The 144179-nt window shown below is 36.1% G+C and overlaps 5 protein-coding genes across 11 annotated transcripts in view; 1 reads left to right on the top strand and 4 right to left on the bottom strand.

Moving 5' to 3' along the window:
* LOC113110701 (CREB-regulated transcription coactivator 1-like) overlaps nucleotides 1-434 on the bottom strand; it is a 13881-nt gene extending 13447 nt beyond the window's left edge. Inside the window, exon 1 of the mRNA XM_026274844.1 lies at nucleotides 207-434. Coding sequence (XP_026130629.1) covers nucleotides 207-431 — 225 coding nt within the window. The 5' untranslated portion in view covers nucleotides 432-434. The remainder of the gene's footprint in view (nucleotides 1-206) is intronic.
* A 5712-nt stretch (nucleotides 435-6146) lies between these two features.
* LOC113110700 (kelch-like protein 26) lies at nucleotides 6147-15533 on the bottom strand. 2 transcript variants are annotated; one of them, XM_026274842.1, is made up of 4 exons: nucleotides 15457-15533; nucleotides 15132-15251; nucleotides 10725-10910; nucleotides 6147-9219 (listed from the first exon to the last, which is right to left on the bottom strand). In XM_026274842.1, exons 2-4 carry the CDS (start codon nucleotides 15179-15181, stop codon nucleotides 7638-7640), a joined length of 1818 nt encoding a protein of 605 aa, XP_026130627.1. In that variant the 5' UTR covers nucleotides 15182-15251; nucleotides 15457-15533; the 3' UTR covers nucleotides 6147-7637. The 2 variants fall into 2 exon arrangements, with proteins under 2 accessions (XP_026130627.1, XP_026130628.1); XM_026274843.1 differs by having other exon boundaries at nucleotides 15402-15479.
* Nucleotides 15534-19208: 3675 nt separating this feature from the next.
* LOC113110698 (U6 snRNA-associated Sm-like protein LSm4) lies at nucleotides 19209-23001 on the top strand. Of its 2 annotated transcripts, XM_026274841.1 has the most exons (6): nucleotides 19209-19371; nucleotides 20204-20245; nucleotides 20478-20576; nucleotides 20748-20949; nucleotides 22530-22610; nucleotides 22888-23001. In XM_026274841.1, the coding sequence occupies exons 1-6, from the start codon at nucleotides 19369-19371 to the stop codon at nucleotides 22890-22892; spliced, it is 432 nt and encodes a 143-aa protein (XP_026130626.1). In that variant the 5' UTR covers nucleotides 19209-19368; the 3' UTR covers nucleotides 22893-23001. The 2 variants fall into 2 exon arrangements, with proteins under 2 accessions (XP_026130626.1, XP_026130625.1); XM_026274840.1 differs by lacking the exon at nucleotides 22888-23001 and having other exon boundaries at nucleotides 22530-22879.
* Nucleotides 23002-23760: 759 nt separating this feature from the next.
* Nucleotides 23761-33570, bottom strand: LOC113110697 (ras-related protein Rab-3A-like). The gene is made up of 5 exons (XM_026274839.1): nucleotides 33493-33570; nucleotides 29077-29304; nucleotides 27472-27590; nucleotides 27127-27251; nucleotides 23761-26108 (listed from the first exon to the last, which is right to left on the bottom strand). The coding sequence occupies exons 2-5, from the start codon at nucleotides 29302-29304 to the stop codon at nucleotides 25918-25920; spliced, it is 663 nt and encodes a 220-aa protein (XP_026130624.1). The 5' UTR covers nucleotides 33493-33570; the 3' UTR covers nucleotides 23761-25917.
* Nucleotides 33571-34680: 1110 nt separating this feature from the next.
* Nucleotides 34681-87221, bottom strand: LOC113110696 (cAMP-specific 3',5'-cyclic phosphodiesterase 4C). Of its 5 annotated transcripts, XM_026274833.1 has the most exons (16): nucleotides 87199-87221; nucleotides 86807-87006; nucleotides 48044-48220; nucleotides 47611-47647; nucleotides 47013-47083; nucleotides 46850-46899; nucleotides 46589-46701; nucleotides 43074-43167; nucleotides 42728-42897; nucleotides 41190-41288; nucleotides 40779-40943; nucleotides 40569-40668; nucleotides 40018-40172; nucleotides 39102-39224; nucleotides 38793-38975; nucleotides 34681-37573 (listed from the first exon to the last, which is right to left on the bottom strand). In XM_026274833.1, the coding sequence occupies exons 1-16, from the start codon at nucleotides 87208-87210 to the stop codon at nucleotides 37169-37171; spliced, it is 2154 nt and encodes a 717-aa protein (XP_026130618.1). In that variant the 5' UTR covers nucleotides 87211-87221; the 3' UTR covers nucleotides 34681-37168. The 5 variants fall into 5 exon arrangements, with proteins under 5 accessions (XP_026130618.1, XP_026130619.1, XP_026130623.1 ...); XM_026274834.1 differs by lacking the exons at nucleotides 86807-87006; nucleotides 87199-87221 and adding an exon at nucleotides 83104-83617; XM_026274838.1 differs by lacking the exons at nucleotides 86807-87006; nucleotides 87199-87221 and adding an exon at nucleotides 65782-66360.
* Between the last annotated feature and the right edge of the window lie 56958 nt (nucleotides 87222-144179).

The raw sequence follows: 144179 nt of genomic DNA, 5'->3' as shown, positions 1-144179 counted from the left end.
CTCCGTGCAGATGTGCATGACGTGTGTCCTGCAGCAGCATCCTCAGCATCTCCCGTTACGCGTGACCACCGGGACATCATAACCGTCCTTCACCGATTTGTCACGGCTCTCAGGCGACAAGGGGAGCTCTTAAATCAAACACAGGCTACATCCTACATAGCAGCTGCGCTGTGTGCGCGTTTAACCGCTGTTTCTGACACACGTACCCGCGCTGCTCGCGTGATGCTCAGGTCTTTCATGACCTCCTCAAACGCCGCCGTCTCCTCCGCCTGCTTCTGGTTGTGCAGGGCGATTTTCTCGCTGAATTTTCGAGGATTGTTTGAGGTCGCCATCTTCCGTTCTTCTCCAAAACACAGAGCGTTGCGTGAGACGCGTTGTGCGCTGCGCGGCGTCATCACGGGAAGAGTTGTGGGCATTGGAGTCCACCTCATTGATAAAGCACACACACACACACACACACACACACACACACACACACACCAGCTGAATGAAATGTCTTCATGTGTCAAGAGAAGACACCTGCTATTCATGCTGCAAAATCTAGGCCTATGCCATTGGCAATTTTATTTCATATAGCATTATATACCACAACCAGAGTTGACCAATGTGCTTTACAACATAATAACTAAAAACATCAACAGCACAAAGAAAAATAAAAACAGTAAAAACCAAAAACAAGGCGAGAGAAAGAAAATAAAAACATCATAACATGCAGCAATATATATAATATATAGAACATGATAAAAAGACGTAGAGGAATAACGTAAAGACGGGTGTGTTCATACTAAAAATCGAATTCATTTTAAGATTTAATATTTTTTATTAAAATAAATATATGCACTTAGTCTTTTCTTTATCATAGGCTACTTCGCAATGCTTTTTTTTTTTTTTTTTTTTTTACGGAAAAGACAATAAATACATCTATAGAAAGCTTGAAATGTTTGCTATTAAACTAACCAATTCATATAAAAACTAATTTTATCTGATTATGTAGTCCGTATGAAAAGGTGCATTTCTTTATTGAAGGCACGTCCACAGGACTGAGAAAGCACTAGTTGTGTAATAAATATTTAAAATGTCTTATGTTTTCCTGACACATTCATAATCATTAGGCTACTTTTGCCTGAGCTTTATATGCACTGACTGACTGATAATAGCCTATGCCTTAATGCACATTAAAAGATGGTTTAGTAAGTTATTATATTAAGGAGGAGGTACAGCCATATGTTATAATCTAACATTTTATTGTACCTGATGTTTTTATAATATAATTTGTTTTGGTTTTCTTCACCCAGGGAAAGCATATTAAATTTAGCTCTGTAGCTAATTTTGGGACAGTTTTCTGACTGTCCACTGTCCCTGTGAAATAAAGAATTAAATAAAAACAATATTATAATATTAAAGGTGGTCATCGGATGCCCATTTTCCACAAGTTACATAATTCTTCAGGGTCTTAATGAAAAGTCTGTAACATAGTTTGATTACATTTTCTCAATGGTAGTGTATAAAACACTTTTTTTAACCTTTTTTAAACACTTTTTTCAGAGCAAGCAGTTTTGGAGCATTTTCCTTTAAATGTTAATGAGCTTTGCTGACCCCGCCCCTCTATTCTGAGCTGCTGTCGGATTGTTTACTTTAGCCGCATTTATCGTGAAACTTGCTAATTAGCAGATTATTAGGAAACGTGATTTGCAAATATTCATTACAAAAAAATTATACTCACTTCTTCAGGAGGTGAGGCTCACGAATGATTCCTACGAAGATGGACACATTTATGTAGATCGGGGGCACATTCCCTTCAGAAACAAATGTAATCCACTGTGTCTTCAGCAGCTCAGATGTAAGGAGTAAATGACGACTGCTATGTTCATTATTACATCCAACAACAGAACACCTCAATGCTTAGGAGTCATTCTTGTCTACATCTGCTCCAGTGTTGAAACAGTGATGGACTGATGACAGTCACTCAGGGCGGAGCTAAGGTAAGACGCCAGTCCAGTCTGTGCTGAAACGCTACTGTCAATCAAACTATCGTGGGAGGGGCCTGTCAGTGTGATGTCACACAGACAGGCATCTGAGCTCGGCTCAGTATGAAAAAATGGTGAAGATTTAAAGGGGGGGTGAAATGCTCGTTTTCACTCATTATCCTGTTAATCTTGAGTACCTATAGAGTAGTACTGCATCCTTCATAACTCCAAAAAGTCTTTAGTTTTATTATATTCATAAGAGAAAGATAGTCTGTACCGATTTTTCCCTGAAAAACACAACCGGCTGGGGGCGTGACGTGTGGGCGGAGCTAAAGAATCACGAGCGTCAGTCGGCTTTTGTGTTGAGAGCGTTTGGAAGCTGTGACATTACCGTGAGGACAAAACCAACCAAAACAAACCATGGCTAACAGTCAGATTCAGCGTATATTTATGATCCAGAGGCTAAAATTTAACAAGAGCAGCATCAGTTTGCTTAGCGGTTTTGGAAAATGACTAAGTTCAACTTTGTCGTCTTTTTTTTTTTTAAGCTGTACATGTGGAAAGTGCAGTTTGATGACAACAACTAAGGTTGTTTACTTGATGTGCTTACGCGCTGATAGCTAAGTTAACAACACAGAGATATTTGAAGCAGTTTTACTCACCGCCTGCGGTTCCAACACACGATCGAGACCCTTTTTCATTGGGACTGCATTATCCTTAAGAAATAAACGATGTGCAAATCTGGTGTCAAACTGGGCCTTGTTTGTAAAACAAGCATCTTCGAAATGCAGGGGAACAAACACAAACACTTACACAACTCCGTTGATGCTCTGTAAAAATAAACTCCATCCACTGGTCCCTTAATGCTGTTTCTCTTTTGGTAATCTGTGAAGGGTTGTCTTGACCTGGCAACCAAAAACACACTCCTTTTGTGACATCTCGCGTCGCTCTCGCTCCGATCAGTGAAGTCTGTTGTGCTCTCAGTGCTCTGCTATACGGGAGCGCGCGCTCTTCCGGCAGAAGTGCCTCAGGACCCATATAAGGAAATTCCGCTCCATCTGACGTCACACATAGCCATACTCGAAAAAAACTTTCCGAAACCGGAAGGGGGATTTTTGGAACAGAAATACTCCTTCAAACGTACAACTTAATTTTTGAAACTTTGTCCATGTTTAGCATGGAAATCCAACTCTTTAACAGTGTAAAAAACTCAGTATGCATGAAATAGCATTTCACCCCCCCCCCCCCTCTTAAGTAGATTAAGAAAAAAAAAAACACTGGGTGGATTTTTTCCATTATAGGGTGGTTGTGTACACACACTGCCAACACACATTTCAGTTCAAGCAACTTGTAAAAGTGCATGTAGCACCCCTATAATCAATTTAATATAAACGTGCGACTAGTAGATCCTATGCTTAGCTGGGGGCAGGCTTACTTGGAACTATGAACCGATCCATTTTTCAAATAAAAAGCTATGATATTATACAAAATGTGCGCCTGAAAATCATGTCACATTTTATTGAGTTCTGCATGTGTAACCAGGTGCGCCATAAGGGGCCGTACAATTAGGATGATTCTAAGGGCCCAACCCTAGACTGAATAAAAACTAGTGTCGGGACTTTAATGCGTTAATTGAGATTAATGAATTACACAAAAAATAAAGCGTTAATTAAGATTAATTAATTACAGAAAAAAAATTCCCGCATTTTTAATAACCTATTTTTGCACCGCGGAACGTTTCTCACTGGATGAGTTTCGGCGGGACCGATTATACTGAAGCACCATCTAGCGTTCGCATATCACCGCAGCACATCTCAAGTATCACCTCAACGCAAAACATATAGCAGCTAGCGTGGACTTTACACTTTATGTTGAACTATGTATTATTTTGTTGGTGCAACAGTTTATGTTGAACTCTTTATTGTTTTGGCCAAGGTTATTGAGAGTTGGACTTAGTATAATATGGCCTCTTAAGCAACAGAGAGATGTTTTCTAATAGTCATGGTTTCCAATGTTCTGAATGTAATTGACAGAATTGTGTTTTATTTAAACACTTTACAGAAGGTTCCAGCACCTATAAGCTTCCTGAATTTCTGAAATGTACTATTTCTAAATTGTTTCTAAATATGCTATTGCTACACTTAATGGCAAAAATTTAACTGGTCTGCTAGACTTGTTTGAACATAAATAAACAATATTTTGTTGCTTAAGCTTATGTATTCAGTCATTATTCAATGGTATACTATAAATCCATGTGAAAAAAAAATGTATTCTCACTGTTCTCAGGTCAAATATTTATATGCGATTAAAATGCGATTAATTTCGATTAATTAATTACAAAGCCTCTAATTAATAAGATTAATTTTTTTAATCGAGTCCCGGCCCTAATAAAAACATGGACGTAGTGTCTGTGATGACACTCGTAGGTTTCTGAAGAGTGTTTTTTTGAAGCGCAAAGTTGGCGGAGCCATGAAAGGCAAAATTAGCTATATAGACCAAAACCACTTTTTGCACCAGGCTGTAAATATGTTTTTTTTTCTTCTGTAAAATTGTGCATTTTAACATGGGGAGTCTTTAGGACCGACTCCCTTCTGCAGCCAGCCTCAAGTGGCCAGTCGATGAATTGCAGTTTTAGTCACTTCCGTGTAGGTTTCACAAGAGATTGGGAAGGTTGTCACTTGGGCTGATGATGGAGGGGTGTTCGCCTATGGGTTTTTTCAGGTTTTATAAAGTAAACTTAAGACTTTTAAAACCAAATTAAGCAACCGTGTTTATTATAATTTTTTTTTTAAACCAAGTAAAGAAAACATACATTTCAAACTTTTTGCTGTTACGTTCTAATAACACTGCAAATGAGCGACACTCTTCATCAGTATTTTTGCAACTGCAAAGGTTTCAAATTGACAATTTGTTTTAGAATTATGAAATATTGTTTTCTGAAAAACTGAACTTTATTTTATGATTAAAGAACAATTATATGCCAATGGGATATGAGACAGTTTATACATTTATATAGAAGAGAGGCTATTGTAAATGATTTGTACATCAATTAAAAAAAATGAGAATTATTATTATTTATTTATTTATTTAGACCACACTGTAACAGACACAAAATAGCAGATGGATAAAACAAGAATAAAAATGTAATTTAACACTTGGAAAACAAATATGTAAAAGGATAAATGCAAAAAATACTACCAATACAAATACATTCAGTGTTATTTAGTAATTACACCACACACTCGAAAGATTAACACGTAACTTTGTACATCATAATCATAATTCAAAAAAATTTACTGAATTTTTTTATTTTTTTATGTAACCACATGCTTCAGATGTCCATAAATGCACTTAAACAAAGCATTTACTTGAGATCGAAAATTGACAATTAAAAAAAAAATATATTGTAAAAGCTTGTTGAAATTCCAGACTTAAGGAAAAGGTTGTTTACACAGAACCAAACAGCACTTTGCTGTTCTGCGGGTGCTTTTATCAGGTTGATTAAGGCTGATCTGTGACTTGGGTACAAGATTGAAGGCCATTTGTTCATAAGACCCAGCTAAATTACTCAAAAGTCTTACCAGATATTGTCCATATTTATGTGTCCATTTTACATCAGCATGTAAATGAGTCCTGAGCTAAGGGTGACAGTCATTTACTGCTGTAATCATGGTAAATTACCTATCTATATACATACACAAAATCTAATTGTGTTGTTGGAAAGAACAGATGTTTCGGACAGCTTCATGGAATCTAAAAAAAGAAATTAAATAAATGTAAGAATAATCAAACAAATCATACTATTAAATGTTTATATTAAAAAAAAGATCTTTTTTTAGAATGTATTATTTTTTTACATATTCATACTCTAAAAACATGCCATCACAATTTCATTACAAAAAGTTTGTGCCATAGGTCCATTTACATGATCCAGTCCCTACTGTATAATACTGTATATACAGTGTAAATTACATGTTCAGAGAAAACAATGCCCCTCAGTTGTTCAGTATTCAAATCACTGATTTACCACGTTGAATATTAAAGTGCGTAATGAAATGTGCTTGTTCAGTTTGAGAGAGCAGAAAAAAAAAAAAAAAAAAAACCTTAGATAGGTAGGTACATTATCATCCAGTAAAAATATCTGAATGGAAAGTATAAAAAAAAAAGAAAAAAAAAATATCTTACAATGAGGTATAAATATTTTAAATGTCCCCTAAATTGTTAGGAAAAAAGAGACAAAACTTGATCATGACAAAAGAGTCATGAGAATTTTACCACTACTGCTGCTTAATGGTAGCAAAGTTTTCTGAAATAATTTGCCAGTTTTTAATACAAAACATTTAAAAAATGAAGATTATGATGAAAGAGAATTAATATCAGGAACTTGTCACAAACTAGGTTAATAAAGCATCACAAAATATATTAACACCTGACACTACATTTTGCTAGTGTTTTTTCTACAAATGATCACAAAACAAACATGAATTTGCCTGAAAAGTGCAACATATAGATCAGGTCTATGGTTTTGCATTAACTCTCAAGATCATGTCATTTAGAGGAATAAGGCCTATGCTGTGTTTGGGACCATCCGCATCCGAAGCTGTGATGTATAGAGATCTGATCTGTACCCAAGAGATTCACACACTGGTAAGCTACAAGAAGAACCAGAGCCAGCTTTACATCTTGAGAAGAGCAGGCTAAGGTTCAATATTTCATTAACTTCATTAAGTGCTGGCAAAGTGAAAAATTTTGTCAGAATTGTAGCTGGAGGACCAAATTCAAAATATCATACTGCAAGAATAAAGTTCTGCAAACTCTTTTCTCTCAGAGGCTAATATTGATTAAAATTGTTCAGATGTCAACCAATTCATTGAGCTATCCAAAAATTAAAAAAAAATGACAAATTGAACAAGTTTCGTTTATTTAGTCACACCATGAGAACAGGCCATAAATCCTTCACGAAGTCATGATGACATTGCTTTTGTGTTGCTGGCCCATTCAAGTCTGTCATCAATGCAAATCCCACAGGCACTTGTATGAAACCCTCATTAGTATGAAACGGGACAATCTACAAGACGGGCCAAAGACAACATTACTGCATGAGAAGTGTGCAGAAAGATGCTTTACATTCTCATAAATCAAATATAAAGACAATGTGCTTAGCGCTGGGAGGGTTGTTTGGGGAGGTACAATAAGTGTAACAAACTATTCCCACAATAGATTCTTAAAAAAAATGAAGATCTCTTTCCCACTCATCTGTCTCGCTGTTATAAACTTGCACTTACTTCTGGAAGTTTATGTTGTGTTGTGAATACATGTAGGATATTCACAAAGATAAAGATGTGATGACATTGCTTGAATGATGTGGGGCCATTCAAGTCTGCCGTCAGTGCAAATCCCATAGGAACTTGCAAAACCCTCAAATAACATTAAACGTGTCAATCTACAAGAAGGGCCTTAAATGAAAATACTGCTTGAGAAAGATGCTGCACATTCTCAAATAGTGTGTTTTATATCGTTGTGAAAAAACCTTCAATCATGCATGCTTCAACAACAAAGACATAACATTATAGCTTTTCAATAAGACAAAGCTTATTAAACCATTACTTTCACTTCAGTCCGGGTGGACTGGAACCGTAAGCCTAAACAAAATGCAAATGCAATATGTGCTTAGCGCTGGGTGGTTGTTTGAGGAAGTACAATAGGTGTACAAGCTATTCCCGCAAAAGATTCTGGAAAATGAAGATCTCTTTCCCATTCATCTGTTTCTGTATTATAAACTTGCACAATACTAGTGACGTTATTGAGGTGCCAGTTGTATCCTCCGACTATAAAGATCTTTTTATCTAGCAGACAGCACCCAGCCTCTGATTGACCAGCTCGCATTGGACTGACTGTTGTCCATTGATCGGTCTCTGGAATGTAATACTCTACAGCTAGCACATCGAAGCAGCGGTCAACATGGTCCATTCTGCCACCGAGTGCATAAATACGGTTATTCACACTGATCATAGCATGCAAGACTCTTGGCTCATTCATAGGACACTTAAAGTCCCACTGATCAGAAGTCGGATCATAGCAATGGAGAGTCTTCTTATCCTCCACAGACACACCGTAACCTCCTGAGACGTAGAGTTTCTCACCGCACGTCACTCCGGCGTGACCCCAGATCCGCCTCTTGAGGGAATCCACATGAGTCCACTCGTTTTTCCTCGGACAATAGCACTCTACAGAGGACAAGCTGCCAGACCTGTTGCGTCCTCCAGTAGCGTAAAGTTGTCCATGCAACACATTGAGCTGAAACTGAATACGGCTCTCCTGCATGGATTGGATTCGAAGCCACTGGTTCAGATGGGGATCGTAGCGGAAACAGACATCGACCGCGCCCTCTCCACTGCGATACTGCAAATGCTGCCCACCCACGACGTACACAAAATTGTCCAGGACCGACACACACGCATGGCTGCATCCCATCTCCATTTCAGTCAACTCTTTGAACTGTCGCACTGTGATGTCGGCTAGATAGTAGACTTTGCCGCTGACTGTCCGATCGTTGTCGGTGTAGGGCGTTCCACCGAACGTAATCAGCGAAGTGACGTCTGAGCGAATGGAAGTTCGCGATGATTGCATTTCGTGCTGTCGGAATGGAAGGATCTGATAATTGAAGGCCTCTAGGAGAAAGTGTCGACATTGCACATCCTCCACCATGATGTCGACAGTTTGGACGCTGTCCACAAGTTCAGACGAACGCATTAGCGGGAAGCGCACGTGACAGAGCACTTCGCTGGCCGCTGCTCGTCTGGACGCGTCGTGCTGCAGCCAGCGGATTGCCGCGTGGAACAAGTCAATCTCACTACAGTTCTTCAACTTGTTGCTCTGAAGGAAGAAAACCAGTCGTTCCTTTGGAATGTGAAGGAAGTCGTCCTCCTGAGCGATCTGCAGGAAGTGACGGAACGTGAACGCATCGACCGACTGTTTCAGGGACGAGAGGCTAAAAGTAGTGGCCATCTGGCCGATGTTTAGACAAGTCTCAACACTCATGGCTGATTTCAGGAACTCCTCACAAAGCTCCACCACAGGCACCATCTGCAGGAAGACGGCTGCACCAAGAACATCCTGAATGCAGTCCAAGTCCAGAGTGACCTCAGAACTGTAGGCAAAATCAATAATGTGCTTCAGTCCTCTGGCTGAAAGACCTTTTAGCTCGATGGTGTTCTGGTTTGACTCCTTCATTCCTCCAGTAAACATGGCTCTGAATGGATCAAGAAAAGATTTCACACTTTTATCAAATGTGCGGCAAAAAGAGGGGATCTCCATACTTTTAAGCTAAAGTGCAACAGTGACCCCTCCCTTTTTAGCACCCTTGGTTCTGGAATTATTTTTCTCCATTCATTTTCTACACAGGGATTTAAAAACAATCTTTAAAGCTGCAGTAGGTCACTTTTGTAAATATATATTTTTTACATATTTGTTAAACCTGTCATTATGTCCTGACAGTAGAATATGAGACAGATAATCTGTGAAAAAAATCAAGCTCCTCTGGCTCCTCCCAGTGTCCTATTGCCATTTGCAGAAATGCATCGCTCCCGTTAAGAAACAACCAATCAGAGCTGCGGTCCGTAACTTTGTTTTATGTTCAAAATTAAGAAAAATGTATATAATAAGCGAGTACACCATGAATCCATTTTCCAAACCGTGTTTTTAGCCTGTCCTGAATCACCAGGGTGCACCTATAATAAGTGTTTATATTAGGACTATTTTAGATTGCTTCGGGGGTACTGCGGCGGAGTAACCCAGTACCTTTGTGATTCTTCATAGACATAAACAGAGAGAAGTGGTTCCGGCTACAATGTTCTTCTGCAAGACGCAAGCAGTTCTGTTTATTAACCGCTAGAGCGTCAAAAGTTACCGACTGCAGCTTTAATAAAGAGTCTTGAACCAAAACAACATTACAAGCTTGACAAATGAGGGCACAGTTCACAGAAGATGCATTCGTCCATTTGTGTCTACAATCTCTGGTTGTTTAAGTGCTATTTGGGAGTAATGGGAGATACATCTTCTGAGTTATTAAGAAATAGGGACTTTAAGAAAGAGCTGCTGATGAACGGAAGTAAACTATTAATGGTTCTATCAAAGTAAAAAAAAAAAAAAAAAAAAAGCTAGAAGGTAGGATGCACTGAAATTGAACATTGAGAAACAATATTAGTGTTCATTCATTTTAATTGTAGAGGAATTAATTTAAATCTTGAGACTTTGTAAATAGTTAAAGAGGGAAAAACTGGTCATCATACACTAAACACTTGAGAATCACACACTACCAGACTTTCATTACTCTGAACACCACAAACTCATGAAGAAACTTGTGCATTGTTTCAAGGAGACACATCTAATCAAAACAAAGTGTTTTAAAATAAACAACTGGATGGATTCATAGTCTGAAGCTAAAAAAATTAAAATCGATGAGTCCATGACCATCATAAAACTGTGATATTCTATTAAATCACTCAACTCAAATCTACAGATTCTCGCTCTTTTTTTTTTTTTAACAGATATTGTGAAGAACAACCCAAATTCTTTATAATATCTTCTTTTAAGTTCAACAGAAATATTCATAAAGGTTTGTAACAACTTGAACTTACGACGAATTATCTGTACACACATTAGTCAAGTTAATTAGTCATTTAGACTTAGGGCTAGTCATTAACCTGCCATTTGCAGCTCAGTTGGCTGCTGCTAGCAAACAGTGCATTGTCTCACCTGAAGTAGTCACTGCAGGAGGCCAAAACCGCTTTGTGAACCTCAAATCGCTCGTTGTCAATGGCCAGAACCACATCCAACAACTGACCTTGATCGCGCAGAGCAGACAGTCCCCTCAGGAGAGTGTTGCTGTGGCTGGGGGCCGAGAAAGTACAACGGAGCGTGCTGTTCTTGTTGTTAGCCATGCTGGAAGAAAGAGAGAGAATCAGTTTACGAGGAACTGTATCTCTCGCCACTCCCTGATCATTGTCTCTGGCTTCAGAGTCAACAGAACTTCACAAGTGGCTTGATAAATCTGCTGTATCCTGACGCTTCACATGTCTAGGTTTCTATACTGGTGCATCAGCATGATCCCTGTAATGGCACCTACTTTTAAATTATTCAACAGAATGGATAAAGAGCCAGTTTGGATACAGAACACCTAAGCCTAAAAAATATCAAGCAACAAGTGACCTAAACAACTGCCAACGTCAAATAGCTCTTGTGATGACAGTGCATATATCAATTTTAATTGTCATTGCTCCTAACCCTCATGTTCTATTGAGACAGACACTGCATACTTCAATGTTTCATTTCCTATATGTTCCAATGCTATATATATATATATATATATATATATATATATATATATATATATATATAAAACATATTTAGCAAGTCATACTAGTGCGTGTGTGCCATTTCAGTTTTTCTCCAAAAATCAGCATGATTAAAATGTGATATTAAGTTACTACAAACAATAATTTAAATTACAAATACAAAATGTTGCAGAATAATATAATATATGAATGAATAATAGCCTAAAGAACCTTTGTGCCAAAGGGGTTCTTTCTTGTCATCATAGAACCTTTATAGAACTCCAATGAACCCTTTTTTCTAAGAGTGTGTTGTCATAACGTTCACCTTGGAGATTGAAAATGTTTCTTTTTTGAGATCCCAGGAGCCCAAATTCAGACCCAGAACAATAAAACCCACAGAAGAGGTGGGAGTTCAAATGAGGAATCTTTAATATTACCAAACTGCAGGGAGAGGAAGAGTAGATATAAGTCATGATCTGCAAATTAACCACAATCTTATGTGATCCGTCCACCTCAGAGAAAACCAATGTTGAGCTGCTGCAAGAGCTTTAGAAGCACAGCAGCTGTGGTCAAAGAGTTCTCGTGTGTTCTGATTGGTGGATTATGATCATGAGTGGATAAAGACTAGAGCAATCAAATAGTGAGAGAGTGATCTGCTCACCTGGTTATGTTCGTGGATGTTTCGACGTGGAAAGCAGTTCGGAATGGAAATATTGAAATTTTGTTAACAACATGCTTTTCATACCTTAAAATAATCACTAAATGCTATGAAATTAGAGAATCATTTGAGTCAGTTCGGGAGTACAGAGCGTGATTCATTTGAGTCAGTTCGGGAGTTCGTAGCGGGTTCGCGAATCATTTGAGTGAGTTTGGGAATCGCGAATCATTTGAGTCAGTTTGGGAATCACGAATCATTTGAGTCAGTTCGGGAGTTCGTAGTGGGTTCGCGAATCATTTGGGTGAGTTTGGGGATCGTGAATCATTTTAGTGAGCTTGGGGATCGAATAATTTGAATCAGTTCGGGAGTTCGTAGCGGGTTCGCGAATCATTTGAGTCCGTTTGGGGATCGCAAATCATTTGAATGAATCAGTTCGGGAGTTCGGAGCGGGATCGCGAATCATTTGAATGAATCAGTTCGGGAGTTCAAAGCGGGTTCGCGAATCAGTTGAGTCAGTTTCGGGATCGCAAATCATTTGAAATCATCAGTTCGGGAGTTCAAGTATATTCAAAAACTAAACAAATCGTGCCTAACAAGTGCACGCACCTAGGCTAATGTAAAGTTACATGATGAAGTCATACTAGTGCATTTTGAGTGCGTACTTTCACTGCATTATTCGGTGTATTCAAATGCATTTATGAATGCATGTGAATGATCACAAAATTCAAGATATGGTGGTTAGAAAATGTATATATTTATATCATTTTATGTAGTTAATCAATAATCACACGAAGAGTGCCATTTCAGTTTTTCTCCAAAAATCAGCATGATTCAAATGTGATATTAAGTTACTACAAACAATAATTTAATTACAAATACAAAATGTTGCAGAATAATGTAATATATGAATGAATAATAGCCTAAAGAACCTTTGTGCCAAAAGGGTTCTTTTTTGTTATTATAGAACCTTTTTAGCATAAATGGTTCTTTGGAGTTGAGTAAAGAACCCTATGGTTCTATATAGAACCTCAATGAACCCTTTTTTCTAAGAGTGTGTTGTCATAACATTCACCTTGGAGATTGAAAAGGTTTCTTTTTTGAGATCCCAGGAGCCCAAATTCAGACCCAGAACAATAAAACCCACAGAAGAGGTGGGAGTTCAAAGGAGGAATCTTTATATTACCAAACTTCAAGAAAATTATCTTAAATAAAGCAGATAATTTATTTGGCTATAAAAGTATCAGAATTTATACATTTATAAATCCTATATATATCTGCTTATATATCTGCTTTAATTTAGATAATTTTCAAAGCTTGTAATTACAAAGTAAGCATGTAATGTAACTAATCCTATATAGTAATTTCTATTTTCTGTTTTGGATCAATCTGGCCCCAGAAAACTGTATATTTGTAAAACAAAAAATATACAGTATAATCAAATGCTAACATGTAACAAATTACTGCATATATTCATGTTTCATATTTGGGACAGTTTTATTTAAAAACATTTAAACAATGTTGTCAAATTGAAATGAGAGCATCAGTTCTATTAAATCTAGGGTCATAAAAACCTTAAATGAATTCATAGAGGTTTTAAATTTGGGATAGAAGAACGGGATAAAGTCTAATGTGATTATTAAAATATAAAAGGCCATGATTTCAATAAATAAATGTGAGTGAGCAATGTCCAAATGCAGTGCTGTTGCGCATTCAATGGGCTCACAGTTTCAGAGCATTTATTCAAACAGATTGTCATAAATAATCATCAGTAGATCGTAAACAATGTTTACTTGATGGTGTTTATATTGTAATAGACTGAAGATGGTTGTAAGAGTGCTTATTTTTATCGCTTCTTTCCTTCTGAATGAACAGCTGCAATAGTAAAGCATACACATTTCACAAACAGTGTAATGTCACATTATTTCATCAATTCTCATTGCAACTCTAAAGTTTTGTTTATGCACTCCTTCATTTTTCAATATAGGAGAACATGTGCTCCTTGGAAATAAAGCAAGCATCAAGCCCTCATGTCGTTAAGTATGCTTTTGGGGCCCTGAATTCTACCAGATAGTATGTAAGGGTTAAAAGGTTCTTATTATAAACATTTTGAAAGGTGCACTCAGTATGTTTCTGTGTACATTTAGCTGACTCTTATACTAACTGCTGTATGTTCCTGCTCTGTGCTAGATTTATCTTCAACTTTTGAAACAAACATTTGTTGCATTGCTCCATGAGAGATTGCTTGTTTTAACATTTCATTTATTGATTTATTTTACCTCAAACATATTCTGTTTCGACTGTGTCAGCATTCACCATCACTGTAGACTATGCTACAGCTTATAGGTTATCATATAATGTCAAAAATAAAAAACAAAGTAATTAACGGTAAATTAGCATGAGACTACAATCCCATAAAAGCTGCGATGGGAGGGTAAAGTTCTCACTTCCATAAAGATCAACAAAATCTATAAAGAGAAGTGCAAATTTGCAACTATCCCTGCCATCTCAAGGACAAAATGGATTAAGACATGCTTTTTTATGGGTGCAATAACAGTGCAAATGCTAATAAACTGACTAACGTAAACCTTAGTAAATCTCATTTATTTAAATACTTTCCTCCCATAGGTTTTGTGTCTGAAATGGAAACACCAATTAAATGCATATGCAATAAGTACAGCTGCAAAAATAACAGGCTTTTTCCACTGTCCATGGCTTAATTTTTCCTAGTGTGTCTTTAGTAAATCAATAAACTTTTTGACCTCACAATATTATGCTGTACAGCATGAATAATAGATAGCCTACTACATTAAACAGTGTTAATAAATTATTAGTTTTTCAAAAATTCATTTTAAATGAGCATTAGAAGTTAATCTAAACGTAAATATAAGGCAAAGAAGTATGCACAACTACATATCCAACATTAACCATTCTCAGTAAATGCAAAAAATCTTTAATATGGTACAGCTAAAAGGGCATTGTTGCACAGCTGGCCATGATAGAAAGAAATGCTGTAGACAGCAAGACGGCAGAATAAAACAAATGTTTTTTTTATTTGTATTCTTTTTTTATTTTTAATCTCGTGTTGCATTATGGGACAAACCTATGCATGCATGCATGCATGCATCAAACGCATTGCATGCAAAATCTGATGCTACATACATGCATTCCTACCTGCTTTGAGCTCGACTCGCACAGAACTCCACACCATCTGACTCCGCCATGCTCAGCGAGGACGAGGATGAGGAAGGTCATCATGTGAAGAAGCCCAAATTTCCGCTAATCATGCTCAATCTTAATAAAATACGAAATGCAAGACGCGTCATTGACAAATAAACAAACAACCCACATCACACTTTACAGTTTCGAGTGTATAGACTGCTTTGAGACAGTGAGAGAGCATTAGTAAGGAAAGTAATGATTTCTAGCCCATAAATACTGTACGGCCTGTAGTCGAGGACAATCCAGGTGCTGCTGACAGAGTTCAGCTCGAGCTTACCTGCGCGCGCCTCTCACCCTATGCGCAACCCCGCGGTTGCTGCTGCGCGCTCACGAGCACACCAGTCTTCTTCTTTTCTGTTTTTCATTTGCAACCATCGTGAATTTGCGCATTACCGCCACCTTCTGAGTGTGGAACAGAGTTGAATATTCTTTTAGTGCTGTCCATGGCTCTGGTGCTGTTCACACGATTAATTGCGATTAATCATATCCAAAATAAAAGTTTTTACTTTATATAAATGTGTGTACTTTATTTATTATGTATATATAAATGCACACACATACAGCATAAATGTACATGCATATATCTATGTTCACATAATTTATATTTAGCTCCCAAACTCTGGAATAGCCTTCCTGATAATGTCCGGGGTTCAGACACACTCTCTCTGTTTAATCTAGATTAAAAACGCATCTCTTTCGCCAAGCACTCAAAATACTGCATCTCTTAAATTGTGACTGCAGCTGTATCTGATCAAATGCACATTCTTATTCTTTAGCTCGGGTTAAACTAATTCATTTTACTTTGTTGGAACAGCAGCTACGCTAATTATGTCTCCATTTGACTCTCTGTTTTGCCACAGGATTTACATCCTGTGGTAACTACACTCTTAGAAGAAAAGGTTCTATATAGAACCCTAAAAGGTTCTATCAGGCGCTAAGTATTTGGATCCCCTAAAAGGTTCTATATAGAACCCTTTTTAAGGGTTCAATCAAAAGAACCCTTTAGGGTTCATTGTAACCAGGAAAAAGGTTCTATATGGAACTTTTTAGGGGTTAATTCATGATTATTTATTTTGTCCTTTCCGGATTAAATATTTCATATAATTGACAAACATCAAGACCCTAAAATGTAAAAATGTAATTCACATAAAGAAGTCACCCATGAATACTGAAAAAAAGCACACCCAAAGTGCATAGAACTAGTCATTTAATTATAATAACAAAAATAATTACTATTACTGAAAGAATGCTACCGTAATTTCAAATATTCAGACAGTTTTTTTTTTTTTTGGCTTCTGGAGAGTTTAAACAGGTATTGCTCTACAAAATTCATCATGTGAGTGATGTGCTTGGGGTATTCCACACTGAATGTAAAATAAGTAGCAAAGAGGCACTCTATTGCCTCCATCACATCCATTTCTGCGCTCACAATGCTGGCACCCTCCATATTAATTCTGGCTCTTTTTGCATGGAGGGGGTTTGAAGCTTCATGAAAAACTATAGTCGGAGTTGGCTTTACTGATTCCTGCAAGTTGGAAAGAATAAATTATTTGTGAAATAACTTAGAATCTTGCATACTTTCTTCCAAACAATTAGGGATGTGACTTATAGTCCGAAAAATACTGTAAACTTGCAGCTTGATTATTGAAGAGACACTACACAAACATTATTCACACATGCAGTTTCTCACTTTCTCTCTGTTGTTAATTTAAATATAAATGCTATTCGTTCAAGCTACATCATTTCTGTATCTGATTTAAAGCATGCAAGTTCGGGAGTTCGGAGGGGGTTCGCGAATCATTTGAGTCAGTTCGGGAGTTCGGAGCGGGATCGCGAATCATTTGAGTCAGTTCGGGAGTTCGGAGCGGGATCACGAATCATTTGAGTCAGTTTGGGGATCGCGAATCATTTGAATCAGTTCGGGAGTCCGTAGCGGGTTCGCGAATCATTTGAGTCAGTTCGGGAGTTCAAAGCGGGTTCACGAATCATTTGAGTCAGTTTGGGGTTCGCGAATCATAGCTGCATGGATAGGCATTTTTAACTAATTTAGTAGCTAGTTCTAATTAAGTTTTCCAAGCGTGTTTAGGTGTGATATGTGAACTCGTATTTTTTGTTTTAATTATGTGCCTTTTAACATTATCAAGTATATTCAAAAGCTAAACAAATCATGCCTAAAAAGTGCACGCATCAAGACTAATGTAAAGTTACATGATGAAGTCATACTAGTGTGTGTGTGCCATTTCAGTTTTTCTCCAAAAATCAGCATGATTAAAATGTGATATTAAGTTACTACAAACAATTATTTAATTACAAATACAAAATGTTGCAGAATAATATAATATATGAATGAATAATGAGCCAAAAGGGTTCTTTCTTGTCATTATAGAACCTTTTTAGCATAAAATATGGTTCTATATGGTTCTATATAGACCTCCAATGAACCCTTTTTTCTAAGAGTGTTATGTTGTCATAACGTTCACCTTGTAGATTGAAAATGTTTCTTTTTTTAGATCCCAGGAGCCCAAACTCAGACCCAGAACAATAAAACCCGCAGAAAGGTTGGGAGTTCAAAGGAGGAATCTAAATATTACCAAACTGCAGGGAGAGGAAGAGTAGATATAAGTCATGATCTGCAAGATTAACCACAATCTGATGTGATCCGACCAAATCAGAGAAAACCAATGTTGAGCTGCTGCAAGAGCTTTAGAAGCACAGCAGCTGTGGTCAAAGAGTTCTCAGTTTGGGAGTTCGTAGCGGGTTTGCAAATCATTTGAGTCAGTTTGGGGATCGCGAATCATTTGAGTCAATTCGGGAGTTCGTAGCGGGTTCGCGAATCATTTGAGTAAGTTTGCGGATCGCGAATCATTTCAGTCAGTTTGGGGATCGCGAATCATTTGAATCAGTTCGGGAGTTCGGAGAGGGACTGCGAATCATTTCAGTCAGTTCGGGGATCGCGAATCATTTGAATCAGTTCGAGAGTTCGTAGCTTGATCGCGAATCATTTGAGTCAATTCGGAGTTCGTAGCGGTTTCGCGAATCATTTGAGTCAGTTTGAGGGATTGCAAATCATTTGAGTCAGTTTGTGATCGCGAATCATTTGAATCAGTTCGGGAGTTCGGATGCGGATTGCGAATCATTTGAATAAGTTCGGGAGTTCGTAGTGGGTTCGCGAATCATTTGAGTCAGTTTGGGGATCGCGAATCATTTCAGTCAGTTTGTGATCGCGGATCATTTGAATCAATCGGGAGTTCAGAGCGGGATCGCAAATCATTTGAATAAGTTCGGGAGTTCGAAGCAGGTTCGCAAATCATTTGATTAAGTTTGGGGATTGCTAATCATTTGACTCAGTTTGGGAGTTCGGAGCAAGTCAGTTCGGGAGTTCAAAACGGGTAAATTCTATTTCAAATGGATTACATACAGATGAGTGACTTCTGGGGCTTTGTTAGACTAGTCAGTTGGAACATTTCTTTTGAAATGTTAATGAAATTAGTTGTTGCCCAAATCCCTAGTAGAAAACCAGTACATTATTTCAGCTGATGAGGTTTTGACTCCCAATCAGAATCCACAACCCTATTATAGACCTTATGCTGTTTTGACAAAGGCCTAATATTATTTTTATGTCACATGCCTCTCTTTCGTTCAGAGTGCAGACGTTTGAAGAACTGGATCAGAGATTCATTCTCACTTTCACTTATTCTCACAAGATTGATGAGATTATTTAAATAAATATCAGTGTTTCAAATGTATAAGAACCTATATTCTGGGAATAACCAGTATTAACCCCATTGGAATGAATGGAATTTATTAAAAACAGTCCAAAATGATGAAACCTACATCTTTATTTGTAATGGAAACAATAAGTCCAAACAATTAAATGTTCAGTTTCAGATGAAAAAAAGTGTTTTTATGTGTTTTTATTATTATTATTATTATTATTATTATTATTATTATTATTATTAGTATTATTATATTTGATTTGGCCAGCAGCGGCCGTGTATGTACATATCACATCACGCTGTGGGGCATTTATTTTGATAACTTCCGCTTTCACCTGGAAGTACAACAGTAAGCGGTTTGAAGACTACGTTGTGTTTCGAAGAAGATTCCGAAGAAACTTTCGTAATTTAAGAATTTAATCGATTAAATCTTCACTAGGGAGTTAATAAGACTCATCAGCCACTCAGCTGACATGGTAAGCAAAGTCTATAAACTTACAGGCTAAAACTTAAACTCAGATGGTCTGTTGAATAGAGCTAAGCTGTAGCTAAGTGTACCGTTGGCTAACGTTACCTCCTATTAAATACATGGGTAGCTTAGCACAAATCGATACCGCGAAATGCTACCTGTCAGATTGTACTACCAACATCTTTTTCATGTGGTTTCAGGATGTCCATACCTATCCTTAACCTAAAATTTAAACATACCTTTAAAACAGTGCATTTTTATGTAGATTTTTTGGTTGCACAATCTGATAGGTAACGTTAGCATGTTTCTGTATCGATTTGTGCTGCCTATATAAATAAATAAATAATTACTCAAGCTCTGTACACTTCTCTTATTTAAACGAACGTGTTTTGCACATAGACGTGGAATTTTGCATAAAAAAAACTTGATTTAAAAATAAAACCGGATACAAATCACTACAGAGTCAGAAACACGCGATGCACTTTTTTGGTTTTCATTGTCCAGTGGCAACAAAGTGCACTTTATTGTCAGCCAAACAGAAGCACTTAGCCTCTGGACTTAATATAACACTTGTATTTTAAACAATATTTACTCGCATCACTAAGAAATATTAGAGAATTTAATGACAACAGTTATATTATTAATATACGATTAATTTTAGTCTAATTGCTGTTCTTGTGTTTCTTGAGTGCAATCTTTGTAAGTGTTTTTAAAATCTTTATTCAGTAATCCCGAGTACTCTTCATTCAGAGCACTGAAGAAAGTTTTCATGCACTTATGTCAAATACTGTAAGCGTGACCACCTTTAATGGTTCATTTGATTTCTTCTTCTTTCCTAGCTCCCATTATCTTTACTGAAGACAGCACAGAACCACCCGATGGTGAGTATGAGGCAGATCACATCGCCTGTGCACAGTTAACAGAACAGTTTGGTGAACAGATCTGGAGAAATGTAGCATTGCATCAGTGTCTCATCAATGGATGCTCTCATTCTGACGGCACCCATTCACTGCAGAATGGGTGCCGTCAGAATGAGAGTCCAAACAGCTGATAAAAACATCACAATAATCAACAAGTAGAATAAAAAATAAGTTAGTCTGATTTTATTTTCAGCTGGTGGAGTTAAAGAATGGTGAAACGTACAACGGCCATCTGGTCAGCTGTGACAACTGGATGAACATCAACTTGAGAGAAGTTATTTGCACTTCACGGGTAAATACAACATCTTTCCTCAAGATTAAAGGGTTAGTTCACCCAAAAATGAAATATGTCATTAATGACTCACCCTCATGTTCTTTGGAACAATTTTGATTGCATAAACATGATTGAGCCCTGTCTGTGCTGGGATCTAATGGTTGTAATTCTGCCGGCTCTGATTTGCAGGATGGAGATAAATTTTGGAGGATGCCAGAATGCTATGTCAGAGGAAGCACCATTAAATATTTGCGAATCCCTGATGAGATCATAGATATGGTGAAAGAGGATGTAATGTCGAAGGGACGTGGTCGGGGGGGCATGCAGCAGAACAAGCCACAGGGAAAGGGCAGAGGAGGCGGACCTGGAAGAGGTGGTGGAGCCGGCAGAGGTTAGACACATTTCAGAACCCCTGCTAAATTCTTTCATTTATTCACCCTCAAGTTTTTCTAAACCTGTATGGGTGTTTTTTTTTTTTTTTTGTTGAGCGCAAAAGAAAACACTTTGAAGGATTTTGTAACCAAACAACTGACGGTAGCCATTGGCTTGCGTAGTATGGAAGAAAATACCATGGAAGTCAATGGCTACCATCAAGTATCAATCTCACTATTGGAGCATGAACTCCAGAAAGACATTCCCAACTTGGAAGTTGTAAATCTTGAAGTATGGTCTTTAATATGTCTTTTAAAATATGTTGAACTCTAAAACTGCTGGAAAATCAAAGCTATAAAACTAAACAAGCTGTGTTCCAAATTTGAGGTTGATATCTAAAAAAAAAAAAAAAAAAAAAAAGTTTACTTTTAGTAATATTTTGTTTGGGCACATTACCAAACCTTTCCACTAGATGTCTGCCAATCAGTGATCCATATAAGGATGTGAATAAAATTCATATTTTCACACAATTTCTGAAGGAGACATTCTATTTAGTAGTATTAGCAGTGATGTATTTAAATTCAACATCTAACTATGACATAATCATAATTATGGTTTACCAGTTTTTTACATGATCGAACATTTATATTAATTTCATAATAAAAGTCTGAACAGCACTTAAAGTGTTAGTTCATCCAAAAATGTTATCCTAGGTGAATATGACTTTCTTCTTTCAGACAAATCCAGTCAGAGTTATTAAAACAAATTGAAAAAAAGCTGTTTGATGGCACTCAGCGGGTGTTGCACTGCATCAGTCCAAGAGAAGTATAATAAAAAGTGCATCTATTAAAAAAAAAAAAAGTGTCTCACATGACTCTGGGGGTGAACAAAGGCCTGTACCGAATCGATGCGTTTTTGTAAGAAAAATTCCCCTATTCAAAACGTAATAATTGCTATAATCTAGCTTGGCCTCACAGTTGTAAACGGAGCAGTTTCGGGGCAATGACATTTGAGATCAGCGTTGTGCGTGCGCCTCTCAGAAGTGACGAACGCAGAAACACAGCGGAAAGATAAAAACAAAACACTGTTCACTAATTAGAAGTACAAAACAAGGATTTGTAAAGAAGAATGTCAGAGGATTTCAATATAAGCCGAGAGGAGACTGATTTATTTCTTTGCTAAAGTAAAGAAACTTTGCTTCCTTTACTCCTGTTAACTAACGTTGGTTTTGACGAGACTCACCGGCACATGTGAGACAGTTTATTTAATGGATGCACTTTTTATCAAACTTCTCAAGGACTGATGCAGTGCAACATCAAACTGCTTGAAAAAACAATACTTTTTTTTTTTAATAAGTCCGACTGGGTTCGTCTGAAAGAAGATAGTAATATACACCTAGGATGACTTCAAGGGGAGTCATCTATGGCCTAACTTTCATTTTTGGTTGAACTAACCCCTTAAAGTTTTGCTGCATGCTTTTGTAGAAAAATTTATAAACAACTTTTGCTATATAATTTCTTTGAACATATTAAATGTTGCAGTGACTGTTTTTGAAATGCATATACACAGTTTACAGACTTGTTTTCTTTTTCTTTTGAGGTGTCTTTGGTGGCCGTGGCAGAGGCATGACTGGAACTGGCCGTGGACAGCAACAAGACAAAAAGCCTGGAAAGCCACAAGGTGTCAAAAACCAACACTAGATATAAAACACATCATCTCCTCATGTGTTCGTTTGTTTTACTCCCTTTTGATACGAGCACCTTTTCAGGTCTCTTGACATTCACACATTAACATCATAAAGTTTACAGAGTATTTTCTTTAAGAGATTCATTCACAAGCCTCAGTTATTGTATCAAACTGTACTTAACTTTTTGCACTGAGTTTGTAAAAGCCCTTAATGAAAAAACACATGAATTTTTACGGTCTGTCTCATACTTTTTCTCATCTACTTTCTCAGTTTGATCGTCAACCAGAAAGAGTGAACTTAATTTGAAATGGGCGTGCTGAATTTCTTTGAAGATTTTAATTTGGACAAGTTGATGTAAAGATGCTCTTCCATTTTCTCCAAAAAGTTTTTATTTTCTGTTGTCACACATTTTGGTGCATGTTTTCACATTGCTATTTTAAGTTTTTTTTGTTTTGTTTTTGTGCTTTAAAATACAACCATGGTGTAACTTGACTTGTGTATAATGCACTTGTGAATAAATCATTTTTGTTAAATATTTCAGTTGCTTTGAATTTCTCTGTGAGAACTCTTTTACATCTAAAGAAAAAAAGTTGCACGTATTGACATTCAGGAAAGTCCAGGGAACTGGAGTCTTTACCCATCTAGAGATCTCCAGAAGTAAAGTCTTGAAAGTAAATTTAGACTATCTTTGCGAAGTCAACATTAAAATGGCTTGCAGAGAGTCATCTCTGCATTATAGGGAGAGTTCATTCATTCAAAACTAAAAATTGTCATCCTTTAGTCACCTACAAGTTGTTCCAAAATTGAATGCAATTGCAAAACTGGTTAAGTTCTATGAAAGATCAATTGTTTTATAAACTTTTTTTTTTTCCTCTGCTATTTGATATATATATTTTAACTGTGGCTCGAACCCAATGAAGCATAACTTCAGCATTTTTCAGTGGTGTTTTCTTCCATGGACCTTAAGTAGCTGACTGTTATCATTACAACATCTGATTCAGCCTGTATCAGTATAACACTCCATATAATAGTTGTAGAATTTATGAGTATTTAATATGATGTGATCTAGGACCTTTCCTCACAACGTTTCCATCCGCATTAAATTCAATAAGGCGTCTAAAACAAACTCAGAATATCAACAGCCTCAAGTAAACGGCACAAACTTTTATTTGTCATTTTCACAACATACAGTAGACAGTTGATTTGGTAAATTTCACCACTGGACATTTTGTACGTACAGTACTATTAGTGTTTTTTTTTCTTGTACATTACACTCGATTATCAAAAGAAAAGAAAAAAAAAAAAACAATGGAAAGCATGAATAAAAATAATTCTAGATAAAAAATGTAGGAAATGGAGAACCAACTCTTGATGAACTGATCTGAACCTGGAGGGGTTCACCAAGGTCCTCTACTGTATATTATCAGTTTTTTAGGCCAAAATAGGACCCACCTACAAACAACTCATCCTAGGTCTCACGGATGTAGCAATGGTTCTGCTGACTTCATTATTTTTTTAAATAAACAATATTCGCAACAAATACTGTCTCGCTTTTGGATTTGAGCAAACCTGCTCCACAGTAGACGTCAGAGTCAGTCTATCTGCCTGCTTTGGTTTGCAACAGCGACTAGGAATTAAACCACTTCTTCAAACAGTCCATCCTACGAAAATGTTCTGTTAACAGAATGATAAATAATCTGCAACACATGAAAAGGTAATTTCTTCAATATTGCTCTGTAATAAAGTGACACATTCATTCACAAGCAGGCATACACAACAGCAGGTAAAGAACATCCTTTAAATCCTCTTTTAATATATATGTTTTGTTAATATCACCTAGATTTTTTTTAAAAGCCCATACTCGATACAACACAGTCCACACATAAAACCAAAGACTCAAATGTAATTTACAGTAATGTTTTCACTAAAGGAAGACAGAATAGCAAAGGAAAGATGCAGGAATAATCAGGGAGGATCTTGCACATGTAAACATTAATACTTGTCTTTTTTTTTTTTTTTTGCAAACTGATTTTTGCATTATAGTTGCAGGAAATATTTCACAGGACACGCCAGTCCAAAAAAGTCATCATAGGAAATGCCAGTCAAAATCTCAGTAACTTCAGCTAATTTTTGAGAGCGTATAAGAGTATCGTTGATTGTACGTATTTCGAGCTTATAGCTCTGCTGCTATAATGAAATAAGCAACAGCATGGCCACAAATCAAACTCGGATTTTGACTAGAAATACACTTGACTAGACCTAACGAAGCTTTGAGAAAGGAATGCTACCACTATTTGCCTAAATGGCTTTATTTCCTTCCATGCAAATTTACATTAAGGAATGTTTGTGTATGATATCTGGCTTCCAGTCCCAGGACTGAAATGACATGAGGCAAGGCAGTGAACAAGATACAATGTCACAGATACAAATAAGCAAGAAATGTTTGTGAGGAGCACTGCAAAGAATTACCATGAAAACATCTTCCTGTATATTTGTCAGAATTTCAAAAAAATAACAAACGTTTTAGATATATATTTCTAACTGTATCATTTAAATACTGTATTTATTATGTACACTTTTTGGAATAAATATACAGAAAACTCTGTCCGTTTCACTTTTTTATATTTGTTCATTAATAATTTAACGATATTGAAGAGTAGAAGAAGAAAAAATGTTAAAATATGAAGTAAAATGAAGGCATCGCAAACGTATTCCAGATGCCCGATTCTGAAAATTCTAAAATTTCAATTTTGGCCTAATTATAAAGTCTTTAAAACATAATGTGGGCTTAATCATAACTTCAGGCCTAATTAAACCCTTAAAGGGATAGTTCACCTAAATATGAGAATTGTGTCATTATCAATGCTTCCTCAAGTTGTTCCAAGCCCTTATGAGTTTCTTTTGTCTGATGAACACAAATGAAAATATTTGAAAGAATGTTGGTCACCAAACAGTTTTTTTTTTTCCCCAAATGTCCTGTGTGTTCAATCCTCATACAGGTTTGGAACAAGATGAGGGTGAGCAAATAATTAAAGAATTTTTTTTCATTTTTAGGTGAACTTCCCTTTAAAAGAGCGCTAAGGCTTTCCATTTAAAACAGAATGGACTGCATGTTGAATTACATCATTAAATTTGAGATGTCAAAATGATTTGGAGAGGAGGAGGAGGGGCTAGAGGGTGTGGCCAGAGACAGCAGTATGGGAACTGAGTGTTTTGTGTTCCTTGTTTTGTTTTTTCAAGAACCTAAACAGGTGTTTTTGTGTGTCGGTGCGAGGCAGTGCAGATAGAGCCGTGAGATTTTCAGCAGGCGCAGTCCTGGTGCGGAGCGGTGGGCTGCTCCGTGAGCTGCGGCCCCTGTTTGGCTCCCGTCACTGCAGGATCGCCGGCATCCAGGCTCTCTGACATCTTCTCGCAAATGATGTCAACCAGTCGCTCGAAGGTTTGCTTAACATTAATGTTGTCCTTGGCACTGGCCTCAAAAAACTCAAAGCCTGAAGATAAAAGAAGAATCCAAGACTCTAAAACCCAGTGAGATTCCTCACTTTTATCATTTCAAAAATAAAACTTTTCCAGACTTAAACTGCTTTGGAAAAATGTTCAGCCCCTATTTCAAATCTTTTATCCACCTTTCAAAATGAATGTCACTATGCTATTATGTTATTAACATGTAATCATTTAGCAGACACTTTTATCCGAAGCAACTTACAAATGAGGACGATAGAAGCATTCAAAGAAACAGAAGAGCAACAAAATATATATATGGGTGTTGTGACAAGTCCTGCTTAGTCTTACACAATACATGTAGAAAGGTGTTTTATTTTTTATATAATTTTTTATTTTTAGGCCATAAATTCTCTGAATAAATATTCATTTTCTCATGCACATAGCAGATTCAATCTCGCATGTTCATCATATGCATTTATTTTCTTGAAGCTATATCATGATGAGAAGAAACTTAAAACACTTTAAATTTAACACTTTTATATTGTCTTTTGATAATGTAATCGTGGTTTGTTGTTGCATGATCACTAAACACCAAAGTACAGTCTGATTTAAATGGTTGTGCTTGAGCTAAGAGATTTGCTTATGATAAGACTGCGTTATGATAATATGCATTTTTATTTTATTTATTCATGTTAAAACTATCAGTAAAAATTTGACTTCATGATCCAAATGGCATACAAAACACTGCTTATACGGTGCATTATTATTATTATTATTATTTTTTTTTAGAATAAGGCCAATAGTCCAGAAACACAAATAGTTTTCCATACTCGTTTTCTTCTTTCCATACTTATCCAGAACTATAGAAATGACTAAAGTCAAACTTTTCCATAAGGTGTAAGAAAAAGTTCTAGGACTTTTCGGAATATGAAAAACATGACATATATTTTGGAAAATAGGGTATATATCAGCAAATGGATACTTCTTTATATATGAGGCTCATATCTGAAAGTATATTTGAAACTATTGTTGTGAATATCCAAATATATTGTAAACATGACTTACCGAGATGCTCGGAGAGCTGTCGTCCCCTCTCAGAAGCCACCACCCTCTCATCGTCCATGTCACACTTGTTGCCCACTAGCAGCACCTGGGCATTATCCCACGAGTACGTCTTAATCTGTGTGGACCTGCCAGAGACAGTCACATTTGATTAAATGTTAATTTGTTTAAAACTTTCTTCCAGGGCTGAACTTCATTATCACAATGTTTTTCTTCCACATCACAATATTAATGTACCATTAATGGGAAAGAAAATGCTTTTCACATGTTTGTTAGAACTTGATAATAAATGTATGCACAACCTGATTGTTGGTAATTGTTCAGAACATGCATGTTTAGTTAACTCACCAGTCCTGCACTGCGGCAAAAGACTCCTCGTTGGTGATGTCGTACATGAGGATGAAGCCCATTGCTCCGCGGTAGTAGGCCGTGGTGATGGTTCTGTAGCGTTCCTGTCCTGCTGTGTCCTGTGAAGGAACAAACCAGTAATGCACAAGAAGAAATGGGAACAAATGCAAGAGTAATCTTTTACAAAATACAGTAAATGTTAAATATGTTCAATATATTTAAGATGTAATTTATTCCTGTGATGCAAAGCTGAATTTTCAGAATAATTACTCCAGTCTTTATGGTCATGCTGATTTGATACTCATTTATCAGCATTTATTATTAATTATTTAAAATAATTCTTACCTATGTTGAAAAATAGCATTTATCTGAAACAGAATCTTTTGTAATTCCGATTTCTTTTACTTTTACACTTCATCAATTGAATGCAGCTTTGCTGAATGTCTGTTTTTACATCAAACCTTTGAATGGTAGTCGATCACAGTCTACACAAGGATATTAAACAGCACAACTGTTTTCAGCATTGATAATAATAAGACATGTGTCTTGAGGGCCAAATCAGCATATTAGAATGATTTCTGAAGGATCATGTGATACCCAAGACTGGAGTGTTACAGTAGAAGACTGAAAATTCAGCTTTGCATCACAGGAATGAATTATATTGTAAAATATATTAAATAGACGGTGCTTTAAAGTTGTTTTGACAGATTTTTGATCAAATAGCTGCAGCCCCATCAGTGACTTAAAACCTAAAAAACTAAAACTGTGGGGAAAACTGAAAAAACAGCATAATGTCGACTTTATAAGTTGTACTAAACCCTTGAATATTCCTTCATTGACCCTGTGCACTTCTTTTCTCTCATAAGCAGGAAAACAGGATCTGAACGTGGTTTCTGCTTTTTCATCTGGCTCCTCCTATCAAGAAACCTGAGAGCAAGTCTAACAATGAGCATCTACTATTAAAGAACTGATGTCTGCATCACTGCACCAGAGAAATGAGCCTGTTAATCATATGAACACTCTCCATTCAGCCATTACAGGCTCGACTTCTGCAGAAGGACAAACAAGCACATCTAGAGACAGACAACAAACTACAGCTTTTTAAAAGAGGAGGAAGAAATTCAATCATCTTTATTTCACAAATCCTGCAAGAACACAGAAAGTTTCTGGTTTTCTAAATAAAGCATTTTTGTAAGAAATCTTATACCATTACATGTGCAAGCTCTTTATCATGCTTTACTTTGTTATATATATTTATATATATACACACACATATACAATTGTAATTATTTTCAGCAATTGTACACATTAAACTCAGCAGATGGCGCCTGTCCATTAAGCCAAAACTCTGATTCTGAAGTCTTAAATGAGACAGTCTATATTAATAATAATATAATTAAGTGACTTAAACACCAGTATAGTCATTCTCACTGAATCACCTACCCTGGACCTTCCAGTAAGAAAATAGACATGCAATAAGCTCCAAAAATTCAAGCAAAAGTAAATTCCAAAAATGAAACAAACATCTTTAACTTCTTCTAGTCTTCATTAAACAATGACCAAAACAAGGCCTTAAACTGGCACAGATGTGCTCCGTGCCCTCACCCAGATCTGCAGCTTTATCCTCTTGTCGTTTCTGTAGATGGTCTTCACCTTGAAGTCGATGCCCACCGTGCTCACAAATGCTGGCGTGAAGGAGTCGTCGGCATAGCGAAACAGAAAGCTGGTCTTTCCTACGCTGCTGTTCCCGATGATCAGGATTTTGAACATGTAATCAAAGTTCTGGTCGGAAGACTCCTTTTGTCCATAACGGTTATCTGTAGCTGAAGCCATCTGGAGGATGCAGAAAAAAAGACATGTTTGCTTAATAACGTCTTGGGGCATTCAGGCCACGTAGCGGTATCGGTTTATAGCCATTAACACAGATGTTATGTTCCCAAATGTACCATAAACACAGTCAAAAAAATAACAAACTGTGAGAGCTAAGAGTAAAATGCATATTATTTAGCATGTACTCTTGCACTGTGAAGCACCAAAATTTAGTTTCTTTCTAAGATACATTCTCAATCTTCTAGTCCAATCAAAAGTGGTCAAAAAAAAGTGTCAGACTTCATGACTCAGTATAAGGCTGTCAAAGTTAATGAGATAATGCTTTAACACAGTCTAATTTAATTTTAAAAACGGTGCCATTAAGGCAGGGTTGTTTGACTGGATAAATCACCTGTAGCTCATGCCAGGGTTGCCGTATGATGCATGCAGCTGCTGTGAATAGTTCTTTCCTACACAGCTGCCTATGTAGTAAGCAAGGCAGGTAACTAGGCTTTGGAACACAGCGACTGTGATTTAGTAAGCTACATTTAAGAGCTGGCTGAGGATAGCACACCAAGCAAAAGCGCTATACTTCAAAATGACTGTTTATTTGGATTGACTTTGGCTGAGTAAATCTTCGCCCATTTCTCTATCTGTCATTCATCCCTTGAGACCTGTGACCAAACAGCAGCAGTAGAGTCACCAAGAAACTCGGAACAAAACGAAACGTCTGAGCGGCTGCCAGGCCACGGTATTAATCTGACATTTTATTTTTGGTGTCGGATCAATATTTGGCACAGGACCTTCTGAATACAAATAGTTTTTAACGCCTCCATCAGAATGTGACAAGTGACTCAAAGTCAACTTCCTGTTGGGCGGAGCCTATGAGATGCAGTGCGAAAGTTGTTCAGCTCAATGAGATCTATATGTGTACTGAGTTTCTTATGAATACCTTCAAGTATGTGTGAGATATACATCAAGATTTCTGATAGTGTTCCAGGGGGCGCTGTAGAGCCCCTGTGCAATGCCTGTGTCCCAGCATCTGCGGCTTCCTAAAGGCCACAGATTCTAACGTGTGCCGCAATTTTCAAGAGTTTTTGAGTATTTTAAGGCCCCCCAAAACCATCAGAAGATTAAAAGAAACAAAAATCCATAAGGAATCAATAGGGCCCTGCGCCTTAGAGACGACCTCAGCAAAAACGTGCTAATTAATATTTTTGGTCTTAAATGCGATCATTTTAGTCACAGTCTGGAGCCCTGCTGGAACATATATGGAGGAACAGCATGCTATTATACTATTTCTGCAGTATCCATAACACATAAGCCTAAGCCTGCATATTTTTTGAATGCACAGAAATACTTACTGTATCCCATAATACAATGCACTCAACTTGACTTTTCATTTTCAGTGTCATTAACCACAGATAATATTAGATTACATTTTATGCCTTCAACCTTGATTCATTCATTATTTGTCGCAAAAGACAAATACTACCATTCAAACACTGCACAACAGTGTTTTATGCTTAAAAAAAGCTACATTTATTTGATCAGAAATACACCACAAAAAAAAAAAAAAAAAAAATATATATATATATATATATATATATATATATATATATATTATATATATTAGGGCTGGGGCATCATCTATTGCCGATGGATGATACACATCACGATGTTGAGCCTGCATCATGATGTTTCATTTTGTAGACATTGCCCAAACCTAATATTTATACATTTTAAAATAAATGTATTCCTCTGATGCAAAGCTGAAATTTCAACTGATTTGCTGCTCAAGACACATTGCTGTGCTGATCAGTATTTTAGTGGAAACAATGATTGTTTTTTTGCCAGGATTTTAGGATAAATAGATCAAGTCAAAAGAACATCTTTTATTTGAACATTATAAATGTCTTTTCTGTCACCTTTAATCAATTCAATGCATCCTCAAATAATTATACACACACCACACAACACACACTTTATGTATATTTGTTTATACTTGTTGAATTGAAATATCTTATATTGATGTTGTATTCTTAATAGTTTTCTGCTTATGAAGCACTTTAAGTTGCATTCCATGCATGAAAAGTGCTATACAAAAAAATTATTTTTATTATAGTATATATACTGTACTATAATAGGCCTATATCATAAAATACAGATAATACTTTATCAGATAATGCCTTCTGTTTTTTTTAAATACAGTATATTTAAAAAACACTACCATCCCATTCACAACATACAGTAGCCTCCCTCTAACTCAAACACAAAAACACATATAAAAGAGACAATATAACATAAATCTTATATACAATATAAAAGAGAAAGAGATTCAAAGCTGACATTTCATCTTAAACATTCCTGTCCATCACAGCATGACAGACTTCTATCACACGAGTCTGTATTCACACTTCTATAGGGAGTCTGTTCACACTACCATATGCTTGCTATTTTTACTCTATTTAGCATGCATCCTGTGCACAGTACACAACAGAACTGAACAGACTCTTCAAAACTGTGTCCCACAATGCAATGTGCTTGACCTTATATTTCTAGAGTGTAACAACTGCAAAGCCTGTTGTGATATTTAACATGCCTTCAATCATAATCTTAATTGACCACTTAATTTTATTCTGTAAAACACAAAAGGAAAATTTCTGAAGAACGTATGGTTGTTCAGTTCCATGCAATTACAATAAAACTTAAAGTGAGCCACAGAATAACATGCATATAAGTTTGTATAAACTGGAGGCCACATATTCAACACAGTATTCAATAAACAGACATTTGGATTCTAGCAAAAGTCTCATTGGCATCATGATCTTTAGATAGAAAGAGCTCACAGATGTTCAAAAAGAAAACAGAATATTCCTGTTCTAACTTGTATTAGAGATTCAGACACGTTTAATTATTCCCTTCAACTATGGCCTGGTTCTATATGTGTTCATCACAATCAAAGCGTCTTCCACCAGACGCGGCACAAATTCAACAAAAAGCCTTCTCCTCAGGAGACCCTGGAAGCTGATCTGTGATTCAGCACACCGCGTCTGGTGTGTCGGAAAGATTCGCAGAGCACCAAAGCATCCTAAAGTCAGCATCTCTCCTGATAACACAGGGCTCCAGCAGACTAAAAATAGAGGTTAAGTTTAGAGCAGCTGCTTTTTCAGCCTAACAAAAACAGACTGTCGGACCACCTCGGGGAGGGGGGCAGAGCACATCTTTATGGCTAAATATTGTTGTAAAATAGCCAGTTTCAACAGCAATCACACTCTGCTCCAGTGAGCGCCTTTCTCTTCCTTTAGACTCAAATCTTCAATAATGCAAAAGTCCGGGTAATCAAGACCTACAGCACTGGACACTGTGTGGTTAGAGAGCTGCGCTGTTCAAGAACCATCCAGCTGATTTGCTTCAAAATACCAGTAAGATAACCCAGATCAAAGAAAATGCCTTAAACCAGTCTGAGATGGTTTGTTGTTTTAAGCAGGTCTAGCTGGTCTCAAAGCCTGGCCAAGCTGGAAAGTGATCAAAACCACTTTGAAATCAGCCAAAGGATCAGCTTGGAAGACGATCAAGCCTTTATAAAGCGTTTATAAACGACGCAACCAATATATACAGTAGCAAACGTGAGAAAATGGTCCGAATCATCCAGGACATAATAACTATAACAGCAGTTTTGCTGAATGTTGGAGTAAAATATCTCAGACTAGTGCAAACAAAACGCATGTGCAAATATGGTTCTGTTATGAGACCTAGCCAATACAATGTTATACTAGCATATTATATGTAAAATTCAAATAAAATTATAATCAGTAAAAGAGCAGAGCATCCTTACATAATAGGAAACTGCACATGCACCGCTGCTGCTGCGGAGGATATTTTCACCTGATTCACCATCTTCTGAGACGAGGCTAAAGAACACAACGATTCTGTATTCTCATTTAGATTTACAAAACGAAGAGGCAATCTTTCGAATCAGTGTAATGTACCTAACGCTAAGGCTTCAAAGGCTATGTGCGAGATGTGTTTCATGGCGAGTATAAATAGAAGCATAGGATGCGCGATGATGTCCATGTCAAATGAAGGTTATTCTTCTTATATTCCGCTCATATCTCGCTGCTTTCCCAGCGGAAAACACACACATGCGATAGGGATTGCAAATGATTTAGCCTGAAATATTTCAAACGCGTATTACTGCTGTTGACTTACCGTAAAAGCCGTTTTAAGCGTCACTTACGCCAATACTGCGCCTCTTCCAACACCTGCAGACACTTTGACGTCACTTGAAAGACGTGTGACGCCAAGGGGGGGCGGGGTCAGGGTTTTGATTGACGGCTCGCAGCACTAACGCTAACAGTGCAGTCCCTCCCAGAGGACGTACAATATTAAATACTCATTCATTATTTAGGAGCGTGGCTTCGGTCTCTCCATAATTAATCAAAATGGTCGCAGAAAATTAGCAACTAAAACAAGGATATGTTTACATTAACGGCGCAGGTCAGTGTCCTTTTCGCCACACTGATATGTAACCAATGTTTGACTTTTTTTTTGTTGGTCATGTTTCTTATAACAGATCACCATGACATCAATGGTCAACGCAAATGCAGTATAGTTATTATTGTCATTAATGTAAAGTCATAAAGAAAAAATACCCAAATAGGTATTTTTGATAATAGGTGTAGGCTGTTAGCGGTTTTTATTTTTATTTTATTTATTTATTTTATTTTTTGCTGTAGCTACTAACTGTGCTAACTATTGTATTTTATGGTGAATTTTCCTCCTTAGTTGCCTAAAAAATTGTACAATGCAGTAATTTAATTTCTTGACAAAAGCATATACCCTCGAAATTGTATTTACTATTATATTACATATTTTATTATATGTAAGTTAATAAAGTGTATTATTATTGTACTGCAACAAAGTAAATTATTCAGTGAAAAACTATGCAACAAGGTTGCATGAATGCTTAGAAATTGCATCAGTGCACTTCTAGCGCCATCTAGCGTTTAAATTAATATTAACGCAAATTACGATAATTTAATCACCCTTAAATTAAAAATTATTGTATTGTGGCGTTTATTTCATACCTGTTAGTTTGTAGGTTCTATATTAGTGTGACGTTGAAGTTCGACAAAACTAAACTAGTTGATATGCATTTTAAATTACCTAGGCCTACATATTTATTTTCCAGAGAATGGACCAAAAATAGCTACTCATCACGGGACACATACAATTTTTATGTACCAGTCAAACGCGGTTTCTAGAATGAGAATCCTCTTACCACAAAATACGCCTGTAATAACTGGAGAGATATGGTAAGCATTAGCATAATCAAAGCTTTTATACCTATCTTTATGAATGATTAATTTATGAATGATTGCTTAAAACCCCATATTATTTATTTAATTATTTTTATTGGCAATTCAGAACAGTCTGAAATAAAAATTGAGTATTTTTGGTTCTGACAGTGGAGAACAAGAAACACTGTGATAAACCGACTCTATCTGAAACATAATGTGACCACGACCTGTAAACAAACTGAACAAATATCTTTAACAATATCAGTAATATAACATACAGAGGACACAAATACATTTACTACACACTAGTACAGAGAAGAAGACATAGTTCTTTTAATATCATACAGCAAAATTCAATTCAGACACGAATGAATGTATGAATGTTTCACAGTCACTGCTTTAATGGCACTGAAGCTAAAGGGATGTGTTTTAAGGCTCTACACTGGCTTTTCTGATCTCTGAGATCGAGTGTGAGCAATGCTACTGGACGAAATGGCACTTATAGCATCCATCTGGCCACAGGTTCTCTTCAGCACTGCTGGCTACTCTTAAATTGGGAATATTTTTAATTATAAAATGATCACGGTTCCTTGTTCGGATTCCAAGTGTCTCATTTCTGTGCTACTGCATATGAAAAGAAATATTTGCCAACGGGTCTCCCAAACACATCCCCATCTGTGATTGGCCAGAAAAAGAAGTATTCTAACCCCAATAAATAAAATATTCTTTATATATTGCAAAATTATTACATATGCACTACCCAAACAATAATTGTGATTAATCTCATGATTTCATATCATTAGAAGAATTTATTATAGTCAATTTAAATTTGGTCAATTTCTGAAAATTTTCTCTGACCCCAGTTTATAATGTTATATTCAATAGGAGATATTACATAATCCTCCTATGTAATATCTCCTATGTAAAGCATGCATCGGACTGTATATAAATCAGTTCATTTTTATGGAATATATTGAGGAAGAAATCTCTGAAGATGATGAGAATATGAGAGCAGGATCTTAGAGGGATCAGTAAACCACATCCCTTTATGTGAGGAGGACATGTATCCGGCTCAGAGTAAGGCTTGTTTGTGCTGAACTAGACCAGAACTTCCTGTTTAAATCCACCAAACAATCAAACTGGGGAAGATTTGGGATCCACTTTAGCTCTTGATAGCAATCAATGCAGGCGATCCCCAATTTTACAATCATGGGCATGAATATAAAGCACTGATTCACACACGAGTGTCGAGTTTAGAGGGTTTGCATTTCTCATCATTCGAGTTTATTCATAAATCAGTTTAAATATCAACCCTGTTTCAGTATGATCATCATGTCCACATAGTGCTAATGGGTCAAGAGGTATAAAGGTATTTCAGTACAAAGACGCTTGTAAAGGGATTCTCCGTACGGTCGTCTGATGAGCCCAATGTTCTGTCTTTTAGATTACATTAGGTTCAAAACAAGATTATAAACAGATAGTTTAGTGACTGCACTTTGGAGTCTTGCTACATTAAAAAGAAATCAACATTATCCTGAGGTTGTTAACAATAACAATCCTGTCGCTAACCTGTTAAGGCAAGACACTACAAGCTAATTTTTTTTACAATTTGCTTCCATATAACATGCATTTGTTTTCATACTAGTGGAAAGAAAACATTCAAAATACAGATTTAAGTGTTCATTAAATTTGATATTTTTATGCATGTAGATTTAAATGACTAAAGATATATTTTAAAGAGTGTTTTAAACACGGAGTCAGACATGTTCACTTTAGTAAGCTTTACAGTGTGTAATCACCTTATTTATTTATTTATACAGTTTTTTTTCTGTTTGTTGACAGAACTTTCTGATTTGTGGAGTGATGAAAAGAGAAATCCAAAATCCCCTCTGTAAAAACTGTTGTAATAAGTCTTTACAGAGAAATGTTTTACAACAAATTAAGAATCAATGTTCGGATTTCTGTTCTGGAAACGTAAGCAAATTAGTGCATAATTTAATTATATAATGCTTCATTTACATATTTAAACATAAAATGTAAAACTTGTAATACAAAATTATTATTATTGTTACTAATGTACTGTGGTTAATCCGCTGGAGAAGTATGGTGATCTATTAGATAATATGTTTCGCTCCATGCACTTGTGGTGTCTTGCCTTAATATTTCTAGCAACTGTACCGTTTCATTCGACTAAGTTATTTCTCAGTGGCAAAAAAAAAAGCAAAAGCATTAAGTTATCCATGATTAAAAAGGTTCAAGATAATAAATATCCTAGAGTCGAGTGAAAAAGTTCACATAATGAGTAAATCAGCTTTCCTCTGCAGTAGTCTCTCAAGGGAAGACTCATGTTCCTCTATGCGACTCTCACATGAGACCACGAAAACATTCATCTACGCCTTTGGCCTCAGTCCTTATACAAAAGTTTGTGTCTGGGACACAATATAGCTTTAAAATACAGGCCTGTTTGGTCAGGTAAACCAATGTCTTTTTAGTTTTTAGTGTATGGTTGTTCTACTCAACCCCAAAATATTTCTAAGTGCATTTAAGAAACTCGAGTGAAACATCACTGTTAGTACTGGGCCTTGTTAGGTTTCCAGCTGCATGATGGATACGCTGGTCATTTCTTGGTCCAGTTCTCTTTCGCTGCTGTCTAAAACAGGAGTGACTCCGCGAGGGGACGTCTGCACATGCCTGGGGTCCATCATAGTCCTTGATTGGTCTTTATCTATGTGCTCTTCTTCAGCCTCTAGCTCTCCGTCCTCTTCCTCAAGAGTCAGCTCAAACTGGAACTTTTCCCCGGCCGAGCCTGCGATGCCCAGCGTGGCCCGTGAGTCCTGCTCTTCAGGGGTGGGCGATGGGCTGCGAGGGATCATGCTCTGGTACCATTCGCGATTGTCCTCCAATGTATCTAGAATGTCCTGAGCATCGGGGTGGACCAAATCACCCCATGTCTCCCATAAAGGATGGACGATGTAATCGATGAATCCCACCTTAAGAGACGATGATTAAACACAGTCTTCATTAGTACAGCATAGTAAAGGACAGGCAGCTAAATGCTGATTTTTTAACAATTAAAAACTCACGATATACAGGTGCATCTCAAAAAAACGAGAAAAGCTAATTTATTTCAGTTATTCAAGTCAGATTGTGAAACTCGTGTATTAAACAAATTCATTGCACACAGACTGTAGTTTAAGTATTTGTTTTTTTTTAATTGTGATGATTTTGGCTCACATTTAAAAAATCTGTTCTGTTTCTATATCATAACATATTTTATTAATATTTTATTAATCTTCTTATTAATCTTAAATGCCAATATTATCTTAGGCAGTCCTGAATTAAATAGTTTTTTTTTTTTTTTTTTTACATTTTCCTTTTTTTTTCTCTGTTTACAGCTAGATATTTTTAATCTATAAATACCTATTTTTAATCTATAAACAACTAAGAAAAATATTTAGTAATACGGTATAGATTTTTTTTTAATAACTGGATTTTATACTGTCAATTTGCTAATTATTAAAATAGATTCTGTTTTATTGACGTCTAAAGTCTACTGTTTATTTATTTATTAACAAAAATAAATTAAAAATTTTCTACTGTATCTACTGATAATAACAGAATAGATTACTATTAATTCCATTATTTCATGACATTTAGTGAATGTTGAGTCATTATATGAAACATCCTTAATGTACATATCAATACTGACAATTGTAAAAAAAGAAAAAAAGAAATTGTAATATTTCACATTTGTCTCTCTCAATTTTATACAGCTATATTTTTTCATGTAATGACATTCGTACAGTGTGAGAAAAAAAACATTAAGCTACTTTTTTTGCAAGAAAAACAGTATGTCAATTTTTTTTTATTTACATGCATATTCTACTGTTTATTAATTAATTTATTAAAACTAAATGCTTTTTTTCTCACAGTTAAAAACCCATTTATACAGTGTGAGAAAATATTAAATGTTATATTATAAAGACTTGGTTTTAATTTCTCAAATAATGAAGACTTATCAGAAAACGTATATCTATATTTACTTATTTATTGAAACATATTTTAATAATATCATAAGTACACAGCCTTAAAAAAGTATTGTAATCTTCTCATTTTTCTCTCTTAAGTTTTAGCAGACCCATTCCGACACCCCCTTGTGACCTTCCCAAACCCCAGCTTGCAAACCCCCTAAAATAGACATAATCAGACCTGAGACTTCTCCACAGAAGCTGTGTGTTTGTCGCACATGGGGCTGATTTCTATGCCCTTGTCCCGCTCACGGTCCCCCTGTCTGAAGAGCTCCACCATGATGCGGTCTGTCCACTGTCTGTAGAGCTCCAGGGGTTTTGTGGGGTTGCTGAGGTCTGCGCAGTGAACCATATTCTGAAGCACCTTTCCAAGAAAAGAAAGATTTTTTTACCATTTAGCTGTTCAAATAGAGCTGAAAAGCCAATAAATAGTTGACTAGCCATCCAAAACTAGACCTAAATAGAGTAGTTTAGTAAGGAACTGTAGTACCTGTATTCGGTCGGAGTAGTTGTCCAGCAGCAAGACTCCCAGACTGGTCACTTTCTTCGTTTCCACCATTGTCTTCAGGTCAGCCAGGAAATTCATGTGTTTGGACATATCAGTGGCTAATACCTGGAGAGACGACAGGAATCTGATATTAGAAGCATTAAAAACTGTTTTTAAAATGTCACATTTCATTTTCATGTTTCACTCAGGGTTAAAACTTTGTGTTTTTTTTCTACATGTCATTCAGTCTTTAGAAATAAATCAACAAAGACACACCACAGTAGTCTGATTCACAAATGAATCACAGATCACTCATGAACTCAATGAATCATTTAGAAACAGTCATTCACTCATACATCATCATTACTACCAGACATCTGGTTATGATTGTAAAATAGACCATTAACTGTTTTACGCTTTCCTTAAAGGCACCGAATACCATAAAACTTTAATTCTGCCATCAATTACTCACCCTATAGTTATTCCAAAAACTGTATGAGTTTTCAACCCTTTTATTATCTTAAATCCATTACAGTGTAGCCTACAAAACTATATTAAAAATGCTATTTAATGCTAAAAAAAATAGTTTTTGGCAACAAGATGAACACTTCAATACAGGCCTACTATTAATACAGAAGTCCTCCGGTTTCGTTCTACAGTAAAAACAATCGATAACTGAGGCACAAGATGAGGGCAGTCGGGTTTAAATGAAACAAAAAAGGGTGCAGCGATAAGAGTGATATGAGATGAGATGTGATATGATGTGGAAAAACTGTCGAAAATACCCGATGAGCATGTCTTTCCTGGCCAGCCACAACACTCCAAGCTGTTGGCGAATAGCAGACCCTGGAATGTTGCGGCTGACCAATCAGAATCAAGTATTTCAGAGAGCTCTGTAATAAACGAGTCAAAGCTTCACCATGTCTATGGTCATCTGTCGTAGGGACTGTCGCTGTTTCTTGCTGAGATTGCAGAAGATATCACAGTTGTCCTCCTGGAGAAGCTTGAAGCCCACAGCCAAGTGATGGTTCTCCAACACTGAGGCGTCATTGTACATGAGAGCGAGCTCAGAGTCTGAAAGAGTGAAGAGAAAAACAACCTGCTAAGGTCCCGCTGGGTTTTTAGTACTGACATCAGGGAGTTTTTAACAATTCTGGAGGACCAAAATTATTGACTGAATCATTGATGTTTAATTAGCATTTCTCTGATGGTGCGTTTTGACATTGTCAGTGTCTAGTTCATTTAAACACTGTGGTAAAACGACAGCTAGTGCTGGATTAACAATATGGATGTTTTGAATCGATATTATCTATTATCTGTAGCGTGCCTAAATAAGATTTGCTTCACTTGTGTTTCCAGAATTTTCATTTTGGTTTATCACTAGTTTTAAAGAACTGTTCGTGTTGGGGACAAAGCCTAAGTGAATGGATTTGGGAGTTATTTTAATGGTTTGTCAGTAAAGAGTCATACTTGTGTTAATGAGGAACTGGTTAGAGAATCCTGGATGGTCAACATCATGAATAGCACTCGCAAACAGAGCAGCCATGATCTCAAGGTCTGTGAACACATCCTGAAAGTCATAACAAAACAAAACAAAACAAACAAACAAATATATGCTGGTTTGTTTATAGGTCACTTCCCATGAGCACTATGTGTGTGTGTGTGAAAAACCATGCAGACCTCTAGTGCAGGAGTGGAGAGAAGAACGTGTGTGGACTGCACAACATCTGCTGCGTGGATATTGTTATGGTAGGCCACGTCCGCGTGGTAGTGATCCTCCAAAGTCATGAGGAAAGTTAAGAAGGTGTCTGATGGGATCTTAAAGGTCTTGAGCAAATCTCGTTCCTGACAATAATAGAGTATACAGAACATGTAGTAATCAAATATCAGGTAAATCTGCAGCTGAAGTCAGCGTAAAAATAAATAAGTAAGCTATTTTCAGTTTTTTATGAAATTATGAGCTTTTTCTTCTGGCAGTTCTGCTACGTATCTTTTATGTTTTATTCAAGGGTATTTATAAAGTGTGTGAAATACAATAACAAAGCAGTGCAAACATTTATGTCGAGAGATATTTCTAGACAAAAATCTTACCTGAAAAATGGTGTACATTATGACTGTCAGTGGCCGATTCCCAGAATACTCTGCTATCTTAAAAATATCTATTCCCCATCGATTGATGTCGTCAAGCTCCTAGAGTGAAAAAGATAGTCATTTTACTACATTGAAGAGTACTAATAATAATATACATAACATATAACAACAACAATAATAATATAGCACTATGAATCTCTGAATCTGATGTAATTTAAGAAAGATATCACAAATATTGTATCAAAATATTTCATATATAAAAAAATTTCATATATATATATATATATATATATACATATAGTATATAATACATACATATAATACAAGATTATTTATTTCATTTTTATTTTTCAGTGATAATTATTTCCTTGTTTACTCAACAAACCAGTATTAAATCTATTAAACGAAATATGGATTTCTATAATATTTATGAGACCTTTGAGCTCTATATTATTTTATCAGGTAGAAATTTTGAGTAAAAATAAAATAAAAGAATACATAGATACAATACGTATATTAATATATGTTTATCTTGCTGTGGACAATTAAAGTGGGGGTGAAATGCTCGTTTTCACTCAATATCTTGTTAATCTTGAGTACATATAGAGTAGGACTGCATCCTTCATAACTCCAAAAAGTCTTTAGTTTTATTATATTCATAAGAGAAAGCTAGTCTGTACCGATTTTTCCCGGAAAAACAAGACCGGCTGGAGGCGTGACGTGTGGGCGGAGCTAAAGAATCACGAGCGCCTGTAGGCTTTTGCGTCGAGAGCGTTTGGAAGCTTTGACATTATTACAACGACTCGCTCCGAGCGGGGCTCGAACCCGGGTCTCCGGCATGGGAGGGGACGCACTAACAAGGATGCAGAGACATTTGAAGCAGTTTTACTCAGCGCCTGCGGTTCCAACACACGATCGTGACCCTTTTTCGTTGGGACTGCATTATCCTTAAGAAATAAAAGATGTGCAAATCCAGCAGAAATGCCCTCAGGACCCATATAAGGAAATTCCACTCCATCTAACGTCACACAGAGCCATACTCGGAAAAAAAACTTTCCGAAACTTGTGACAAACCGGAAGGAGTATTTTGGGAACAGAAATACTCCTTCAAACGTACAACTTAATTTTTGAAACTTTGTCCATGTTTAGCATGGGAATCCAACTCTTTAACAGTGTAAAAAAACTCAGTATACATGAAATAGCATTTCACCCCTCCCCTTTAAGAGTCAAAAAGGGTGAGTATGTTTCTGCTACAGAATAAAAAAAAACAGACTTTATTTCTTGCAGTTCTTAGAAAAAAAAAAGTCAGAACTGTGAGATATAAGCACAAAATTCTGACTCCTTTCCTCACAATTCTGATGTTTCCCCTCTAAATTCTGAATTTAGTTCTTGCAGTTCTGTTCTGTTTTTTTTTATTTTATTTTTTTTTACTTGAAATCAAAAAATTGTGATTTGGTAAAAGGCAATGGCAGTTCTTAGTTTATTTCTTGTAATTCTTATCTACAGTAGAACTGACACATTGTGAAATAAAGGGACACCTCGGCCAGGCGGCTCTCGTGTTGTGTGTTGACTCCAAACCGAGGGATGCATGTTGGAGGGAGACTCGGACTGGGGATCAGTTTCCTCACTCCACTTATCTGAGACATCGGGCGGCGTTTTTTCTCCTCCTTACACGCTGCTGACAAAATCTCCACATCATGCTGTTTTTCTGCAACACAAACACAGAATACGAGAAAAGCTCTGAGCTAAATTCAGAAAGGAAAGACAGAATTTGGGAAAATAGAAGAAAAATACTATATATTCCTCTGAAATAATACTGAACACACCATATCATAAATCCAGCTCCTAAATTTGTAATTAAATTTAAATGACAAAGTCACTCACGTAAAATTGTGCTTGCTATGAACTCCGACACTTGGTTTCCTGACCGGCTGGTCTCTGACAGCTGGGTTAGTTCTCTGTTGAGCATTCTTTTAAACTAAAAATAATACAACAAATAAAATGAATAAAACATTAGAAACATATTTTCAATTATATTTATATATATTCACACTCACTATATTCTATTTTCTCTTCAGATAAAACCTCCATAAGGAAATGTATTTTAACAACAACTGATAAAACTTTAAACCCAGACCAGCTTTGAGGTTGTAAATCGATTGTATGAGCCACAACCAAATGCACCTTTCCTCCTCGTAACCTTCCAATGCCCAAGACTTAAGATCTCACTCCCCAGCATCAGGGAGAGCCGCCAAGAGCCAGAGGTCCCCTTAGCTGGAGCCTTTTCCCATAGTAATACTCACCGTAATATAACATCTGAAAAGTCTTTGTAGTAAAGTTGGGACAGTTACTATTCCCCCTAGGGGAAAAAGGCCCTACAGAGATCAAATCCAACCCAATGTGGAGGTAACATGAAGATCCACCAATGGACTTATGCCGCGTTTCCACCGAAATTACCCGGAACATTTGTACCAGGAACTTTTTTTCCCAGGAACTTTTTTCCCCCCAGACCTGTTGCTTTCTGCGTTTCCACCGCGGTGTAAAGTACCGGGTAGATTAGGCAAATGACTGGTGACGTAAGTCTGCGCGCGTTTCTCAATACAAAGTACCTCTGATTAAAAAAAAAAAAAAAAAGTATGCTGATTTTGGACGTGCATCCTCGGTAGTTAGTTCAGACTTTGTGCATTCGACTGGGGAGTGTGATGTCTGCAACTACGCAAGTCTGGTAAATCTATAAACAGCAGCGTAACTATATACTATATATATATATATATATATATATATATATATATATATATATATATATATATATGATACTTGATAACTTCAGTCAGCTCGTCTTGGCTACTGCAATTTTCCCTACTGTATATTTACAATAAAACGAAATATGATATCAAATACCACTGCCTCCTTTCGTTTTCATTTAAGCATAATAACAACTGCAGAAATGTACTTAGTTCAGGGAAATGTGTATATGCAGCCATTACAATGAAAGAAATATTATATAGACTTGCCTTTTTTATTTTCATTTTAACATATAGATAAATTGAATACAGACCAAAGAAAACCTGTTAGATTTACCCCGCAGCTGAATTATATGTTATGTTTAACCACTAAAGACACATCAGAGCCAGCGGCACAGAAGGTCTATCCCAGGAGAGGCTGCTCTCGGCGGATACATGAGGACTGAGCTCCCGCTGATTGAGTGGAGCTCACCGTCTACGAGATCGGCGAAACACATTTTTAAATAGGCGCTGTCTTTATAAATAAACCATAGATTTGAGTTTTAAACAACTACATTCTCGCCTGAAATACTTTTAAAATTACATTTCATGACACAATAACAGTAATATTTGAAAATTATCCGAATAAATGGTGGTTGAACTCAACCAATGCTGCGTGAACTCAACCAATCAGCATGTTTAGCGCCAAAGTCCCACCCCCGAAAGTTCCGGAACTTTAAAAAAGTACCACCTCGCCAGCAGGGACTTTCTGGGGGGCATTTTTTTACCCGGAACTTTTATTTAGTTCCTGGTTCCTGCGGTGGAAACACACCAAGTACCGGACCAAGTCCCAAGTTCCTGGGTAAAGTTCCTGCGGTGGAAACGCGGCTTTACAGAGGAAGTACCACATAAGGAAGGTACTGGGGTGGGCTCCACATAAGGGGAGATCTACCAAGACCCATGAAACACTGGGAATGCCGTTATCAAGTCTCCCTACACTCTCAAAATACCTTAATATTTGTAGAAACATGATTTTATGCAATGAGCATACATTTATCATTTCTATAAATACAACCATAGATAAATGTATAGTTTAAAATTACTCTGTCATTTTTACTTTGCTCAGTGTTATTTGCAATGCTTCATGGGATTGTATTTCTTTTCCTCACTAAACCTGTTAAGTACACAGTCTCGTACCATTGTATTCTTGTCTAATCTTTGTATACTTTTTGTGCTTAAAATCCTAGTTTGCAAGATTGTGATTTTCCTCAGAGCTGGTTAGTTTGGTTCATGGCTTCATGGCTTAAATCCCTATGGGGAGAAATACTTTCCGAAACCAGAGAGAGTAGGCGGACACTAATGCAGTCTATTATACTCCATTTATTGTGCTTATGGGACTGATTTCAGTACAATAATAACAACAGCAACTGATACAATGAATAGAAGTGTGAACAGCAGATGAAGAAAACGAGTGTGTATCACACTGCCAGTGATCAGCCCTGCAGCACAATATTCCCTTTCATCACACTTTTACCCAGTTACTATGGTAGCTGAGTCCATACCAAAAGCTGTCTGAGGAAACACTTATTCAGACACTACAGTGTATGTCGGGGTTATGTAATCATGCATCAGCAAAATGACTTTCAGCCCTGATTAACACATAAATGAAAATGAATATGGAGCACTGCATTGAAACACCACACTTTTGACTAGTAGTAAACATACTGTACAACAGTGTGCCTCATGCACTGCAATAGCTGAAACCACTACATCCAAGTTTCTCTTTAGCATTGTACTGAAATATGCTGGCATTGTTTTGCATTGTTGCTATATATATAACATCAAACAGGAACTCAATTCAGAGACTGAGTTATAAGTTACTGACATGTTATTATTAACATAAGACCTTACAATCAAAATGTACTACCTTCCTGTACCCAAAAAACATATTAACAGGCAATTTAATCTATTAAAGTATATTTATTAATAGAAGTATTGTAGAAATAGTTCATATTAATAGGGTATTCATATTAATTAATATTAATAGGGTATTTATTAATATTAATGTTTTATATATATATATATATATATATATATATATATATATATATATATATATATATATATATATATATATATATATATATATATATAATATTAACATTTTATTAATAATCTAATTTTAGTTAATTTAGTAATTTGAATTTCTATTATTGTTTTTTAAATATTTCTGTTTATTTTTGTTTTAGTAATTTTATTACTTTGACCTACTGTATCTTGTTTCAGTTTGCTGCCAATGCAACATTTCTAGTTTTTCATTTTACATTTTTATTTTATTTTATTTTATTTCATCTCTATTTCAATGAAATAAAATAATTTTTAATAGTTATAATTAACAGATAGCTTTTAAATGAGCCAATGAAAAGTTGAACTATGAGCTACAGACTTCACATAATGACGCAAAATCTGCTCCACAGACGGCATATTTGACTTGTGAGCAAGAGAAGTGTAATAATATAGTGAAAAGGCTGTACTGTAAGGCCAGTTTATATTGCTTTTCAACATTATCAATATATTTTCACTGCATGGATAAGAACAGCTGATACATCATCTCATTTTCTTGTGAGTTCAAATGATTCAAAATGTCACTTTTGACTGAAATATTGCTTTAAATACCTTATTGGAGGCCATTTCGCTGACAGAGTGGCGTGTTTGCAGGGTCTCCAGCTGGTCCAAACACCAATCCAGCTCTTCAAGGGTCTCGACAGCAAGTTTCTGATATGCCTCATCTGAAACAAACAACCTCAGATGTCAGAACATCGATAATACGTTAATGATAAGTATGCGTAAGTATCAAACATTTACATCTATAATCGAGGTCTACAGTAAGGAAAAGTCCTCATCTTTGACTAGACCAGCTCATGTTTTTACACTCACCGGACAGGCTTGTTTTACAGGCAGACTGAGGGTTAGCGCCTGACAGTCTCCTATTATGAAGGAAAAAGATTAAAGAGACTTCATATGACAACTGTTATAAATCTTCCTCTTATTAATCCTTCCATTCACTGCCTGTCTGAAGGTGTTTGGGCTACATACTCACTTGTTGCTTCTGTCTTGCGAGTGGGTTAAAGCTGCAACGTTACCCCTCACTGTTCGCAGACTGGCAAGAACCTACAGTATACACACACACACACACACACACACACACACACACACACACACAGGCAAACAAACATATTACACATTCAAGTCTCTACACAATACAATGGCCACAGAACTACAGAACACTTTCTTACACAGAAATTATTATAATTCAGTGTGCACAGTACCTTGCACAATTATATGAACTCTTTGAAAGTGCAATATAAAAGCTTTTACATATATATATATATGCTTTTCAAGCAACACAGCTGTGTTTTTTTCTCTATGAATCCACATTTTTGATTGATTCAATAAATCAATATATTATTCATAAAGACACTCACTTGCTTTGTTTCTGAATCAATCAGCAGTTTGAACAAATTCAATATTTCATATGTCAATATTTATTTATTAAAACCCATTAACCTAATAGCATTATCTATGCAATTCTAATAGCAGTGTAGATGTCTATTCAGTGATTTGCTCATTTAACACAATAATGACATCATTCATTTAAGGGGTAATATTTAAGATTACCGAATTAATAACTAACTGACCTGAGCAAATGGCGTTACTATCATGTCCTCTCCATGACTGCAAAAGAGAAGTCAACAATCATGATCAAGTTACTTAGCAAGACAGCAATATTGGATTTATTTTCATAAAGCAATTTCATTTTTTAATTGTAAATGATTGACTGGTACATATGCAATATTTCTCAAACAATTTTTCACTGTGGTTGCCAAGTCCCTCTTACTTTTAACCCCTTTTCCTACAGTCACAGACTAAATCATTTTCTTCAGTTAATGATTGATTAATTTAAATGTGACGCTTTAGTTATCATAAACGTATACATTTATGTACTTCTCTCAAAAGCTACATGCTGAAATATGGAAATAATAATTAAGAGGGAAACCGGAAAATCCATTGAGTCAGTCCAGTGATAAAGTACTATGACATATTTTGCTTTAGTGCATGTTGAAAACTCACAGCTCGCTGGCCGCCGAGGAGTTTCTGGACATCGTCTTGGGGGAGAGGTCGAAATCCGAGTCTGAGCGGTAAAGGAAAGACTCTCGTCTCTGGCTGTTGGCCTGGAGAACCAGTCCTGAGCTCGGACTGGGGTCCAATGGACTGCGCCCGATTGACAACCCATTTTCCACATCGAAACTGCAACAGACAGAGGTGACAGGAAGTTAATAATATGAGGGAATGTTTTGACAGCCAAAAAGAAGAAAACACCAGACATTTGATTAAAGGAATACTGAAAATGGCAACAGCCATTCTGCCAAGAGAAAAGGACAGAATGATGTTTATTTTTAATATATTCTGAAAGAATACAGGATCTCACAACTCATGAATTTTCACAACTCATGGTTTCCTCAAAGATTGTACAAAGAGTGTAGACGACCACATGAAAGACAACAGATTGGCTGTATTACCCTTATTTGAACAGAATATCTCAACAGAAATTGCTAAAGTAAACTTCTATTTTTGTCTGTGATTTCAGCTCATTATTGCTTTTTCTGTAACGTAGATGTGTGTGGTTGCCATCTTGGGATGATGAAGTAAACCAGAAAATTGGGGGATTTAAATGCATATATCTGGCAACCGGAAAAAGCTTGTTACTAATGCAAGATAATGTAAACTTTTTCAACATAAATAACCAGCGGGTGAATATTGCACACGATAATGCATAATAAATCAAGTGGAGCAGAAATCATCATCGTGATAATAAAATTACTTATCGTGCAGCCATAGTTTCATTCATGATTGTCAGTAAATGAAGACCGCTTCAAATAGTTAACACAGATAGAAAAGAAACAGGGCTTCATTTGTAGGACTGTCTGTAGTCTGATTCGGACTGACTTGATGAGAAAGTGAGCCAGGACTGCTTTTGGTTTATTTATATCAGTGGTGACTGAGGGTCTATTTTTAGTTTTTCAGGTAAAATGTTGCTTCTCTGCATTTAAAAATCATAAAGTGACTGGGATGTGAAAAAGCTAAATGACTTATAATAATCCTGAATCCATATTAACTTTAAAGCATGTGCATCAGTATTGATGAATCACTGTATCTCATACACTGTTCGTGTGATTTTGTCTTTCTCTTTTTTAGTTTTGTTCATGTCTTTTGTTCAGAATTACACATTTTTCTTCAAAAGATTTGAAGTTAAGTTTGAATATTATTTTAGGAAAAACATCCATTTTTTTTTTATCTGAAGTAAACCTTCGTCCTGATGTTTTGGATGGACTCAGAGATGTTATCATTAAAAAACACTGTCCCTGAAACAACAGGTAGCTTCTTTGACTATAAAGGCCAAACACGACCCCATTCTTTCTTTAAAGTTTTTTGTCCTGGTGGGTCCCAAAGCCTGACCTTGGCACTTTAGAGATGGGAACCCAGATGAAAAAATGAAGCAGTCATAAAGTCACACACACACACACACACACACTCTCTCTCTCTCTCTCTCTCTCTGATGCAAACTCTGAATCAGATGCAAACTCTGTGTTAATCTATTTGAGCTGATTCTGGATTCTGCATATTTTTTGTTTTTTGAAGTCATCATGTGCATTTTATGGTACATATGCTTCAGCCATAATTTAACTATTTTATGATATTACATTAAACTCATTAGACCCATTGCTCAGTAGAACTGTGCAAATCCTGGTAAACTCTGAGCACAAGAGAAATTCAAAATGTTGGAAATAATATAGTATTTATTATTGTGTATAAACATCTAATAAATATACCTTAAATGTTTGTTTATAGCTAATAATCAAAGGAAATGTTTCAGACTTGTAGTGAGTGCTCTGTTTTCCAGACTAAAGCACATATATACATATATCAAAAATCTCGTCAACATGCATATGTTATCAGACAAACAGCCAGTATCATGACAAGCAAATGAATTATTTATGTGGTTTTGGGGAAATATGATTTATAATAATGCATAAAGCACAGAGCACAATGTCAGAATATGGTACAATTACAGCCTACACGACCTTTATCTTTATCAGAATTCAGTATTGTGTATCAAAATCCATATATTTCCACAGAGAGGGAAGAGCAAAGTACAAAATACGCGTTCTGAAGAGCAGTCTGACAAAATGCTGGAGTTTGTATAATGTGGCAAATGTCAACAGTGAACTTACCACAGTACGTGCTTTTCAGCAGATCTCGGTCGCGTTCGCAAGCAGACCGCCATCCTAACTCTCAAGACTTTTAGGAAAAGGCCTGGACGCAAATCCAGTGACAACCTTACCATATAAATATTTCCTGAAGAATAAAAAGATGTATTTCTTACATCTGATTAACCAGTTTCATTTGATATTTTTTTAAAAGACCTTTAATTATTCAAATCCAGAGACTAAAATATAAAGTGCATATTGTGTTTTTACTCTAAACACATCCAGTCCTTTCTCTTTCTCTCATATTCTGACCACACACACACACACACACACACACACACACACATAATTGCTCTTTGCCAACAGACAAGTTGCAGCATGATAAAGCTGACAGATTTGTAGAATACCACAGAAACACACGTCAGATAGCTTCAGGATCAGACATGCTTCACAGAAAAAATAAGAAACTGCACTTTGCAAAAAGAAAATAAATCCTCTTTTTAAAAGTATTATAGATTTTTTTCATTGTAACATTATTTTCACGACAATTGAATATTCATACTATACATTCAAAAATATTACATACAAATTATAATATAAACTGCCATAGTTCTAAAATAGAATCTTCATTTTTGCAAAATGGTGCACTTTGAAATTTTTTGTATTATTTATTTTGGTTTTAAAGAAAAGACAGATTCACAGGTAATAAATTATGAGTATCATCCAGGGTAAAGAGGTAGATTAGCTTAGTGAGAATGATTAGTACACAGTCACAAGTAAAATGTTAGTACACACTGTTTACTCAAGGTATAAAACAAACTGCTTGTACAAATATTGTACGTGGAAGTAAGGTAAACGAAGCAATATGTAGAGATGATTCTGTTATCCAAGTCGTCATCAGTGTAAGTGATTCCAGTGAACTACATGTTTCATAATTCAACACACATTGCTAATGCCATTAGATGTGAATCTTAATGCAGGGGAGAAACTATTTTAGTTCAACAGAATATGGAAAGTTTAAGGTAGTAAGCAGAATGTGGAGTTGTAGTTTAAATTTGAATTTTAAACTGAATGAAATTCAAACAAATTACTTTTTGGATATATATATATATATATATATATATATAGATATATATATATATATATATATATATATATATATATATATATATATATCTATATATATATATATATATATATATATATATATATATATATATATATATATATATATTAGTGGTGGGCATAGATACATTTTTTTAATCTAGATTAATCTCACTGTGATCTTGAAATTAATCTAGATTAAAATGGCTCATTCGAATTCTGCCGAAGGAAAATTGACAAACAGTAAGTCTTTGAGAAGGGGTTTAGGTGGTGCATTAGAAAAGGGGCTCGTCTCCTGTTTCCAAAATACAGGCGTGAAACAGGCCATGAGCAAGCCGTAGCTGGGGTCAGCGGGGACCCGGTGAAGGTTGTACCAGTGGGCCCTGTTTGAAATTGTTTATTTGTATGTTTGTTTATTTTTTATTTATTTGTGCTAGTTACACAATGTTTAAGTTTTCTTCAAGTTTGTAGGTGTCAAGGTACTGAAACCAAATAATTAAATGTAAAATAGCACTGGATAGTCTTCAATGTAAAAATGAAATATACAATCAAACCTACATTTATTCAGACACCTTCAACATTTCTCACATTATTACAGTTTTGCTATATATATTTATCAAAAAATATATCTGTTTTCTGAAAAATGTTTGGTTTGACTGTTAAAACTACGAAGTAATGCGGTCAAGATCAGTGAGTGATTTTCATTTTCATTTTCTTGGATTAACATTACAGCAGCCAGTAGCTAAATTAGGCGCGGTCCCTTTAAGAGAAGATGAACGCATTTTATATAATACACATCCCATTTTTGCCTCAACTGTTTACTTTCACTTAAGAAATAACTGACAGTTTTTTCGAGCATAATTTCCAAAGTGGATATTTTGACATATTTTGTATGTATTAGTTGGCACAATTCAAAAATAAGCAAATTCGATGTTCTAGTGTTGAGACGCCTTTCTCTGCGTGAGCCCTGAACACCGGAACACCGTGAGTACTGAATTGGGCTCTTTTACATATTTTTGTCTGTTTAAACTGCGATTTGTATTTGTTCGTTCAGGTGCAGGAGGGATTTCGTGGAGAACATAGCAGAAGAGAGCTCGGTTCAGTGTCGCTGTCCGTGATACGCGGTCTCAATAATAATGTCCGATCTCTCTCTCTCTCTCTCTCTCTCTCTCTCTCTCTGCACCGAACACAGCGTCAACTGTCCTGAGCATCTTTTTAGGCTGTCCTCAGCGAGTCAGTTATATAAAATATCAAGGTGAAATTCACCATAGCTTGCTTAATATAGACCCAGCTCCCAACCCAACTTTTGAATAGATTAACGGCGATATTTTTTTATCGCCCGATACGAGTTTCACGTTAACGCAGCACGTTAACGCCGATAAAGGCCGACCACTAATATATATATATATATATATATATATATATATATATATATATATATATATATATATATATATATATATATATATATATATATATATATATATATATATATATATATATATATATACATACATACATATATAGTTATTGAATTATATACATGTGTCTAACATTTTGTGGGTCTGCATAAAAATATTATATATTGAATATATATATATATATATATATATATATATATATATATATATATATATATATATATATTATAAAAAGTTAATTCTAAAAAAATATTCTGAAAAATTCATTGTTTTCAACAATGACAATAAGAACCATAATTATTAAAGATCAATTAAGAATATTTTTTAAATTACTTTTCATGCCTGTATTACATTAGTGTATATGTGTGTATGAAAAACTATGTGCTTAACATTTTGAGTCTGCATGAAAATATTGTTTTGAATATTGGCATTATAGAAATGTCTAATTTCATAAATTATGATTTTACAAATTTTCAAAGTTGATTCTAAATTTCTGAATTTTGCCCAAGTCTGACACGACTACATTATAAACTCCATTACACATTATAAAATGTAGTGACAAAGAATGAACCCAACCACACATGATCTCCAGCTGATGATTTTAAACACTTTAAAGTCATTACTGTGTTTCTGCCTGTTCATGTGTGACAGAACACTGGAGACAGACAGGACGCCAATCCCACCAGGAGCTCATGTTATGAGAGAGATCTGGGATGGTGGGATCAATAACCTCTTGGTGTGAAGAGCACGATGAGAGGTCTGCAGTAATAAAGGACAGTTCTTCTCCCTCGTTCAGCTGAACACCAGCTGTATTCCAGAGCTCTGACTCTAGTGTCTCTGATTAGGAATCGGTCTTTATTTGGAACATTGCTTCGATCGTGACAGGACAGGACACATCGCTTACTGAGCAGAGCCAATTAAAGTGCACAGTGGCCAGTCATAAAGACCCAGTGCATGATGGGCCTAGAGCAGATCTGGGGAGATGAACGGACCCCGATTAGAGGTGCAGATGTGGCTTAAATCTAAATGTTCCAATAAATGTGTAATCCAAGGATGACCGCTGCAACTTCCTGCTCAAATTAGGTAATAATCACCCCAAAATGAATATAAAACCTGCAGCCACTTGTCATGTGTTGTCTCAATTGGGCCACAAAAGCAGTTAAAGGAGAATTTCACCCAAAATTGTCATATTGTCATTTCTCACACGAATTTAGTTCTAAACCGATATAAACCTTGGTTTTAATAGTTAATCTAAAATTAAACCGTACTTAAAAAATTAAATGATTGTTAATCGTGATTATTTTGCTCGCCAAATACAATCGCAATGATTGTCATTTTAGAATTTTCACTTTTTATCCGAATTTTTTCACTTTCACATAACACTCGCAGATTTATTTAGCAAGCAAACGAAAACAGACTGGCTTCATTACACATTTATTTGAGCAGAATACCTCAATAGGGAACACTAAACGCTTAAACGTACATGTTTTCAACTAATCTGCGCTTTTTTGAAATGTGATCAATTGAAGAAAATTGAAAACATTTTTGGATGGGGGATTTACACTCTGAAATCTGGCAACCAGAGCCATGAAAGCCTGTGGCCACTTGTTACCAAAGCCTTCAAAATAAATAACCAGCAGGCAAATTATTATCAGCATCTGATTATGCTTGAACTAAGACAAGCAGAAATCAGGATCATGATTAAAATACTATTTATCATACAGCTCTCTATATATTAACTGAAATAAAATATAAAAACATTTCATTTTGGCTAGCCGCCAAGGCTACATTTATCATTTTCATTTAGGTTAACTTAATGTTCTAAACGACTTCAATACAAACTATATAGACATACAAATTAAAACAAAAACTACCAAAAACTAGAATTCTTAAAAGTTTAACCAAATTTTACATGAGTACAGTATATATAAAATGAAAACTGATTCACAATATTAATAAAAACTAAACTAATAAAGTATCTCAGTGATACTAAAATAACACTCAAATGAATATATCAAGGGAGTTTCCACACATGGCCCTTTGGAGCATTTTTTCCAGAACCTGGCATGTTTTATACCTTACTAGTTTGGTTTGTTTAAACTTATGAACATAGTAATCATGCTCAGATCCACACCAAAATAATCGGTCCAAAATGGCCTGAATGAGATGGTCCAATCCTATTGTTGACTGAAGTCTGGAGTTGTTCGGTTATGGTGGAAAAACAATCTGATAAGACGCGGTCATTGAATCTTTCAGTGTAGAGGATGAGGAGAAAAGGATGAGATTTTTGGGGGTGAACTATCTCTTTAAAGTAATGTTGATTCAAGACTTATTATTGTAGATTCAGAAATATTCCATGTGCGCGCACACACACACACACACACACACACACATTTCTTTCCAGGTCACTAACAGAGACCGATCACAGCAGACTGTGTTGCTGTGCACAGTCCTGAAAGTGACGTGAATTTGCTCTGAGATAAAAGACATGGTTGATGTGTTTGCGATAAAGACCTCGTATCTGCATTACATACTGCAGTATCAGTGTAGGTTATAACTACTATTTCCAAACAAAAGCATTTGGCAGTGACAGTGTGGCCCTTCATATACTGGGAGATCATACGTCATATATATAGTGCTCACTGATGGTATTTACACACTCCAAGGAACTTCAACAGATAACAAGGAATTACAGTACTATGGAAATACAATGGTACAGGACATTCATGATCGTGTAGATAATTTATATATATCATTATAAACCTATAGTACCATGTCAGGTTATTTCATACCAAAATCAAAATAATAATTTTATTAAAATATGAAATAATTAAATAGATGAAGTGGTAAGCACATTCCACCCTTTAAATACCATAATGGGTCAAAAAAAAAAAAATAGAAAAGAGAGCAATTTTTTTTTTTACATATACTTTATATATATTTTGTTAAAAAGAAGACCTAGACATAAATGACAATTTTGAATGAAATGTGCTTAATACCTTTTTATATATGTAAATATAATTTGGAGAATTTTAAAGGCGATTTTCTCAATATTTGGACTGTTTTGCTCCCTCAGATTCCAGATTTTCAAATAGTTGTATCTCAGACAAATATTGTTCAAATAAACCATACATGAACGGAAAGCATATTTATTCAGCTATCAGATGATGTATAAATATCAGTATCGAAGAAACTGAGACTTAAGCAGGGTCACATTTGAGATGCAGTACACAAACTGACAGGACCACTGTCCAAATGCAAAGAAGACGGAAACATATGGCTAATCCATAAAACTGGAAACGTGTTACTTTGAATTCTTTTAAAGAACCAACTTCATTAGAGTCATTAATTGGTGAATCAGGCTAATCTGGTTGTGTGTGTTTTATTTGCTGTATGCATTTTTATATTAAATACATCAAGTTGTGGCACTGCTGTAAACAACATTTATCTAATTACACATTCCAGGTTCCCACGAAGGACTAAACTAAAAAGTAAGTCTTTGGCAGAACTTAATTCATTTGAAAAAAAGCCTTTTCAAACATCTTTAATAACATCTAAAATAAAATGTCAAATCTCTATGCATAAAATATCTACTATAATGCTACTAACACAACTCAATGTTTATCACAACATAATTAGACGTGTCAAATGACCTCAAATGAGTCTGCTGTTAATTTTTATTAATGAAGACGACAATGAAAAATATTCGTTAAGGATAGTTTTTTTCTGTGACCAAGACGAGACGTTGACGAGCGAAAATATCTGATGATAAAAACTATGACGACATTTATGCCACGTCTTCGTTACCAAAACGAGACAGGACTATAATTTTATTTGAGGACTACCAGACATACAAAATACATCCTAAAGATTACTGGCTACCAAAATGCGAACTAGCGCTCTAAAACAATGGCCTCAGGATCCAAAAAAGGTAAGGATAAGGTGACCAGATGTCCCGTTTTTCCCGGGAGTCACAATTCATTGTCGATTAACTTAAAGTTAGTGAAGACGGGATGATAGAAGTACTCTCTTTTAGTGAACTTGAACAGGTGGGTGAAAACTGAACGTGTGTATTACATGCATGCCTTCCGTCTTAAAGGAGCAGCATTCCTAATTAAGTACCTATCTGTGTCTGTGTCATTAATGTTAACCAACAAAAGATATTTTAGGTAAACCTACTGCATCTGAAAAATTAGTTTAATTTGTATCTCTTTCGTATTTGTCTTTTTTTCATTTAAATTGTAAATTCTATATATTACATTTATTTTCAAAGGGAAGTAAAAAATAACAATTGTCATCATTATTCAAGTTTTCCCCAATTCAATCCTTGATTCAAATTTTTCATTAGCTTAATTGATTTGATCTAAAGAGAGAATAATTAATGACTATTTTTGTTTGAAGACTACATATCAAATAGCTACTGAAATAAATGTTGGTAACTGCAGCTTAACAAAAAGTAATGACTAAAAGTTATGACTAAATGTTGAAAAAAATGCAATGGTTTTTCGTTGACTAAAACTAGACTAAACTATGAAAGACTCAAATGACTAAAATGTGACTAAGACTATAAAGCATTTTCGTCTCAAGATAAAGACTAAGACACATTAGTCCCCGCCTGCCCACTTTTTCAGTGGCACTGTTTCCGGAAGTATTTTCTCCTAAATTTGGGGATTTCAAATTTTTTTTTAATCTTTGTTAACGTTTCATAATCTATGAACCAAACCAACCAACTTCTAGGACAATCACAACATTACAAACTTTGATTTAAAGAAAATAAATATATATATATATATATATAGATAGATAGATAGATAGATAGATAGATAGATAGATAGATAGATAGATACACACACACAAATATTTAAGTATGAAAGCATAGGGAGAGCGTCTTGATAATGTCATTGCAGTTAATGGGCGGAGCTAGAGATTTCTTTTGCCAAACTTGGTGAAATGTTCTGCATAGCATCTTGGGCAATAGAGTTTTTTGTTGTTGTTGTTGTTTTTTATTTGTTTTTACTACAAACTCCAATATTACACACAATTATTTTGAAAACACTGAACTAAGGCAAACAGATGGATTTAACAACAGCATATACAATGAGTTAACAACCTCTGCACTCACAACAGGTCTGTCTTTAAAAGTTCAGTATCAGTTATTGCTAAAAATCAATTTCCCTATGGAGAAAATGAGTGGAGTTTTCAAGGTTGCGTTCTATTGGTTGAGCCAGCAGTTGCTGTCGGACCGCTCAAACAAATATTTTGACAGCACCGCAGAGTCTCAGTGTCGCCCTTTTTGTGGAAATCAACCTACGATTGGTTTACTTGGCTCCTGTTGAACTGGTGAAAACCTATTTTAACACTTTTACAGAAAAAAAGCTCCAAATGCTATGCCTGCATAACTGTTTCCATACACAACACAAGCAAAAAAATGAAATAAAAAAAATCAATTACCGCCTGCGTTTCTGCACAATGTCAATCGGACAGTTGACAGCACACGGGGAGCCACAAAGATTGACGCTCCGAACTTTAAAAGTGCGGTCGCTGGGTGGAAGAAAGACACAGCCAGTTGGCAAACTCATATTTCCCTTCGTGTCTCTCGCTTCTTTGCAGTTTCCCTCCAGAAATCAGCTGTTCCTCTCATGTAGACTGAAACACATGCTCCCCACCGCTGAGTTACTGAGCGATGAACACATGGAGCCATGCTGACATGACCGAGTTCCCCCAGACATCTCGCATTTGCCTAGTCGTCATCCTTCAGTTTAGAATCACACTGCCTCCTTTTAGTCCTCATAAAATGTACTTTTATAGTCTTTAAAATACAAGGATAATTCACAAACAAACAAACTTCCAAAGTCACCAAGCACCAGTCTCTCTCTCTCTCTTTCTCTCCGGCAACTCAGACAGATGAACTCATATACATGAGTTTACACCAGCATGCTGGCCTCATATGGGTGTGTGTGTGTGTGTGTGTGTGTGTGTGTGTGTGTGTGACTGGCTGCTGAACAGTGAGTCACAGCCCATGGAGAAGGCGGAACCACCAGATGACTGACTCAATATTAACTCTTTACTGGAGCGAGCCATAAGCCAAGCTCATTTACAGTACATCCCTGTGGACATGTCTCAAACTCTAATGTACACTCATTTCTTGTGAAAAAAAAAAAAAAGTACACTTTTGTACACTTAAAAAAAGTGTACTTATTATGAAAAGAATATACTTGAGAGCAAACTGAATCTTATGTTTTCAGACACTTAACTGCATGCTAATTGCAATTAAATAAAAAAGTAGTAAAGTTTAAATTTAAATTAAATGCATATACATTTATATTTAATTAGCTGAACTTTTGAATGCCATGTGACCCACTTAAGTAGGACTTGTCATATTTATGTAATTTCATAATTCTTTTGTTTTGAAACACATTTGAATATACTGACAAGCATTGATGATGAACGGAAATATTAAATTTCTATATATGTATTTGATATATCCGTAATATGTATAATTTAATATATGTAATATTGAAATTGTTGATTAGTACATATTATCTATAAATGTAATATCAAATAACAGATTACATTTGACAAAATTTGGTTTGTAATGTATTTACATTGATTTTCAGCGTGACTGCAGTGTCCACATATTTTCGGATCCCAATGTATGTTTATTTTGCTGTAGTATTTATACTGGAAAATGTCATTCATAGCTCAGTCGTCTGTGGCAGCGTGAGGACCCTCATCTCCCTGATCTGACTTCCCACAGGACTGAATCTGATCTCTGCTCAAATCAGGGTAAATATTTGCTCATGGGGGTTTGAGGAGCGGCTCTCTCACAGGCCCTTCACATAGAGCCAATGTCACATGCACACACACACACACACACACACTGTCTGCACCGTCACCAAGTCTATTACAAGAATCGCTTCTAGTCTGCCACAATAAAGTGAATGCTGACTTAAAATATTAATGTAGGAATGACTTGTTTAGAGTTTTATTGTTGTTTATTCAAAATATGACTGTTTTTTTATCAGGTTTTTAGCATGTTGCTTTGCAGTTGCTGAGTATTTTCTAGGGCACTGATAAACAGTTGATATGGTTTTGTGGGTGGTTTCTAGTGCATTTTGTATGTGGTTGCTCTTACTAGGTTTTATGTACATTTCTAGAGCATTCTGGTTATTGTTAGCAGTAGTATCTTAGTATTTTTTTAATTATAGTATTTACTAATCATTTATTTAAAATATTTTATTTTTAGTTTGACTTCAGTCCCACTTTCAATGTAAATTTATGAAGTTACATGCAAAATGTATTGTATTTTATTTTTTATTAAAATTCTAAACTAGGCCTTTTTATTGCAAGGGTAAAAAAAAAAAAAAAAAAAAAGTAAACTTGCTAATAATAAAAAAAAATATATAGCTCACCTCTCCTCACAATTTCAGATATCATTCATGTCCAGAGGACCAATAGACACACACACACACACACACACACACACACACACACACACACACACACACACACACACACACATCAAAGATGTTTAATAATCAAGCCCTAATGGATCAGACAGACACTTACATTTATGATGTCTGGAAAGCAAATCTTATTTGTTGAACTGAAAACAGAGATATTCATGTATGAATAGTGTAAAACTGTGAATAGGATCAACAGTATTCTCTACTATGAGACACAGACATAAGTAAACACACACACACACACACACACACACACACCAACAAAAGTTTATCTTTCCACATGCAATAAATACCCAAAAGACTGATCTTTCTCCTCTCTCTCTCTCTGTGTGTGTGTGTGTATTACAGTGTCTTTGCTTGCTATTATTTATGGACTGATGATAGCTGAAGCTCTCAAACCAAACTATCTTGTCCAGACTGTTCACACAAAGCTAAATATTCAGCATTCAGCCAGAAGGGGGCAGCCACACATTTAGAGAACTGCTAAGAGAATGATTTCCACCAGTTCAACTGAGAAACCTGCACACAGCGCTTTACGAGGAATGAAATCTTCACTGGCATGTTAGACAATAAATCAGGATGAAAAGAAAAACATTCTGCAGTCGTTCATTAAATAACCCTACTTCATGACCAATACCGAAGTATCCTCAGAAATCACACACCTGCTTTTTTGGCATAACTAGCCACTGAAAGGAAGTCTATAGTATTCAAATAGGCTGTATTTCAATTCAGTATTACAATTTCCTCTGCTCTCATTTTTATTATTTTTATGGTTATTTACCATTTAAATATTTCTTTTTAATGGGGCATTTGCGTTATCTTGCTTTGTTAACAAGCCTCCACAAGCTTTCATGGTTGCAGTTGCCAGATTTCCAGCATTCAAACCTTTTTTTAATAATTTAATACATTTTCTATCCATTGATTTACTTAATCTTCCCAACCTGGCAACCATCCACATGCACACTCTATATAGAAAAAGCACTGGTGAGCTGAAAACACTAATAAACGTTGAGTTAAGCGATCTCTATCGAGATATTCTGCAGGATTTTGTTTTAGAAATAATAAAAGGACACCTTGAGAAAATGATTGAGAAAATAGTTTCGTGAAATCAGTACCATGAATCATATCGCATCATGAGCTGAGTGAATCATCACATCCTTAGAAATAAGCATTGTCCCTAAACATTTTTTTGCAACTCAACAAATTTTTTTTTTTTTTGCAACTCAACCCATTTCCCTAACAAATTCCATCATCAACAAAACACAGTTAGTGACTGACTAGCCAGTGAGGCACCAAGGATTCAGACACAGTCGGTGTTGAAGTTAGCAAAGTGACACCAAGTTTATCTTTACAGTAAGTTAATCTTAGCACCTTCACATCATTTGACACTTATCACTTACATCCAAAGCAACATACAGTTGCCTTTCTATACTCTTATTAAATATTTTTGGTTCAGTATGCAAATTCCTGCGCCACAAATAGAACCAAAACAGTTTTCCTCAAACACGAGTCTCACATGGCCAGACCTCTGACTGCAGTATAAAGTCTGGCCCACTTTTGCAGCCGATTTTGGCCAAGAACCACCCACAGGAAGGAACTCACTGACTGAGAAACCCATTTTTTTAGTTCACTCAAATAATAGACCAGCTGGATAAAATACATTAAAACAACTGCAAAGCATTGTTGTTCCAGAACTTATCAGAAAAAGCTGGATGTGAAAAACTCATATTAGGAGCTCAGTTTTAGGTTTTTGGAACTCATTTTTAGTCCATAAAGTCTGTCTTGCAGAGATTGACTAAAAAGAGGTCCTAAAACTCACTGCTAGATTCTGGAAGATAAATTCTTGATGGAGTGCTACAAGAGGATGTGATGCTGGTCCTTCAAGAGTCACTCAAAACTTATCTGTCCATAAAGTCTTCATGCATTTCACAAAACTTATTCTTATTAAGTGAGGGTCATTTTTGTTTTTGATTTTTTTACCCAAGCAAAGTCTCTAAAAACCTGACACTTGATCTTCTGGAGACTATAGGAAGGAAGTAGTCCTGGAAAATGATTGTGTTGGAGAGTTAATGCTTCCTGATGGATTCTCACCTCATTTTTCACCTTAATTCATAATTTGCCTTTTCTTCTGACCGTTCTGACCCAGTGAGCATTTTGCTGTGAGCTTGGTTATTTCTTTACTTTGAAAATTCTATTATTGCATTAGCAATGCATTCTTCTCACGGGCATATAATAATTTTTAGTAAATACTAAAATTTCTTTTTTGGCTCATTTTATCTGTAAAGGAAAAACTGATTTTCACTTCCAGCCTTCATGGACAATAATATATCACTTATAAATTATTAAATACTAAATCAATAATAGTTATTACGATTGATGTGGTTTGGAATTGTTCAAATGTGCTTGAAATAAAAATGACCAGAATATCAACTTGCCTTGTAATTCTGCACACGCTGTATTTTTCTTTTGCTATGGAGAAAATTATTTGTCATCCAATCTTTTACATTTTTAACACACTCTGTTAGCTTAGAAACTTCCCAATTATCTAAGCTAACAGAGTGTGTTAAAAATGTAAAAGATTGGATGACAAATAATTTTCTCCAATTAAATTCGGATAAGACAGAGATATTAATTATTGGACCAAAAAACACTACACAGACTCTTGTAGATTACAATCTGCAACTAGACGGATGTACTGTTACTTCCTCTACAGTCAGAAATCTGGGTGTTATATTAGACAGCAATTTGTCTTTTGAAAATCATATTTCCAATGTTACAAAAACTGCATTCTTCCATCTTAGAAACATTGCCAAGCTACGAAACATGTTATCTGTTTCTGATGCAGAAAAGCTAGTTCATGCATTCATGACCTCTAGACTGGACTATTGTAATGCACTTCTAGGTGGTTGTCCTGCTTCGTCAATAAACAAGCTACAGGTCGTCCAAAATGCAGCAGCGAGAGTCCTTACGAGGTCAAGAAAATATGATCATATTACCCCAATTTTACAGTCTCTGCACTGGCTACCTATTAAGTTCCATATCAGTTACAAATTATCATTACTTACCTATAAGGCCCTAAATGGTTTAGCTCCAGCGTACCTAACTAGCCTTCTACCACGTTACAACCCATCACGCACCCTAAGGTCACAAAACGCTGGACTTTTGGTCGTTCCTAGGATAGCAAAGTCCACTAAAGGAGGTAGAGCTTTCTCACATTTGGCTCCCAAACTCAGGTTCAGACACCCTCTCTCTGTTTAAATCTAGATTAAAAACACATCTCTTTCGCCAAGCATTCGAATAATGTATCTCTTAAATTGTGAGTGTAGTTGCATCTGATCAAAGGTGCTTTTTTATTCATTAACTTGGGTTAAACTAATTTTACCTTGTTGGATCAGCAGCTATGCTAATGATGTCTGTATTTTGTTTCTATGTTTCGCCACGGGATTTACATCAGAACACCTGAGAAGAGATGATGCTGACCCTCAGAGGACCTCAGATGATGCTAACCCTGAATCAACAAACAGAACTAACAATTATTGCTAAATGTGTGACTGAATCATATAATAACTTAATTAATAATATTGATAGTTCATCGTCTAGCTGACTACGTCTTGTATTATTATTATTATTTTTATTTTTTCTAAAATCCTGTCAAATGTGCACAAACTACTAGCTACTCTTAAATATTGTAGAAACATAATTTTCTGTAAAGTTGCTTTGTAACGATTTGTTTTGTAAAAAGCGCTATACAAATAAACTTGAATCACAATTTTAGATTCACTCTTGAATTTTAACATGACTTGCACTCCTCAAACTCCAATGTGCACATAGCAGCATGAAACATAAAACTTGTATTCAAATTATGGACAGGTTATATAAAGATCCAAGCAAAGAGTGCACCGTTTATAATCAAATCTTTTCAGCTGAAGCGTGAGCTCACTGACAGAGTGAAAACCCCCATTATAATAATAATAATAAAAAAAAATATTTCCAATATTCATTAAACCAGCACCATTCCAACAGCATTATTAAAACATGGTGTCCTCAAAAACAGGCTGAGTTCACGTGCACGGTGACGTCTGCACATCTGGAAAAAATTGAAGTTCACAGAGGAGTTTAGAATCACACTGACCCTAAAAATAGCTCGGCTGTAGTTTAAATGGCCAAAGTCACATGATACTGACTCCTATTACACAGCTTTTCTAAAGCACTCAGTGCATTACAGATGTAAATAGTCTGGGCTAGTGATTGTTAATGTCATCAATAAAGACTACAACAAAGAATATTTACAGTAAGTAGCTAATAACAATGTTTTTGTTTACATGTGTCTATCCCACATGGAACACCCAGCCCAAATTTGCATTGTATTTGCATTGCACTGCACAACAGACTCGACTCCAGAGCGAGATGCAATTGTTCTTACATCATCACCAACGCCAAGCCAGGCATAAACAATTATCAAGGTATACATTACTCAAATACATGCAAATAACATCAGGTGACATGTTTTAACCAGTGTTGGATATAACCAGCAAAAAAAGTAATCATATAGCCTTTTCAGAAATATTTTTTGATAAAATTGATGTTCACTGTCATGTTATATTGTACATAGAGCTCAAGAACCAAGTCAACTGAGTAAAACTCAAATGTCTCTTTTATTAAATATATATATATATATATATATAATATTTTTAAAAAGGTAGTCATTTTGTAGTAATACACAAAAAAATTATTACCGTAATTATACAAAAAGCATAATACATAATAATAATAATCATTTATTAATAATATCATTTTATCTGTTTTTATTAGCTTAAAGAGAGAACTCAAAAATTAAGATTCTTTCATAATTGATTCATCCTCAAGTGGTTCCAAACCTGCATGATTTTTCAATTGAACATTAAAACAGTATATATGTTTTGAAAAACGTTGGTAACCAAATAGCTGCTGGTCCACACTGGGTACCATAGTATGGAAAAAAATAAGATACTATGGAGGTCAATCGGGAAACAGACACTGAATATCTTCTTTTGTGTTCAGCAGAAACTCATACAGGTTTGGAAGAACTCGAAGGGGAGCAAATGTTTGATCTGAACATGAGACATCCAAAGCAGAAAGTCTTTACAGCTGCTTGAGCTGCTGCTGAGACTGTCCATCTCCTGTGAAGAGTGCCAAAGTAATAAATCTGAACTGCACGAAACGGAAGAACTCAGTTTTATCAGCCCTGCAGCGACAGACGACTTAGTTATTTCGTTCACACTGTGGTTGACCTGCCTGATCTGAGTTTAGCAATCAAAATAACATTACATAACTTTATGTGTACTAGTAAAAATGATAATGCATGTTGATAATGCATGTTGACATTAGACTATAAGTAACTTTCAGCTATTGTCTGCTTAATGCTTTATTTTGATGCTCCCTCAACAGACATTCTGCTGACTATACTATAAGTAACGTTGCAAGTATGTCAACTTATTCTGTTAACACTAACAGTATACTAATACTAATACTGTATAGTTGCAAAGTTACGTACTTGTATGTATAGTTACTTAAAGAATCAAAATAACCAATGTTTTCTGTCATAATGCACAGTAGAGGACCAAACATACCCAATGCATGAGTGTCGTCTCCGAGTTGAGCCACAATTAAAGAGTGAATTCCTCCTGTGGATTCGAGAATCCTTGTGCGTCATTTCAAAAAGCAACTTTAAGTCTTTTACCAGCGCTTTGCAAAAAGAAACATCCTCGGCTTTTCAGTCTGTTCTGAAATTCAACCAAGTGAGCAGACAGGCGAAGACCTCAGGAGCCCGAGCGAACGTCTGACACCTTAGTCCAAGACGTCTCGGCTACATTTCTAGGACTTCATTCTTAGGGTCTGCTGAAGAAGAACGTGAAGGTTATCTCGTGTAGTCCATCCTCCACAGATGATGTTTCCTCTTCAACATGTCAGATAAGTATCATCCGAAACTCCATCTACTTCCTAAAGCTGGCTTTCATCATTTTAGTTACAAAACGCACAAATCTGTTGTGTCTCTCTCTTGTGAGCAGTAAAAAGAAAAGGAAACAGTGCCACACCAAGCCTGTAAACTTATTTCTGGACTCCCTAGGGATGCATTTTAGAGGTTCAAGGTCCCACTAAGTTTCCATATTAGTGGGTAATGTTGGATAGGCGGGAAGAAGCGAGAGAAGAGAAAAGAAAGAGAGAGGGGGAGGTACAGCACACTGAGCCTGGAGGGTGGTGTGCGGTCACACGCTGCAGCGTTTCATATACATGTGTGTTGTGAATAGTCTGCCATGGGTGGCTCCTGTTGGCCTGCCAACACCATTAGAGTGCGACGTGAACACACACACACACACACACACACACATACTCTCACAGCGGGTGCTGTTCTGACATGCATATGTTATTATCTGCATACTTGATTTTCATCGCACACTTATTTCTTCCATTGTGCAAGAGAATGACTTCCATCTAAACTTTACCTATAGAACTTATGTCCAATCTGAAATGTATTCATCACTGTGTCAAAATGCCCAAACAGAACTTAAAGCTGAAGTAGGTAACTTTTGTAAAAATGTATTTGTGAAACCTGTCATTATGTCCTGACAGTAGAATATGAGACAGATAATCTGTGAAAAAATCAAGCTCCTCTGGCTCCTCCCAGTGTCCTATTGCCATTTGCAGAAATACATCCGCTCCCGGTAAGAAATCAACCAATCAGAGCTGCGGTCCGTAACTTTGTTCGTGTTCAAAATGTAAAAAAATGTATATAATAAGCGAGTACACCATGAATCCATTTTCCAAACTGTGTTTTTAGCTTGTCCTGAATCACTAGGGTACACCTATAATAAGTGTTTATATTCGGACTATTTTAGATTGCTTCGGGGGCACCGCGGCGGAGTAACCCAGTACCTTTGTGATTCTTCATAGACATAAACAGAGAGAAGTAGATCCGGCTACAATGTTCTTCCGCAAGACGCAAGCAGTTCTGTTATTAACCGCTAGAGCGTCAAAAGTGACCTACCGCAGCTTTAAAGAGACGGTTCTTCCGAAAAAAAAACAAAAAAACTTTTTTCTCACCCTCAAGGTGTATATGAATTTCTCATTTCAGATGAAAAAATCCTGGCTCTTCCAAATGTTATAATGGCAGTGAATGGGTGTTGATATTCAGTAGTCCAATAAAGTGCATCCATCCATTATAAAAACAGTGCTCCATGTGGCTCCAGGGGGTTAATAATTGCCACAGAAAGAATTAATGTTTTTGTAAGAAAAATATCCCTATTTAAAACTTAATAAAGTGTAATCTCTAATTTACGCTTACTATTGTATGTGCATACATGAAAGAGTGACGTTCCAGCAGATTACACATATATTTAAGCAAATTTAAGGTCCAGTGAGAATATGCTGGTCTTGCAAGAACCAAGTATTGTTTAAAGCAAAGGAAAACCATTTTCCTCTTGGCCTTATATCGAATCCTCTGACATTTTTCTTTACAAGTCCTCATTTTGTACTTCTAATTCGTGACTGGATATAGATATTTTTCTTACAAAAATGCATCAATCGCTTTAGGAGGCCTTTATTAACTCCCCAGAGCTGTGTGGACCACTTTTTATGATGGATGGACACACTTTATTGGACTATTAAATTTCAACAGCCGTTCCCTGCCATTATAAAGCTTGAAAGAGCAAGGACATTTTTAATATAACTCTGATTGTATTTGTCAGAAAGAATAAAGTCATATAGACCTAGGATTGCTTGAGGGTGAGTTAATCATGGAGTAATATTCATTTTTGGGTGAACTATGCCTTTTATTTTGGCACAATGTGAGCCTGGTGAGCCTGGAGTTGTGTCCACTCAGAAAAATATTTGTCTGATCAGAACTACAGCTCGGAAATGCATTCAATTAGTGATTATATTTTTGGGGGGCATTGTATCTGATGCACTCTGGTCTGAATTTCAGTTTCATTCTTGTGTCTGAGTTAAGCACAAAGCTTTGTCTACAAAAGAAATATCATCGTATCGTTTCTGGCTATATAAGTATACATTAGCAAATTTTACTGGATGTGCAATGTGTTTGTAGACATCCGAAATGCCTTGTGTTTTAAAGTCTTCATCTCTCCTTACATTTGAATTGAACACAGTTTGCATTCATTAGGCAAGGTAATGAACTCAAGTTTATTTGTACAGCGCATTTCACTCATGCCACTTCACAATTTCACTTTCCATTAATATAAATAATATAGAACAATAATCAAACTAACTGTGCATTGAGTGGTTAGAACACTACTTTATTTGGTTTGGCTCCACTTCTCATCAGTTACTTACTATTTCTGATCTGGAAATCAGTTTTGTTATCACCACAGTTATGTATCATCAAGCATGGAATGATTCCTGTAGGAACATGACTCCACCGCCTGGACCAGAGCCATCTAACCGTCTGGCCTACATCTGCCTTCTTCTCTGATCTGGAAGTTTAGATTTCCTCTCTCTCACAGAGACAGGAATGTACAGATTGTTTTGAATGGTTTGAAATGAGGCTATAAGATATCTTTGACCTGCATTTCATATGGTGAACCATACGGTGAAGATACTGGAGCCTTTAGGCTCTTGGATTGTCGGCATGAACACATTCAAACTAGTTCAGTGAACCAGTCTCATTCAATCCTGATATCAGCTAATTACCTGGCTTCCGGGAACCTAAAAAACTATTTTAAATTCCTCTAAATGGTGGTAAGAATGAACAGCATATATAAAAAAAATGCAAGCAAAGAAAGAGGAGTTGCATGGAAATGCACGTCTCTATTTTAACCGCCATTCACAATTTGAAAGTACATTTTCTTCAGCTGGTAATGACCTTTAAGTGGAAAATAGCTTGACGTCAGAATCCAGAAAGAATTTGTGCACTCTGTTTCAGCGGATTGGGGCAACGGAAATGTTTACATGAAAGTCAGAGACACTAACATTCGCGTAGCTCACTCACTCTAACTGTTGTTTTACTGCGTGTGACTCTTTCCATGCAAGTTCTGCTTGATGAAATAATCAGAAATCTTTTTCAGTGGAGGTCTCACATATGGATCCCAGTGAAAGAAAAACACAAAGAAGGAAATAGAACAAACAAATGCAAGAAGAAAGAGACTGGTGTGTTGTCTTTCAAAAAAAAAAAAGAGTCTCAGAGAAGCGCTCTGCTCAGGAGTAACAGGGTGCGAGACACAGCACCTGGGGGCAGAGAAGATCTAAACCTGAAACCAACAAAAGCCTCCTTTCAAAAGCCTCCATGCAGCTGCTCTCTTCAAAACTTCTCTTCTGGCATTTTATCATTTAAACCCTGGTTAACCCACGGAAAACAGCTGACTCTTTAGTCTGGAGGAGTCCTCGTGATCTGCAGAGGTGGATGATGCATATCAAAACAAACCATCAGCATACACAAATATCATACCTGCAACAGAGACGGCCGAGTCTCTGGTGAATAAAGTGTTAATTAAAGATGTTAGAAGATGTTAAGATGCTAAATATGATAGTTAGCACTGAATGAGAACGTTTCAGGAAACTCTGGATTACTATTAGTTATTGAATGATTTTAGCATTTATTATTATTATTTACAGATATTGGTTGATTTTGGATATATATCTGCCAATCCTGAATATTCAAATGTACACACTCATCTAATGCTTATATTAGATTTAATGTTTATATTAATTTAATGATTATATTATATTAAATTATTAATATTAATAATAATTTTAAAATAATATAATATAAAAATAATACAACGCCTTTAAATAATTAGAACTGCAGTGTTTGATGACAGTTGTTACTCAGTTAACATTGTTTATTGTAAACTTTAGCAAATCATGCATTTAAAATCTTTTTTATTTAGACAAAATAGCATCAGCGATTTAAATCAGTTAGTTAAACAATTTTCACATAGAAATTGCTAGTAAATTTAACAAACAAGTACAAAGAAATGGCAAATAACACATTGAATTAAATTTGATATTTTGAAGTAGAAAAAAGCTTGAATGATATGTTCTTGTAAAATAGTAAATTTTAACATTATTCTTACATTTTGCACAATATCTAAAAATACAGAATGTTCTCATTGTTAAATATGTTTAATAAGCATATCAATTCTTTTATACTTTTAATACTTTTATAATGATCATATTATGATCATATATTATGATAAGCAAGTGATTAACGTTATGTGCTATGATTGTTTACATTGCAGTGCATTATGGGAGAGCTGGTCACAGGAAATTTAGGAAATTTCACAAAAAATACACATGGAATTAAACATGGAATTTGGAAGTAGAAACACTGAAACGATTTGTTCTTGTAAAAAGTACTCCAGTAATCTTTATTATATTTTAAGGAACTATCTCTTTAAGTGGGCATCAAATGACCCATTTAACTAATCTAAAAGTTTTGAAGTTTCAGTATTGCTGACACTGACCTTTGAAAATACTGCCATTGAATAGAAAATCAAATAAGTACAAAAAATACTTTTAAAAGTAATGCATTACAATATTGCATTTCTCCATGAAAAAGTAACTAATTGCGTTACTATTTATGGAAGGAAAGAAATGCATTATGTTACTTTTGTGTTACTTTTTGTCACCTGGGCTGGACTTTCTTATTTGTTTTTTGAATAACAAAAAAAAAAAAAAAAAAAAGTTATATTTTTAGCAACTGAATTTAACATCAAAAGTTAAATTAATAAGCCTCCGGCTGAGCCTTTGCACCTCTCTCCCAATTTCTCTCAACATGGGGACAGGAGAGGTGTCAGTGAATAAAAGTGAAGAAAAAAAAAACATTACTTATTGCATTACTTTACTAGCTTCTAGTAATCTGATATACGTTAGTCATGTTACTTGTAATGACTTACCCCCAACACTGGTAACTTACATTGCCCTTTCTTTACATATGTAATTTGGATCAATTTCATTTCCAATATTTGTGCCTTAAATCTGAAGGAAGGGCCAGTGCCATATCTATAAACTTTGAGGGAAATCTCTTTTAAACAAAAACTTAACAACCATGTAGCCACGCCCCTAGCAACCACACACAACACCTCATGTTGTGGCAGTAACGTATGGTTCAGAAAATGTAAAATTCTGGTTTGCAATCCTGCTTTAGGTCACAGACAAGCCTCCTGAGTTCTTGGAAGGATGAAACAAAGGACTTTTCCCATCATACCCCACCCATCACTGTAGAAACACACTCTTTTTGCCCAGCATTCGGCTCAGACAGTCTAACAATAAACACATGCACAGACACGCTTGCCTCGTCTCACTCGGGAAAGAGTAGCTGATGATTTGTGCTTTGGTGAACAGGTGTACATCGCTTCTGTCGTGGAGAAGTCCGGCTGGACCATTTGTTTCGTACCGTCAAGCCATCTGCTATCATCGTGAGACACAGCGTTTCTCCCATCCCCCTTCGGATAGATCTGGATTTTGTCCCAAAGTGTTACTGATGACCCCAACCAAGCAAATGCTGTAAAAGCTTTCAACAGCATTAGTAGTCAGATATGAGAAGAAAAGCCACATCTCCAGCCTTGTTGATGAGTGTCACGTGACTCCTTGCATTACCATTCCTACATCACATCTTTACTGTTAATCATTTTTGGCCAACATTAATCTGCCAAACTCTAATGAAGAATTCATTCAATTTACTCCCTAGTGCCAGTGTATTATGCGAAATTATATTTAAAAACACTGCCCTCTTGTGATTTGGGGAAATAATGACAGCACAGAGACTGATTATAGGGTAAGTTATGCCAAAATAGAAGTGTTTGCCAAATTTGTGACAGAGCACAGAAAAAAGAGGCTTTGTTGTTTTGAATGGCATGGCATAGCAAATATCACATACATAATCATTTATTAGGCTAAAATGTAAGGATTATCAGTCACACTTTAATTTGGGGACCAATTCTCGCTGTTAAAGTTACTATTAACCAGCGTTGGGAATGTAAGAGGTTACAGATTACGAGTTAAAATGGAAAAAGTAATGTATCTATTGGAAGTACTTTATTAAAGTAAAAAAGAGGAGACTCTGGGATACTCTTAGCCTTTTAAGGCAGAGGGCAGAATGGACGAAAAACACTAGCTAGTAAACATGAAGTAATTGATGTCTGAAATTTGATAAAACAACAACAACAACAACAAAAAAACTAAACTAAAAAGGTCATTAGTAACACTGGAAATGTAATTTTAACTTAATGTGAAATAGGGTTTGGCGACAAACAATATCCTATCCAGATTACGTTGGTAAACTCTGGACATTTTTACTTAATATGGATAAATTACCTGCATTACCGCCACCTATCTCTCAAGTGGCCCATTGACACTCCTAACTGAGATTGTAGATAGAGTGTCAACGGTCCATTTGAGAGATAGGTGGCGGTATTGCACTTATAAGTCTGTGATCCGACGTAAAGCAAGAAGAAAAAGAAGGAGTGCAAATGCACTCAGGACAGTTCAGACGTTGCAGTAAATATCAGAGGTAAAAAGCGATAAACTGTTCAGTTTCTTGCACAGTCCGATCGTTTTGTGTCTATACACATCAATGCATCGTCACAAGCCACAGGGTTTAATTTGGTTTTGTTTGTGTATGTTTTTTTTTTTGACTACTTTAAAGCAATGATTCTCATCCACTTCCATTATATGACTGACAGACTGTGACGGTTTGAGTTAAAACATATTGGATGCCTAAGCAGATAAACATCAAATCTTCCTTTTAGGGTCATCTATCCCTTTAATACCTATCCACCATGAAAGTTACAGTATCATATGGATGGTTTTAGAACATAGTTTTTTTTATAATTAATAATAAAACTGACCTTGAATGGAAAACAGCTGCATAGAATTTTGCTGAACATAATTTCTCCTTTTGTTTTATAAAGAAAAACAGCATACATGTTTGAAAGTGAGTACATAATTCAGTTTTCATTTTTGGGTGACCTTTCATTTGGAAATGATTTTTCCTTGGAAGACGCAGTCACTCGACAGGTAGGATGAGTAACAATTCTTGATGGCACTGATTTGGAAAATAATCACTTTCACAGCAGGTGTAGCATTATGTAGACACCTGAGCTCTGTTAAAAAAGAGGAGAGCGAGCCATATGTGTGTTTAAATGAGAAGAATGCTGCCTGAGATCCACACAGCATATGGCAGACTGGACTGAAACATAGGAAGAGCACTCATTAGACAGACAACATGATCGTATTCTATAATTGGGACAGGAAAAAAAGATAAAAACCAGTCTCTCTGTATTGTTAACCTAAAACCTGTCTCTCTCCTGACATCTCTGGGAGCAGATGCCTGCGGATACTGAGAAACACACATCTGGTTTTATTTTCTGTTTTGTAGATTACTGCTATGTTCATTTCCTTAAAAGAAACAAATTAAAATTGATTGCAGTTACGAGTTTTGCGCACCTGAAAATGCACGAGGAAATGTATTTGATCTGAGCTGCTAATGCAAAGACTGCAGATTCATCTGCTGTTATCAGTGATCCTGAAACCGGTTTCTGATCAACCATGTGTACTGTAAATCGGAAAAATCAGTTGTCAGTTGTATAATTGTATGTAAGTGTTGTTGAAAGATCAGATTCTGTATGCACATTATATTCACACCTGGACACACTCTTCAGACCATATGGCAATTATGTTTCACATGTTGGAGGTTGATTAATTGAGTTCTGTATGTGGCCTGAAGGACCAGGAAGAGTGCATTTTCTGTACACTTGGGGCCAGATTTACTACCAGCTTGCACCAGCTCAACGGTCTTTTGGCATTAAAACAGTCTTGTCAGGTTTGACTAAAGACGTGCAGTGAAGAGTTAGCCCTGAAAAGGTGGGGACAGTTATTTTCTGACCTTACTGAATATGCATTTGTAGGAGGTTCCCTTTCAAATGCTACATTTATGGGAGTAAATTATTCAGATGAATCATGCAATGTGATTTACTAACATTTATGCTTTTCAAAATACTGGTATTTGTGACGTTATTTATGCCTCAAAAAAGCATGTCTTAAATTAAATAATAATAATAATTACAAATAAATAATAATAATAATAACAAATAAATAATAATACCAACAACAATAACAACAACAACAACAACAATAATAATAATAATAGAAGTACTAGAAAAAAATAACTAACTGAAAAATGTTAAGTTGAAGAATTTCAAAATTTGAAGAAAAAGCAAAAAAATGAAAGCCACATAGAAATATTTTAAAAAGCAAAAGCTAATAAAAATGCACATTATAAAATTAAATTGAATGGGAATACTTAATTATCATATATTTAATTTTATATATTTTCAAATTTAATATTTTAGTTGTTTATTTACCTGATTGTTTTTAGTGAAATATGATCTGAACATAGATAGGTTTTGTGAAATTGACCAAGTCATAATTTGAGCCCCTTGTCAATATTCATTCATTCATGCATTCATTCATTCATTCATTCATTTACCAATTGATTTTTTTATTTTTATTTAAATTTATAGGACAATCAACCACAAGTTATGCACTAAAGCTGTTTAAGAAGTTTGTTTAAATCAATAAACCTACACATGAACAATAGTAATGGCACTGCTTGCCTTATCAAACACCAGAAATAAGTGATAAAGTGTCTGTTTGGCATCTGGCATGATGAGTTACTTAACAAACACAAACTCCGGCAGCAGCAGCTTTTACCCAAGCCGGAGCATTAATCATTATTAAGGCAAACAAAGTCTGTGCTTAAACTCACAACACCATCGAAACCTTCAAGAGCACACGCTGCATTAGCAAACATCACCGCTGTGTTCAGAGTGAGCATTGAGGCATTATGGGGTCTGTGGCGCCAAGCGTTTGAGACGAAACAAAAAAATAACAGTTCATTCACCAAATTATTACAACGAGACAACCTTAAAAAACAGAAATATAAAAAATGTAATTTTAAATGTAATTAAAAAGTCTTTTACGCTCACCATGCAAAAATTTTAATATTGTGAAATATTGCAAATTAAATTAACTGTTTTATTTTTTTATGTATTTTAATTTGGATGTATTCCTGTGATGCAAAACTGCATTTTCAGTAGCATTATTCCAATCATTACTGTAATATGCTGATAATATGATCAGTGGTGTTATATAATAATGGTTTTTCTTATTATTAGTGATGCATACAGTTTTTGATGCTTCATTTTTATGAGGAAATTAAGATGCATTTTATCTTTTAGGATTGACTGATAATCAGAAAGTACAAAAGAACAGCATTTTTTAGAAAATGAATTTTATTTTGCATTATAAATGACTGGTTCTTTCTTGAAACTCTTGGCACAAGCTGATTGGTTCATGTTGCATACACAGCCAATGAGCTTGCTGCTTTACATTTAAAAGGCTGGTTAGCATCCACTTGAGCATTTTGAAGCATGCTTTGAGAGTTTCTCTGAAACCCTTCACCTTCTCCAGCTCCACAGATCTGTAAGGGTTATTTTATATGCTATTTGTGCAGCAGCAGCATGTCTTAAAAACTCACAGCACCGTATCTCTGTATGCATTGGCAATAGCATATTTAAATATAATTTACAACAAGAGCAATAACCAACAGCAGCAGCAGCGTAGCAGATCTATTTCGCCAATACATTAACATTATCAAATCCATTACCATGCTAAAATCTTCTGATAGTTGTCATGATAGAAATGCCTTTATTGTTACATTTGATAATTTTAAAATGTCCTATCATTATCATTAAGGAGCATGACATGTTTTAAACATTGATAATAATAAGAAATGTGTCTTGAGCAGCAATTCACCATATTAGAATGATTTCTGAAGATCATGTGACACTAAAGACTGCAGTAATGATGCTGAAAATACAGCTTTGCATCACAGAAAAAAAAAAACTTTTCGAAATATTTTAAAATACACAACAATTCTATTAAAGTGTAATAATATTATAGGTTTTACTGTATTTTTGAACAAATAAATGCAGCTTTGGTGATCATGAGAGAATATTACAAATCTGTAATTATTCCAATCTTTTCACTGGTAATGTATGACATGCTTCGAAAAGACGGAGCGGAGACGAACATCAAAGCTTTGAAGAAATCCTCAGGGAGAAAAAATGACATGGACAGCTGGACACAGACGGGAGAGAGATTGCTAGTGAGAGTCTGCAACGAGAGGAAGGAATAATACGGACAGTATTAATGATCTAATAACGATGATTCGGTTGCGCTGCTGTCGGGTCAGGTGAACCTAGGCGAGCAGATGTTGCTCGGATATTCAGTCGTGACATGAGTTGGCCATTATTTTCCTCGTGGCCTGTGGAGAGAGGTGTCTGGCAACAGCTCCCCATCCTAACCCCTCCAACTCCCCCAAATGAGAAATGAGTTTAATTTCACAGATGAAGCACCATGTGGTGGGCAGAGGGGGATCGGAGACCAAAGCCGTGTTTGGGTTCCAGAGCCGGAAGGCGAACGCTCTGCAGAAGCATCTGTTATCAATTAGAACACCCTTGAAACAACTGAAATGACTGTAATTTGTATTGGAGTGTTATGGATCTCACCCAATGCCATTATCTGCCCTCTTGACAAAATCCAGCAATCATATTCCACTCATGTAAATCACAGTTCAATTTAAGACCAGGCTGTTCTATTAAATCAGGCCCGATGCATGACATGCGGTGTGTGATTTTACACGGCTTACGACTCCAAATAAATCTAAATGTTCCTTCCCCTCCATGATTCCTAGAAATAAAAGGGCAAAGCTGAGCTCATGGAGAAGTGGAAAGCACTGTCTGAACATCAAGAATGGATATAGAATATTTATGAGACACGAGAAAATGTTCTGCTGCTTAAAGTTTCATGGTTTCGTAGGATGTGGTGTGATTGCAAGTGTGCATATATATATATATATATATATATATATATATATATATACATATATATTACATATATACATATATATTAAAGTGTTTAAAGTATTCAAATTGAAAGTGACTGTATTTTTTTAATATATTTAAAAATGTAAAAACATAAAAAATGTAAACTGTAAAGTTTATAATTTATTTCTATGATGCAAAGAAAAAAAAAAGCTAAGAAAAAAAAAGCTGCATCATTACTTCAGTCTTCAATGTCACATGATCTTTCAGAAATCATTCTTATTATTCTTATGATTATCGGTTATTAATAATGGTTCTTATTATTATCAATGTTGAAAACAGTTTTGAGTTTAATATCTTTATGGAAACAATGACAATTATTTTAGGGATTTTTTGCTGAACAGAAAGTTCAAAAGACCAGCATTTATTTGAAACATAATTTTTTTTGTAACATTATAAATCTCTTTACTTTCACTTTTGGTCAAGTTAATGCATCCTTGCTGAATAAAAGTATTAATATATAAATAGTACATTTTCATCAAAGACATTAAAGACATTTTAAATCACAGGAATAAATTAAATTCTTATATATATTCAAACTAATATTATATATATATATTACTGAATTTAAAATCAAATAAAGCTGAGCATAAGAGACTTTCAAAAACATTAAAAGACCCCCAAACTTTGGAATGGTAGCGGTGTTGTGCATACATGCATAGCATATTATTTTTCAATAATCAGCATCAAAAGTAATTCCATTAAATAGTCATGAGAGTCATGGATTGTGCTCAAATTGATTTGTAAAAAAATAATAATTTTATAGCCCTAAGAATAAACAATAGTAAAAGCTTGTCCTAGCAAGTACCACAAAAAATAGAGAGAGAGAAAAAAGGAAGAAACCTCAGGGGGATGTCTGAGAAATATCACACAGAAAACTGTGAAATCTAAAGCTTCTCACTTTCTGCAGCGAGACAGAGATAAGGCGCACTGAACACAGTCAGTCCGGTTCTTATGGGTCCTCACAGCCAGACAGATAATGACCCTCTTTCTGATGGTCAGGCACTGACAGATAAGTGCATTTCTGCAGTTACACTTCGAGCTGAACAGAGCACAGAAAATTAAGCATTCAGAAAAAGCACAGCCAGTACAGCTAAGTTAAGGTCACAAACGACAGTGATTTCCAGTGATTCCAACACTGTATGTAAAGATTACACACCGAAATGAATGTTCCTTTAGAAATGATAAAAGAAAATAGGATCCCATTGAAAATCTTTAGTTAAGGGAACAAAGTGGCCTTCTTTCGACGGAGCAGGAAACATTCAGATCCTCTCAGCTCAGAAACAGCTCTCAGTTAGGCATGTCTTATCTGATATATTCTTACTAAAGTCAAAAGGTGAAGAACAGGCTTTATAGAGTTATTCAGTGCACCGAAGCGGCGTGATCAAGCATGTCCCTGTCTGATCCTGAACAGGAGGTATCATTTTTTTCTGCTCTGACCTATATTACACACTGTGCCCCTGAGGGCAAAACCTCAGCATGCACTGACCACCAATTGGAAAGGATTTTTCCTCAAAATGAATGTCTTATATTTTGACCGGAATTGAGATTGTATTTCTTTATCAAGTGTCATAATGCAGATTTGGATATTGCATGCACTTGGGGACAAAATACTGTTGAAAGCAGTGCTTCATTAATAAGCCATCAGTGCATTGAGCATTAACAGGAATATAGGTGGAATAGAAATTAAGCATGGCTTAATATAATTGCATACAATGCAATTAAAGTATCATCAGCCCTTTAGCGATAAAAATGGCCAGTCACAGAGAAATGAAGCCACCAAGAAAAAAGAATGTAATAAGTCAATTATAACACAATAATGATTACTGGAGGCAGCAGTCAGGAGCTGGATTCATTTTATGATGATTAGATATTAAAAAATGGAGCTTGACAGGCCACTAGAGAAATGAAAGAAGTCTGTTCTTTGGTCTTGGATTCCAGATCCAGAAAAATCCACATTTAAATCAATAACATATCGCTTCCAAAATCAGCACTTTTTTTTTTTTACGTAAATGCTGAGTTAAGACTGTTGGGTAAACAGTCTTGATTGATTTGGCCCAGTTTGGGGTTAATATTTTCCATAATTAGGCCACTTTCTGTGTTGCTGAAAACACGAACAGAATTACAGAATCCATAAAACTGCATTGTTTGATTAGTTTTAGTTGTCTCACTATATGAGGTCATGAGCACAAACTTTATCTCCAGAGCTGCTCTGAGGGTTACTTATTGAGCATTTTCCCATTTAATTTGAGAAAAACTGACATCATATCAAAAACCCACAGAAACTTTTTCTATTGCACAGTAGAACATAGGTCTTAATATACTACTACTACTACAATTATTATTAAAACTTTATTTTTCAATTTTTTTTGCATATTTTAATTTCATTAAGCAATTTTCTCACATTTTTCTTTTGTCAGTATTTTTTATCCATTTCTTCTCTCTAAAAAACTCAAAGCAACCCAGCTGTTGAGTTTCAGTCAGAGTGAGGCGTTTTGCATCCTCTTCAGGATAGAGTGATTCCCAGCGCTGCCAAATTGGGGAACTTTTTAAGTTAAATAATGGTGTGTATACGTTTCATTTCATATGTTTCACATAATGTGCTTTAAATTTATTATTTATTATTTTACAAAATGCAATATATTGGGAAGAGATGTCAGTCAGCAAAATGATTCCATCACATGATGGACATGCCTTTTACCTTGCAAAACATCAATTGATTTTATCCCTTATAATACTAAATAGAATTTATTTTGATGTTAAAATATGTTCTCTAATCTCAGAGTCAGTACTGTTTGTTTCTGGCCAGTTTATGGAGTCAGTCACAGCATTTCATGGCACGTTGTTTTCAGCAACACACTGGCACGAGAATCAGCACTATTTTGGTGAAAAGGGATAACAGAGAATGTTGAATACACTTTAAAATGTTACATTTTTACTTTTAAATGTTTACAAGTTAAAATGTATGTAATAGTGCAAACTATGCTGTATTCTTTCAAATAAATTCGGTTTATCAAAATTATTTTGGTTCATGGGTGTTTTTGCATACTAATAGGTGTTCACCTTTTTAATTAATATCGTTGCCTCTAGTAATTCTGTGTGGGATTTTTAAATTCCAACTCATTTTAAGCCAGCAATATAGCCACCCTGACACCAGTACAATGTGATTTAAATGTGTAAATGACTGCTGTTTGCCCAGATGTCTAGAGAACAGCAGTGCTTTCCCCAGATAATCCAACACATCTGTGCTGAAGAGAGTGATACATCGGATACAAGAGGTGCAGGAAATCTATCAGCTGGTAAAAATGGAGCCACACCATTCAGCACACGGGGAACCTGAATACTACTTGTTCTGAAGGATGCACTATAATATTCAGCTTTTTAAAGAATTGCTTGAAAAATGCACACTCACATAATGTACACAATAAGATATTGTTTATAACAGGGGCCCTAAAAATGTGTTTTTATTCTACATAAAGGTGAATTTATTGGATACTTGTAGTTGTGAAAAATCATCGATACAAAATATACTTTCCACTTTTGCATGAACTTTTCTAAACTTATCAGGAAGCAAAATATATATATATATATATTGTTCTATGTTCTACTATACTACTGTTATACTTTTTATTTTATCACTCAAGATATTAAACTTTCATTACATTTTACCTTTCCTTGTACAGTACATGAATTTTCAACCATATGAACCTCCTATTCTCCAAAGTGCAAACAGATCAGTATTTAGAAATAACTTAAGTCATGCGTATTCATGCATTCATTTTGCAGAATAGTATGGTTACTTTTTAAATGTATAATTTAACTCGTCCAAAGCTTTTGATCTATTTTAACATATTTATCTACTGATCTTTACACTAAAATATAGGATTGGTGTTCTTGATCCCATAATTGCTGTTTGCTTGCTTCATTTTATTTATCCTTGTTTGAATTATTGATATAATTCCTGCCAAAAAAAAGTGTGGACAAGTATTTACAGAACCTTTGACCTAATGAATGTTGATAACTAACGATGGAAGAACAGATGGAGAATGATAAACTCACATAAACCTTGCCCACTCAACTTACTCAAACAAGAGATTCCACAGAAAGCTAAATTAAAGACTTTTGAGGCCTGTTTAATCCATAGACGATAACTAGGGCTGCACGATGAATCATATTTTAATTGTGATCACAATTTCGTTTTCTCTTGATTTATTACGCATAATCATCTGATTATTTAGCCTGAAAATATATGAATTTGCATTACTTTGCATTGATAACAAGCCTCTACAAGGCTTATTCAAATCCAGCACTCAAAGCTTTTTTCTCAAATCGACTTTTTTTTTTTTTTTTTTTTGTCCCATTGGTTCACTTCCTCTTTCCAACCTGGCAACCATGAGCACACACTCTATTTGCATTAAAAAATAAGCACTGATGAGCTGAAAACATGCACAGGTAAGATGAAGTTTAACGATCTCTATTGAGATATTCTGTATTTAATATAAGCATGTTTTCTTTTCCCATTGTTTTAAGCAAAAACTAAATCAGACTAAAAGTCTATAGGTAATTCAATGGACCTCCCCATTGGCATTGTTTTTTGGTGTCCAGGGAATAGCCTAAAAGCCCATGATGCATTATCAGTCTTAAGTCTAAACACTTCCATTTATAAGAGAATTATCACAAGCATAAAAAGGCTGATACATGAGTCTGGATATGCAGAATCAGAGTCTCTGGGTAAGACAAAGAGATGTGCAAAAAAAAAGCACAGCCACATGGTAATGTGAAGAATGTGAAGAAAATGAATGACACAGAACACTCAAAGCTTGATATTATTAATATCCAGATAAAGTTAAAGCTTCAATGAGCAAGTAAAAACACAGCTATGAGTCACTTTAGTACACCTACTTCTTACTCTCTGTGATTCAGTGCTGTTCAAAACTCGAAGGCAAACGATCGGCGTGCAATGACCATACGCTGCCTTACCGTCAGCTATTTTTAATACAACATCTCAAGTTGTGCATAACTTGTGCTTTCATTTTAAGAAAGCACTGTGTGGGTGACTGATGAAACTGTTGCTTAATCAAAAGGGTTTCAATGAAATGTACTGCTATTGGTAGCAATATTTAATGAGCAGGAAAGAGTCGACTGAAGGAAACACTATAATAAAAGGTGAAAGGAACACATATAACATTTCTGATTTCACTTTGCTGCGTAGGGAAGACTGGGGCCTTCCTGCTTCATATTCCAGTAAATATTTTTCAAGGTGGGTTTATTTTATAAAATCAGTGTCTATATCGAAACAAACAATCTAGAAATGTAATACTGTTACTTTGTAAATGAAAAAGTTATTGAGAAATACTGCTGGGGGCATGTTGTCACAGGTAGGTTGAAAATGAAAACCAGCTGTTTATTAACATTATTATTGACTTTAGAAAAACAGCTGTGTCTGTAGGTGTAATGCATATGCTTAATTGATTTTAAGCTACATTTAAAACAATCATAAAACATTTTTGTGCAAACAGAATAATAATAATAAAAAAAATAGGTTAAATTTTTCTATTTTTGGTTCATAAAAAAATTAAGTTAACACATTTTTATAAAATTATACCATACAACACTTTTGTGGCAACTTAGATATCAATGTGTCAACTTGCCCCGACCTGAAATTTTAAACTGCTACCTGGTAGACTGACCTGTTTTATTAAATAATTTAAACATACCTCCATTATATTTTTGAAACAGCTTTTACAAACCACAATGATATTATAATTTCAATTTAGAGGACATATTAACGCACATAAAATATTCAATTTAAGCAGCCTGTGGGATGTTTGAAACCAAACCACTCTTTCAAAACAAGAATATTTGAATATCTGTAGGCTACGTTTCACTGAAATCCTCACAGTTACTGAGATACAAACAACTATCACAGGGGGAAGTTGTCTTTTCACATGAGGAAGTTCTACTCTATTGCATTTCAAAAGAACCGATACCTACCGTTTATTAAAAGAAGACGGCCAGGACATTCGTGGTTTTTTCAGACTCGGGCGGTGCTTCTCCGTGCCTCGGTTGCAGCACAGGTACCGCTCGGTGTCGGAGTGGTTCCGCTGCTTGATTCGGATGTGGGTTCTGGGCTGCCTCCAGAGATGCTTGGGCGGTTTGGCCAAACCAGCTCCTTCCCTGCTCAGCGCCGAGCACTCCATCACTGCACAAGTTCAGCTCCGTGTCTGCTTTCCGAAGTCTGGAGTATTTAAATAGTCGAAGTTCGCGGACGCGTATAATTCCTGTATAATAATTTCAGAAGAGCTGTTCAGCCTTCAGTGGTGCTGAACCCAAAACAGCGCAAGTTTACACGGCTAGAGACAGATAACCCGCGTGTTTGCAGAAGCAAAGTTACTCTCCGTTTCGTTCAGGTGCTGCAGAGGAAACGGGGTGATTTCAAACACTGTCCGAGACATATGGCAGTCTCACAGCAAACAAGAAGGCGAAACGTCTACATATGCTGCTTGAATCCGGCTGAAGTGAGAGAGAGAGAGAGCGAGCGAGCGCGAGAGCTATATAGTGACGCCCAGGGCATTACATCACCGTGTGCTTAACACACCACTCAACTGAGGACTTAAACACTGATACAAGCAGGCTTAAAGCATCTGAGATTTGTTATTGTTTTTTGCCTTGAAATATAACCATTATGATGGAAAACCCACTGTTTTTCGCAAAATAACCCCAAGATAAAGTATTTTTTTATTTTAACTATGGACTACTTTGGCTGGGAGAGCGTGATTTCACCAAGTACAACATGTTCCTGGATCAACATTCCAATCACCCAATCAGAATTCAGATCTATAACTTTTCAGAAAATATCTGTTTTAGGCTTACAATCAGGGTTAGGTGCTTCTACACCCTTGCTAATCAGCTATAGTTTCACACTGATTTTAGGAATAAATTATGGGTCAGGTTAGGTTTAGAGGTAAGGATTGCATTAAGCCTATATTTTTGGACAATAATGTTGATTCAGGATCATCAGAAGATGTTGATCCAAGAATATGTGTTACTTGGCAAAATCATGGTGACCACATTGGCTACAGCGATGTAAAAGGATTTCAATTCACACACAAAAAAAGTGTTTTAATGGTTTTGTAGAACATCACAGTTAGATATGATATGATATGAGAACAGTATAACTGTAGATAGGGAGCGTGGTATTTAATAAAAATATAATTATATTGTTAGAATGACTTAATTTGTTTTTCAAACATCGTCTGTGGGGTTAAACGCCTTTGTTTTTCCATCAAATATATTCTAACTAGTCTGTTTATACTGTATAAATATATTTGGACTTTACATTTCAAAATTACCTTAAGTTAGCATCGGGTAGCAGTTTACCCCACCCATGGGGGCGTTTTTAGTAAAAGCGGCATGATGTCAGGAAAGTGTGAACTCAGAGGATGACTGTGAGGGTTCAGGATGCCTTTTGGGACAGGGCCAAGGGTCAGTTACGACAGGGATATTTACAACAGTGCATTTCACTAACTTAAAGGTGCACTAAGCAATTTAGCGATTTTTAGAAAGCACAAAACACACACACACACACAAAAAAAAAATACATGGCCATACCCCAACATGACCTTGCTCCATTTTGAAATATCCACCCCACAAGTAGGCCTATGTACACAACCATAGCAACAATGATCACGGAAACAAAAACGAAAAAGACATACAAGCATATTGAAACTAAAGCCAGCATGTATAAGTTGTGTGAAACGAAGCAAAATCAATGTTACTCATCTATCATGAAGAATCAATGCAACCTCGGCGTCCGATTCGAGCCCTTCACTCGAGCTCCTTCAGTTTTCTCCGATGGAATGCTGTTCCGATATTTACACAGGTCCCACCTCTTGCCTGATTGTAACCCTTCTTTTTAATGTTTTGTTTCTCTGATATTTTCCTCTTTTTTTATCTGCCATCTCTCTTTCTCTATAGTCAATCTGCTAATATTCATTTTTGAGCGCTCTCTTCTTTCTATCATTGCAAGACACACCCCCTTACTGCTGATTGGCTACAAGTGTGTTTTGTGATTTGGTCCAATGCTGTGGTCAAAAGCATTTTTTCAAAAATCCATAAGTGCACCTTTAACTGTAGGCGGCGCTTAAGCCAAGATATACAAAACTACACACCTATGTTTTTAAGTGCGTGAAAAGAATTGCTAAAACAGATTAAACAATTTGACAATAATAATAAAAATGATGATTAATATGATTATTATTACTAGTAGTAGGCCTAACAGTATTTACTACAGACTTGTAGGCTGCTACTAATGTAATTGGATGTTTACACATAAATACAATCACCGAACAGAATCCAAATAAGAATAAAAATTAACAAAACAAATGAACAACCAAACTTTCCTTGTCAACACTATCCTGAAGTGAACTGTTTTTAATCCAAAGGCTAATCATAAATTCTAAATCAAATAAATAAATTAAAATTTTATATATAAAAAAAAAAGAAAATTCGATTATAGATGATATTAATAAAATATGAACAAATAAGACTCTATAAAGAATATAAATCACCTGCAGTACACAAAACATTTGTGGTTGTTTTTAAATTAAGATTATAATTTGTAACATGTAGGTAGCGCTTTTCTCTGTTTAATGTCTCATCCGAAAGACGGGTTAGGTCAACTACAAAAAAAGTATATATTGAAGTATACTAATAATGTGATAGCATTTAATTATAATGTTATTATATGTTGTATCCTAGTAGGTGTTTTATGGCTTTTAGCTGGACCATGCTGGCCATTTCCGGTCATTAACTGCTTGAAGTTGATTTAGAAAATTGAGTATCAGCTGATGGGACCGTGACAAACCTGACAGACCTGGATTAATCTGGTTAGAGCTGGTAGACCAAGTAACAAACCAGCTGCTATGTTCTGAAAACAATCTTGACCACTTTATAAGCTGATACGACATGTTTCTTTCCCTCAGCAGGAACAGAGCTAATCAGACAAGCTGTGGCAAAACAAAACTTTTATCAGGTGTTGCACCAATGCACGTTTAGCAAAAAAAAACGTGTTTTATGCTTACAAATACAGCATGTTAGTGTGTTCATATGGGATGTATTGAATTTCTGTCTTAGTATTCATATGATCTCATTCCGAGTCATTGTGCCCTTTTACCAGAACAGATAGTGTAGAAGCACCCAGGAGTTGTTCCCACTGTCTGCTCAAATATCCATGACCTTTCTTTCATTTGCTTTCCCAGGTCATTTTTCAATGAACTAGCAAGTGATTAAAATTTATTAGATACAAAAGACGGAAAAGGTATCAGAAGTAACACTCCCACTCCAAAAAAAAAAAAAAAAAAATCTGTCCATACCGTATCTCTCTTCATGCCCTGTAATACTTGTCAGATCAGATCTTTGTACCTTTTCAGTGACATTCAATACTGTGGTGCACACTATGCCAGCTTATATAAAAACAATAAGCATCATGATTTAACAGAGTCACATTTTGCTCACAGTGTCAGTGTTCATTTTGGAAACCACTCGGCACGTGACAGCAGCAGTCCGTCTTTGATTTCTAAGGATGTGCTTCAATCAGCAGAGGTCTATTGAAGAATAGCTTTGACCGCATCAGTTGGGACTTTTGTACAACTAAAGCTACTTGGCAGAGAATGTTATGGTGTGTAAGATGACTCACTCTGTTTCTTTTGGGGCATCTGCACAGGACAGGGCCGATTTATACAGTGCTTCTAGGTAGTTTAACTTCTTGGCATCCAAGGTGGGGTGTCTGCGGGCCAAAGGTGGAAGCAGGAGTGTCCCAGAGAACCTGCGGCGAATGGCACTGCTGGTTTTGGGCTGAAGCTCCAGTGGGTTGGAGACAAGAGTGTTCCTTCGTCTCTGAGTAGAAGAAAATAGTTGCAGGTCAGCTAAGCAAAATACTGGATTAAAGTGCAAAGAATAGCTGTTCTGGGATGTTCTAGGATAGATATGTCATTAGTCTACTACCAAAAACACTTTTTTATAGATTGTTTATCTTTTATACTTGTAAAACATTGAATTTAAATACTACATTATAATGAAATCACATACCATATTTTCCATGTCTTCAACTCTCACAGTGTGATTACCTTAGAACAATCATGATGATCATTTTATTTATCCATGAGATAACTGCAAAAAAGAAAAGAAAAGTATGTTCCTCGTTAAGTATACAAAATAAAGAAATATAACTACCCAACTGTATAGCTGTATAAATAATTTCTGACTGTACTAAAGTATTAAAATACAAAAATGTGTTTGCAAATATTTGCAAGGTCACCAGGGGCCTGTTTCATAAAATAAATTTACCCAATAAGCCAGGTTTATTTCAGTTAGTCCGACTTATTGTCAGTTGATTTGATTCAGAATAAGTCAGAATAACTGAAATAAGCCTGGCTTATTTGGTAAACTTGATTTATGAAACAGTCCCCTGGTATAGCCAGTTATTCTTATTTGAAATCTGCGTTCCGTGTTAGAATGTCTGTTTATGTTTTGGTCTGTGTGATTTTGCAAACTCACAATTTACAGTCATAGAAGCCAGCAATCAACCTGGATCAGAGATTGCAGGTTCTACATGACCTAAAAATCTTTGGCATCCATCTAAAAAGCTCTATGACCAGAGGCATATCGAAACGTGGATAAAACAACTCATCAATTTAAAGTGTAAGGCTTGTCCCATTCCATCACAATTTTCTCTGATATTTTGAATTTGGACTGCATTACCATTTTCAACTGCTAGCTGTAAATATTAGTAAATTTCACCATCGGCAAAGTTACTCACTTAAAATGATCTTTTACACAGAATTGTGCCTTAGTTTGTGACCAAGTCCAATAGTTTCACAGTCGAACAAGACACTGATAATGAGATGGAACAACAATCTACAAGAAAAGGCAGCACCATCAGTGTGAGCGAGTGCTTCCGTGAGGCGTTTAATGGTATATTAAAGTGATTTCTGAGAAACAGTTTAAAATTGAATTCGACACCCAAACAGTTTTGCTAATTTTGTGAATATTTGCCAGGTGTCTGTGCTGAAAAATGTAGCGTTTTGTACATGGCTGTATAAATACGGGAAAATATTGGCAGTATTACATTTTTCCAAATTCCATTGTATTGTGTAATATTTATAATAATAATAATATTTAGAATACATATTCCAATTGAATTTACAGAATCTTCATGCATAAAAAAAAAAGCTTGCTGAATTTTATGTAGAAAAGGTACATCGCCATCTTGCTCTCACAAAAAAGTCTTGAACACACCTGACACCTCGTGAACTTAAATGCACCATCAGCTTCCTGTGACATTCATTTCCAGTTATTTTACAAGTAAAAAAATGTCTGGTATGTTGCTTGATATTGCAGCTGGGATTATATTCTTTTCATTTATTACGATAATCATAAACACACAAGTTTGCTTTCTTGTTACAAATTAAAGTAGATACTTTCAAATGCTGTAGACGCATACACATTCACTGAAGTATACTTTGAGCCATCTAAGAGAAGAGAGCCAATAAATGAATTCATAACACACTGGTGGTGTGAGACCGTTACAAAAGCGTGAAAATCAGCTTGATCTCACAGCTCAGTTTTCACTGTTAAACAACATGTCATCTTCTCAGAGATGATATCACGATCGTCCTATTAACAAGAATCAAGGTGTCATCGATCAGTCGTCTGTGAAGAGTATAAACAGGTCCTCATATCGATCTCTAATGCTCCAGTTAAGCTGGAATCAGTATTTTCCTTGAATCTGACAAACAGTCAGGAGCCGCAGTGGTGACTAATATGAAGAGCAGGACGCTGTAGATCATCGGCTGACAAACTGTGGGCTTTGTGTGTTTTAATTGCTTGATGTAAGCTGTGAATCTGTGATAGCTACAATGACTCAGTCTCTGAACTGTAGGGAATCTCTCAAACAGACACTGCAATATCTAAAGATCGCCATTGTGATGAATGGTTCTGGATCAGCTGATAATCAACACTGATTTTTCACAACCAAAGATTGAAGAATAGTGTCATTATTTCACTGTCTGCCCGATTTCTGTCTGCTGTGATTGCTAACATGTACAGTAGAGTGAATGTAGATCGATGGCTGTTTGTATTGAGCGCTTGTGTCAGCCGATTGGCCTCTCTACAGCATCCTGCCCCTCTCAGCTCATGCATGCATCCAACTACTGCTGCACATCTGCCTAAAAATACACCGCAGAGATGATTTAAAGAACACGTAGAACATGAGATGCTTCAGTGTGTTAACTTGCTAAACTTGCAAAGCTAATGGGAGCCAAATGTCCCACAATTTTATGTGCCATTAGATTCTGATGTCGTTTTACATGCCATTAGATTCTGAAAATTGCACCATTTCAACTTGATAATAGAAATATAGCCTTGAAATTATGATGCTGCATTAGCACCCCTAAAAGTTTGAAATGATTAAGAATTTGTAATGTTCTGAAAAATGCCTATATAGGATATTAGAATGATTTCTGAAGGATCATGTGACACTGAAGACTGGAGTAATGATGCTGAAAATTCAGCTCTGCATCACAGGAATTCTTTATATATTAAAATATATCTAAACAGAAAAAGTAAGTTTTTAAATATTTTAAAATAAGGCAATATTCATCTCTTTCCTGCTTTATAAAATAAACATAGCTTTTGCATTTAATACTTGTCTGATGCACAAACATGATTTGACACCATCTGACTGTAGTGGAAATTAATTGAAGCGGAAAATTGATTCTAAACATGAATTGAAGTGAATGCTAGACTCTTCAATATGTTTATTAATATTTAGATAAAATTGCATATGTAAGTGAGTACGTTTTTGTATCTGACAGTGCTGACATACAGTACGTGTTGACACTTTTATCAACAGATATAAACACTTCTGGATCTTAGATATCTTGATATCTAGTATATATGTATAGCAAAAAGTGGATGGATATTTCCTAATACTGCAAATAGTCATTTATTTATTCTATTTTATTTTGTTTAACTGTGCACACTGTTTTGTCCTAGTAGAGAAGAGTGGATGAATGTCAATTCTGTGTGTTTGTGTGATGTGTGTATCATGCCCTAGGGTCATTAGCATTATTTCTCTTTATTAAATGCCACTAGCAAACCAGCAGTCTCCATCATGACCATATGAATGACATCACAAAGAAAACACACCCAAAGCATATTCATTAGTTCAGTCAGCAGTATGACTGTGTAAAATATCTGTGCACTAAATCAAACTCTTAATTAAGTCACAGTTTTGTTTTCTTTCTTCTTCATTAGCTCATACTCTCAATAACACAATAGTAGCAGATAATGCTCATTTGTTTATACCCAATAGGTTTTACCAAGTATTTTTAACCTCTTATTTAAAGTATTAAAGTATTTAATAATAAAGTATTAAAGTATTTAATGGTTTTTAAATACTTGGTTTTTCAAGTATTTGTAAATGGTTATTTGTTTGCAGTTATTTTTCCTACATGGCCAATTAATAACAACATATAATTTATAGATTATATTATTATATAACTTAGATTATTAATTGTTTGAAATGTATCAGTACTGGGGCAGGGGAAACTAAAGTAAATGACTGTATTTCTGAGATAAAACAGGATTAATCATAAATTAAATACAGAATTATACAGACATGCTGTTGCACTGCATGAGTACATGAGTAGAAATAATAACCATATGCAGAAAACAAATCTTACAATCACCTACAATTCTGTTTTGTGAAAATCTACACCAAACAGCTGATGTTTCTCACCTCAGTGATTATTCAGCGACAGGTTATCTTTTTTACACCTCTAGAAACAGTGTGATTCTCTTTGTGCTAATTTAGCGAGTATGAATGTGTTCCTGCTTTAGATCACCCACTTTCAGTACAGACACTAAAACATTAAACACTCAACGACAGTTGAAATATATAAATCTCAGTAAGACTTTTAAGAGTTTTGTGAGTGTCGTCGGATGATGCTCTTTCCTTTGATTTTTATGTAGACTTGATTAATAAATTAAGCATTTTCTTCTTTTTCAGTTTAGCTTGTCTGTGCAAGAAGCCTGTAGGGATTTTGTTTTTCAAAATGATATTTTGCAGATTCACGCACATTTCATGGTGTCACCCAGCTGTGTTTAGGAAGTGCATGAATAGGATGAAGATTACACAGTAGGTTCAGAGTCTTTAATACATCCACAGAAGGGTAATATGCACAAGTCAGGTAAGAAACGCACACACCTAATATTAAGACCAGACGAAGAAACAGTGAACAGACTACGACTTAAAAAGGAGAGCAATTGAGGATAATGACAAGACACACCTGAACATAATGAATCAAAAAGGGAAAACTAGGTCACGGTGAACACATGAGGGAGAAAACACAACGTCCAGGAGTTTGACACATGGTAGTTTCAAAGTGAAACCATATGTAAAGTAATTAAATAAAAGCCTTCAATTTACATTTTTGGGCGTTTTTGCCGCACAATATGGGATGAACGACTTCTGATGACTTTTATTTGATGAAAGTCGAGTCGAAGTCGCCGATGACGTCATTAATGAACAAATAAGTCTGGATCTGTGAAGCACATCGTACACCGCTATGGCATATGACACAGAAATATATGCTTGAACTTTTCAGTTTCCAAGCAATTTTTTTGAGAAATCACAGAAAATCTTTGACGATGCCTTTCCGTGCTTAATAATTCTGTGCGAGTGTGATCTGCGCGGGATGTACGGGCTGCTGTCTGTAGCCTGTGTGTGTGTTACAGTGCAGCAGTGCATTAGATTAGAACAGTTATTAACTTATACCTGTACAATTAAACTGTTTAAAACGTGTATTCTCCTATTCAATTTCGAGCATCCAATAATATAATCACACGTCTTGTGGAGCGCTTTCAAAGTATGTCTTTATTTGTAAACTTAACTGTTTGGAAACAGAGCGTAAATGTGGAAGTCCTTTAAAGATTTCTTATCTTGTTGCTCCCTCTATAGGTCCAGCATGGCAGAGCATTGAAGTCACTAGTTGATCAGGTTCAACAGCAGCTCAAAAGTCCAGATCAAATGTTTTGTTTTAAGGGCTGAAGATTATCTGAATTAGCTTAATCAATGGCATGCTAATGCACTGAGAGATGTGTACAAGCAAAACAGGTGGCTTTTCCCTCAGAGAGACAGACGCTGAAATATGAAAGATGACAAACATATCTGCTGTTTCATCACATCTGAGCAATGAGTTTCTTCATAGCTGGATGCACCGAGAAAAACATCTAATAAGTACTGTGGCAGATCAGTATAAAGCTCTTTAGTTAAAGAAGCAATCTCATTAATTCATAAATCTCTGTCTAGTCCAGCGCTAACATTTCAAGGGGCCCCTGAAAGTGAGAAATGAGTAAGACACAGAGCATCAAGATCCACGCTAAGCAACTAATGTCACATTACGTTAGTCATGTCTTATTCATATCTTTACTGTATGAGACTGGGAGGTGATCTGAGCTGTTAGAGCATGCGGTTGCAAATATGAAAATTGTGTCATCATTTACTCACCCTCATGACGTTTTATGATTTTCTTTTCTTCTTGGAACAAAGGGCAATAAAATAGTTTTAGAGCCAGATTGATCATAAAAGCGGTCTTACAAGACACATCAACACTTATTAATCTGCACCTGTGTGCAGACCGCAGTCAGATTCACGTCTCACTGACGTGTGTTTAGATAATTTTGCACAATTCATATCTGATCTGTTACAAACAGGTACATGCCGTTATTTGAATTCAGGTTGTTTATCACCATATGCACTTGTTAGTTTGCAATGTTCTCCTATTTCTTTCAGGTTTGCAAGGTTTTTGCAACAAGTGATAAATCATGATGAGTTGAATGAAATTATTTTGGATTAAAAAAAAAACCATAAAAAATCTATTAAACACTCTTCAAATAGTTCATTTCTTTCAACTTTTTCTAATTGTTTTTCTTTCAGCTGATTTCAACTATTGAGTATAAAATTACTCAATGCAAGAAACACCAAAGAAAAAAAACGAAAGGAAAGAAAAAATCTGATGGATTACATAAAAAATGACAAGGTTTCTGGGATATTTTATAGGCATTATCTAATTAAACATGCAATAATTTGCATACATTTCCAGAACAGAAATCTGAATATTGGATTAAGCCAGGTTTAACATTTTAGTTTCCTTTTGTTAACATATTAGAGTCAAAAGTTTTTACAGAGGGGATTTCAGGTTTCTCTTTTTTTTTTATCACTCTGTGAATCAGAAAATACAGTTTTTAAGAAAATATTTCTGTAAAAGTCTTTAGCATAACAAAAAACTATATATATATATATATATATATTTCTGAAAAGCTAAACAGCCCACAATCTCAACACTTAATTAAATGATAAATTGCACATAATATACAGTATTTATTACAATCAATAAAAGTTCTGTATTAGTTATGTATTAGTAGTTATGTAGTAGTGGTAGATCATATAACGCAGGGCCATAAATGTTATCAAACATGAATTGTGCCGCTGATTGTATTACATAGAGCTATACTGACAAAAATGGAGGGATGACAAGTCAATAAAACCTCAAACGTCTAGCAGAACATCATACAAACTTGAGGCTGGGCTTTTCTGACCTGAAGTACAGCTAGCTGCTAGCAGCTACAGCTACAGGGGTGGTGTTGGCGCAGTAGCTAAGACACATGCCTTTGGTGTGAGAGACCTGGGTTTGAATCCACTGTGAGACACCAATGTGTCCCTGAGCAAGACACTTAACCCCTAGTTGCTCCAGAGGTGTGTGACCTCTGACATATATAGCCATTGTAAGTCGCTTTGGATAAAAGCATCAGCTAAATGAATAAATGTAAATGTAGCAACCCACTGGCAACAGGTTAGCAACACCAAAGCAATGCTGTAGAAACCAGCCAAAACACCTTAGCAAATTCAGCAAAGTCAGCACCAGCATCACAGCAGAAGGACTTATTTTATTATGACATTTCAGCAAAATCCACAGTTTAACCTTTAAAAACAACAAAACAAATGGCATGTCCATAAATCTCCCAGGAGCTGTTTAATGCTCACAGGTATTAAAATCTGTCTAAAGAAGCACCGTTGATGCATTTAAAGTCATTGTCATGATGATTGTAACATTTTGCTCTGCACATGCTGGCTTTTGCTGCTGATTGATCATTAACATACACTCTTTCTCACTGGCAAAAGCTTATGACTCATATTTCTATGCACTTTGTGCTTGTTTATAACATGCACCGAAGTGCACCTGCTACGTCTGAACCTTCGTTTGAAGTCAAACTCTTCTGTGCTGTTTTCATATCACTCCTGCCTGAATACAGTGTTCCCCCCACAGATTCTCTTCACAATGTTAGTGTGGACTGTTGAGCACAATTACATGGTTTATAAGCTGCAGGTGATTTTGAACATTTTTTATATCATGACTTTACCGCAAATTATTTTATTTGAGTAAGAATAAAACAATTTGTTTAATCACCTCCACATTAGTTATTATCTCGTAAATCTCACCATTTGAGTAATAAATACAACAACAGTGGTTATGCAAATGAATTATGTAGTGACATTATGCAGTATTTTAAACTATGGCTACCAGAAACTGCACTGTGAAATTTTTTTATTCTAAGCAGTGAGGGTAACACATTACAGTTAACGTAAGTTACATAATCAGATTTTTCAATGAACTAGTAAAGTAACACATGACTTTAAATTTAGGAAACATATTTTTCAAATAAGTAATTCAAGTTCCTTTTTTTCTTTAGTATATTCACTGACACCTCTCCTGTCTCTGTGTTCATAAAAATCGTGGGTGAAGTTCTGAGGTAGAGACTCTTCCTTCAGCCTGAGGTTTATTCTTTTCACTTTTGGTGTGAAAGCGCCTTCACAGTTGCCAAAAATATAATTTTTATTTTATTTATTTTTTTATAAATAAAGCAAGCCCTGATCAGGAAACAAAAAGTAATTGTAATGCATTACTTTCCATTTTTAACACAATTAGTTACTTTTTCATGGAGTAACATAATATTGTAAATGCATTACTTTTAAAAGTTACTTTTTTCTAGTTGTAACTTACATATAGATTATTAACATAGTAAGTTATTGTTAGGTAATGCATTAATTAACGATAATTAAGTATCTTAAAGTGTTACCAGTAATCAACTGGTGTAGGATTTACTTTAAAACAGTTTTTCTTTTCTTTTCTTTTCTTTTTTTACAAAGAAATCGCTAGAATCAAATTTCACAAATAATTACAACGAAATGTGAAAGAATTTCTGTGCAAATCATTTTTACTGTTTATGTACAGTATGCCATTCATATGTGAATATCTGCTAAACACTAAAATAGTTTTTGTGTCATAAGATGTTTTCAGTATAAAAGTAGTAAACTTCCATACCAAACATTACATTCTCCTGAGAAGTGCAATGGTAAAAACATTGGCCAATAAAAATTCATAGTTTGACCGCTTTGAGTTTATTAGACTTAGATCATTGTTTGCACAATGCAACTCTTGAAACAAAACTGAACTGAAACTAAAAGTCTAAAAATATATAATTTTACTAAAACAGAACAAGTTTTAATTTCATTTATATATTGTATGTCATTTTTTACAATTATTTTCCATTTAGAGCACCTTGGTTTCCTGAACACATAACTAATTCAAAAGAATAAACCACTGTTCACAGATGAAAGACCATCGGTAAGCACTTTTTGTTAAATTATGAGCTAGGAAAAAAAGAAGAAAAACGTCCCTGGCAAACATATAAATAATTTTACAAGTGGACCCTTTAGTCTTGATTTAGACAAATAGTTTGAATAGTATCATAAACTGAAAGTGTCCTTGAGCCATTGAGGTGAAATATTTCACTAAGACCCTGAGCTGGGTAATAATATGTTAAATATAGAGTGAAAACGTCTGGGAAAACAACATCTGTAAATGTACCAATAGACGTAAAGAAAGAAGAAAAGGCCTTACGTGTGAATCCCTGTGGAGGAGTAGGGGAGTGTTGTTCAGGTGTGTCTGTTCTGCAGTCGTGCTCACATACATACTTCAGTTTATATTTGAGGTGAAAGGTTTTAGACTTCAAACTCTGAACCGCACGCTGATTCCAGTCACATGGTAGCAAAGTCTTGATGTAAACAGAGAGAGCACGCTGTCCCAAACAGCAGGCCACTTCAAATGAGATGCCAAGCTGTGTATACTTTCAAATTTAACATCATAAGAGATCTCTAAAATTACAAGATGAAAACTAAAATAAAAGCATTTTTTAAAAAAATTTAAAAGAAATTATAATCCTTATGCATTCAGCTAAATGTTAGCTAAAAAGTTCATGCTACAAAAAAAAAAGGTAGAAATGAAAGAATATACTTATATTCACCAGTGATTTATTGAATTGTTTTATAGTTAAAGTTCCCTGACCAAAACGTACACTGAAAGGTATTTGGTATTGTGAGCAAAAACAAATGCCATTTCTCAAATAGAATTAAAAGAGCAGGTCTTTATGACCACATTATACTGTACATACAGTAAAACCGCTTGTGAATCAATTTGTCGCCATCTGGAGGACAAGTTGAAAGTATTACACCCCTTCATAGTCTCTCACAAATATTGACAGTGCAAATCATGACATATTCCACCAGTTCATTTATCCATATGTACATTTACATTCCTCATTTGACTATAGATTTGTTACTGTCTGTGCTATTGTGGGAAAAAATTAAGCACAACATTACCATATTTTCTAACTTAATACACTACATATTGCACATCAAGTCTATATGCTAAAAATACACATTACAAGACATAAAAAAACAAGCTAAATATCAGAGGCATAGCTGTTTATTTTACTGAGACTGCAAGTTTAAGAAACTGGAATTTATTTTGGAGGGTAGCGGGCAAACGGTGCATCCTCATTTACCTAAAGAAAGAAAAAAAACATCTAAGTACCAATAAGTAAATTTTGTATTTTGTAAGCTTTTGTTGTTGTCGTTGTTTTTTACATTTTGTACTTGCAAAATCTTAGTGAGCCCAGATTGTGACTGTACAATATATTATATATATATTAGTTCTATGGGTGGCCTAAAACTCACAGCCAGAAGAAAATGCAGAATGGTCTATAATTATGATTACAGTACAGAACCACCACTGTAAATTTAAGACTCACCATTGGTAAATCATCAAGCCTCTCAAACTGTGGCCTCCCGAAGCGAACAACCTTCACTATCACGACCACAACAACCACAGCCAACACAAAGCAGAAAATACACAGCACTGCAACCAGCCCTGGATTTGTTGCCACAGCTTGTCCACCTCTGTCTCCCAGATCTGTACAAGACAGAGACAAATCAATCACATAAATGTAAATCAACAAATATAGATGTTTAAAAATGACTACTTTCAATGACTCAAAGTCGACTCTTTCTTTTGAAAGACAATAACTTTATACACAGTGAACTTTCAGATTTCAAACTTTGCTGGATGTTTTCATTCACTTAAGCTGTGTTACACACTGCATGAAAGGCAATTTTCAAAAATCCATAATAGGGGCACTTGATCTAATAATATAATTGTTGAAAAGCTGAGAACCATTTATGGATTTGTTTATTTCATTTTACAGATTAAATAATCAAGATTTCACATGTGTTATTTCTGTAGCATGAAAAACAAAATGGATATTCAAACTGGTAATAAATTAATAGGCTATAAAGACAATTGAGTAAGCACTTGTCTATCATGATGACGAGAGAATTCTTGAATGCAGATTCACAATTCAGTTGCGTTCATAGGCTCAAATAAACACATGCGTTTGGTTATAAAGCTCTTAAAATGCTACTAAGCATGCATAAAAAGAAATCAAATGTAATGTGTGCAAAACTGTTGTAGGCCTATGCCGTTATCGACACTTTTTATTAATTTCACTCTATTTTGTGACAGCTGTAGACCTATATTTTGCTTCCTATATAGCTTGGTATCAGCAGATTTGATGGACTAATCCAGCACAGCTATAACAACTGTGCAGGTCAATTTTGGTCTTCAGTTATGACAGTCTAAGGATCTATCTAATCTTTTACCCATGTCATAGGATTTGCTGTTTTCTTCTGCTGGAAATGTTTCACTAGAGTCATCAGAGGCAAATTTCGGTTCGGATGTTGTCAGTTCAGATGTCTGGGGCAGCCAGGTAGATTGTGAAGTGGTTGTCTCAGTGTTGTTTGTGACGTCCATTTGTGTTGTTTGTTGAATTATGATAAGTTGTGTAGTAGTCTGTGACTCAGAAGTATCTCCAGGGTCTGTGGTGCCAGTGGACTGGACTGTTAAACCGCTGGGCGGCTGTGTGTCTGATATATTTACTGAAGCATCTGTAGAAGGGGAAATGAATCAATTAGCCAGATTCAGAGCAGTGGAAGGAAAAGTTGGCTCTAAATCAATTCTGTAGTTGACTGAACAGCACTCATGTTGATCACTGGGGATTTTTACAAAGACATACAGTGACAGTTCATAGTAACCATGTCTATCAACAAAGATATAACTTGATTTCAGAATTGTAACGTTCCAGTCATATGTTTATGGTGTTTTTATAACGTTTGACAATTATTATTTTGTGTTTCATAGGAAAATAACAGTAGTTGTTTTAATAGTCAGTATAATATAATGATTCTGTGAACTATTCCTTATATACATTGGGTCTAGGGTTTGTATAACCCGGAAGCGGGCTTGTTTAGTCATTTTGATTGGCTGACTGTACATTATTAAACAGCTGCTTATCAAAAAAAACAAGCCGATTTTAGTTTAAATTATTTTTTTTATTTTGTGAGAAGGAAGGGGACTGAGTGATGTATGAGAGACATGAAACTAACACACAGTTTAAATTAGAAAATATCAGTAATACACTTTTTTAGTGCCTCATTAATATAACATATTTGACAATGGACCTCGGAGCATCGCGAATCATTGATTCAGATCGGGACTTCAGAGCATGTATCATTGATTCAGATCGGGACTTTCGAGCATGTATTGCAAATCATTTGATTCAGACCGGGACCTCGGAGCATCGCGAATCATTGATTCAGATCGGGACTTCGGAGCATCGCGAATCATTGATTCAGATCGGGACTTCGGAGCATCACGAATCATTGATTCAGATCGGGCCTTCGGAGCATCGCGAATCATTGATTCAGATCGGGACATCGGAGCATCGCGAATCATTGATTCAGATCGGGACTTTAGAGCATGTATTGCAAATCATTTGATTCAGACCGGGACCTCGGAGCATCGCGAATCATTGATTCAGATCGGGACTTCGGAGCATCGCGAATCATTGATTCAGATCGGGACTTCGGAGCATCACGAATCATTGATTCAGATCGGGCCTTCGGAGCATCGCGAATCATTGATTCAGATCGGGACATCGGAGCATCGCGAATCATTGATTCAGATCGGGACTTTAGAGCATGTATTGCAAATCATTTGATTCAGATCGGGACCTCGGAGCATCGCGAATCATTTATTCAGATCGGGACTTCGAAGAACCGCGAATCATTGATTCAGATCGGGACATCGGAGCATCACGAATCATTGATTCAGATCGGGACTTTCGAGCATGTATTGCGAATCATTTGATTCAGATCGGAAAACCGGAGCATCGCGAATTGATTCAGATCGGGACTTCGGAGAATCGCGAATCATTGATTCAGATCGGGACTTCGGAGCATCGCGAATCATTGATTAAGATCGGGACTTCGGAGCATCGCGAATCATTGATTCAGATCGGGACTTCGGAGCATCGCGAATCATTTGAGCATTAGAGCATCGCGAATCATTGATTCAGATCGGGACCTCGGAGCATCGCGAACCATTGATTCAGATCGGGACTTCGGAGCATCGCGAATCATTGATTCAGATCGGGACTTCTGAGCATCGCGAATCATTGATTCAGATCGGGACTTCAGAGCATGTATCATTGATTCAGATCGGGACTTTCGAGCATGTATTGCAAATCATTTGATTCAGACCGGGACCTCGGAGCATCGCGAATCATTGATTCAGATCGGGACTTCGGAGCATGTAGCCTAAGGATCGCTATTCATAACATATAGCTAACTACTTGGCAAGACCTTTTGTGAACACAAATAGGATTATTTGAAACTGTTGGTTCGAGTTTTATTATGGATGTGTCGCTTTTAATTGGTTAGCAAACGCTTTGGAGGTTCATATGATAGCCAGAATTTCTTTCCTGTATTTAAATGACAGAAGTACGCGGTTTCCCGGGAAATCCGTCCCAACAGCTGTAAATTATTATGGTATGCTTAGTTTAGTTTAAAGCAAAACATTACATTTATGGATTTACGTTGTATTCGCATTATAATTGCAATTTATATTTTGTTAATTTTGAACAATAAAAGTTGTGTGTAGTGTCAATTTATAATAATAATAAATGTTGTGTACTTTGTTTATACCTAATTAATTTAATGCTAATCCACTGAAACTTGACCATATGACAGTTTGAGCAACAAAAGAGCAAATTAAGTTTGTTTTCATTTTTTGATGATTTGTTGCTTTAAATCGCAGTTTGTGTATCACAGCACATTATTAATGAAGGCACGTGAATAACTATGACACATTACAATGATTTATTTTATTTTATTTTGGAGTTAAAAAAAAGAGGAAACTCCCCTAAAACAGAACACCTTTAAATTTGCTTCCTGTCCCACAATACCACATTAAACGTAACTTAAATACATGAACACAGATAAATGACAGCAGCATGTACTACTCTTTACTTTACAGTTTACTGCTTGCATATTTCATAATTGTTTGAACCCAAAATGCTTTGCTAGTAAAACAAATAATTGACGAAGAAAAAACAGGTCATGCTCGTCTCCTGTGGTTCTAATACACTGAAACACACGTCAACTTCAACAGGACAAGCTCAGATTCAAAACAAAACTCGTTTCTGTGCGTGCACTGTTTGATAACTTTGCTGAGTAGCGCACGTGAGTTTGACAGCTGGCTATCAGAGTGACTCAGTCGTTTTTTAGGATTGTAAATCTAGTAAAAGAAATGGACAAATACAAGCAGTGTGTGGACAGTGCACAGTAAAAGTGTACTGCGTGTGCGCAGCTTTCATAATACGATACATATACATTTAAATAACTTTTTTTTTAATAATTCTGCAATTTTGCGCCCCGTCCAGCATGATGGCGCCCCAGGCGGCCGCCTGTGTCGCCTGTCGGCAAAGCCGGCCCTGCATTTGATTCAGATCGGGACCTCGGAGCATTTATTGCGAATCATTGATTCAGATCGGGACCTCAGAGCATTTATTGCGAATCATTGATTCAGATCGGGACCTCGGAGCATTTATTGCGAATCATTGATTCAGATCGGGACTTCGGAGCATGGCGAATCATTGATTCAGATCGGGACTTCGGAGCATCGCGAATCATTGATTTAGATTGGGACTTCGGAGCATTTATTGCGAATCATTGATTCAGATCGGGACTTCGGAGCATTTATTGCGAATCATTGATTCAGATGATATATTTATATTAATGCTATGCACAAGCACACACACTGTATATAGTAACTACATGTAGTTTTTTTATGTCATTTAATGATTTTTAATGACATTTTATTACATGAATACACAGGAAACGTTCCTTTCAACTTCAAATGTTTCCTTTTAGCCTAATATTTTCACTTTTACACTAGTAAAACGCAGTTGTTTCTCTTTTTTCAGGATTTTGTGTATAAACATAGAATACTGAATGTTATGATGATAATGTGAATATGAATGTTTTGAGTAATGTTAAATATGAACGGTAGAATGCAGTATGCATGCACAGATCCTTATTTTTTTACAAGGCTAATCATAACGCCAGCATAAACACATAACGCTAATGTCCACATTGGGCTTGCATGTGTAACCCCTCTCACCCGGGTCCTCTCTGACGCTCCTCACACTCGCTCTGAGCAGGGCTCGAACCCAGGTCTCCGGCATGGGAGGGGGACGAACTAACAAGGAGGCTAAATGGCTACAGCCACTAGCATCTGTCGCTAGTGCGTCTCTTGAGATCGGGGAGTGAGGTTTACCCGCACAGCACCACTCGCTGGCCTCCGTTACACATGTCTTTCACTACTGATAGAATGTCAGGTAAAATGCCAGTGACAGCCAGTCTAAAAACGCTGTGGACTTCCAGTCTGTTGCGTGACTTTGTTTTTATAGCCACAAGGGCACTGAAGGCTGTCTCAGAGAGGTAGGTGGTACTGAAAGGAAGAATGATCTTTGTAATGGCATAGTTTGCAAGTTTAGGTGCGACAACAGGTCCCCTGGCTATCCAAAGCCTTTTGAATCCATTCTCCTGGAAGTACTTTTTTGACACTGAATCAGTTTGTAGTTCAGCGAGCTCATCTTCACAGCCAAGGTATTCCACGTCTTCAAGCCTGGATGTGAAGGGATCCATAACCCGCGACTCCTTGGATAATGCGTCAACATCCGCAAAGCGGGACTTTAAAGGGGGGGTGAAATGCTCGTTTTCACTCAATATCCTGTTAATCTTGAGTACCTATAGAGTAGTACTGCATCCTTCATAACTCCAAAAAGTCTTTAGTTTTATTATATTCATAAGAGAAAGATTGTCTGTACCGATTTTTCCCAGAAAAACACGAGCGCCTAGAGGCGTGACGGTGTGGGTGGAGCTAAAGAATCACGAGCGCCAGTAGGCTTTTGCGTCGAGAGCGTTTGGAAGCTGTGACATTACCCAGAGCCGTTGAAAAACATATTTAACGGCTCTGACATTGCCTTGAGGAAAAAAACATCATCCAAAACAAACCATGGCTTACAGTCAGATTCAGCCGTTTATTTATGATCCAGAATCAGATCCCGAGGCTGAAACTGAACGAGAGCAGCAGCAGCAACGACTCGCTCCGACCGGGGCTCGAACCCGGGTGTCCGATGGGAGGCGGACGCACTAACAAGGAGGCAGAGATATTTTAAGCAGTTTTACTCACCGCATGCGGTTCCAACACACGATCGTGACCCTTTTTCGTTGGGATTGCATCATCCTTAAGAAATAAACAATACACAATTCCGTCGTCAAACTGGACCTTGTTTGTAAAACAAGCATCTTCGAAATGCAGGGAACAAACACAAACACTTGCACAACTCCGTTGATGCTCTGTAAAAATAAACTCCGTCCACTGGTCCCTTAATGCTGTTTTTTCTTTGGTAATCTGTGCAGGGTTGTCTTGCCCTGGCAACCAAAAACACTCCTCCTTTTGTGACATTTCGCGACGCTCTCGCTGTGATCAGTGATTGTCTGTGCACAGTCTCTCTCTGCTCTGCTATACGGGAGCGCGCGCTCTTCCGGGAGAAGTGCCCTCAGGACCCATATAAGGAAATTCCGCTCCATCTCACGTCACACAGAGCCATACTCGAAAAAAACTTTCCGAAACTTGTGACAAACCGGAAGGAGTATTTTTGGAACAGAAATACTCCTTCAAACTTACAACTTACATTTTGAAACTTTGTCCATGTTTAGCATGGGAATCCAACTCTTTAACAGTGTAAAAAACTCAGTATGCATGAAATAGCATTTCACCCCCCCTTTAATTCCTCCAGTAGCGCAGTCATGTGACGGCAAAACTCGGCGGGCAAAGATACACTCACGGTACCCCCAGAATGTTGAAGCAGCAGTGGAAAGTGTTGTAAATGCCCCTGTGACATTTTTCCAGCCCTGTACTCCAGCTTGCGCATAAAAGCATCGATTGCTTCTTTGCACTCCAAGATGTTTGACTCAGAGCCCTGCAGTCTCTTGTTGGTCTCTTTATAAAAGCAGAGTGAATATGTCAGCAAGGTATGCGGTTTTGATCCAGAACCGATCAGTCAGCTGCTCCAACAGTGTTTTCGCAGAATTTTTTTTGATTTCGCAGAAATTCCAGGATTTCATCCTGCAGTTTAGCACAAGCACTTTGCCACGCGAAAGCCATCACACTTTTGTGTGTAGCAGTAGAGTTTGGTGCGCTTCATCCTCACACAGTTGTGCAAATAATCTCTGGTTGGTAGCTGGTTGGTTAGCTTTAATGAAGTTTACAACTTTTACAACTGTTGCCAATGTGTCACCAAGGTCTCTGGACAGTTTTTTACTGGCGAGTGCCTGGCGATGTATAATACAGTGGAAAATTACACAGTCTGGAGCCTTTTCCATCAAACGGCTGTTAAATCCCTTATTTCTACCCAGGGGCGGATTGGCCATCTGTTTGATCTGGAGAATCACAGAACGGCTGGTACTCCAGGACGGCCGGCGGGCCAGCCCACCACCCACCGCATCAGTCCAAAAATACATCATGACGAGGAAAAAAAACATAAATCGCACTGGATTGTAAGTCGCATTCATTTAGAACCAAGAGAAAACATTACCGTCTACAGCCGCGAGAGGGCGCTCCATGTTTTCAATGGTAGACTAAAGGAGCACTGAGCAGCATAGAGCGCCCTCTCGCGGCTGTAGATGGTTATGTTTTCTCTTGGTTCATTTCTCTTGGCTCATGTCAAATTAATTTTGATAAATAAGTCGCACCTGACTATAAGTCGCAGGACCAGCCAAACTATGAAAAAAAAGTGTGACTTATAGTCCGGAAAATACAGTAAGTATGGAACATGAGAGGAGAAAGAGTTACTTGCTAGGGATGCTGTTAGGAAGTGATATTCAGGTTGCTACATTTTTAATGATTACAGTTAAAACAGCTAAACTTCAACATTTTAGCTGTAAAATGCCACTTGCAGTAGCTAATATTAAGAAATATTTTGCGCTTTTACTCATAAAAATGTTGGTAACGCTACAGTTAATGCTTACAAACTTTGAAGATTTTGAATACAGAAGTTACATTTGTAATGGTGTATTTTCATTTAGATGTGGTATTATTATTTGTGCAGTAAGATTAATTACTGCATAAATTAATTAAGATTATTAAGTAGCTATATTATATGAAATCTACTGTTGGGAAAGTACATTTTGTATTATATGATTAACGGGCTTGAGTTTTACTTGTTTGACAAGAAGGAACCGAGAGGAATGACACCCACATTGTCAACTGAAATTCACGGAGTAAGGCTAAAATGAGCTAATGTTAGAAGGCTAAAAGTTACTTATATTGATGTAATTTTTATTGGTACGCTTTAATTAATTATTCAGGGGACATCACAGCCCACCTGTCTTATCAGAAATGTCCTGTTCACTTTCTCACAGTTACACACCTAGTTAAGGGTCTTTCTCAAGGGCATCATCACATTAAAGAACACAATCTTTTATACAATAAAAATTAAATCTAATGCATGTTGATTACCTTTTTCTAATGTTTCATTCAAAATTAATTCATCTTGTTCCAAGTTTTTTTTTTTTTTTTTTTTTGAGCTGTAGACCTTAAAGATATTTTGAAAATAAGTGCATGTCATTTATCTTTTTATTTTTATTTTTTTTATTTTAAAAAATCTGCTGGTTACAAACATTCTTCCAAATATCTTTGTGTTTATAAGACAACTAAGTCAATGACAAGATTAATAAAGACATGATAAAAAGAAACCCTCTTTTAACATTCCAGTCGAACACACGTGAACGCATTCTCAGAAATGTAAACTTTGAATTATAAACAGTAAAAGAAAGATTCATATGACTCAAATGATTCGCGAACCCGCTCTGAAGTCCCGATCTGACTCATATGACTCAAATGATTCGCCGACCCGCTCTGAAGTCGCGATCTGACTCAAATGATTCGCGAACCCGCTCTGAAGTCCCGATCTGACTCAAATGACTCAAATGATTCGCCGACCCGCTCTGAAGTCGCGATCTGACTCAAATGATTCGCGAACCCGCTCTGAAGTCCCGATCTGACTCATATGACTCAAATGATTCGCGGACCCGCTCTGAAGTCGCGATCTGACTCAAATGATTCGCGAACCCGCTCTGAAGTCCCGATCTGACTCATATGACTCAAATGATTCGCGGACCCGCTCTGAAGTCGCGATCTGACTCAAATGATTCGCGAACCCGCACTGAAGTCCCGATCTGACTCATATGACTCAAATGATTCGCGGACCCGCTCTGAAGTCGCGATCTGACTCAAATGATTCGCGAACCCGCTCTGAAGTCCCGATCTGACTCATATGACTCAAATGATTCGCAGACCAGCTCTGATGTCGCGATCTGATTAGCGAACCCGCTCTGAAGTCCTGATCTAACTTTTTTTTTTCTTTATTTTAAACAGTTAGAACACAACAATACTTTTCAAATAACAAAATCTAAGAAAAATAGAGACAGAGAACATTTCAGCAACATAATAAAAAAAAATGAAGTCCCAATCGAACTCAAATGATTTGCGGACCCGCTCTGAAGCATAGACAGTAAAAGAAATGGACACAGCGACCCCATTGGATTCAACAGATAAAAATGAAGTCAATTAAGCCCCTTTCACACTGCCATTCCGGCAAATACAGGGGTAAAGTGTTCCTGTAATTGTTCCCTGGTCGCTAGATTTGCCCCTTTCACACTGCCAGTGATTACCCGGTATATGTGCGTGCTTTCACACACAACCCTTGAAGATCCCGTAACGACACGTGACATCAGCGCGTGACGTGTAATGTACGAGTCGACAAAGCTTGGCACGTTATACTTTAACTGAAGCAAGCAAACGATCTCTGCGTCAGCGCGGAAAGTGAGGAACTAACTGATCTCTGCTTCATTACAGTTTGCACATATGTTTTCGTCGCGAATGTTGATCTTCCTTCAAAACAATCGGTAAAAAAGTCGCGCGATAATGCGCGTCATCACTTCGATACCGAATTAGATCTGGCTTTTGTTCACACAGCGCTCGTTCCGGATCGATTACCGCAATGTTACTATGTCCCCGACCCGGGTTCGATTCGGTAATCAATTCCGGGACGTGGTTGCTTTCACACAGAAGGCGACCAGGCAATGTTACGGGAATATTGCGGGTCCGACGTGCAGTGTGAAAGGGGCTTTAGAAGCACGCACTTCCTGGGGGTTGGGCATACTGTGCAGACACAAACTGAGCTTGATGACATAGATGTCACGTGAACAACCTGTAAGTATATTATATGAAATCTACTGTTGGGAAAGTACATTTTGTATTATTTGTTTAACGTGCTTGAGTTTTACTTGTTTGACAAGAAGGAACCGAGAGGAATGATGCCCACATTGTCAACTGAAATTCACTGAGTAAGGCTAAAATTAGCTAACGTTAGAAGGCTAAAAGTTACTTATATTGATGTAATTTTTATTGGTACGCTTTAATTAATTATTCAGGGGACATCACAGCCCACCTGTCTTATCAGAAATGTCCTGTTCACTTTCTCACAGTTACACACCTAGTTAAGGGTCTTTCTCAAGGGCATCATCACATTAAATCACACAATCTTTTATACAATAAAAATTAAATCTAATGCATGTTGATTACCTTTTTCTAATGTTTCATTCAAGATTCATTTATCTTGTTCCAAGTTTTTTTTTTAGCTGTAGACCATAAAGATATTTTGAAAATAAGTGCATGTCATTTATCTTTTTATTTTATTTTTTTTATTTAAAAAATAAATATATTATCTTCCCTTCCGATGCTGTGAAGTGAATGCAACGATGGCAGAACACCTGAAGCACGCTCCAAGAAGAGCTGAGGGTGGAGGTTACACAAGAAATGAGCCGAACAGCTGTAATGTGTTATATGTGGGATAGTTCACCCAAAAATTTAAATAGTCATAATTTTCTCACCCTCGTGTTACTACAAACCTGTATAACTTTCTTTGTTCTGCTTGACAGAAAGATATTTGGAATAATGTTTGTAACTAAGCATGTCTCGTCATCTGAACGATCATGATCATTTTTCCTACAAATGGCCGTTAATGATTTGTGAGATTGTGAGATCTGCTTGGTTACAAACATTCTTCTAAATATCTTTGTGTTTATAAGACAACTGGGTAAGTCAATGACAAGATTAATGAAGACATGATAAAAAGAAACCCTCTTTTTAAAATTCCAGTCGAACACACGTGAACGCATTCTCAGACATGTAAACTTTGAATTATAAACAGTAAAAGAAAGATTCATATGACTCAAATGATTCACGAACCCGCTCTGAAGTCGCGATCTGACTCAAATGATTCGCGAACCCGCCTGAAGTCCCGATCTGACTCATGACTCAAATGATTCGCGGACCCGCTCTGAAGTCGCGATCTGACTCAAATCTGAAGTCGCGATCTGACTCATGACTCAAATGATTCGCGGACCCGCTCTGAAGTCGCGATCTGACTCAAATGATTCGCGAACCCGCTCTGAAGTCCCGATCTGACTCAAATGATTCGCGGACCCGCTCTGAAGTCGCGATCTGACTCAAATGATTCGCGAAACCGCTCTGAAGTCCCGATCTGATTCAAATGACTCAAATGATTCGCGGACCCGCTCTGAAGTCGCGATCAGACTCAAATGATTCGCGAAACCGCTCTGAAGTCCCGATCTGACTCATGAGTCAAATGATTCGCGGACCCGCTCTGAAGTCGCGATCTGACTCAAATGATTCGCGAACCCGCTCTGAAGTCCCGATCTGACTCATGACTCAAATGATTCGCGGACCCGCTCTGAAGTCGCGATCTGATTCAAATGAATCGCGAATGCGCTCTGATGACCCGATCTGACTCATATGATTCAAATGATTTGCGGACCCGCTCTGAAGCATAGACAGTAAAAGAAATGGACACAGCGACCCCGTTGGATTCAACGGATAAAAATGAAGTCAATTAGAAGAACGCACTTCCTGGGGGTCGGGCATTCCGTGCAGACACAAACTGAGCTTGATGACATAGATGTCAGGTGAACAACCTGTAAGTAGCTAATACATTCATTTTAAGACAGCATGGAATAGATTGTATAATATGCTGTTATAACAGCATATTATATATAGATTGTATAATATGCTGTTATAACAGCATATTATATAATCTATTCCATGCTATCTTGGAATAAAACCTTTTTTTTTTTTTTATCCATTTCATAATTTGTTTATTCAGGTTGAGCTTAGACCAAGAGCAGAGAAAGACACTCACTCCAGCTTAACTTTAAATTACTTTTAAGCACCCCAAGTCAGATTTTTTTTTTATCAAACCACCATCAGAAGAAGACAAAATACCTGACAGTACAGAGAGTGCTTAAGCTGAGTGTTTAAATCAACAGTACACAAAGATGGCGCAGACAGATTGTCGTCTAGTTTCCGCACGCCGATTACTTTGGGCCAGGTTTAGTCAAAGTCCTGGGCCGTTTTTTATTCCCAGTACGTCCCTGTTTCTACCCATCATCGCGGCAGCTCCATCAACAAGCCTTAAAATATCCTGACTTGTAGTTGTTGTGGGTAAATTGGCAGACATAAGTATGTCCCGTTTCAACTCATCTCCGTCCACATACTACACACATACGATAAGCACAGACTCTGTGGTCGTTTCATCCAGATGTTTGGCAAATTGGACTTCTCTAAGCTTTCCGTGCAACCGTTTTTTGCAGTTTTCTGCCATTTTATCAATTCTGTCTTTGACAGTGTTGTTAGAAAGTGGGACAGATTTAACCTTTTCAGCTGCTTGCGGGCCACATAGTCCCTCCACTATTTTAATGCAGGAGGGTTTGATTAACTCCTCTCCAATATTATGAGGCTTTTTTGCCTTGGCAATCAACAGCGAACACTCAAAGGAGACTTTAGTAGCCTTCTGTAAATCACTACCTGCTCTTTCGAATACTTTTCTGATATCTGTCGATCTTTTTGACAGAGCCATCTCTTTTTTTCTTTGCCAATTGTCTCTGGATGCTTCGTTTCCTGGTGTTTCTTCATCTTGCTTGGTTTCATGCTGTCGTTTGCCAGTTCTTCACCACAAAAGACACATTCTGGCCGAGACTTGTCTTTGCCTTCAATAAAACCAAAATTTCTGTAGGTTTTGTGATAGTGTCTTAACTTTTTCTTCACCTCTGCTGAAGAATCACCGCATTTACGTTTCTCTGCCATTTTCCTTTTGTTTTTGCCGTTACTATGACAACAAGCACATTGATCAAGTATGCGCGCAAAATTTTTATATTTGTTAATGATACATGAAACAAGAACAAGTTTTATGTAATAGTACTAAAAAGCGCCTGTGTTTTAAATACACAACCAATGTTTATGCATTTATAATATATTTCATTTATTATTTATAAGCCACTCCTACTTGTTCCACAGCTAGCCACATTTAAACCATGCTTATACTTGTTTACTGATTAAATGCAATTGTTTTCACAAGTAAAATGTTATTCTGACTCTAAACATTTTTAATAAATACATATTGAAAATATGATTTAAATAAAACAAAATAGATTTAAGTTCTTAAACCATCCCATAATATTTTTTGAGTGAACAGTGTATTCTTTACTTGACTTGAAAGGTATATACATTTTTTAAATGATAATAAATAAATGCCAGATTCATTTGAATATTGCACAAACCTTACATTTTGTCAAAAATTGCATTTTCATATTAAACACTACTTACATTTCATTTTTAATTGTTTTAAATTAAATAAATAAAAAGAATAAAAAGAATAATTTAAATAATAAAGTCACAATTTTGAAAATTACAAGCATTTTGTCTTACCTTGTGATGCTGCGACACAAGTGAGTAGAAGAATAAGAGAGATCATTTTAGTGTTGCTATGATATAAAAATAAAGCACACAGGTCTAAAGCACAGCTGAGCTCCGAGCACAAACACACAGCAGATCCTGAACAGCAGGATGTGGACGTGTGGCAGAAGGAGTGGTTTCTGTCGACCGTCAGAATGAATAATTGCTCAGTTCTTTCAGAACTGTTTGCTCTTGTATAATATAAACCTACCATTACGTCACAAAAATATAGTGACAGCTTCATATTGCAAATATCAAATATAATATTGCATCCGCTGACAGTCCTGCTTGCTATTTACACAAGGTACATTTGCTCATGTTTGCATTTACAGAATTTATGACGATTTTTACAGTATAGTCAAGTCACGTTAGCACATACTCATTATTCTAAAGCAGCTTAATAGAAATTTATAGTGATAATGTTTATAATAACTAATGCCTGTCAACATTAGCTGTTTAGACCTGGGCAATAAGATAGTTTGCATATATTTGCTATATGGGCTATATTATAGGTGAAGTAAACATCAGAGATGCTTTGCCACAAGCTGCAACTGTAAGAATGCTATAATATAATAATGATGCTAGAATTCTGTTAAAACAAACTAGCATAATGCTAAAAAGCATCAGGAACATGACTGCAGTGTGCTGACAAACTAAAAAGTTCTAGTACTAAAACAGGAACATGTTTTGAAATAAAACATGCTCAAATACAGTGTGCTGGTGGTGAGTATCTAGTAAACATGCTAAATCATGCTAAAGCAAAGTTACATATGCTTCCAATGCTTGTTACAAAATAATGACTATTAGAAGCATGCTTGCAATGCATAGAAACAGTGTGTTTTTTAGTGATCTTATGAGGTCTAATTGGTTTGAAAAGGTTTATGTTTAATGTGGACTGAGCTGGTTTGATATATACTTTCTGTCTATCTGACAGATATATATCCTCCAAACCTCAAACTTTTAGACAATTTTTTAATTTCAGATTGGAATTTGTCAAGACAATATCATGGTTTGTCATCAAATGTTTATCTTCTATCTAGTTTCTATTGTCACTTAAATGATTTGTTTAGAGGAAGTGTTCAGTGTTTCTATTATATTAAACTAAGAATGAGTTGTGTATGCTGTGATATTTTTGTTCATGCCTGATTTTAGACTCAAATGAAATGTTCACCAGAGCGATTAGCTTTTAAATCCTCCCCTCATTGTTCAAAGAACTACAACATATTACAAGTTCTAGTTAGATTTAAAATGATTTTTACTAAGAGTATTTATTTTCTCTCTGCAACGCAATGCAACCAAACTTGAATAGGCTAAGGTAAACTCATAGACAAAGAAAATGGGCATAAATGTGGGATATCTGATGTAGTAATTGATATTCATTGATATTCATTTAATAGTAAGCTTTAAATCAGTTTAGTTAGTTTTTAATTAAAACTATGTAGCTAGTTTAGACTCATTTAAAATAAGATGTAAAAGTCACCACAAGGTGGCATGCTTTCCTCTAAAATAATCAAGCTTGTGTTCCAGACCGGAACTCGCATTCACCTGATTCATGAGCACTTGGCAATGTTGCAACAAAAGATTGTTGCTTTTGTTGATTTTATTTGACAGTGTTTACCTGAAAATGACTTCCTGTACCTGTATAATTGTAGGGGAAAATGGAGTATAATGTGCCATTACACAACATAAAAAAGATAAATTACATTCAATGAACTGAACAAACCAAGATGTTATAATTCAAAATTCTGTCAAGGTCACAAAACTAGCTTTTTTAAATGATAAATAAATGGGGTTAATCTTTAAAAGATGCATTCTTCTTTGCATTTTCAGAACTCAGTTGGAAGCATTTAAGAAGTTTGACCTCCACTTCAAATTTTATTAACAAACTATTAATTAACATGATTTCATACATGTTCAGCAGCTAATCAGTTCGAAGTCTAACTGCTGCCTTCTGCAGTGTAGGCCTATATGAAGAAATAGACTCAAGGTGTTGTTCAGTAAGCCTTTTATTTTTCTTATAATTTTTCTTTAAAACATCAAGAACGTGTTCCTCTATTCTGAACAAGATTTACTCTAAAATAATATCCATCAGTAACGCTGATTCACAGAAAACGTTGTTTTGATCAGTTAACACACTCATGATAAGGATGGAAGGTGTTTGTGTCCACAGCTGTCAGTGTTTGACTGTCCATCCACCTCTTTAAATGCATGTTGCACAATAGTTCAAAAGTGTCAGATGTGATTTTAAGCCTGATATTCTGTCTGCATTGTGAGGGAGGCCTTGCAACATTACAAAAAAATAAATAAATAATTCTTAGTAGTTTTGTTTAGTTGTTTTCTGAAAATCATATAAAAATAAAGTGAGTTTATATGCTTAAAACAATTGTATATATATGCAAGTGGGGTAAGAAAAATAAACTTGTTTTCTTTACCTTTGAATAAAGTGGAGTTTAAACACAGACTTTTTAAAGCATCAATTGATTTTGATTGATTCATTCTGAATAATGTTTAGAAAACAAGACTTAAAGTCACTTTGCAACTTGAATAAAAAAAGGCTTGTATAAAACTTGATTTTCAGTCTTTCTCACACAAAGCTATCAAAGAGCTTCAGAACACTTATTAGTGCACATTATGGATTGTTGCTTTGTGTCACGGCCCCTAGGGGCCTCAAGTTAGCGTCAACCCCGTGGCACAATTTTGTAGACGACGTGACGACGCAGCATGCATCCTAACAGGAACACAAGGAGAAAATCCTTGTTTATGTACATGTTTGATCCCTTGTGCACAGGCTACGTGTCAGCGTGACACAGCAGATCTCTGAGCCTGTAAATAGATTAAATCTCTGGTTCACTCCAGGTCTGAATGAGCCGCCTCAGGCTCAGCGCTCAACACATGTGCTGCACAGGTCTGGCTCATGCTGGTTAGTGCCATTCTAGCTGATGAACGTGCACAGTCTCCTAAGCTCATCACTAGCTACTTTGTACTTTTTTTTTGAAGCCCTCAAAAAAACAATCAAAAAAGCAAATTCATTTATATTACCAGAATCAGAAACAGGCTTTTTGGCCTTAGACGGATGTGTTTACACCATCCACCAGCAGGGATTGATTTTAACCTGGTAATGCATGTTATAGGCCAAAATCTTAAACATTTCAGCTGCTTGAAATATATTATTTAATTATATAATAATAATTAAAAAAAAATTTAAATGCATAGGCCTATACAAGTACTCTGAGGTCATTTTCACTGCAGTTGATAAATGAGACACAAGAGGGCACCAGCTGTGATTGTTTGAAATAAGAGACATCCAGTTTCAGTTATTCTACAGTACCGCCATGGATGAAATATCCAGCCACTGAATGAAATTAAGAAATCCAGAGAGCTGTGCTATATTTTAATTATATATATATATATTTTTAAATTACAGTTTGAAAAAAGAAATGTAAAAAAAATTACACGAAAATGGAAATGTGTATTTATTTGCATTTTTGAAAAGCTTTGTATACACATAAAAAATGTCAAAATACCCATTCGCACGGATTTGCAAAAACAGCAAAAAATACTTTATTATGCATGCCAGGCCAGTATTTGGCAATGTAAAGAAACACTACACACCTGTGCGCTTATGGACTGAACATGTAATGTGAATGTGCATGATGTCACCGTTTTCACAAAGTCACGTTTTTGTTGTTTTCAGAGAGATAATAATGGTATTGTTTAATTTGTTTTCAAAAACTTTGAAACTTGTTTTCAAAAGTTATATTTTCAGGCCCCTAGAACACAGCTGATACTCATTGTGTTTTTTCTCCATGCAGCCTTTAACGATCACGAAGCCACCTACTCCATTAGTCTCTGCACAGTTTTATTGACTAAACCCACTTTGTAAATCAGAGTTGTGGTTAGTCAGGACGTTCCCATCTTTGTGCTGACTTATGTAATAGGTCTCTATGACTCAGTTTGGAGCACATTGTAGTTTATCTTGGTATAGAAGTTCAAGTTCATGCCGGCAAGAATACATTTTTCAGCACTTTTCTGATCAAATTCAAGTTTCAATGACTGTCTTCTAATCCAGTTTACTGTGTCAACAATAAGTAAGCCTGATTTGTAGACTGATTCCTCTGAATAAATGTAATTTTGCTCAGTTCAGCAACAATGACAACCAATGGTGTGAGTTTGTGGGCAGGGCTGCCTGTTTGTCTGACCAGTTGCAGATGAGCGGAAACTTGTTTGAAAACAGTCATTTTTACTCTCGTGGCTCAAAACATTTTAACCTAAATGTGTGCACTGTGTTCTTAGTGAAGGGCAAAAAAGTCTTATGAGAATGAAATAAGTGTGAGTAAAGGATGAAAGGAGTTTAATTTTTAAAGTATAATATTCATATTTATAATTTTACCTTTTTTGCATTTTTGAAATTGAGTTTTCGTTTTAATTTTTTATGTACTGGCTTTTTTTATGGCTTTTGAATTTCTCACTGTTCGTTCTTTGTCCCTTTTAAAGTTAACGGACTGTGTTTCATGGCCACTTTGCATGTCAGTACTGATTATAAGGAAACATCTGGAAAGAAGTTGTTATGCACTCATTGGCTAGAGAACATGCTGTCCAGATGCATGACTCTGACAAACCAAAGAGCAGCAGCTTGTCTGTTTAGTCCATGCTGAGCCAATCCTTGACGCAATGACCACGTCATGTGAAAAAGGCTATAGGTTTGGGGGCTACACTAAAGAGAGTAAACACTTAATAAAACATTTAATGATGCTACGTGCAACATTACATGAAAAGAGACATGAAGTCATTTTGTAGACTGCACACTGAATCGCACAAAAAATATATATATTTTGCTTACTTATTAAAAATGCTTTCGAAAGTGGTGTGTGTGGAAGTTTTAGCTATTAATTATTTGCGCAAATAGAGCTCAATGCAAAACAGATGTTTTATTAATGTTGCCTGTAAATGCTGTTGCTCTAGTAGTGGCTTACATTCAAAACATAACCTCATTCTTGGATTTGCACAGTCTAGTGTTTTCAGTTGTAAACACGGTTGCATTGGCTGTGTATGTGGCCTTTGTTGCGAATGCGTCTGTAATCCCGTGGCCTATTCCCATGGCACTAGAGGCCCGAACGATCACATGATTATCAAGACACAGTGTGCCTCTGCTGTCTGAGCATTTTATAACTGAGCCTGATGTGAAACACACATTTAGGCCATAACTCCTCTCTTAAACACCCATCCCATTTAATATTTTCACATCATTTAATCAGTTCTGCAGAGGGTAAGGTATACTGGAACGTGTCAGCAGTATTGACGGCTAGTCTTTGTGATGTGCTTTTCCTTTTCCCTGGAGAAGCCTGTGGACGTCACAGGATCGGCTGATAAAACTTCACTTCCTGTCATGAGTTGAGTGATAGCTTTTGGCCCATCTATCACAAACCATGTTTTTACTGACACATTTAAATCTCACAGGACCCGCTGATATTGCATACATTTATAGCTGTTTCCAACCTGTGAAGTCTTAGAATGGAAAATGTACTGGCATTCGGCGTAGAACATGTTAAGGAACATGTGCAGTTTTATGCTTTTTACTGTACATGCTATTCAAGCTTTTTTTTGGAGGATTATTCTGTTAGGTTTATTATAACACTGAAAACACTTGCAGCAGTTCGGTCTGAATGATCTGAGACCATCATGTGCTAATTAACATGTTTTATATGCTGGATTATAGAAGTTGTTTGATGTTTATATATGTTCAAAATTAAAGTCTGAAACATGCAATTAAGCAATATTTTATAGTACACTTGTTTCTGATTAAAGTTAATACTTTGTCTGTTAAAAGATAATGATGTACTGATCATCTAATTCAAATTTAACATCGGATGCCCATTTTCCACAAGTCTTAATGAAAAGTATATAACATTCTTTGGTTAAAATTTCAAGGGACAACACCCTTTCTTTGCCAAAAGCAGCTCTTTTCAGAGCAGGCTATTTTGTTGCATGCCTCTTTAAATGTTAATGAACTCTGCTGACCCCGCCCCTTTCTTCGGCTGAGTGATGAGCCGTTCTTACGAGGCCACTTACTTTAGCTGGGAACTTGCTAACTAGTACATTATTAGGAAAGGTGATTTGCAAAGATTCATTAAAAAAAACTTATGGTCACTTCTTCTGTAGGTGAAGCTGGATCATGAATGATTCACTTGAAGATGGACACATTTAGGTAGATCGGGGCGCATTATCTTCAGAAACAAATGTAATCCACTGTGTCTTCAGCAGCTCAGATGTCAGGAGTAAATGACGACTGCTATGTTCATTATTACATCCAACAACAGAACACCTCAATGCTTAGGAGTCATTCTTGTCTACATCTGCTCCAGTGTTGAAACAATGATGGACTGATGACAGTCACTCAGGGCGGAGCTAAGGTAAAACGCCAGTGTCAATCAACTATCGTGGGAGGGGCCTGGACCTGTGTGAAGCCACACTTGCAGCAATATGAGAATGGCTTGAGGTGTAGAGATTTTAGGACATAAAAAAAAAAAACCTTGGGTGGAATTATATCATTATATAGTGGTTATGTACACACACTGCCAAGACACATTTATGTTCAAACATGTAAAAGTGCAATTATAATTTTCAAAAATAATATATTTCAAATTATAGTTTTCAAAAATGTCCAAATCTAAAAAGTAAAGTAATTTCCTCTATAATTATATTGTTTCATTCATATGTTAGGGCAAATTAAAAATTGTATTATTTTGTTATTTTATTTTAATTGATTTAGTATTATTTTATTTTATTCTATACTATTGTTTTTGCTGTTTTTTTTTTTTTTTTTTTTTTGCCTCAGTTGTATCTTCTATTTTCAGTAACAGCTGTGTGTTTTATCGGAATTGTTTTCACTAAGGGGCCAGACAACAAGAGCCACATGACGATGCACTCAAAAATCTATCTGGAAAGTTCAGCCCAGCCTGGAAAATCTTTTGAACTTTCATTCTTTTTCCACACAACAATAACCCCGCCTGGATGCAGGAAACCCCTCTGTGCCTGCTGTGTGCCCCCCACCTCTCAGACATGTTCTGATTGGGGCCAAACAATCATCAGACGCTGTGACCACAGGGAAGTACCACCTGGAAAAGCTTCCAGTAGCTTTGAAAATTGAAAAGAACATATTAGAACATTCCCTGTAGCCAAGGGTGTAGAATTTAGGAGGAGCACTGGACACATGTCCCTACCAATAGCCAGCAACTTTCTAAATTGTCCCTAGCAATAATTTTGATCAAACAATTGAGTATACGTGCATGTAACCACTGTTGTTGTAATAAAATAAAAAAAATAGGCAATACTATTGATATTACCTGAAAAGGTAAAGTAAATAGTCTTTAAAACTGAAAAATAAAAAGTCTTTAGGGATATTAAGAAACAGTCAAATATTGTCCTATCCTAACAAACCATAGATCAATGCAAAGCTTATTTATGATGTATAAATCTAGTTTTATGATGTATAAAACTAGCGAGCCATACTATTTGAAAAAGGGAGAGCATCATGAAACTTAAATACTGTCCCAAAAAAGTGTCCCAAACAAATGTCAACAAAAGCTCTCTGAAATGTAAATAGCTGTGTGCACAAGTTTGGCCTTGATCCAGGGACATCTCTGTCACTGCATAAACACACAACCATACACACCCACACTTAAAATTGATCTATGTTACATTCACACACCAGCAGCACACTGTGTACAGCACAACAGCGTTCACATCCCCTCAATATTTTTCCAGAACGCATGTCTTCTTATCAGGGGTCAAGGCACCTCATTGGCTGTGAGAGATAAATCCTCTGATTGGCTGTGTGCAGTTGCTCTGGCACTGTGATTGGCTGAGACACAGATATCTGCTTATGATCTGTAATGTTTGTCTGAGAGTGCCGGGAAGCTCAAGAGAATTCCAGAATGACATTGCACCAACAGTTTGTACTCTGTACCACCTCCCACACTTTGTTACTGAAACATGTTCCCGGACTGTTTTTAGAACAGAAAAAAAAAACAGGAATTACTGTAAAGACTCGGTGTACCAGTCTGCACCAGCTCAGCTGTTTTCTGCAGCGTGAGACTCACTCAAACCAGATCCTCTGCAGCATGTGTCCTCTTTATTGCACTTACAGCAGATTTCGAGAAATATTCCAGGTCCAAGTTCAATTCTGTCAATTTTACAATGGATGTCTACAGGGCAAAACAGCAGTACAAACATTAAAACATTGTGTAGACTATTGAAACCATAAGATTTAAACTTGCTATCTTGAGCCAAGCATGATGAGATTAATTAATAACAGTACAATTTCTCCACTGCTGTCATGATTGTATGAAGTCAACAATATTTTGTATGAGACAAGTTATTATTATATGGAAAAATTCATGTAAAGTGTTTAAACTAAAATATATGCTGTATTTTTTATGCTTATACTTACAATATAGATGTATTAATGTAAACATGATTGCTGCTTGTTCTAAAATATGGAGTGAATAATTTGGTGGTAGTTATAGCATGCAACAGATCCTGCCCAAGTGATTTATTAGATCAGAAATTATTGAAATGACATGAGACGGAGTAAACTGTACGACAAATTGCATTTTGTGTGTGAAAGTTTACTTCGCTGTTTGCACAATGTTTTTTGGTGAAAAAGTTCTGATGTGTGGGAATATTTCTAGTGTGACAGACGCTCTAAAACATGGTGCTCAATTTTAAAACGTGGCCCAACCTTTAAAAAGCATGTTGCTAGACCTTTTGAGTTCTTTCTATTCCACTGCTCTGTTTTGCATTTTTAAATGATGACTGGAGACAAAAAGTTCACAAAACAATCTTAAAAACAAAATCATCAAGAAGACATGGTTTACAGTGAAATTATAACAACTAAGGGGCTGTTCAGTGTTGTGCCTAAAACCCCTTTAGGTGTTTTAAATGGACTGTAAACCACATTACTTATTGCCCTTATAAAACGGTTATTCTATATACATTGCAAGGTTTCACAAAATAAAACAAAGCAAATAAAATCTAATGATATTAATGAAAACATTATTCTTCCACCAGACAATGTAGCTCCACAGAACTTGTGGTTGCAAAAGTAGTTGCCTAGCAACACACAGAAACAAAGAGGTGATATATTTGTAGAGTAATTAACAACAGCTTCCAACGGGGCACAACCAATCAGAACGAAGGACCGGAACTATTTGTTTTGTAATTTACATTTTAGAATGTTGTGGATTGAACTTCTTGGGCGCGCGTTTTTAGAACTGTCTCGGGCCCCTGTGTCCAGTTGTTCTCAATGGGAACCATGTTGTATTAAATGTAGATGTTTTGCATTCTTTTAACACAAACTGGTTTATTAGACAATTTCCTTATGGTTCATTTCAAGTAAAAGTCTTTATGTGTCCTGCATCATGCAGCCTACACAGTGCATTACCGTTACTGAACAGCAGGCGGTGATAGTAGACCAGGTTTGACCTCTCTCTGTTGTGTAGTCTGCTGTGCAGGGCAGACGGCCAGGGGTGGCTGAGGTAAATTCCTCTGCTGTTACATCAGGTCGCCAGTAGACTTTGACTCATCAAAGCGGTCTGAGACTTTCAGGGTCTGGTCTAGGAGCTTCTGCAGGAAACCAGTGAGCCTGGACGGCCAGACGGCTGACTACTGTCTAGATTCCCAGGATACTGATGTATCTGACTATCCCCAAATCTGATAAAACATAACTGTTAGTAGAAGAGTTTTAACAGGAGGCTATTTTTCATTATACAGACAGACAATAACTGGGGACAGACTTGGATTGTTTAAGCAGCTGTGGCTGTTTTGGTCACAGTGCACAGCAAACTTGCATAGACGGAATGGGATATTGTACCGTATCAATTAAATATTGCAAAAAATGCATTTAAAATCTTTAATGCAATTAAAACATACAAGTAGACCTACTCATTCAATGCACACGCTGAAAGAAAACATCTATTGGGTTTTATTATTTTTGACTTGCGTCCATCGAAACTGTTTTCTAAAAAGAGAGCTTGTTCTTGCATTGTCATTGTTTCTCCTGTTTCTCCATGACTCAGCATTCCTTGTTTCATTTAACTAAGGCAGGGACTGCATTGCATTTTCTAGCCTGTGTTGAGAAACAGTGCAAGGACAAAAACACACTCTAAAACAACAACCATGTTACCCCACTGCCTCCTCTCACCCCTTCTCCGAAAGGCAAAGCAAAAGGAGATCATGTTTTGATGCTGTTGAACTTGTTTTGATGGAGTTGCAGCTGAGCTGGGAAGTCATTCCTGTTTTCAGCGGGCAAATGGAGAAACCCCCTCCCACCCCATCACGAGTGGGCTTCTCAAAAACAAACCGCGGCAGAAGAGGAGGGAGGGGACTTGTGTAAAAGGGGATGAAATTTGGAGAAATGCCAGGGATAATTTGGTGGGGATGTTTTTCAATGCACATGGAGGATTGCAGGATGGTTGCCTCATGTGGTGATTTCCCCAAAAAATACTCATAATCTGTCACCTGTCACCTGCTCAGCGCGGTGTATTGCTCTAGTTCAGCCAGAGACCACAAGCCACAATATACAGCAGCTCGAATATGTATGATTTTGTAGGCATCCTTCCCACAATACTGAGCAGGACACAAACATGTCATAAAAGCCAGAATGAGGTTGGCATTTTACTGGGCTGTTGTGACATTTCCTACTGAAAGGGAGAAAAATATGAAGGGCAGAATGTGCATTTGCAGTTGTTTGTGGGAAACTACTGGCCTTTTGAAAACATTTCTCCACATTTTTGGTGGAGAAAACGGAGTACCTCGTGAATTTCACACACTTTTGAGGACATGGAGTCTGCAGATCGAGTTAGTCAAGGTTGCTCAGAAAACTTGTATGAGTTTCTTTCTTCTGTTGAAAAATTTTGGTAGTCAAACAATTGATGGTCCCCATTGACTTCCATATTATATTAAAAAAAAATTATGAAAGTCTATGGGGACTTCGAAAACTAAAAATGGTTTCGAAAAACCTGAAGGTGAGAAAAGGATCACAGAATGTTATTTTTTGGGGTAAACTTTCACATTAAGGTCAATGGCATTTGAGAGTGACCATAATGAAAAAAAGGGAAAATACACTAAAAATACAGTTAAAAACAAGTTCCAAGTTCTTAGAAATGTTATTTTTGTAAGTGTTTAACACCACTTTCAAGAAAATTTTACCCTAAAATGTCATGTGGCGTAACCATCCAGCAAAAAGCAAAAATATATATTTTAATTTCACTGTAAAAATGGTAAGTCATACATTTTGTTGCATTTTTGCAATTATCCTTGCAAGACTAAATTATATGATCATTTAAAAGGCTTATTGACCTTGACACCGTCAAATATAATTTCCTATTTTATTTGTATTTTTTTCATTTTATTTTTATTCTATTTTATATGTGTATGTTGCTTGGCCCACATGGTTTCATTTGTACCATCATGAAATTTTTGTAAGCATTTTAAGTAAGGGAGATCAGAACAAATGTAGTAACAATTTAACAATGAATGAATTAAAACATACAATTTATGTATGTATTTTGTAATAAATTAATAGACGGAAAAAAAACACTGATGCATTAAATGCTGCATTCTCTGGTTTCTGATGACTTGTGCGCAATAAGACCTAGAAAGTGTCTTAAGAAAGCTAACTGTCCGTTTTGATTTCATGTTAACTTGAAACAGTGCTTTTCATTTTGCAAGTTTTCTTGTCATCTTTCTCATCTGAAGGAGTGATCTGTCCTCGCACATTCATTTTCACATGTGAGCCTCACTGTGTCTCGTACCCATGTGCTCCCCCTCCCACACTGCGACCCACGTGCGTGTGTGTGTGTTTGATGGATGTTTTGCGGTCTAACCTTTAGTGAGCTCTCTGCTTCTGCGAGGAAAGAAAGGGAGATTACTCGTTTGACCTTTCCCTACTGACAGCACGTGAATCATCATCTCGATAAATTACTCTAGAGTTGCTCTGATCTGCTGGATTTGGACTGCTTCATCTCGCCCTTTACTTCTATTTATCATGAGGTCAATATCACAAGAAAACAGAATGAAAATGTCATATTAGCATCTAAGAGCCAGAATCATAATCCAGTTGTGCAATTATTGGCACAATAAATTCTGCTTAAAAAAAATGTGCCGTGAAATTTTTAATATTACATTAGATCTGCCAAATGCATTATTAAAAATTGGCTTAAATTCTTTTTTTTAGTGTAAATGATTTTAAAATAAGTATTTTCTGCTCACCTAAGCTGCATTCATTTGATTAAAAACACAGTAAAACAGCAATATTGCTAAATATTACTACAGTTTAAAATAATAGTTTTCTATTGTAAAATATATTAAAATGTAATGAATTCCTGTGATGCAAAGCTGAATTTTCAGCATCATTACTTCAGTCTTCAGTGTCACATGATTCTTCAGAAATCATCCAAAAATGCTGGCTTGCTGCTCAAGGGGTTAAAAACAGTTGTGATGCTTAATATTTTCCGTACAAAACTATGATACATTTTATTTTTCAGGGTTCTCTGGTGAATCAAAAGTTCAAAATAACAGAATTTATTTGAAACTAAACTATATTCTTACGTAGCCCAAACTTTCCAGCCATAGTGTATATTAATAGACATTTTTCAAGCACACATGTCCAGCTCATTCTCAAACATGTGAATCTGTTTTAGCAAGCTGTTTTGCATGCTTCTTCTGCTATGTCATATTGTCCATGCAGGGAGGTGTATGTAAAACAACAGCTCAGGAATGTACAGGCACATTACATTCCAGTTCATAATACATTTCAGTTACAGAACACTGTGATCTATCTGCTCCCTATAATCATCCACCTCCCGACATGCTCTGCTCTCCCCCTCCGGCGGACATATTTGGTTATTGTTTGCTTTGAAAATGTAGACTAATAGTTTGGGAATGCAGCTGCATCCTCCCTGAAAAGAATGTGAGGAATGTGGAGAAAGCAGGAGAATCTTTAAGCGAAATATTTATGGAAAGAATGAACAACACGTTTCATGGCTTGAATGTTGGAAATTGGATTAATAGAATTTTGGAGAGATTGGAATTTTTAGGATCGGGGGCAGAAAGTCTAGACTGGGAATGTAACAATCTGATGAAGCAGCAGAACAGGGAGGGACACAATGCTGAAACACATTGTCTGTACAATCATGCACGCACACTGGGTGGGATCCGCTCACATCTGCCCTTGTGTTTGTGTGTGTCTGTCCATGGTACTCTAACCAGAAAAGGCTGGGCTTGGATCTGGTTGTCCACCCTTCGGTCTTTCCTGTTTCTCATGAAACTGGTGCTTCCCATGAATGATGACACAAGCTGAAACAAGGAAATATTCAAGAATGTGTGTGTTGGCTTGAAACTGATGCTGGATCAGATCTGAGCTACTTTATAGTTTTTTTTATTATTCAAAAATAGTTTCTCGAAAAATTCAACTGAACGTGATATAATCTTGATCTTGATATGCTTTCCATTTTTCCCTCCAAGTTTGTTTGACCATATGATTTTGCAGAAAAACTTTTCAAACATTAACAACCTGTGAATAAGTTTCAGTATATATATATACACACACACACACATTTTTAGATATTAATTATATAGGCACAGTGCATATGTGAAGAATTCTGCATTGTTGCATAAAAACAAAATTATTGATTTTTTAAAAAATGGTCTTTGTAAGCTTTTTTAAATTGCAAACAAAGTAGCCTTCTGTTTTATTAATACAAAAAGTATTGTATGTTCTTTGTGAAAGAAAAAAAAATTATGTTATGTTTTTGGCTTTAACAAAGAGAACATGAATTAGAAAGTAATGTGGTCCAATGAGATGCATTCAAAAGAAAATAAATAATAAAACACAGGAAATTATGTAATTTTGAATACCACTGCAGACCTTCATGACTGTGTTTCAAAATAATTTGACATTAAAATGTAAATTAATATTAATTAATATTTTTTTTTTCTTTATGCACTTAATTTAATGGAAATTAAGATTAAAAAAACTATTTTATTTTTAAATAAGACATTAATAACTTTGCATTTTGGAATACATGAACAGATTCAGATAATGTAGCATGGTGTCATTAATCCTTGTATTTCACCAAAGATCCTTTAAATTGTACTGACAAAATTTTAAGCTTACGTACTGAGTTATATTAATAAACTACACTGTAAAAAATAAATACATAAAATAACAGAAAAAATACTGGCAGAACTTTAAACACAACATTGTCCATTCATTTTACAGACATTTCTGTTAACTCTAAAACACTATGCAATTAAGTGTAAAATTCTAAATACTGGTAAAAAACCTGTAAAAAAGAAATGTATTTTGTACACAGTGGTCATATAGACACTTCTGGGCGGCATTGGTCAGTTTATTGCAAAACATTACTCTGTTGCAAATTTTGCAGTGATATGTGTCATGACTAGCAGAATTTTCCCTCTCCTCTATCTCATCACCATCAGGCATGTAAATCATATGTAAATCTAAACAGAACAAATTCCCAGGCCTCCGTCCAGATTCTCGCTCCTTCTTTCCAGAGAAGGCTCATTGTGTCTTGGGGTCACTGGCTCTGGTTTGATCATCACAGACAGCAGAAAGAGCCTCATAAACTCAGAGTGTTTCAGCTGTGTGTGTGTGTGTTCTCAGGCCACAGTCAGGGCAAACATTCCCACACTTCTCACTGAGCCTCTGTCACCTCTGCAAACTCTCAAACTCTTCATCCCGCTGTCTCTCAGTTTCAGTTACTCAATACTTGATTTTTTCAACAATAGAAAACAGGGCGTTTTTGTCTGCTGAAATTTTGCTAAATATTGCTAAAAATGTATAACGAGGCCGTCAAGCCATCCAAGATGTAGATGCTTTTGTTTCTTCATCAGAACAGATTTGGAGAAATGCTCACCAAAGGATGCTCGGCAGTGAATGGGTGCCGTCAGAATGAGAGTTCAAACAGCTGATAAAAACATCACAATAATCAGCAAGTAACCCACATTATGCCAGTCCATCAATTAACGTCTTGTGAAATTAATGCAGAATGTTTGTAATATGTTTGTAATACGCAAATCAATTTTTAAAACATTTTAACATTATAGTGTCACTTTTGATCAGAATGAATACCCAAAATAAATAATAACACTTCCTCCAGTGGAAACGTCCATCCCCTGTTGTCTTTCACATCAAATTGTTTCGGGCTGTTTTAGCTTGTAAACAGTGCTTGATCTGTGCAGATTTCTCTCCTTTTTCAGACGAGATGACTTTATTAAAGAAAAAAGCAATATAATGGACAGAGGACTATTTCAGCTGGAAGCAACATTTCAAAAGTTAAAATATCTCAATGATGGATCTGTTTTTTATAAACATGCAGCTTTCGGTTTCACAAGACATTAACTGATGACCTAGAGTGGACATTGTTTGTGGATTATTGTGGTGTTTTTATCAGCTGTTTGGACTCTCATTCTGACGGCACCCATTCACTGCAGAGCATCCATTGATGAGCAAGAGATGCAATGCTGCAAATCTACAAATCTGTTCCAATGAAGAAACAAACTCATCTCCATCTTGGATGGCCTGAGGGTATATAGTTTGCAAATTTCAATGTGAACCATTCCTTAATATTTATATATTTGAAATACATTTACAAATGTTTAAAAAAAATGTATTGTATAAAATTTTATAAAAATTGAGCAATTAATTTAATTAACAAAATTTACATTAAAACAATAATTGAAAGTAATTGGCAAACTTAGAGCTATTCCATGGAAAGCTGGGCTAATTATAAAAATGGATTTGTCTTTGAAAGACCCCGTTGAAATGCAAACTTTCTCAGTCCACATCTCTTGCACCTTCATTAATCAAACTCTCAGAGACTCTCCCATGACCTGTGGTGGAGGTGTCAACACCTCGGGATCTGGACCCCCAGTGAGGAGGCTTCTTCCCCCTCAGACAGACTGACAGATCTCACACTCTTCCACACACGCTCCCACCAATACACTTCATCTGATGCCTGGCTGGCAGTGAGAGTGACAAGACATGCTAGCTGAGGTGCGAACTCTGTAATGACTTGAAGCCTCCCTCTTAACGATGAGAATCCCTGTGGAGAGAGATAACGAAACAAAACATAACCTACTACTTACCACCCAATGTTAAAGTCGTTCATACATGTTGCTACTTGTTTCAGAACGTTCAGAGAATATTCAAAAGTAGCGCTTCCAAATTTACACAAATTTAATATTTTCCTTAATGTTAAAACAATTTAAAACTGGAAGCTTTGAATGTCCAGAGAACATTCCGAATTATTTTTAAAACCTAACGGCAATTTGCTTAGAACTGATTTTTGTTAGCTATGAGCGTTTTCTGGCCATGAAGTACAAGTTTTTAAATATCCATTTACTTTATAACAAAGAAATATTTAAGTTATATAATTGTATGAGAGACTACTAGGCCTACCCAGTTCTCTATTAAACATGATTGTTTGACTTCAGAAGACTTCAAATATAGTATACTGAGTTTTTGGACCACTTTTATGCTTTTTGTCACTTTTGAAGCTTAACTGAGGTCACTGTATGAATAAAATGTGTATGTGGTGACTCTTTAAAAATGGCAAGTTGGAATGAGATACAGGTGAGCAAATAACATGCAAAAGGTTTTCGAAACCAGAGTACATAAATGCTTAGCTTTAGCTTAGGTGCTACAAATCCTCTTGAGTGTATTTTTCTGCAGTCAGTCACCAAAGATCATTTCTGTTCTTTAAGGCGACGTGCAGCATTTCAAAGATGGTCAGTGACTGGAACATGTTGCAGAACAGCTCAAATGCCCACATTTGGCTGCATAACTCTTACATAAACTCATTTGCATGGCTTGTGAACAATCCCAGTGAATGTGAAGCTCTTGTCTGGGAGCCAAGAGTAAACCAGAATTTTACATTTTCTGAAGAAAGCGTGGTGCTTTCCAGTGGTCAGGGCCTTAGGGTGTTATGATTTTTTTTATACTGTGCTTTTATGGAGTTGCTAAGCAAATACTTCTTTGGAAAAAAAATTAATAAAAAGCCGGACCAACTCCAAAGGTTTCAGTGTAATGTTATCTTATTAAACGCATTCTTCCTGAACTGAAAGTCTGAACATGCATTTTACCAGAACAGTAACAAAACAAGGCTTTACAGTTCTTGCAGAGCAAACAGAACCTCTTCTCCAACACTGTTTGATGGAAAATATACATAACAACTATCTCTCCAGAAACCTTCTGATTATTAGTCCACACATTAAACAATTCAGAATCCAAGTAGAGTAAGATCTAAGATTATGCACTTAGAGACTAAATGAGCAGCCGTGTCAGGTGGATTCCAGGTGTCTCAGAGCAATATTTCATCCTAGAGGCAGATTTTAATTGGCAGACGTGTCATGTGCCACAGTCTGTGTGTAGCTGTGTTGAAATATACACCATCTGACCTTGTCAGTTAATCTCTTAAAGCGAGAGGTGAGAGAGACGGCTCTCCTTTGCAGGAGTCAGAGGTGAGAGCATTCACAGCAAAGCCGCTGGTTATTTTACTGACAGCTCACCTGGAGTCACGATGACTGAAGTCTTTATCAGTGCAGTTCAGAGGTGTGAGCATTTCATGTTTTGATCACTCTAATAAGATGCTAACAGTATATATCCTTCCTCCTTTCTTCATGTGGATCTTAAAGGGAAGAAACTGAATTTGACAACACATTTAATGCACTGAATCCCATTGGACAGGGTTATCAGGACCATCATGCCGATTCATTTGCAATAAGACTAAGCATGCTGCATTTTGCATGGCTACTTACCAAATAAATCAATTAATCTTAATTAATTAACTAATAAATTAATTCATGTTAACTGTGAAATGTATAGCCAGATCTGAAAAGAAAACGATTGCTGCAGCTTTTTGCATTTGCAGCTTTTTTTAACTAAAATGTACAGTAATTAATAACTTGTTCGTATTCTAGCTTATTGAAGTACTCAAATCTGTTTTGTAAATTAATACACTGACAACCACCAAAAAGTGCATTATAAGTAGCTGTCCCTCAAACTGAAGTAAATAATATATATAACGTGCACAAAATGTCTTGTACACAAAAAAACAAAACAATGCAATTAACATTATTTTAAAAACATAAGATCCAACATAAAAGCCTAATTTACATAAATGATAAAAAAACTAGAAAGAAATTAAGTAAAATCCCATCAAATGTGAAGTGCCAAAGAAGGAATTTTGGGAATGCTGCCAAAAACTATTTAGTGTTTTATTGTAAAATGAAAGAAATGTTAGATTTATTAGTTTTTCACGGTATTAGGAAACTCATGTAAACCAATTAAAAGTTTTTTTACTGTAGCATTCTCATACCACTAAAATTCTGATAATTTTTATGTCGGAAAATGTATGTTCATGACAATGGCCGACAATACAATTTAGTATTATTATTACACAAAATGCTCCTTACATGTACACAAAAAATAATGAATTGAGATAAGAAACAATACAATCCCTACTAGAACATAATTCCACTCTTCAAAGAAGATATTTTGAACAATGTTGATAACCAAACAGTTTCGAAGACTTCCATTATGGCCCAAATAAACATTTAGAATGAATAAATTGATAATTATGTATGAAAAACTATATTTGAAAGAATCAGAATCAGGAAATTGAAGGAAAACAATGTTTAATTGCATACAAAACATCATGAATTTGGATAAGTAGTAATGCAGTTCCGGCTACAATATAATTCCACATTCCTGTGGTCAAATAATGATTTGACAGGGGTTCTTGAAATGTTTTTGTGCTGGGGGAGAGGAGAGGTGTGAATGCGGGTTTTAGAGGAGACTTCACACTCCTGCAGCTGAGTGACCGGAGGGGGGCGAGAGCTCAGAGCTGCTCTGATGACACTCAAATAAACGTCTGATGCTGGGAACCAGGAGCCCCTGGGAACTGACTGGCCAGCTGAGGAGGACAATTCAGGAAGAAGCTTCACTACTATTTCTCATGGGATAATGATATGACTTTTATTTTTTAGATGAATTTCTATGTGTTAATTAGATGATTAGTTCACCCCAAAAATAAAAAATCTGTCAGCATTTACTAACCCAATAATGATTTTTTTTTACTTCTATGAATCAATCATATGTTTTAAAGAATGTTGGTAATCAAACTTTTTTGTAAGACCATTGACTTCCATTACATTTCATAGGTGTAATGGTTTTTATACTGTACAAACTGTATATTCTGTGGCCCTTCACCAACCCTACCCCTAACCCTAACCCTCACAGGAAACTTTGTGCATTTTTACTTTCTCAAAATATACTAATTCTGTATGATTTATAAGCGTTTTGAAAAATGGGGACATGGGTTATGTCCTCATAAGTTACCCTCTCCTTGTAATACCTGTGTCATACCCATGTCTTTATACAGAGTTGTGTCCTGATATGTCACAAAAACAAGAGCACACACACACACGCACACACACACACAGCAGTATGTCAATACGTCTCTTAAAATATAATATATTTTGACAAACTGTAATAAAATGTTTGCAGAATTACTTTTCAGGAAGTGTTTACACAGCACCAAAAAATATAAAAGTTTGAATGCGTTTTGCCAGTTCATTTACACATTAACAACATTTTCAAAATGCATGTTTTTTAAAAACAATTTGTCTATAGCTATGTGTTTGTGCGCGGACACATACTTTTCTGTACAAAGTGACATCGCCAACTACTGGTCTATCATGCATAATACAGCTTATTTTTTGTTTTGACAACATTGTTCTCTGAATGCAAAACTTTTCAAAAATTTAAAGAAAAAACATTTTCCTCTTTAATAGAACTGTTGTCATATGAATGCATGCTTAGACTTGATGGTTACACCACATGACATTTTATCATGGACGCTCTTGTTTATCACTGTCTCACTCAGCATGTTCTCTTCCACTGTGAACCTCAACTGCATTGAACCTGCAGAACAGGTCACACCCTGAGAGGGAGAGAGAGAGAGAGAGAGCGTGTGTGTGGGCAGACGTGTGTGTGTGAGTACGAGCAGAGGCGTCAGTGGGCAGGTCGTATGTGTACAGTAGCGAGGTGAATCAATCCACCGATCTGCTTGTACACTTATCTCCATAGCTGCGGTCTCCATGGTGACTCAGCCGTGTTTCAACTCCGCCAGCCGGAGTGACACACTCACATGACGCCGCAAGCATGCACAACCCTGCATTCAAACCCCTCTTCTCTGCACCCACACGGGTACAGGATGCTGTAAAACCACCAGCCCTATCCTCTCCCCCTTCTCTCACTTTCACTCACTTATTACTCTCCGTTTCTGATAAACAAGACCACTGAAAATTTTTATTTTTATTTGTGTACAGCAGATGTAGAGCACTGGAAAGTATTAAAATATGCAACACTCACACAATTTTTAATGTAGAGATATATGAAAAGACTTCTTTGTTATCATTAGGCTATTTTCAGAGAATCACTAACCAGTCTTGTGTTTGCAAAGTATACACTCTTTTGACGCAATGTAACGAAAACTGCATGAAATCCCATTACCTCATGGTAAAAAAAGAAAAAGAAAAGTTTAAAAGGAGAAATTTTGTCAACATTGTCAGATATAAAGTACAAGAAAAAGGTCAAAAAATGTGAGATCCCAATTCAGTTTTTAATAATTAAATAATCTTTATTTAATTGCAAAAATTGCACGTTTTAATCTCACAATTGCAGCTTTAAAATTGAGATGCACAATTATAATTAAATTTGTTTTAAATATATAAATTACGTTAATGCATAACCGAAATTAATCAGCCTAGAAAAGTAGTTCCACATCAAACAGTAAATTCAAAGAAAATTTTAATGTATAACTGCTTTCATACAAACACAAAAAAAAAAAAAACACCTCAGTATTGCTTTCACACCCTCAGGAACGTCCTGACCCATTGAATTTAATGTAAGTGCACTGCAGTACAAGTCATAGTTGTTTTCTGTGGTAAGTGACAGCATGCCACAGATGCTGTTGAAAGAATGCAGGTCTTATTCAACCCGGAAGTTGCTTTAAAATATTTGAATCACGCTGCATTGTTCTCAGTTTGCCTAATCAGTGGTTCCTGCTACTGAAGTTAGGTTTGGTTAAGCACCTTGTTTTTCCCTGACATTCACTGACACAACATCAGAGATGACATTTTCATTATTACGGGAAATTGGGGGCCTGGTCATTTAAAACATCTCATTTCAAGAGTAAATCTGAATGCATCGCTGAGACAGAATATCACAGCCTTCAAAAAACTGAGAGTCGTAGAATTTTCAGTCTTACACATCAAAGAACCCGAGGACAGAAAAAAAAAAAAAAAAAACGCCCATTATGTGCAGTGCTCAGGGGCTTTTCTTTATCTTGGAAAATGTTAAGTCTCAACATCACTCATTAGATTTGTAAAGGGAATTTCCAATCAGGAGGGAGAGATTTGGCTTTATTGATCTCTCTTGTATTTTATCATTGCTTTACATTCAGTGCATGAAAACAGAGATTCGGTGATAATATGACAAGAATATAAACTCATAAAGAAAACAAATGTAAAATGCACAGGTGCCAATAAATGACAGCTCTCTCTATAATTGGAATTAGATGTTATCATCACTGGGAGTGAATATATAAACAAGTATTCAAAACAGGCACTTGTTTTCACAGTACAAACCTGACCCAGTGTCCCATTTCTGCAGGTGTGTACCTAAACACTTGACAACTGGCATGTTTGCAGTTCTTTTAAGTTTACAGGTATTTAACACCGGTTGCTAAGTGAAGTAAAAGGGGCCAAATTTCGACATTTACTCAGACAGATGATCTCTTCTGTTTGCCTTGCAGGATAACTGGTAATTTTCACTTACTTCCTAATTGTTATTTTCCCTCAATCTTTCCCACCACCTGCCAGCTCATGATGGTTTTAGACTATGGTTTTAGACATATTTCTGTCCATCTGTTTCCCTCTATTTATCACTTTTTCCCTCCAAGATGCAGTTCAGGTTACCTGCCGAGTTAAACATTTTTTTTTATCTGCCAGGCTGTTCCTTCAGAGTGATTTATTCCAATGAGATTTGAAAATATCATTCAGACCTTTGTAACAGCAATATTAGTAAACTCAGTTTATCACAGCAGGTGCATACAAGCAGAACAGTATCATTGATGATTCACGCTTATATTATTGCTAACTGGGAACTTTAAATTGGAATCTGTTCTGCCCCTCATTGACGTCTTTTCAGAGTGCCGTTAGTGATGATTCAGTGAGGGAGAGCAGTTCAGGCCGTCATTCACTCTAGGAATTAATAAAGCTTATCTTTGAAGTATTGAGTTAATGTGCAATTATTTTCCCCATGTTTGAAATTCATCTGAGTGATCATTTCAGTTTGACTAACATTTGCATATTTATATCATAATGATGCAGAAATGGCTTCCTGTGAGCTAGTAGCTCACTTCAGTCATACTTTTTAAGGGATTAGGTTCTTCAGGCAATTTTAAAACCATAAGACTAAGATAATATTATGCATACTCTGCCATAACTGTAGCGCCATATTTATGACCTTTGAAAAACGCACAGTAGTCTGTCTCTATGTACATACTGCAGCTAAGTTTGTTGTCAATTCACCTATCAGTACTTAATTATGTTCTGTACACACAGTTCAGTAATTTACACCACATTCTACGACCGAATTAAAAAATTCCAGTAGTGACCACTATATTTACAGAATTTAAAAGCGATGTGTAGAAAACTAAATCAAACAACTAGATGTTAATGATTAATTTAAATCAGAGTTGTGTCTTTTATGCACAGTGCAAGAAATTACAGGGTATGTTTTGACTCATTAGTGTTGCCAGATCTTGCTAGGAAAAAAACTAAAAAAAATCTAAACAAAATAACCTAGCCCGTTATAAACTCAAATCAAATGCGATATCTTGGAAATAAGCCACATACCACATTATAGCGACCCACACCGTCCCACATAATTAACTCCATAAATTAGATTGCTTTATGTGCCAATGCCCGAACAACAAGCTCAAAGATGCTTAATAAATGTCTCTTATAATAAGTGGACATGGCAACCCTTCAAGAGTGTGTGCTCTGCGAAGTAGTCTTCAGAACATAAACAAACCATGACAGCTCTAGGTTTAGTTAAAGCCATTGAACATAATGAGTCTTTGGTTGCTGTATTATTACTTTGGACAAAAGTCCATCCCTATATTTTTGTTGTTGTTGTCCTATATCTTATATAAGATTGACTGTGTACCACTTTTACATTGACTTCATAGGGTCTCTTGTTTCAACTCATCAGTATTCTTTTGTTATTTTACTTCCTAAATTTATGTTTGTTTCTGGGAGTACAAGTGTCCTCAGGTGTGAGTCATACTCACTGCAGGCGAACAATAAAACAAGACTCAAACAAAATCACACATGCAGTGATGACATCAGAGCAGGCCTGCTGACCTCATCACAGCAGATCTCATGAGGCATGTGGCTGATTGTGTGTGTCAGGCTTTAAGATGGAGTAGGAGGGTGTATGACACCCCCTTTCACCCCCAACCCTTCCATACCCCAAGGGTCTTATAGGATTCATCTACTGTAGCTGCTCTGGAGTGCAATGGGGTTCCACATGCTCAAAGAAACACATTTCTGATAAACTGTACATTTAAGTCCTATTAAAATCTCAGCGTGTAAATGTAGCCAGCAGAACCCTGGTGCCTGGCTAATTGCAGTGTTATATCAGAAAGTCATACTACTGACAATTATGCAAATTGCACCAGAGAGCAATGTAATGACTGGGACCTTTAGGTTTTCATTGGCACATGGGCCTCAGCCCTCCAATTCAGCCTAGTAACTCCTTTGATTTGCCACATTGGTAGTAGATGAGCTTTAATCAGCATGTAAATGGCACAGCTGACTGAACTGTGATAACAGACTAAGGCTGAATTCTCACTGTAACCCTGACAATAAAACAGAACAAAACCTTGAGTGGGTACCATAGCAACTGCCCTCCTTACGCATTATTGATGTTGTGCATGTTTAGTGAAACTTGCAGAGATAACAGTAGCTATTCACAGCTACACAGACACAGACACATAAATATGCATTTTCCATAGACACATATATACGTTCTATAGGTGCACACCACGTATATAGTTGCATATGTAATCACATGCATGCATTCACACTTCAATCAAATACTAATACGCTTTAATGGATTTTTAGCCCCAGTTTGAAAAATGTACCTCCATTCTTACCTTAGCAACTGTTGTCATTCAACTATTATCTGACAAGCATATTTTCTCCAATGGGATTTTAAGGGAATTCTGTGTGTTTGCAATGAAATGCAGCTGTTCAATGCAGTTACTCTAACCATGGGTCAAATAACAAGTGTCATAAATTGTCTGTATTCATTCATTTATTTTTATTTTAATGTACATGGATGTGCTGCAGCTGTCATATCAAAACCCAGAAGACTTATTCATGGATTCCCTCGAGAATTTCCTATGGGTTTTTAAATGGGCCTTTTCTGTTCATTAATAAAATAATAAAGAGAACTTGACAATACTTTGTTGTTTTGTTGCACAATGTATATTCCAGTTGGTATAAATTGTATTAAATGCAACTGTTTAATGCAGTTACTATTACCATGTCTCATATAACAAGTGTGATAAATTTGATACATTTTTATATAAATAAAAGGAATGGATATAGAGTGCTGCAGCCATGGGTTCCCTCAAGATTGTCCTCGAGCTTTTATAATGGGATTTTAATTCATTAGTAAAACAAGGTCTGTGGTAAACATAACTTGACTATACTTGACGTTCTGTTGTATAACATAAACTACAAACACTCCCACCCAAACATCCTTATTACAAACATACACTTTACAAATAAACTGCTTTCCGAATTCATGTTTTCACAATGGGTTTGTGTAATTTACATTGTACAGCAAAATGTCCAAGTATCGTCCATTCATATTTACCACAGACCACATATACATAAATTAAAATATACACAAAATATAATTCTTGCAGGTTTTGATGTCACAGCTGCATACCTATTGAACATATATAAAATTTCTGTATATTTCTGTACATTTATTATTATCATATTTGACACCCTTGTCTGCAGAAGTTTATAGTTTATTCTGATATGATAAATGTTTGTAGTGAATATATGTGACTCTGGACCACAAAACCAGTCATAAAGTTCAATATTTTAAAATTGAGATTCATACATCATCTGAAAGCTGGATAAATAACTTTCCATTGATAGCCTATGGTTTGTTAGGACAGGACAATATTTGCCCGAGATACAACTATTGGAAAATCTGGAATCTGAGGGTGCAATAAATAAATACAAATAAAATAAAAATACTGAGAAAATCGCATTTAAATTTGTTCAAAAAAAGTTACGTTTTGATAAAGGCTATTTAAAGTAGGACATTTACCAAATATATTCATGAGCTTTACATATCCTAATGATTTTGGACATAAAAGAAAAATCTATAATTTTGACCCATACAATGTGTTGTTATTCATATACTATATCCGTGCTACTTATGAGTGGTTTTGTGGTCCACTGTCAGCCGCAGACACAGCGATGGTCAGCTAGCTCTGTTGTAAAGACTGAGGTGAACAGTGTGTCTGTGTCAAGTTCACAGTTTAGCCCACTGTGTTGCGTGGCGGAGAATCTCTCTGCGTTCAGTTGTAGGGTGGGCGTAGCTGTCACACTGACGCTTGATCGTTGCTGAGGGGGATTGCCTCGCGAGTGGGCGGGAAACTGAGACCGCGAAAAAGCAAACAGTCAAGCGCGCTCTGTAGCGGAACGTTCTCGTGCGGCTACCATGACGCTGTGAGTGGGTAAACAACGCCCTGTCGCGCTGCTCTGACCTCTGGCTTGGTATTTGTTTGGTGAACGGAGAGATTCCTGAGGTTTGTGTATGTCTGTGTTGTGGGTGCGAGGGTACTGGATCTTTATGATCGTGACGTGTAACTTACCTCAAGCAGGGCGATAGTGTCAGAGGGTTTTCCTTTTGACCGATGCTTTCAGTCAGTTATGATCGTCCAGTGGCGCTCACTAAATTCAATTACATTTTTAATGTACAGTGTAAAAGATACGTTTTGCCATTCCAATGCCACAATCATAAAGACAGTGTTGTTATCATTCAACTTGCTTTAAACATGTTGACTCTAAAGGCCGGTGTTATGTCGATTTGTCCTACACTGTCAGATTTAGATACCTCCCATTAAAACAGTCTAGTACAATTCGACAACAAAAAAATGCTACATGTATGGTTTATTAATGTCTACACTTACCACAACCCTAAACCTACCCTTAAGGTAATGTTGTAGCTAGAAGGAATGCAGCTACAAAAACCAACAATAAATAAATGTTTCTGTCTATTAAATTGTGTTTTATTAAAGTCTACACCTACCCCAACACTAAACCAGTAATGCAGATACTTTAAATATTGTTATTCAGCTTGAGAAAAAGGACACAATATTAAATTTAAAAAATAAAAAATTAAATTTATGCATTTAGCAGACGCTTTTATCCAAAGCGACTTACAGTGCATTCAGGCTATCAAATTTTAACCTGTCATGTGCTCCCGGGGATATTGATGTGCGCATGCGAAGTAAAACCTGGTGGGAAAATCTGACGAGTAGGATAAAATGTCAGGACACTGGAATACACTTCACAACTGAACAATTTTACTATTAGGCACCAGAGACTTATTGACTTTGTGAATAGTTACAAAGGGAAAAAACTGGCCATCATATTCTAAACAACTGAGAATCAAACTGTACCAATGTTTCAAGTACAAGTTCATCTCTTTATGCCAGATGAAGTGTGAAAATTTTAAACGATACATGTTCTAAAATCAGTTCAAAATATCTGTATTTTATTATCTCGGATGACTGGATAGAATCATAATCTAAAAGTCTGACTTTCGGCAAACATACTTTAGTATCAACTTCTCCAGACTGAGAATTTCTGTAGGGTATACCCAGTCCATAAAGGTAATCTGCAATCTGACACCGCTAGTTATGATTCAAAAAATCTGATAGAAAATACACATGACATGAATGTTGTGAAAAATTTTTCTCATTTTGTTATACAATCATCTCCTGAAACATTTCATAATGAAACAATGCATTAAAGTGTGCTTGTGAAGAGTATTTTGGGCCAATATTAGGTAGATTCTCAGCAATGTAGTATAGAGTGAATTCAGGTCTGCTTGCCCAAATTCACAGAACATGTTTCATTTTATGCCAAAACTGTTCTGTATGCTTGCATGCATTTGGTCCAAAAGTGCAACTCATTTCAATATTGTTATTAAGTTGCAAGCTCTCTATTCCTCAGGGCCTGAATCTGGCACTAACTTTGTCTACTTTTTGTTGACAGGCTGTATACTTGCAGCTTTTTAAAGACAAAATTTCACATATCACATATAAACACATACACATACTGCATATAGTGAACTAACCACACTAAACCGTTCCTTGATGCTGTTAAATAACCACAGTGATCACAGAAAAACTAAATGATTAACAGTTTTTTTATTGTAAGCAGGTATATAAGTTTAGAAGAAGCAGCTGTGTGTTCTATCGTTTGCATCAGTCTCATTTACCAGAATGTGTATAATGAACCTGTTTGCAAAAGCACTTGCTTGCACAATGTTGTTGCTGCAAATGCCAGTAATCAGATTACGGCATTTGTTAGCTTAGCGATTAGAAGAGTATCTCTTGCTACACATTTTAACTCATCAATAAATGCCCTTACGACACAGAAGAGGGCATATTTTGTTAGACAGAAAAACAGAGCAGAAGGGAGGGGGGAGTGGAAGATATTTCAAGACTGTACTGGAAGTCATGTGGGTCATGTGGTATTTCCACTAGAGGACCCTCTACTTCCTGGTTTCTGCCAAAGCCCAGCCCATGCCCTAATATGGTCACTGTTGAGAGTAGCATGTATGCTGCGTCACTGAAATTATGCAGCTCCTTCCTTCTCACCCCCTCCCCATCTACTATCCACACTGTTTTTGTTCTCAGAGCATTTGGCTGTCCTCTTATGTACTGCCTTTACAAGCGACTGCTTGTTCTTTTGTACAGGCCATCCTGACCTTTCATATTACTTAACACATTTGAAAAGTGTTATTGTTAGGAGAATTCAATTATAGATGTAACACAAAACAAAGAAAATCTTTTTTTGCACATTGAGGAAACACACAACAGTAGTATAAAGGGAAATGTTTTTTATTTCATTATATTTTTTGCTTTTTTTCTCATGAGAAAAGTTGAGTTCATCCCAAAGATCTGGTTTTTATATTTGCATTAAAATGTGAGATCCGTATTCGCATACAGAATCTTGTTGCACGTGGGAAATTTCTTGTCTGACCAATGCAAATTGAATAGTTTAATTTATAACTAATATTCATATTTAGAGATCTAGTTGATATTGTAAAATAGTATTTCAATATATGAGTTGCACATGGAGTAATTAGGCCTAGTTGGGACTTAATAATCAAATTGCATATGCATTAATAGCAATTAAAATTCAATGCATTTATTACAGATATGCCTTTTATAGTATATTTTTAATAGTGTTAATGTACTCACATGACCTTCAACAAAAGAAATGAGCAAATAAGAGAAGATGGGATGAGTATTTCATGTAAATCATGAAGATCGTTTGAAAATCATTTTTTTGTAATCTGTCTCTGGTGTTTTCCACCTGTAGATTTCTCTTTATGGTGAGAGTTATTTTAGAAAACCACAATTGTACTAATCTTAAAATTTATGCTTGTGAATGTGTCAGAGGACTCTGAACTGTCATTATAAGCCAGGCTGTCACTTCGCCGTCGGAGCTCCATTGATGTTTTTGTGCGTAACCTGCTTGTAAACACTCCTCACCTACACTGACCGTCAGCATCGCCCACATGTATGTAAACAGGCATGCACACACACTGCATTTTCAAACATCTCATTTGCACAGCTGATGTTTGTTTTCTGATTCAAATGAGATAAAAATGATTGAATATGAAAATAAGATATATGAGGAAGAGGCTTTTATGGTGAATGAGGTTGTTTTGGTGTTAACTCTATTTACCTCTGACTTATAGTTGCAGTTTGCAGCCTCAGAGATGCAGTAGACAGTAAATGCATGCTTTAACATGACTCCTATTTATAGCCCCGAGTGCATTGAACTCTACTTGTTCCCCCTGCTGCTGCATTGCACACAGATCAAGCAGTCAAACGCAGTGTTCAAAGTTCACACAATGTCATCTTTTACTCCATTTAATGACCTTTCAAAGTGCAGCCAACTATTACCCAATGGTTCACATGATATATTATTCTTTTCATGTGAAGGTCAAAGCACTGTAATGCTTGCATTGAGAGCTTTATAAGTCTTTTTTAAGTTGATGTTCAACCTTTTTTAAAATAATTATTAAGATTATTTTGTATTATATAGGGTTTGAACAAAATACTGTGAAAACCTAGGAAATAGGCAGGTGCTTTACCACCGAGAGGTTCCAGCCTTAGAGTATATTCATTCAACTTTTGCATTATTTTCAGGGGAATAATGACTATAAATTTATCTGCCAGTTGCTTCAGAGATGGAGAGAATATGCTTCTCTTCTCTTTAAAACTCCAAACAGTGGTTTAATAATACATTAGGATTAGAATAATATGGTCAGGGTAGATGCTGTAGTTGATCTTGTTGCCCCAACTTGCCAAGTATTATGATCATGACACCAACTTTTTTTGTTGTTGCAATTTTACATTGGTGTCTGATTGAAGTTACAGCAATTGTATCTCTTTTGTGGATTTTGGCTTTGTGAAGATGGGTTTTTGTGGTCTTCAATGTGAATATTGTGATTTGCTGCAATAGTTCTGTGTTGTTTTAGACAGATCCTTGTGTTTTAGGGTGCTTTCACACTTGGTTCACTTGCCTGGAATTCATCTTGTATTAATTGTGTCCGAACCACGGTTTGTTTGCGTCATAAGACAGCAGCTGTTTACCCCGTACAGACTCGGTACGGTTTGCAGGTGCACACACGAGACAGCGTTCACGTCATCCAAACGAACCAAACTCTGACATCAGTTGAACCCGGTTATGCACCAAAAGTGCTAGTGTGAAAGCACCCTTAGAGTCCTTATCATTCACTTTCGGTTTTCACCACTATCCTAAAGTCTTGCCATACTTTGTGTACGCAGTCATAATCGCAAATACTGTTGTTTTTAAAAGACCATTCAGTTGGGCTGTTAAGTTTGCAGATGCTCCTGCTAAACAGGCTCCCAACTTATACTACACTGATAAACAATCTTGATATTATAGACAATGTAGAGATAAGTAAAGAGATTTGTTTTCAGGGAGTTTTCAGAGTTATGCCCTGTTGACATCTCTAGTTCTTAGACATTCGCTGTCTCTCACCTCCTCCCATTCCACCTGTGCTGAGCGTCTGGAGTCTGGCAGCAATCCTGGGCGCTCTGCCCGGGTCAACACTTCACAATATTACAGACTCAGAGTGTTCCCAGAGATAACTGCTGCATGGTAGATCTGTCTACATGAGCTTGTTTGAAGGATTAGCTCCTTAGTCCTCATGACCAAATAATCCATGTATAATTTCAAGATAAATTGCATTCATTAGAAAATAACTATAAATATGTTTTCAGCAGAAACAGCAACTGGATTCATCCTCATTTTTGGTAAATGCAGCATAACACATCATGATAACATAGTCCATTAAAATCAGGCTAGGAATTGCAAGCACCAGCATGTTCTTCCAGCCTCTGTTCCCACACTTTTATGGAAGTACATTTTCACACACTTTTTTTTTCTCCATAGGGAACAAAGTTTTCCCTGAATCCCAGTATTCTCTTTCTAGGCAAGGACATGCAGTTTTTGCCTGCGGGCGAGATTTCTTCATCAACCTGAGATGTTTTCTTTCTCTGCCTGGCCTGCTTGACCCGTTTCTCTTGCTGCAGTCCCGGAGGAACTTGTTCCTGTTTGTGAACTCCTGTGAGGAGCTGATGACTGATGTGTGCGTGTGTGTGTGTGTGTGTGAGAGAGAGAGGAAAAATAATTAATTTCATTCCTGCTGTAACAGACAGAAAGTTCTGTGTCTACCTCAGCAGGCCTATTCTGTTACCCTACTTTAAACAAAACTGTTGTCATTATTTATAATGGATATTAATGCTTAGATATGCTTGGTATTTGTGCCTAATCCCATGCACACAATGTACAATTCAGGTGCAGTTTCTGTAAATTTGTCAGTCTAGTGATTTAAGTCTTTTATGGAATGTTGTTTATGGAAAATGTGAGTGCTGCTTACCAGTGCAAAAGTTGAGACCACAATACTAGGGTGTTATGGTTGTTAAGTGACTGATCTATGTCCAAATAGCCCATCCAGTTCCTAACTTGAGGACCTTTCCCAATCCCATCCCCATCTCTCTCCCACTTCTTTTACTGCTAGTTCTGATCTGTCCTATCCCAGTAAAGTGGAAAGAATAAAATGTAGCATCCCATTGGTTGACAAAATATAAACATTCTCCGCGCTGATTTGTCAGTTTGCCTACAATTCTGGATTTTCAGTCAAATACATGCTTATTTCACCATTTATAAAACATACAATATGTTTCAAATGATTGTTCATACATAGCCTATAAATACCCTACTTTAGCGACAAGACAAAGTGATTGTTATGACAATAGCATTGACGGCAGAAATGGTTGTCCCCTCCACCATGTTTAAAGTTTAAGGCCCACCCAACTCGGAAACTCAGGTATCAAAATTATTTCAGTTTCCCAGTAGTAAATATGACTTGAGAGATGTTCACGTCTAATTTCCAATTAGGAAACTCATATTTACGATAACTCAGATACTAAATGAAGGCAGCATTATTCTGTTTTTTTAATATGGTTCCTTCCTTCAATGTCAAGTCTGTGGGATTTTTATAGCCTGGCAATCTTAGTTGTGGTTACATTATTGGATTTCGATTGAATATTCCAGAGAATTTGTAAATGTGACCTTCCTTTAGTAACCTTACATGATTTAATGTACCATGTCTGTAGCATAAATAAAAGAAGTTGAATATTAAGGCTTTAGAAGGCTTAGAGGCTTTTTTTTTATTTTTTATATTGGTAAATTTCATTCCTCAGAGATGTTTTAAATTTGCTGATGTGCACACATTGTCTAAAATCTGAGATTTAAGGTAAGTATCGCTTACAAGTAGATGAAGCATCTGACCCTATCAGTGGAATGGAGAAAATGTATTCAGCACATTACTGCTCTTCTAAGATCAACAGCAGGTCAAACTGAACATCAGAAACTGTTTTTCTTTGTGAAAGATTCCCTTTGAAAAACCAAAGCTCTACACTCGGTCCAAAATATCCAAAAGAGATGAAAATACTAATTTCAAGGTCGGTGCTGTCCAGGCTGCTTATTTCTGAATCATTCGCTTTCATCTGTGTTTCCTGTTTTGAGTGAGGCTATGTTGCATTTGCAGGTGGTGGGAAATCTCACGCTCACTCTCTGGTTTCACACCACTGTGTGCCCCTCAAAAAACACTGCAGAAGCAAAAACATCTGCTGCAGTCTGTGGGAGAACAATGAATTAAAATTCAAAGCTCAGAGTCCAACACAAATATACAATCTTGGGGGTTTTTTTAGGGTCTTTCCTTTCCTGTTGCTGCATGAAACTGCTGTCAGCCACTCTGTGTGTGAAGACCGTGAGAGTTGACATTATATAAGAACTCATATGACTCAGTCTTTGGGAGGGTGTTGTAAGGAAACAAGCATGGGCCTGATGGCTGTGCCTCCATAAGATCTGATCACCACCTTTTGGATTATGATTGTTCCAGTGATGAAGGCTGATGATGCAAACCTCAGTAACAAGTAGAGTCCAGGCTTACTTTTGGAGGGCTAATGTCTGCAGAGTTTATCTCCAACACACTCTACCAATGAGCCGATGACCTGAATCAGGTGTGCTTGACTAACAAGACATGCAAAATGTGGAAACCACTGTCCTATAGGGCCTGTTTACACCTGGTCATTTCATGCATTTTCTCTGATCAGATAATAATCTGATCATAAAAAAGACCAGGTGTAAATGCCCTCTGAAACACTTTAGAGACAAATTTAATTCTGATTGCTCAAACCACCAAAAGTGTAAATGCATCTGGTTGTTGAAACCACATATGCAAATTTTACTCCTGCCAAAATATTAAAATAATAAATGTGTGAGAGCATTTTATAGGCTATATGGCAT

This window comes from Carassius auratus, chromosome 11 (genome assembly GCF_003368295.1).
Source record: "Carassius auratus strain Wakin chromosome 11, ASM336829v1, whole genome shotgun sequence".
Lineage (NCBI taxonomy): Eukaryota > Metazoa > Chordata > Actinopteri > Cypriniformes > Cyprinidae > Carassius > Carassius auratus.
The sequence above is the reverse complement of the archived record's forward strand: the minus strand, read 5'-3'. Positions and strand labels throughout refer to the sequence as shown.

Coding starts and splice junctions, on each gene's coding strand:
- LOC113110698 (XM_026274840.1), top strand. Junction 20,577..20,747: donor AAGTTATTTGCACTTCACGG/GTAAATACAACA, acceptor TCTGATTTGCAG/GATGGAGATAAATTTTGGAG. Junction 20,950..22,529: donor AGGTGGTGGAGCCGGCAGAG/GTTAGACACATT, acceptor TTTTCTTTTGAG/GTGTCTTTGGTGGCCGTGGC.
- LOC113110697 (XM_026274839.1), bottom strand. CDS start 29,304: ATGGCTTCAGCTACAGATAACCGTTATGGACAAAAGGAGTCTTCCGAC. Junction 27,252..27,471: donor TTTGCCGCAGTGCAGGACTG/GTGAGTTAACTA, acceptor TGTCTCTGGCAG/GTCCACACAGATTAAGACGT. Junction 26,109..27,126: donor ACAGCTCTCCGAGCATCTCG/GTAAGTCATGTT, acceptor TTTTATCTTCAG/GCTTTGAGTTTTTTGAGGCC.
- LOC113110700 (XM_026274842.1), bottom strand. CDS start 15,181: ATGGCGGAGTCAGATGGTGTGGAGTTCTGTGCGAGTCGAGCTCAAAGC. Junction 10,911..15,131: donor GCGAGTCGAGCTCAAAGCAG/GTAGGAATGCAT, acceptor TCTTTCTTCCAG/CATGGCTAACAACAAGAACA. Junction 9,220..10,724: donor TCCTGCAGTGACTACTTCAG/GTGAGACAATGC, acceptor TGATCCATTCAG/AGCCATGTTTACTGGAGGAA.
- LOC113110696 (XM_026274833.1), bottom strand. Junction 46,900..47,012: donor TCGCAAGACAGAAGCAACAA/GTGAGTATGTAG, acceptor CCTTCATAATAG/GAGACTGTCAGGCGCTAACC. Junction 37,574..38,792: donor CTTCTGTGGAGAAGTCTCAG/GTCTGATTATGT, acceptor TCGTCTCTTAAG/GTGGGATTCATCGATTACAT.